Below are 144,179 nucleotides of genomic sequence, written 5' to 3'. Positions count from 1 at the left end.
CACAAACTCCTCCAGCCCGGGATTCGATTCAAATCCCAATTTTTACAACCCGGACTGGAGCGACCATCCTGATTTCTCGTGGCAAGCTCAAGCCATGGGAAATTGTGCTCCCCAATTTCAGGAACTGCACTATCCTGAATATTCGCAGTTCAATACCCAATCTTCCCATCCTTCATCCTTCAATCAACCGACACCACAGTCATCATTAGAAAACACTCTCAAGGCCTTCATGCAGTTTTCAAGCCAAACAATTAATGAAATGAAGAATGCCACCTTGGAAAACATCCAGGCTATTAGTGACGTGAAGAATGCTACCATAGAAAACACTCAGGCGATTGCCAGGATAGAAGGACAGTTCGAATATCTGGTTGCTGAGTTTAACAGACTGGAGGAAGAAGAGCTTCAAATTCAGCTGATGGCTCAAGGGCACTACATGATTGATGAGGATGATGCTAGCCATTCTGATCATGAGCATGTCCCTGCCATCACTTTATTGGGATACGTAGAAAATACACAATTGCTTAGAAACTCCACAATTACATGAGTTGTGTATTTTCAAAAGAGCATCAACTCATGTAATGCATGATTCTGAATCTTGTTGATTGAGGAGTGTCCACCGGTCCACCCACTTGTAACCAAAAGTACACATGCAAACTTGGTTTGGCTTACACGTATCCCAAACTTGTTACCTCTTTTGGATTCTCTCCCCCAGCTGGATTGACACGTTGATTTTGTTCAAGTGTTGTGTGTAGCTATTGATGAGTACCAAATATTGTGTATTTGGACCCCTTAATTTACATTAGTTAAACCTTTAGCTTTGTTATTTTCTAATGCTTTGGTTAGTTTTAGTGTTTTTATATTTTGTAGGACAATAAGAGAGAAATGATATAATTCAAGCAAAATACAAGGAAATTCGGATGCAACAGACCACTACATTTAGACTGATCATAACAGGACCAAACGATATCCGTTTTGGGAGTTTCTTAGGTCTAAATTGAATTTCAAGATGTCAGCTTTCCAACGCAACAAGTTTCAGCCAATTTAGAGATGTGTGGAAAAAGATATGGCTGTTTGAATTTCAGTCGTCGGATCATCCCGAAAATCCGGAACCATCTCTCTTATTATTTTTCTTTTGCTTCATCCCTTGTCTCCCCAAAGCTAGAGCCAATACACGTTTTTCTCCACATTCTCAGCCACTTAATCACCTTTTTTTCCACTCAACATCATTCCATAAAACACTCACCACTCATTCCATAAAACACTCACCACTCATTCCATAAAACACTCATCACTCATCTCTCCACTCATACATAAAATAACACCCACTCACCCATTCCACACAAACCACTTGGCTATAAAAGGAGACCAAGGCTGAAAATCAAAGGAGAGAGGAGGCATGAGCCTCTTTGTACATAACTTCTTGCTTCTCTTCTTCTTGTAGCTTATTTCTTTCCTTTTGCAACTCTTTGATTTTTATGCTTTTAATGTTTTAAGTTGTAGTTATTTTATCATGTGTAGCTAATATTTTCGTTTGGGGTTGAGGATGAAACCTCACCATTGAAGAGAAACCGAGTTTCTTGCTTGTTCATGCTATTTGAGTTTATGGGTTTGATTTCTCATTGTTCTACTTCGATTTTCTTGAAATGATGTTTTGATATCTCTTGTGGTTTCCGGATACAAGTGATGATGTGGAATAAGTTTCATTAAATCGGTTGCTTGGTTTTTCATCTATCAAAACATTGGACATTCATTGTGCGTCGTTTGACTAATACATTGTTTTATCGGTTCGAATGAAGATATCCATTGTGATTGAATGATACATTGGATGTTTGGATTTCAATTGGTACTCTTTGTGATTTGTGCTATGAACGAAATCATTGAATGATCTAAATGATTTTTGAAGCAATGTAGAGCATACCTAAGATTTATACGTGACAACCTCGAATAAGTGTGATGAGCATGAGATTAGGTTGATATGATTTGGTGAGTGTGGATTCCAAAACCCTAGACCCCTTTATCTTCATTATTTTTGTTCATGTTTTCTTTTATCAAAAACCCCTAAATTTGGAACTAGGTTAAAATAGGATTAGTTTGAATAGAGATTAATTTTCGCAACACAATTCCCTATGGGATCGACCTCGCACTTGCATAACGCTATATTGCAAAACGATTCGTGCACTTGCGAGTAACTATTTTAAAACACATCAGCTATATCAAAGGACGCAAGACACTGGACTTGAAGATAAAGATGCAGGACTTGAAGACGTGATCAAAGGACGTGGGTTGCCCATGTTTTAAACTAGAAGGCGCTATATTCACGTATCTGCAAAAGGGACCTTAGATTTTTATGTCCTTTCTCAAAGGACTTGAAGACTACTCACGCAGACATGAAAACCATGCAAACAAATCATCGAAGAACTGATGAAGCTCGCATTGCCTAGTGCATGGTCGAAGGTGAAGGTTATTGAAATGCCTCCACAAGTGTATTTTGTTACTTGGATTTGCACGGGAAAGTTGGTGCTGATAGAAACTAGCTTCCCTTGCAAAGATTGATTAAGGTTGTAAAATTTTAATTCTTTCAAAGGGATATTTGCTTGGGCTTCTACAACCAGAGCACCAATGTTGTCACAAAAAATCTCAGGCTCACCAGTATATGGGTTTTGAACGATTCTTCCTGCAAAGGGATAATAGTGATTGAGAGTTTCAGCAAGGGAGCTCTTAAGAATGTCAACAATCGCTGTAAAGTTGTTGAGAAGGGGAGTACGGTAGAAGTAGAAGCCGAAGTTTGTGACTCCAACGATCAGTGGTGGCCGTAGCCTACCCACAGTACGCTTGTTTTGTTTAAAAGGACCATTTTGTACTTTCAATTTTGAAGACATGGGCATTTTCGGTGATTTGTGTATTAAAATATCACGTGCACGGCACGTGATGGTTTTTCCATCCATTTTGACGGGAAGAGGTGACGAAGTGGCCATTTTCGGAGTCGTCGGTAGTTTGGAGGGCCAGAGTCAGAGTGTTGACAGTTTATGGGGCTAAATGCAAAACAGGTGGTAATTTGGGGGGCTAAAATGTAATTTGCCCAAAATAAAATTACTAAGCCAAGATCAAACTTTATGAAGAACATGTGAAAAACTATGCTATTTTAAACTAAATTGCATAAACATAACATACTTACTTGAAGAATTCGGCCACTCCTCGGTTTTATGGACAAAATTTTGCTCTTTACTCCTCGACGAGGAATGTGTGATGATACATTCAGATCTTCTCACCAATGACTGATGAAAACCAAGAGAGTGGGCTCTCAACTTGCTCTTCAAAATTTAAACTTATTCTCAAGAGTTAACTCAAGAATATTAATTCTTAGTAAAATCTAAAGAACTGTTGTAGTTACTTATCTTACAAGAGTTATAGGCATATCTATTTATAGGCTCTGAATACTATGAGAGTTGGAGATATAAGCAATGTGGGACAAGCTGTAGTAAAGAATTAACACCTTGGCCCATGCGTCATCTGCTATCCCATTGGGCTTGGGTTTTATCCCAAGGCTCAATCTCCCATCTTGCATCTCATACACAGTTTCTCTCTAGCCCATGTTTTTAATAAATAAAAACACACATCCCAATAAATAAAAAGTATGATATGGTTAAATTAAATCAGCTTGGTAAGGGACCTAAAGGAAAAATAAAAACTAGCCAAAATAGCTCCAACTCATCAAGTCACTATTCAATTATAATTGCACTCTAGTTTATATTTTTTTATTAAAACAATTAATCCTTTAAATTTACTTAATATTGACTTTTAATTCCTCCATGAAATCTTCCGTAGCATAATTAAAACCAAGATACTGCCATTTAATTATCTACCTCTTTATCTTTGAGTCACTAATTTTATCGATTATTCTCGTACTCGTGAAATTCTTATCACATGTACATTATATTTTGGTATCTTATACCAAAATGCTTCGGCCAAAGATTGAAAATAATCTAATCCATAAAATTTATCTCAAGGAGAAATTTCTTATCTTTTTAATAACAGAGACTTGAATTCCTTTTTGAGAAAAGCTTTCTCACAATGTTAATTGTGATCACCCAACGCACTAAGAATGTTGATCATAATATTGGTTTAACCCATAAATGTATCAAAGTAATCTACACTTCATATCTGAATACACAATCCTCTCAGGATTTAGAATCAATATCTTAAAAAGTCTTGAGAGTATGAGTTTTTCCTATCGATAGTTTTTTAGTGGAAAAACAACTCTCATGGTCCGTTCAGTGCATAACACTTACATATTAACCCGAAGCCTCCAACTTCACCTGATTAAGATAAATCGCAAAGATTCGATGTATAACCGTTTTCACAAAATTGAATGCCCAATTCCATTATCTACTATGAACTATACAAAATTTAAGACTACAAGGATTATTGACTAAAAACTTATGTGATAACTCCGTTACTCACACCATAAAACATATTCAATTTAATCCAAAGGCCTTTCACATGCAAAATATACATAATCATTATTAAGTATGTAAAATATCATATGCCTTATTCTCAAAAAATAGATTAGTGAATAACAACATTTATTCGTAACAAACTTGTGTGTTAATAGTATATTGGGATTTAGGGCATAAACCCTAATAGCTCTTACATCAACATATCAACCCGAAGCCCTACCTACTTCTCCTAATCAAGATAGATTTTTGAGGTTGACATGTTATAGTCTAAATGGATTTTTCAGTTCCATTTATGTCTATGAACAATCTTTTATAAGTTACAAGGACCTATGGCTATGACTATGATCTTCTGTATGATAATCTCATTACTCCTACCATAGTCAAATACAATGTAACTTATGGACCTTACACGTATATAATATGAAAACATTTTCAAACATATATGTACATGTAAAACATTAATGTATATGTTAAATGTTCAATATTATACAATTATAGAAAACCATCATCAATGCAATTGGAGTTTTGGACACCAATCCCAATAGAAGACCCCAAGCCAATGGCTCGTAGTAGTAGGTTTGGTTGTTTCGAGTAAAGGTTAAAACGGGTCATGTTTGGATCAATCCAATACGACATGTTTTTATTAAACGGATTGTGTGGGTCTTGTCATGTTACTCGCTTATTTAAATGGGTCGTATTATGGTTGATGAGCTTGACATGTTTAATTAAATGGGTCGTATTGGGTTTGACCCCCATTCTTTTATATTTCTGAGTCGACACAACCCGAACTCGATATGCAAACATGAATTGTCAACCCAAACTTACTTCATAAAAAATACTTGCCCTATTTTCACCCACTTGAAATTTTTGAATTTGGTTGATTATTGAAATGTGGGTTGCTTATGCGCGAAACCGGCATGGCCAATATACATGAAAATAAGATGCATATGGCTGGCGACAGGGCCGGCAATTTTGACACGACACGACAACCCGACACGAATACGACACGAAATTAGCGGGTTTGGGTCATAAACGGGTCTACCCGTTTATCTTAGTTAGACGGGCGGGTCGCGTGTCACCCGTGGGTGACCCGCCATACACGATTATTATTATTATTATTTTTTAAAAATTATATATATATTTTATTAAAAAAAAAAAAAAGGGAAATAGGATTAGATTTACTGATTTACTGATTTAGAATTTTAGGATTATTAGGTATTTAGGTAATTTAGGACCGGCTGCCCTAACTTCTTCACTTCTTCAATTTTCTTTTCTTTCTGCTTCACACCGCGCCGCCCCGCCCCCTCTTCTTCCATTTTCTTCTTCTTCAGCCCTGCGCCACCACCGCTGCCACCCCCTCTTCTTCTTCCATTTTCTTCTTCTTCCTCTCACTAGACCCGCTCGATGCAGTGACGCTCTCTCTCTTTGGTCTTCTTCAACGCCGCCCCTTCTTCTTCAGTTCCCGATGAATGGCAGCGGGGGAGTGGGGGAGTTTGGACAGGGATTGGGGCTGAGGAGCGCCGAGCGCGCAGTTCGGGGACGTTAGTGGTGCGAATCGGGACGTTTCAAGGATTGATCCAATGAGTTTGGACCTGAGAGTGAATCACGGCAGTGGAGTTGAGTTTGAAGGTGAACAAGTGTGCTTGATTGATGAGAAAGTATAGGAAATTGAAGGAATTTAAATCTTGGTTGCTAATAATTTGTGTTTTTAATGTGATTCTAGGCTGTATTATTTATGGGCTTTTGACTTACGGAATACTCTACCTGCAGTTTTTCTGAGTAATTGGATGACATGGTCCTTTAACTTTCAATGATAAACTTATATAGCTGATTTTCATTCTAACTGCATTCGATTGTTGTATTGATTTTGCATTTATTTTCTTGATTTTGGAAGAGGCTGAGATTAAGTAGAGTGATATTTTTTTTCTTTTCCATAATATATTATATATGTTTGCAGATATATATTTTTTCTTTTAAACGGGTCGTGTCGAGTCGTGTTGTCCCGATTCGACCCATTATGTTAAACGAGTTTCACGGGTCGTGTCGGGTGACCCGTGAAATTACAGTGTTCGTGTCGTGTCTGGAGCCTTGACCCGTTAACATAAACGGGTCGTATCTGGTATAGGCTAAACGGGTCGCGAGTCTTAACGGGTCGTGTCGGGTGACCCATTTTGCCAGCCCTAGCTGGCGTTTTCTGTTATTGTTTGGTCTGACATAGGGGTGAAATAACCGCCTGTTAATAACCGCCCGCTAACCGTATAACCACAAAACCGTTAAAACCGTTAACCGCTAACCGCCTTTATTATATATATATATATATATATATATATATATATATATATATATATATATATATATATTAATTTTTATATGTAAAACGATGCAGTTTTGGTGTTTACAACTGATTCGTTTTAGTGTATACGGTTTTAAAACAAAACCTAATTCAGTGATTCATCCTATTGTAAACAAAATCTCTCTCTCACTCCCAGTGCGCCGCACACCTCCCCCTCTCTCTCGACTCTCACTCTCTCAGTCTACTCTCATCTCTTTCTCTTTCTCTCTCTCTCTCGTCGAGATCGTGTCGCCGTCATCGATGGTTCGAGATCGTGTCGCCTTTGTTGAGATCGGGTCGCCTTCACCAGGTCACCGAGATCGTATTGCTTCTTAAATCTGAATATTTATACCTTGATTTGTTATTCTAGGTCTTAGATCTGAATCTTTGTGGTTGATGATGTGAATTTACTAGTTGTTTTTGTATGATCGGCGTAGGCGGTAGGACACCAACAGAAAAAGGTTGAAAAAAAAAAAAAAGAAAAAAAAAGAAAAAAAAAGGAAGAAATTGAAAGCCCATCATCTAGTACAAAGTGGTAAATGGGTCAAGTCCGGAACCCTAAAATTAGTTGTTGCAACCTCAAGGAATATGTTCATTTTGATGAATAATTTGACATGAAAAATGTTAGATTTACAACAACAATACAATAACTGTACAACAATCTCTCACATGAGGGTGGGGCCCACGTACTGAGGCTCACCTTCATGTGAAGGGTTGTTGTACAGTTATTGTATTGGTGTTGTACAAGAATCAAATCTCATTTGACATACATTTCTTTATTCTCCCGCCGTAGAACAGGGGAATCAAAAAATACTACACATTACACTGTCTCTGAGAACCCCCCAACAAGATCAATTGCCAAATTCTAGGGTTCACTCTCTGGCCCTCGAAGCTCCTCAAAGCTACGTCGTTTTCAAATTTCTCTCACAGTGGATTCTTTTTGGCTTTACTTGAAGTGTGCAGGTCTCTCCCTCTCATTGTATGCCACCTTCTGTCCTCCACAAAGCTTACTTGCTCTACTCTCCTTTGACCTTATCAACTTCACATTTCTCAACCCTCAAGAAAATGATGACTATGGCGTCCGTATCTCCGACCCACTTCACTCCACACACTCAGACCCACTCCTTAGAAAACCCACCACTCTCTCTCTTTGAGAACTGCAAGTCCATGGACCATCTCAAGCAAGTACATTCCCAAACAATCAAAACGGGTATGACCTCAAACCCAGTCGTACAAAATAAAATCGTAGCGTTTTGTTGTAAGCATGAATCGGGTGATATGAACTATGCCCATCACATGTTTGACACAATTCCTGAACCAAGTATGTTCGTTTGGAACACCATGATCAAAGGCTACTCTAGGATTAAGGTGCCTGAGAATGGAGTTTCAATGTATTTAGAAATGTTGAGAAGGAATGTCAAGCCTGACCACTACACGTTTCCATTCTTGTTAAAGGGATTTACTCGTGATATTGCATTGGAATGTGGCAAAGAGTTGCATGGTCATGTAGTGAAATATGGGTTCCATTCTAATGTGTTCGTTAAAAATTCTTTGGTAAATATGTACTCCCTGTGTGGCCTGATTGATATGGCTCGCAGTGTTTTTGATATGAGTCAGACAAGGGATGTTGTCAGTTGGAATGTAATGATATCTGGGTACAACAGAATTAAGCAATTTGATGAATCAAGGAAGCTTTTTGATGAGATGGAGAAAAATGAGGTGTTGCCCACTTCAGTTACCCTTGTTTTGGTGTTATCAGCTTGCTCCAAATTGAAGGACTTAGATATTGGCAAGCGGGTTCATGAGTATATCAAAGAAGGCAAAGTTGAGCCCGGTTTGATATTGGAAAATGCTTTGATTGATATGTATGCAGCTTGTGGAGGAATGGATCTTGCACTTGGGATTTTTCGGAACATGAAGACCAGGGATGTGATTTCTTGGACTGCCATTGTTGCAGGTTTTGCCAATGCTGGAGAAGTTGATTTAGCTCGAAAGTATTTCGATCAGATGTCTGAAAGAGACTATGTTTCATGGACTGCCATGATTGATGGGTATCTTCGGGTGAACCGCTTCAAAGAGGCTTTGGCACTTTTCCGTGAGATGCAAACTTCAAATATAAGACCAGATGAGTTCACCATGGTGAGCATTCTAACTGCTTGTGCTCAGCTAGGGGCACTTGAATTAGGAGAATGGATAAAGACGTATATTGACAAAAACAAGATCAAGAATGATGTGTATGTGGAAAATGCTTTAATAGACATGTACTTCAAATGCGGAAATGTCGAAAAAGCACAAATGATTTTTAAGAAAATGCCTCGGATTGATAAATTTACATGGACAGCAATGATTGTTGGTCTTGGCATTAATGGACATGGTGAAGAAGCTCTTGATATGTTCTTTGAAATGCTTAAAGCTTCAATAGTGCCAGATGAGATAACTTACATTGGTGTTCTATGTGCCTGTACTCACGCTGGCATGGTAGATGTAGGAAGAAAGCTTTTTGCTAGCATGACCATCCAGCATGGGATTGAGCCCAATGTGGCACATTATGGGTGCATGGTTGATCTTCTTGGCCGAGCTGGACATCTAAAAGAAGCTCATGAAATTATAAAGAATATGCCAATGAAACCAAATTCAACTGTCTGGGGGGCGCTTCTTGGTGCTTGTAGAGTACATAAAGATGGAGAAATGGCTGAAATGGCAGCTAAAAAGATTCTTGAGTTAGAGCCTGAAAATGGAGCTGTTTATGTTCTACTATGTAATATATATGCAGCTTGCAATAGATGGGAAAATTTGCGCGAAGTAAGACAAATGATGATCGATAGGAGAATCAAGAAAACCCCAGGTTGTAGTTTGATAGAGATGAATGGTATTGTTCATGAATTTGTAGCTGGGGACCCGTCACATCCTAAATCTGAAGAAATCTATTCAAAGTTAGATGAGATGAAAACAGACTTGAAATTTGCAGGGTATTCACCTGATACATCAGAGATTTCCCTTGATGTAGAGGAAGAAGAAAAAGAGAGTGCACTATACCGGCATAGTGAAAAGTTGGCTATTGCCTTTGGGCTTATTAGTTCAGGACCTGGGGTGACAATTAGAGTTGTGAAGAACCTTAGAATGTGTGTAGACTGTCATCATATGGCAAAGTTGGTTTCAAAGATGTACAGTAGAGAAATAATTGTTAGGGATAAAACTCGATTCCATCATTTCAGGGATGGTTTATGTTCATGTAAAGGTTATTGGTGAGAGTTTAGAAAAGGAGAGACTCTGTAAGTTGTTTATCTAATCTTCTCTTTATAGCATCTGCTTCTGAAGAGCAATAGAGCATCAATACTTCCAGGGCATTGTTTAACCATGAAGAGACAATTAAACTGGCATTTGTGAGGAACTTCAATTAAATTATGAATGCGAGGAAATTAGAATTTGTGTTAAAAATAGAATTTTATTTATTGAGGATTATTAGTTATCAGTTAGGATTAAGATTAGTTTTATTTTAGAATTAGGTTTAACATTAGTTGGGTATTTTCTATTTTATCTTATTGTAAATGTCTATGCAAGACACCTGAAAGTTACTAAAAGAATCAATGAGTTAATTTTTATCAAACTTTTACGTTTATTGTGGTTCCTTCAACTACCCTAAAGTAACGAAGACTAGGATTCTTCGAATATTCTACCGAAAATCTATTCTCTTATTAATTTTTCATCTCACGTTACGTAGGCAGGCAACAATGAGTAATATTTATTTCAATAACTACATAATCTGATCTAATAATCGACATGCACTAAACTTTGCTAAAACAGCTTTGGCTTTTAACTACTTCTGAGAACTATCTTTTGAAGCACATTTTTTTTTTTGGACTGCACTGAAGAGTGGAGATGCCTTTAGCAGGGACTCCTAAAGGTCGGACAAAGGCCTATAAATAAGTTGATTTTCAAAGCTAGGAAAACTGTTATAATTATAAAAATAAATAGTTATCTTGAAATGCTCTTTATTCGGAACTGTTGTTTTGAGTTGACATCTTGATCCAGTTGTTTACAACATGCTGCATGAAGATCCTGGTAATGTTAGCTACTCTGCTGTTGGTGGTTTGTCTGATCAGATTGGAGATTTGAGAGAGTCTATTGAACTGCCTCTCATGAATCCTGAGCTCTTCATTAGAGTTGGCATCAAACCTCCTAAGGTTACTAAATTTTTTTCCTTTTTCCTTTTTTATTTTCTTTCTTTGTTGATGGGCAGCATTTTCAAGCCCATCACAGTACTGCAGAATAATCTTCTCTAGAGGCCTAAATAAATAAACTTTGATAAATAGGCTTTTGTTCCTCTGTCTTTTTCAGGGTTTTCTTCTTTATGGACCTCCTGGTACTGGCAAGACATTGTTAGCTAGAGCTATTGCAAGTAACATAGACGCAAACTTCTTAAAGGTGGGAGTTTGTTACATGTGCCATGGATTTGAGTAAATAAAATTCAGAGATTTTTCCAATGATATATTTCAAATTTTTTGCCTTCAATTTTCATGTGAATATAGGTTGTTTCAAGTGCCATAATTGATAAATACATTGGGGAAAGTGCACGGTTGATACGAGAAATGTTTGGGTATGCACGTGATCACCAGGTAAGATCATTCATATTGTGAATTTTTCTTCCTCTAAGCTATGTATCCATTGGGAAGTAACTTTTCTATGTTGCTTTTTTTATGAAGCCCTGCATCATTTTTATGGACGAGATTGATGCCAATGGTGGGCGCTGTTTCAATGAGGGAACAAGTGCTGACCGTGAAATTCAAAGAACACTGATGGAGTTACCAAATAACTATTTTTACATGTTTGTTATAGGTTAAAATGATAATGGCAACAAACCGTCCTGATGTTCTTGATCCCGCACTTCTTCACCCAGGACGGCTTGACAGAAAAATAGAGATTCCATTGCCGAATGAGCAATCATGAATGGAAATCCTTAAGATTCATGCTGCAGGAATTGCCAAACATGGGGAAATTGATTATGAAGCTGTTGTAAAGCTTGCAGAGGTAAGTCATTCCCCTCCCTTGCTTTCAGGAAACGTACCAGAGTTTCAGTTAAATATCCTTGATGAACATTCTACAGATAGAGAAACAATTTGTCAAATCCATATATTCAACTCAAAATCCTCTGCTTCCCCCCGGCCCCCTCTCTCCTCCTCCTGTGGCTGTTCCTGGGGAGGAGGGAAGACCTCTTCCCTCCTCCCTTCCTCTTCTCTTCTATCCTCACGTCTTCTTCTCTTTCCCTCTGCCTTTTTGGGTTCTTAGGGTTTATCTTTTTCTTGGGTGTAGTTCTCGGTGGTTGGGTCTTCTCCGGCTTGTTTCAGTCTCTTCCGTCGACGCCGTTTCCGTGGTTGGCCGCTGCGCTGTCGTGTGTGGATTTTGGTTCTTTTGCATTATGGGTTGTAGATCTACTGTGTTTGGCTCCTCCTTCCAGTGCACGTGTTTCATCGGAGGTTTCGCCGTCTTGGTCCAGCTTTCCCTGTTGTTTGCATTGCTATGGGTGAAAGCCACGCGTCAGGACGGCGCGCGTGACTGAGGGAGCTTTTTGAAGTTTGGGAGTTAGATCTACCGTGTTCGGGACCTCTTTGCCGTGCACGCGCCCCTCTAGCGGCTTTTACAACTGATTCCGTGTCGTCTGACAGTTTTTCTGGCTGGTTCAGTGCCGCGCCGGGGATAGTAGCGCCACGCACCGGCGAGCCTGGCGTCATGCGCCACCGACTATAGTTTTTTCTTTTTCTTGGTTGTTGCTGTGGCTTTTCTTTTGTATTTGGGGTTTGATTTGTATTTTGGGTTTGCTTTTCAAATGTGATTCGAGCTTTTTTGTATTTTTGGGTTTGTATTTTTGTTGGGTTTGGGTGCTTTTGGCCAAATTTGGGTGAATGTTGGGTGGCTTTTTTGGTTTTTTGGGCTTTGGGTTTCCTGTGGTTCTGGGTGTTGTGGGTGCTGCATATGAGTTTTAGGGTTGGTCCTTATGGGTTTGTTTGGGTTTTTCTTTTTATAGGTTAGCTTTGGTTGTTCCTGTGTATACTCGCGGTGTACTTAAGGGCGCCTTACGCTTATATATAAAGTTTTATTACTTATCGAAAAACAAAAAAAAATATCAATAAATTTTGAAGAGGTACATGGCATGCAATGAGGCTCAATACAATCATTACTTACCTACAAAACGCTCAATTTTTCACCGGCCACATAAAAAAGAAGGAAACAAATGAAAGGACATCTTCCAAGTTCCAGGGGAGGAGGGAAGAGCTTTGTCTCTTCCCCTCTTCCCTCGTCCCTTCCTCTTCTCTTCTATCCTCACGTCTTCTTCTCTTTCCCACTTCCTTTCTGGGTTCTTAGGGTTTATCTTTTTCTTGGGTGTAGTTCTCAATGGTTGGGTCTTCTCCAGCTCGTTCCGGTCTCTTCTGTCGACGCCGTTTCCGTGGTTGGCCATTGCACTGTCGTGCATGGGTTTTGGTTCTTTTGCATCATGAGTTATAGATCTATTGTGTTTGGGTCCTCCTTCCAGTGCACATGTTTCACCGGAGGTTTCGCTGCCTTGGTTCGGCTTTCCCCATCGTTGGCGTTGCTGCGGGTGGACGCCACGCGCCGTCCTATCGCGCGTGGCCGAGGGAGCTTTTTGAAGTTTGGGAGTTAGATCTACGGTGTTGGGGACCTCTTCGCCGCGCACGCGCCCCTCCAGCGACTTTTACAGCTGATTCCGTGTCGTCCGATAATTTTTCTGGCTGGTTCAGTGCCGTCCCGACGATAATAGCACCATGCGCCACCAACTATAGTTTTTTCTTTTTTCTTGGCTGTTGCTGTGGCTTTTCTTTTGTATTTGGGGTTTGATTTGTATTTTGGGTTTACTTTTCAAATGTGATTCGAGCTTTTTTATATTTTTTGGTTTGTATTTCTGTTGGGTTTGGGTGCTTTTGGACAAATTTGGGTGAATGTTGGGGGGCTTTTTGGGTTTTTGGTTTCTTGTGGTTCTAGGTGTTGTGAGTGTTGCATGTGGGTTTAAGGGTTGGTTCTTATGGGTTTGTTTGTGTTTTTTTTTTTTTTTTTTTTTTTATGGGTTAGCTTTGGCTGTTCCTGTGTATACTCTCAATATACTTAAGGGCGCTTTACGCTTATATATAAAGTTTTCTTACTTATATATATATATATATATATATATATATATATATATATATATATCAATAAATTTCGAAGAAGTACATGGCATGCAATGAGGCTCCATACAATCATTACTTACCTACAAAACGCTCAAATTTTCACCGGCCACATAAAAAAGAAGGAAACAAATGAAAGGACATCTTCCATCTCCTCAAAACCTTAACAAATGAATTATATCCATAGATAGTTTATTCCAATGAATTAAATATACAACATAAATTTCATCATCATTCCAACCAAATTTATTTTTGTTTTCCCTTGGTTGCAATGGTTGGGTAGATATAATGGTATTGTATGGTTGAGTCTTAGATGCTTTGATGCAGACAAAATGCAAATCATTTTTCTTACTTCGACCTCCAAACTTGCCTCATATTTTGGATGTTATGAAACCAATTTGATGTTGTTTGACACTTTGCTTGATGTAGTTTAGGGATAATAAGATCATGAATGTGGTTACGAGACCAAAGAGTCTCAACACCATCGGGCGAGCTTTTCATAAACCTTGCAATGTAACGTGCTCTGATACCTAACTATATTTTAACTGGAATGGGATTTCTTCTGAAATTGCAACCGGATATTTCATAAGATGACAACCCAAAGGGATGAAGCCTGACACATTTCTGTCACGGTGGGGATGGCTAGATCTTTACTTCTGCCTTCTCATGATCATATGGTCAAGTCTGAATGCTTGCTTATTTCATAATCATTCAGAGGATGAGTAACGTGTATCCAACTCGATTCAAATAATTTCTATGGTATATATTGTACAATAAACATTGTGCATGCGAGAGTACTAGCTAGGCCCCAAATTTGCATCATATACAAATTAAGTACAGGAGCTGGTGCAGACTGCAGAGTAGTGGGGGCACCTCAAATTTCTTGGACATATATTGTCTGAATAAACTTATAATGCAATGGAAAATTAAATACAAAAGATGAAGAAAGTGAGAAAACAGAGAAAGATTTATGGATGATTCGATGTTAGACAACTACGTCTACCACTAGAGAATTAAAGATAAATTCATGCATTATTAATCTCAACAAAAATATTCCAAAATAATCCTAATATTCTAACAATTAAACTAAATTGAAAAGAATACAAAAGATAGAGCAAAATACCTAGAATTGAGACAAAATGCAAAAATGACAAAATAGGTTGAGAACTCATGAGAAAGGACGAGAAAGTGCAAGCAAAACTGCAAGAAAAGAGAAAAAAAAAATGAGAGATGCGGTGCAAGGGAGAAAAGAACGCAGACTTAAACCTGTAGAGTATCCACCTGGATGCATAACTTACCCATCCGGACTTCTACTGTCATGTTAGCACTCGGCAAGACCGCGTGCGTCCGGACGTGCCACTTAACCATCCGGACGTCTGAGCCACACATGTCCGGACACAAGAGTAGGTATGTCCGGACGCTTCACACTGAAAAACTGTACCTAAAGGAAAATTTGCAGAAAAATATTATTTTCCTAAAGTTATCTTCAGAACACGCATGTATAAACAACTGATAAAGTAGTCAAATAACATTTCAAAAATATGCAAAGATATAATTAAGAGTTAAGTATTCAATATGCACAAATTCCCCTGCAGATAGAAATTTTAAATAGATTACTTAACTCATGCAATGCGTATGTGTGAAAGCTTTCTCAATAAGGTATGAAGTTCGCTGATATGATTTAAAGCAATTGAATTTTCTAAACAAAAGAGAAACTCAAAGGTAGATTAGTCAAAAGTCAAACCTTATTTTGGTAGGGCCTAGCCACCCTCATCTGATACACCCCTCCTAAGATGCAGCATTTTTCTTTTACTTAGTCATTTAATGATCATCTATTTCCACAATGATTTGCTCACTGACTGTTTCTTTAGGGACAAGTTTAAAAACATATTTATATCACAAAAGTAGTGAATCTTTTTGAGTATCCATATAACTGAAATTTAAATACTTTTTATCACTTGGTGTTGTAACCTAGAAAGAATGCCATAATTTATGGGTTCTAGGTTCAACTAACGAGTTGGTTAATTTGACCATCTTAGCAAAAAAAATCTCTCTCATCAGAATTTCCAAAAGCTAAAAATCAGAGAGTAAAATGTACCTTAGGGGAGCTTTGAATAGTGCACAATTTTTCATCGCATGAGAAAAGTAACTATCTAGCATTAAGATGCACAAGAAAACTTAGCAGATATCAGGCATAAACTCTCAATTATATATAAGCATATTCAAGCAATGCACAATAAATTGAGATTTCAGGTAAAAACACATGCAATATCTAAAAAGCTATCAAAATAAAAAAAAAAAAAAAAAAAAAAATTATGCATCCCCCCCCCCCCCCCCCCCCCCCCCCAATTTTTATATGTAAAACAATAAAAACATGCTTTTACGATAAAGAAACAGAAACTATGTGTGGTAAGATCATATATGTCCTCAAGGAAGGAGGTTTAGAATTACTAAGACAGAAAAGCAGTTGCTTGACATGCTTTATCTGTCATCCCCAAATAGTACATGCAGAAGTTTCTCAAGGCAAGAAGAAAAAACAATGGGGATAAAACAATGATAGATCCTAGATTGCAAAGCAAACAGAAATATGTCAGGGAGAAAATAATGCAATGCAATCAAACCTGATGCTCTAGGATTAGGAACTAGATCGTAGGCATGTGTACCCTCACCATCTAGGTGAGTCCACTCCCCCTCAAGGGGTGAATGGCTTCATCCTTTTATGACCCATACCTGCCTTCCCAATGGTAGTTGTTGACAGGTCTTCATATGGTGGTCCATCCACCTTATCATGCTCCACATTAACATAGGCAACTTCTTATAGAATTGATCACTCTCAAGCTTCTGCGGCTTCTTAATGTAGCAAGACTCAATTTTGACCGGATCCTCCTTTTCTTCCGAAAGAAGAGAAGGAGAAGGACAAATACTTTCAAAGTAAAAAGAAAGAAAGAATCACTCAATCGGATTCTAGAATGATTCTTCGAAACATTCACCAGAGTCTTACCACCGTGAACTTTTAGGTATAAAGCGTACATCTTTGCTTAGGGAGTAGGTCAGTAATTTATCAATTCCTTTCCATTTTTATCTGTTCTGCTCAACAATATTTTTTTATTAAATTCAATACAAAAAACTAATGGACTACCTCTCCATGGATTGTGAAAGACGTTCCACTAGAAATATTCTTGTTATTACTTCGACTCATATTCCCCAAAAAGTAGATACGATCTTCAACATCCTAGGTCTTCTCGTTCCTTCATCTGGCTTATGTTGGCTTAACGGTTCTAGAACCATCAATGATTGGTGAACCCACGGATCCATTATGTGAGCGATACATATACAACATCTCTTCCTTTTATCAATGGTTCTACCAATTGATATGTTTCCACAAATAATTTTTCTATTAATAGGTTTTTGGTTCACACAACTGATTGTTGCGAATGCTTGTCAAAAAGCCAGGGCTAGACATGCCATGAATCCTTGGAAATATGAAATTCAAACTCGTGACAAGCCATGGTCCTAAAAAAATCACTAACGAAATACCACATCTTTTCCAAATTGCAAAACTAAAAATTAACCCATTCCAATTTTGGGCAGAACAGATCTCATCAAAAGCATTCTATTTGCAAAAAAAATAATAAAAAGAACTTAAAAAAAATAAAGCATAATTTATTATTATACTTAAAAAAGAAATTAAAAAAGAAAAAAATAGGGAAGAGGGGTGAGGGGTGAGGGGTGAGGCCCTTGCGGAAGCCCTGCCCGCCCTTCTCTATTTTGAGGGATCGAATTATAACAAATTTTTCGAGAATTTGTAAAAATCTCTTTCTTTATTTTATTCAAATTTCCTCTCATGAAAGCATACACAAAACTAATAATTTAGGTTTTAGTGCGAAAGGAAATGAGAATCTTAGTTAGGTCAACAATATCATACAAAATACTTAAATGAAAAATTAAATACTATTTAAATACTATACTTGGATAGTAAATGTAGTTAGAAATCATTGTATTACTTCAGACATGAGAGTTTCTTCTCATCCAGCTCCTTGCGAATGAAACAATTATTAAATAATATACATATATTCAATTCTTTTAGGTTTATGCTCTACTCCGAGTAAAGATCGGCCCGATTTTCATTTGCACATATTCCTTTCCCTTTCCTAGTTTATTACTAACAAAACGGATTCTTCCAATGTATAAAAATAAAACGCATTTTGGGGAGAACCAACTAGCTCTGGGTTCGAGTGGCATTCCACCCCTAACCACAATTCATGCGTCAAAGGCGCAAGATTCGTTGTTCCTGACCCTGCTTCACCTTAATTGTTATTTCTAAGGTTGGGCAGTAAGGGTTGGAGAAGGGCAATCACTCATTCTTAATGTTCTGAGGTATATCAAGATTCAATCTCTGGTTCATATTTCATCGACCAATCCTTCCTAATTATTAGTCAAACTCGAAAAAAGAGTGCACCTAATTAAGATTTTCAAATTCAAAATTGGTGGAATCTGAAATTTCTATAAAAGAATCATACAAATGGTTGATTCTCGCGTGATATACTTTTGATTGAAAGCGTTTTACCAATTCCGAGAAATTTTCTTTATGAATTTGAAACTTGTTAGAATTGGATCCTTTCGATTTCTATATTGAAAATATACTTACGAAGTTGTTTCAACTGATTAATTAACACTAACCCTAGATCCATTCCCTAAAAATAGAGTACGTTATAATGGAATCTGGGGCTTCTTCATGTAGTGCCTTGACTTGTTTGTCTTGGGTTTGCCATTCTAATTGGCAGGAACAAATCGCTGATGTTGCCGCTGATGCTGAGAAGCCTGATGTTGTGGAGCCTGATGCCATGGATCCCGATGCCGTGGGTCCTAATACCAGGCCAGAGGTCTAGTGCTAGATGTAGCTTGTCTTGGTAGCCATTTCTTGACCTTTGATCTCTCAGCTTTGAGCAATGAACACTGAGATCGGATGTGACCACTTAAACCACAGTGGTGGCATATAAGAGGCCCTCTAATGGTAGGAGGCTTTTGAGTGGCCTTTGCAATAGCCGGAGCATCTCCTCCAATGACTTCCTTTCCTTTATCCACGCAGGCAAGTGGAGGCTCGGGGAACGTGAGCTTGACGAACACAGTCTTGGAAGTAGAGGGGATATCAAAGGTAGAAGCTACATACCCGAGTCCGGTTTTATCAGTTGGGCTCTTCTATATTGATAGCATGTCTGTAAGCTTCTCATCAGTGACCCTCTCCAACTATAGTTGTGTCTCCAACAACTTCTCCTCTAGGTCTTGAATTTTGAGCAACAAGGAACTCTTCTCAGTCTGCAAGCTGTTCAGCTCGTTCACGTGTTGTTTGCGAGTCTCCCTCAACTTCAATAATTTTACATAGACGACTTTATAGGCCTCTTTGAGTTCTTCCCCGTCATCATCGCTGTGCTTAGAGTAGTAGGATTGAGAATCCTCTTAGTCTTCTTGTGGAGCCACAAAGGCTAGAAATTTCTAATTTTGAGCAGGAATTTCTTCTTCTTCTTCTGACTCATCACTAAGAATCGCATTGTAGGCCTTCCCTTTACCCTGCTTGAGATTCCCACAGTCAGCTCGACTATGCCCAAATCCTGAGCATTCAAAAAATTTGGGACCTCTTGGGTCTTTTTTTTCAGCTTCTTCTGGCTTAGATTCTGTAAGGGACTTCTTCAGTCTTTCGTTGAACTTCTTCTTGAATTTGTCATTAGTCTCCCAGAGTTCTTGGCCAGCATTGCCACTGCATCTTCTTCATTATCAGAGTCTTCATCAAATGAGACTCTGGCCTTCTTCTTAGATGCCTTGAGGGCAATTGTCTCTGCCTTCTTAACTGGAGGCAGGGAATACTCATAAATTTGAAGAGATCTCACTAACTCTTCAATCTTCATCTTATATAGATCCTTGCTTTCTTCAATGGTAGTCATTTTTATTCTAAAACACTAAGGTAAAGATTTTAGAATTTTTCGAATGAGTTTTACATCCGAGACTGACTTCCCGAGACTCACCATCGAGTTTCTCAGGTCGCTGATCTTAGTGTAAAACTCTCCGAATGTCTCTTCTTCAAGCATCTTAATTTCTTCAAATATAGAAATCAACATCTGGAGCTTGGCAGATTTAACAAGTTTTGTGTCCTCATATGTTGTTTCTAAGATTTGTCATCCTTCTAGAGCGGATTCACAGTTTGAAATTCTTGCGAATTCAGAAGGTGAAAGAGTTTGACATATAGCAAGGAGGGCTTTATCGTTAGCAAGTTATGCGTTTTTTGGAGGAATTAGTTCGAGAGTTGTATCCTCTAGCTTAGTCCAACCAAATTCTACAATCTGCCAAACATCAATGGATTTCAAAAAGAAACGCATATAAGCTTTCCAATAGCCATAGTTCGTACCATTAAAGGCAAGAACAAAATTAAGATTTTGAGACATAGCCATCATAAAATAGAAGTAAAAAAGATCACACTCAAGAAATTAATCTGAACAGACTGTACCAAGCTATGATACCAATTGAAAAATAAATTGACTTCTAATTTAACCGTGTGTGTGCAACGTGTAACAAAATATAAAAAATGCGGAATTTAAATGAGACAAATGTTTTGTTAACGAAATGGAAATTCAATTAAGAGAAAACTACTCCAGGGTAGCCAAAACCAGGAAATCTACTATTCAGAAGACAAAGCTAGTACAAAGACAGTAACACTCACATACTCATATGCAGCGATCGTATCTTGCACTCTGACGCGTAACCCAATGCGAATGCCTCCCAACCAAGTCACCTACTTGAAGAGATCTTCAATAAATTGACTTATAATTTAACTGTGTGTGTGCAACGTGTAACAAAATATAAAAAATGCGGAATTTAAATGAGACAAATGTTTTGTTAACGAAATGGAAACTCAATTAAGAGAAAACTACTACAGGGCAGCCAAAACCAGGAAATCCACTATTCAGAAGACAAAGCTAGTACAAAGACAGTAACACTCACATACTCATATGCAGCGATCGTATCTTGCACTCTGACGCGTAACCCAATGTGAATGCCTCCCAACCAAGTCACTTACTTGAAGAGATCTTCAATGGATTCCTTTACCTTATGGCTCCTCCCTAAGATAGACTTCAACACGAGCACAGCAACAGCACACCGGCAACAGCTTGAGAGCTAGTAGATCTTCACAATATCTCCTTAAACACCCTCTTTAAGCTATAGAGAATTCAACACCGAATTCTGTAAAGAATACATGCATAAAGGCCTCTATTTATAGGCTAAGAATACTTAAATTGAGTATGTCTCTGATTTCTCTAGGCGGCATCCGGACGGAAGCATTAAGCATCCGGATGGAAGCCTTGAGCGTCCGAACGGAAGCCTTGAGCGTCCGAAAGGTCTTCTGTCCAACCGGCTTTCCATTACGCACTTCACGCGTTTCCATATTAAAGTCGCGTCTGGACGGTGTTGCCTTAGAGTCCAGGCAGTTTTGTCTGCACGTAATTGCCATAACACGATCGCTTCCGGACAGTATTGCCCTATCATCCGGAAGGATGCAAAGTGTATGCACGTAATATCCTTATCAAGGATTTCAATGTCCGGACGATGTTGCCCTGGCGTTCGGACGGGTGCAAGCTATCTTCCCACTCCGTGTCTGGGAAGGAAAACTGGAATCTTTTCGAACTCTGAAGAGCGCCCAGATGTGTTGCCATGACGTTTGAACATATGGAAACTTGAACTGTTTGAAGCTTCTTGACATTGATGGGCATCCAAACGCAAGACTAGACTGTCCGAAAGGAAACATAGGATCTGACTTCTCTGAGTTAGAATCTGTACAAAGTCTTTCTTGAGCACTTGAAATAGCTTTTCTGAAATACTTTGAAGATACTGAAATATACGGCATCCCTGATTATGACAGCAACATTACATGATAGTAGTTTTGTCAAACAGAATGCAGCCAACAAAACTAACATTTTCTAAGGTATTCTCGTACTTCATTGATCGGGCCATATTGCACATATGGTAGTGATTTGGACGTAACTTGAGTTACGAGTTTCGAAATCAAACATAAGACCTCGATTTGGAAAGCTCTTTTCTATGCGCTAGTCGTGGTCACCCAACTACGCGCTGTGAGTGCATTTTTGAGTTCTAAAACCACCATTTTCCTTTTTTTATTAAAAAAAAAAAACTTTTTTCTTCCACACTCTATCTTATTTTGACCTTAGTTGGTATTTTATGCATTCCTATATTTCCTTAATATGCATTTTCATTTCCTAGGTATTACATATAGTCCTGAGGACTAGAAGGTGGTTGTTAGCACATACGCTAAGTTTTTAGAAAAAGTGTGTGAACAATTTTAAGTTAAAGAGTAGACAGAAAGGTTGAAACCTTCAAGCCAAAGTTGGTTGCAAAAGGTTTTACTCAGAGAGAATGGATCAATTATGAGAAAACATTTTCGTCGGTAGCCATGCTTAAGTCTATTTAGACTCTCTTATCCATTGCTGCTCATTATGATTAGGAGATTTGGCAAATGGACGTCAAGACGGCCTGTTTTAATAGTTATCTTAACGATGACATCTATATGATGCAGCTAGATAGTTTTATAGATAAGAACTAGGAGCATATGGTATGCAATTTGGGTAAGTTTAATTATGCACTTAAGCAACCATCCAGGTCATGAAACATCAGATTTGATTAGTCAATCGAATCATTTGGTTTAAATCAAAACCTTGATGAGTCATGTGTTTACAAGAGGTGTCAAGATAAAGTAGTAACATTCCTAGTGCTATATATTGATGATTTCTTACTCATTGGGAATGATGTAGGAGTATTATTAGCGGTCAAGATCTGGTTATCTGACCAGTTTGATATGAAGGACTTAAGAGAAGCAAGCTACATTCTAGATTTCTAGGAATCAATATTTGGTGAGATCGAAAAATATGATGTTAAGCTCATTACAGGCTGCGTATATAGATAAAATCACGTCTAAGGTTAGTATGCACGACTCCAAGAAGGGATTACTTTTATTTAGACATGGAGTTCCTCTTTCTAGAAAACAGTTTCCTAAGACATCTCAAGAGGCAAAACAGATGAAGGCGGTTCCTTATGCTTCGGCAATAGGAAGTCTCATGTATGCCATGCTATGTACTAGACCGGATATTTGTTTTGCAATCAGTATGATTAGCATGTATGAATGAAATCCTAGACCACTTCATTGGATAATGGTTAACCATATACTAAAGTATCTTTGGAGAACGAGAGATTATATGCTTGTCTACCATAGTGAGGATTTGACACCCACTAGTTATACAAATTATGACTTCCAGTCAGATCGCGATTCTTGGAGATCCACCTCAGTGCATGCCTTTTACTTTGGGTGGTGGAGCCATTAGTTGAAGGAGTGTGAAGCAATCTTGCATTGCTGATTCCACCACAGAGACTGTATATGTTGCGGCTTGTGAAGTGGGCAAAGAAAGCTATTTGGCTTAGAAAATTCTAGATGGATGGTGTGATGAGGATGGTACAGTATCCTATTGCGTTGTTTTGTGACAACAGTGGAGTGGTTGCACAATCCAAGGAATCGAAAACCATAAGAGACGGAAGCACATTGAGCACAAGTACCATCTCATTAGAGAGATTGTGACTTATGGAGATGTGGTTGTGGTAAAGATTGCATCAACAGAAAAATCTGGCAAACCCTTTCACTAAGACTTTGCCTCAAAAGACTTTTAAGTCTCACCTAAAGGGAATGTGTGTCAAATATATGCCAAATTGGATTTGAGGGCAAGTGGAATATTGTTAAGAATATTGCCCTAAAAGCCAATTTCTTTTTGTATGACATTTTCGGTTTATTACTAAAGTTTTTTATTTTATTAAATTTATTAGAACATTGAGCATATCATTATATACATTTGTGATATTTATGCATATGTAATCCTTAAGTTACATTGAATGTGGTTTAAGTCATTAAGTGTGTTAATAAAATTATCATACAGAAGATTTAAGTTATAATGCCTTATGACTTATAAACCTTAGTTCATAATTAGTAATGAAACTGTGCATTCCTTTTTATAAGACTATAGCATATCAATCATGAAAGTGGAGACTTTTTATTGATACATAAAAAATTGTCGAAAACAACTAAATAAATTAACGGAAAAAAAAAAAAAAAAAAATTTACATGTTACATTGATTTAATGTTTAATTGTTCATTTCTTTTGTTACTTATATTATTTAATATTTTTTACAATCAATTTTGTTTTAGCTCTTTCTTTTAATATTGCCTCTCCTTAACCAAAATCGTGGCTTTGCCGCTAATCATGACATATCCAAAGTTATGGGAAACTACATTTAACCCCCCTCAATCTACCATACAATTTGAAATGTCCATTATAATCTTTCAATTTGGTTAATGTACCTTATTAATTTTTCATTGGGGTTGCAATGTCTCATTTCTATCTCCAAAATGACAAAAATACTATGCATAAAAAGATTTTTTTTTTTAAAAAAAAAAAAAAAAAAAAAAGAGAAAGAAGGAAAAACTGACCCATGGCCATGCCTTACCTTTTTCTTTTCTTTTCTTTTTTCTTTTCTAGATTTTTATGTATATTTTTGTCATTTTGAGGGTAAAAAAGGTTACATTTAGCCCAATAGTAGATCAATAGTATACATTAATCAAATAAAAAGATTATAATATTGCAACAAAAATAGTAAATTGAAGGAAGTAAATTTAGTTCCCCTAAAGTTACTTACAAGCCAACAAGCAAATTTTCGTGCAAATTTTTTACTTAGATGAGACGCTTTCTACTTTGTGTTTGGAAGTATTCTCATTTGGTCTCATTCTCTCAAGAATGGGAAAAACCCTCCCTTGTAACCCTTTCCTCATTTGAATAAAAAAAAAAAAAAAAAAGCCACGTAGGACAAGAAATTTATAATATATGTTCTCATCTCAAATTCTTAGCCCTTTACACAAATTATCATATTAGTATCCGTATAATTCCTTAACATGTAGAAGGTAACATTATCACACCAGTAATACTAGAAACTACATTTTTACCCTACAACTATTTCACAATATTAATGTACCAATTTTAACTAACCTTTGGATCAATGCTCGTTAAAAAATAAAAGAAAAAATTCAACAATTGGTTAGGACGCAATAATTGTAGAATAAAAATGTGGTACATAACATTACTCATATCACAAATCTACGAAATAATAGTTCATATATTTGTTAATGATGTGATTAATCACAAGACACATCTCTTACACATACACCATCTTTCTTTTTTCTTTCTTTTTTTTCTCTTTTGTGGGTGTTTTTTTTTAATGACAATTAGTCATGAACCCAATTGGTGCAAACTGTAAGCTGGTTGGAGCAAACGGTAAACAACCAGCCGCAGGCTAGCCAACGAAAAGCCCTTTTTTTTCTTTTTTGTCATTTTTAATAAATAAATTGTGTGTTTTAGGAGTGGGGGTAAAAACGGAAAACGAAAATACGAAGCCTCCACCCAGTAAAAATTGAAAAACAGAAGCAGAGAAACTTGAGACTCTGATAGAGTCCGACCGGCGACTCTGCGAATTCTCGGGTCGGCGGATCCAACTCTCAACTCTAACACTGTAAGCACTTCCAAAATATGCTTTTCCCTAATTTTCATTTTTCTTCTTTTAATCTTTTTCTTTTTCTTTTTGCTCTTTGGCCTTCTTATGATTAATCTTTGTTTCTCTTGATGTATTTTGAACTGTTCTGTCCAATATGTTTTTTGCGTTTGGTTCCCTAGAAAGGGGAGGAAAGGAAAAGGAAATTAAATGAAAACTTGAGTCTCTTGGTTTAAGCTTTCAATATTATACTTTTCTTTTATTTTCTCGCTTTTTTTTTTTCTGCTTCCAAACGCAGGTTAATGTAATATGAACAAAAAAATAAAGTTGGGCTTGAAATTTTTTTAACCTCGGATATTGTTATAAGAAGGTCTTGATTGTTTGATTTTTCATTTGTACATAGAGGCTAATTCTTATCTCAATTTAGAATCGTGTTCTATGCAAAATCATTTTAAGTATTTTAGATATATATTTATGTATATATAGATGACATTTTCAATGATAATAGTATTAGAGAAAGATAAGTTGTCATGAATGTTGGCATCACAGTTTCTTTTTTTTTGGATGAAGGGGAAGGTGAATAGTTGCATCACCGTTTGAATCTCTATGGGGAAATTCCTGGATGTATAACAGTGCTTCGACTCAGAATCCGAAGAAAGAAGGGGTTGGGGGGATTGAGGTCACCCGTGGGTGGGTGGGGAGGGGGTTGTGGGTGGAAATAAAGTATGTCAGCATTGGTGGCTTTTGAGTTTAAGCTAGTGCATGGACCCATAAAAAAGTTTACGTTATTGCATTGTGTGATGTAAGAAACTGTACACACACACATACATATGTAGATTGGCAAATTGGAAGTGCCATTTAAGCTGAGTTCATTGGCAAGAAATTGTAGAATAATTAGAAAAGGTAGATGGGATTTAAAAATGCTGCCTTGACCAACTTATCAAAAAAATGCTGCCTTGACCATTGCAGATATTTATGGATTTCGGCATCAAATGGGCTATTATGAGATTTCCTCTGAAACAATGAGAAAAAGTGTAGTGTCAGTGATGATATAGAGCTACTATTATTTGTTTTGGTCATCTTTTGAACTGCAGATCTGAAGTTCAAAACTCAAGTTTACCCATTTCTGCAAGGGAAAATCTTGTCCAAGCCCTCTCGTAATGAGTTTTTTACTTTAATCTCAGACAATTGAGGCACCAAGATTGACAAATTGTGTCTGTGTTGTGTGCCTATGGTGATTTTTCTCACATAGAATGCATAACTTTGTTCTTTTCATTTTTTATTTCTTGGTTATTTTTCCAGGATTTATGATCTTATTAACAGAAAGAGGAGCACTAAGATTAATAAAATGAGGGATTTTGTAGAATTCTACATGAGAGGAGGTTTAAAGGAATAAAAACAGGGGTGACACTTTATCATTATAGTATACTTTAATGTTTAGCCTATGTGCATCCATCCCCCCCCTCATTCAAAGGCTACTAATATCAATTACTAAGAGTTCATATGTGTTAAGTCTTGGGGAGCATTACCCTATAGTCCATATTGAGAAAGGCAAGTAAACAATCTGGATGGTTAGCCAATAGCAGAAAGGAGTATGTAGCCGTGATTTTCTGATAGATCTGTAGCCTGGTTGCTCTCTTGATAAGTATGCTACCATATGGTGTAAAGAGGTGTCTGCAGGTTTCAGGAGTTGGTAGCACAAAAGCATCCGCCATAACAAAGTGTGAACTGTTGACACATGACACTGGTATCACACAATACTGATATACTAATATGGCAAATTTAAAAAAACTATAGTGCAGCATACTAGGGATATGTATATAAATGAAACGTACATATATTACTTTCAATATTTTGATGTGTAACTATGTACCTCAGAATTTCAAAAGGGTATGTGGAAAGGATAACAAATATTCTGGCATAACAAGTTTAACATCCCTTACAAAGTTTAGCATTTTACATTCTCACTTGTACTACATTTTCCCCTTTCACTTATTTGCATGCTCACTACATCTTCCTTGCATGTACAAACCATAATCAAAATGCAAAAATGATATTATGTGTGGCTAGCTGTGTTCACCAGTATGCTATGCGTGTCCAGTCATGTACCACCTGTATCCTATGTGTTTCCAGCTGTCTCCTTAATACAAAATTTTATTCATGGTGTATAGGACACTTTTTGGAAGTGTCGGGTACATCTCAGTGCTCCAAGTACTCAGCATGCCATGCCACCTCCGAAGCAGGGTGCTTCATAGCTTCTAAATAATTTATGCTGATATCAGCAGCTAATGGAAGTCCATCATGTAGGGTCCGTATTTCGGCCGCCATATTAGACCCAAGACCTATATTACGCATAAACCCACGAGCCCATTTCATCCATTGTCAATCCTCAAGCATCGCTTGTCTCATGCTTCTCCATAACAGAACCACCAATGTGGAGTTTAGACCACCCTGAAGATGGTGGGTGCCCTAATGATGATAGGTACTGTAATTGTTGTTCTATAACTGACTCAACTTTTACATTCTCCCTGGAAGTTTTGTTTAGAGTGTTTCTCACTTTTATTTGCCCAAAATAACCATGTGTTTGAATTTTGACCAGTTTTCCAGCTTTACCTTATCCCAAAAACCCATTTTGAAAACTTTTTGAACTTCCTAGTGTCCATTTGAGCCACTAGTTCTAAGTTTCTTATGCTCTAGGTGCGAGGTCCTTAGGGAATTTCTAATTATCAGAAAGCCCAAATGTCGTGCATGCCCCTCCTTTCTGATATATATATATATATAGACTTTAGTGTTTAATTCCCTGCTATTTCTGATTGTTTTTTGGTCTTCTGCTATTTTATTTTATGCATTAGTCATTGCGCATAAAAGCACATTGCCCAAAACCAAGTTTAATGTGACCCAAACGATACCAATTTATGTATGCCATGATTCACCTTACAAATTAAGGCATTAGGTTGATGATTATAATCTCTATATTGATATTCTGGGGTTAATAGCCTGATATATTATTAAAAACTGATAAGGTTCTTAACATATTACAGAATTATGTATGTTATGATTCTTTCCCTTAATTCATAGATGGCCTATTATCTCTGTTGTATGCTTAGTTTACTTTTCAGATAATACTTCACTTATAGTTGCAATTTGATATTGTATTGCAGATGGAAGAAGCCTCCCTTAGCAATAAGGATATGCTTGATGGTGAATGCAATGAGATTCAAAAAGAAGAAGATGGTGTAATGACAGAATTAGATTATCAAAATGGCCTCTCTGAAGGAAGGAAGGAATTCGTTGCACCTGCTGTTGGAATGGAGTTCGAGTCATATGATGATGCTTACAATTATTATAATTGCTATGCCAAGGAAGTGGGGTTTCGTGTTAGAGTGAAGAATTCATGGTTCAAGCGTAATAGCAGAGAGAAGTATGGTGCTGTACTTTGTTGCAGCAGTCAGGGTTTCAAAAGAATCAAAGATGTAAATCGATTAAGGAAGGAAACAAGAACTGGTTGCCCTGCAATGATAAGAATGAGGTTAGTTGACTCCAAAAGGTGGAGGGTACTCGAAGTTTCACTTGAACACAACCATTTGTTAGGGACTAAGATCTACAAATCAATTAAGAAGATGGGTGGTGGAATTAAAAGGAAGTCAGAGTCGAATTGCGATGCAGAAGTACGAACAATCAAGTTGTACCGAGCACTTGTGATTGATGCAGGGGGGAATGGGGGCTCAAATGCTAATGCAAGAGAAGTAGGGAATTTTACTGATCATCCCAGTCAGCTTAATCTGAAAAAGGGTGACACACAAGCCATTTATAACTATCTCTGCCGTATGCAATTGGCTAATCCAAACTTCTTTTACTTGATGGATCTCAATGGTGAAGGGTGTTTGAGGAATGTGTTCTGGGTTGATGGTAGGTCTAGGGCTGCATGTGGTTATTTTGGTGATGTTATTTATTTTGACAATACATATTTGTCAAACAAATATGAGATTCCTCTTGTGGCATTTGTTGGAATTAATCACCATGGCCAATCGGTGTTGCTCGGTTGTGGCCTGCTTGCAGGGGAGATGACAGAATCTTATATTTGGTTGTTCAAAGCTTGGCTTACATGTATGTCAGGACGCCCTCCACAAACTATCATTACCGATAGGTGCAAGGTTCTGCAGAGCACAGTTGCAGAGGTGTTTCCAAGATCTCATCATTGTTTTGGTTTGTCACACATTATGAAAAGAGTTCCAGAAAAACTTGGAGGATTACGTAACTATGATGCAATCAGGAAATCAATGGTTAAAGCAGTTTATGAAACTTTGAAGGTTATCGAATTTGAAGCTGCATGGGGATTTATGATCCAGCGTTTTGGAGTTGGTGATCATGAGTGGCTTCGATCTTTGTATGAAGATCGAGTTAGGTGGGCACCCATTTATCTGAAAGACACATTTTTTGCCGGAATGTCTGCTGCACGTCCAGGTGAGACCCTGAATCCCTTTTTCGATAGATACGTGCATAAACAGACTCCTTTGAAAGAATTTCTCGATAAGTATGAATTAGCTCTTCATAAGAAGCACAAAGAAGAAGTCCTTGCAGATATTGAGTCAAGAAGCTCAAGCCCCACACTGAAAACACGATGTTCTTTTGAGTTGCAGCTCTCAAAAGTGTACACAAGAGAAATATTCAAGAAGTTCCAATATGAAGTGGAAGAGATGTATTCTTGTTTTAGCACAACACAGTTACACGTTGATGGGCCAATCATAATATTCTTGGTCAAGGAGCGTGTTTTGGGTGAGGGAAACAGGAGGGAGATCAGGGATTATGAAGTTCTGTACAACAGAACAGCAGGCGAGGTTCGTTGTATTTGTAGTTGCTTTGGCTTTTATGGGTACCTGTGCCGGCATGCGTTGTGCGTGCTTAATTTCAATGGGGTGGAGGAGGTCCCTCCTAAATACATTCTGTCACGATGGAAAAAGGATTACAAGCGGTTATATATTCCAGATCTTGGCTCTGGCAATGCTACTGACCGTGTGCAATGGTTTAATCAATTATACAGGAGTGCCTTGCAAGTTGTGGACGAGGGGGTGATCTCTCTAGATCATTACAAGGTGGCATTGCAAGCTTTTGAGGAATCATTGAATAGGGTTCATGATGTAGAAGGCAGGCAGGCATTGCAAGCTTTTGAGGAGTCATTGAATTTGGTTCATGATGTAGAAAGAAGACAGGAATAACTTGCATTGTGACGACGGTCCATGATAGCTTTAACTACATTTGTACTCTTATTTTTATTCCCTCGAGGGTTGTTTCAATCTCTTCTTCATGCAGAATGTCCATAACATATATAGAATATAGATAGGCGATGGGAGGTCCACTTGTATGTTGCTTATTCTTCATCCTAGTTTAAATTATTCTTATTTTCTCAAAATTTCGGATTATATTTCCTGTGCTACCTTTACGGGCAAACAACATTGTGTATAGCTTGTTTCTGGGATAATGTAGGCTTCTCCTTTCCCAGACTCATTTCTGGAATTTGATGTATATATTGACCCCCCCTCTTGTAATATTTTATTTCTGTTAATATAATCTCATGTTTTGAAGCTTAAATTATCCATTCGAATGTTAATAATTTGGCTGCATTTTTTTTTTTTTTTTTTTTGTCTGAAAAATTTGACTGCTCTGGCCAATTTTTGGTTATAATGCATCGATTTATAAATAATTTTGTAGTACCTCATGCATTTTAAATTGGTCATAAGGTTAAAAATACATGTGAATTAGAACCCTCAAAACGGGTATTAGAGGAAAGCTTATTCCTAATGAGTTTAGGCTTTTTGTTGGAGAAAACCAACCAACTAGAGATAAAAAGTCGTGAATAATAAATTAATAATCAATCAAACATCTTATTCCCAAACTGAAATTTTGGACCCAAATTACATATTATAATACTGATCGATCAGCTTTCGTCCCCTCTGCATAGTAACTTCTCAACATATTTTTCCACCCTTATGCTCTACCCTCTCCCCTTCACCCCACAAAAAATAATCCCCTTTTCTATCAGTAAGAATCGGGAAGTCTGTTTTGGTTGATAACCCAAAATGTATCATATATTTATAGACAAAGGAGGACATAGCTCTATGCAGTGTGTAGGGAGATTACAAGAAGTCTAAGACAAGAAATACAAAAGCAACAACTAACATGTAAGAGATACAAGGAAAATACAAATATGGAATGAGGGAACTGCTATCTTAGGTTGTCATAAGAAAACGTGGTTGTGCAGGTCTAATAACTAGAACAAATTAAACGAGATGATTACCTCCACTTGAGTGCAAACCCTCAAGATCCACTTTCCCTCTCCTCCTCCTCCATTCTCTCTCTTTAAAGGTTTCAGCCACTGAGAAATATCGAAATGAGGCTAAAGGGTCGATAAGCAACGTTTAAAACAAACTTATGGACACTCAAAATGGTAGGACCGTAAAAAATCAAGTTGCTACAGCCATCCATCGGTCATTCGAGACCTAAATCGAATGTTCGTGACTAGGGTTGCATCAATCGATTGTTCAGTAAGTCCTAATTTCCTTAAATCCAAAAATCCAATACTTAACCAGACTTTAGCAGTCCCAAGGTTAATTAAAACACACTAAAGTTAAATAAATAAATAAATAAAAATTTTGGGGTGTTACAAATCAAGCGGTCAAAACCCTAATCCATAATTAAAACCCTAATTATCCATTCCTTGGTGTCATCGATCGTTCGTCCGTCAAGGGTAGAACGTTCGCTTTGCAAGGGTCGATCGTTTGTTTTTCGAAGATCAAACATTCATTTCCCTTGGTCAGGAACTAAAAACTTCAAAATCAACCTTAAGTCCTATTTTTATGTAATAATCAAACTCCTACACCACAGCATTTCAAAAACTAATAAACATGCACATAACCATCGAATCCAAAATTACACATAATTTAAAATGTAGAAATGTTGTAACTTTTATGCGCCATAACTTGTCCTATGATTTAAATGTCACAAACAAGAGTTTAAAAACACTACACCATGGTTATCTAGATACTCTTTTACCACAAAATGAAACCCATTTTAAATCTCATGCCTTTGTATATGAAAACCAACTTATTCAAGGTAGATTATCAAGCTAAGTTTTATTATTGGAGAAATTAGCTTAAGCATAAGCAAATACAATTTAATCGGTAAAAACATGCTTGAAAATGAAAGCTTAAAGGTATAGATTAAGCTTATCACCTCAAGGTAGAAGGTCTCCAAGCTTTGAGGGATGAAAACATCTCTCTCTCTCTCTCTCTCTCTCTCTCAAGGTCTAGGGTTTTCTGGATTGCATTGGGTGAAAATGGGGGTTAATGGACATATGTCCTTTATGTAGGCGTGTTGAAGGGATAAGGATGGGTTAGGTGTCTCTCATGTCCTCTTTTTTTTTTTTCTTTAAAAAAAAAAAAAAGAGCTTTCTGGACAGAACAATTGTTCTAGGGCGATTTTTCAAACCCAACTTCGATCGTTCGAAGGTCATAGATTTTGAAATGCGTTTTAATAGTGAATTTGTAGTGCTAAAACATGCAAGAGGTTGAATAATAGGTTACCTTCATTGTCCTATATATTTTATTATTACAATATGGGTATTAATTATGCAGGGCACTAGACTATAGGAAATGTCGAGTTTCATCAAAGTGCAATATTGTAAAGCCCCCCACAATGTGACGATATTCACTAGAATCAGATAGTGGATCACCAGTAAACCGTGACAGTTTGCCACTAGCAGCACATGGGGTGGATGCATGCTTTTCTCCAATCATTTTAGTTTGGTGGATAAGGTCAGTGATATCCTTTCCTTGATGAAGATGAAGCTCATTGTTGGTTCTTGTTGCTTGGATGCTGAGAAAATAAGAAAGGGCTCCTAAATCTTTAACAGCAAACTCAATCTTCAATTGATCAATTAGAGCAAAAATGGCAAAGAATTAATTGCCAATTACAATAATATTATCAACATCTATAAGAACAAAGGCACTCATATATAAGGAATGGTAATGAAATAGTGAAGTATCAACCATGAAACCTGTGAAACCAATTTCTAGCAAGGCTTGGGGCAACCTCATTAACCGAGATCTAAGAGCTTGCTTGTGACCATAGATGGACTTGTGAAAATGAAAGACAAAATTAGGATGATGAGTGTCTTCAAATCCTTTTGGTTGTTCCATAAAAGACCTCTTCCTCAAGGTACCTGTGAAGGAAAGCATTTGATATGTTAAGTTCGTGTATAAACCAATAGCAATGCACTGCTAAGGCAAGGACTAACCATATGGTAGCTAGCTTTATCACGGGACTACTAAAAGTCTCATTAAAATCAATTCCTTCTTCTTTAGCAATTAGTCATGCTTTATAGCGATCTATGGAGCTATCAAACTTTTGTTTGAGTTTAAAAACCACTTGTTCCTCACAACTTCTTTATGAACGGGATGAGGACATAGAGTCCAAGTGTGGTTAAAGAGAAGAGCCTAGAATTAATATTGCATTGCATCAAATCAACAAGTGTTGCCAACATCGCGATTGAAGGTTTAAGGTTACGTAGGTTTAAGGTTTAGCAAGGTGCATTGTTTACTTCTATAGGCTAATTTATGAGTATTGTAAGGCCTAGCAATGGGTAAAATGCACATCCAAATTTTTTAAGAAATGAGTAATCGGGATGGTGTTTGAACAATTTAAAAAATGGAGATTGATTTTCTAATACAAGAGTGGGCATTTGGGAGTTTTGATTGTGCTAGAAGAGTAAGACCAGTTTCTATGATTTGGCAGTGTTTTCTTTCAGAAATTCCATTTTGCTCAGATGTATAAGCACATGTGAGTTTATGAAGGATACAACTAGTGAAGTCCATACATGAATGGATCAATTCAAGTGGATGTGTAGAGCTTTTTAGGGAATTAGAAAAGTGTAACTTCCTACTCCTAGCAACTTGACAAGACTCACACAATTTATTAAACTTGCTGCTTGAGATAAATGAGGTATAACCCAAGGAATGGCTACAACTCCACAACAACAATACAAGCAATAATAATCACAAATTAAAAATTTTTAATCTGAGAACATAATCACCACAAAAACAATCACACATCTATAATGCAAAGATTTGTTGACGAAGGGGGAAACCCTTTGAACAAATCAGAGGAAAAAACCAATCCGGGACAACCAAACCTAAAAAATCACTAGCAAAGAAGATCTAGATTACAAACACAAGGAATACTTACAATCCTTTGTAAATCCTAAACTCTCTATGACAAGAAGTAACCCGCTTGCCTCCAAGCTTGGCAATTTTCTTTTAGGGCCTTTCCTCATCGATCCAGTGATAGACTCTATGGCAGACAAATGATGTGTATGGGTGTGGTTTGAACAAAAGCAAAATCAATCCAAGTGAGAAAGCTTGAAGCTTTTTAGGAATCCTCACTTGGTACAACAATGGTGAAGGGGGAAATCATCTAGATGGATTCTAGGATCAAGGGAGTAATGCCCCAATAATAATAATAATAATAATAAATAACACATAATAAGCAATTGAACCATGTTTTATAAAAATATACTTGTATTGCTAATTTGTTCAACTAGTGGCCTAAAATAATTTTCTTAAGAATTTCAAAATAAATAATAATTTTATTCCCTGTCCAAAGATTCGACAAGTCCTTGGAACGTTCAATATGGGCCCCTACTCGGACGTTCGAAGCAGCTCTGAAACATTCAACGTAGAACCCTTTTCCTGTTCGAAAACAGTATACCAGACGTTCGAAGTAGTACACTGAATATTCAACCTTGTCTGAAAAGCAATTTTAACATACTATATACATCATTCAGCCTTATCTCATTCAAACACACATCTATTTAAGCCACCCCCATGCCGTTCAGACTTCCTTGCTCCTCCATGCATCATATGGGCCCCTACTCGGACGTTCGAAGCAGCTCTGAAACATTCAACGTAGAACCCTTTTCCTGTTCGAAAACAGTATACCAGACGTTCGAAGTAGTACACTGAATATTCAACCTTGTCTGAAAAGCAATTTTAACATACTATATACATCATTCAGCCTTATCTCATTCAAACACACATCTATTTAAGCCACCCCCATGCCGTTCAGACTTCCTTGCTCCTCCATGCATCATAGCCACCCTATTTCTTGGGTGAGAGAGATCCAAGAGAGAGAATGAGGTGATCTTAGTGTTGTCCAACCTTCATTAAGGTAAACTTTGAGCCTTAAACTCATTTTCTTGTTGTTAGTATTATGTTCATCTGATTTATCATGTTTTTTATAAGCCTTAAAACATATCATGATATGTTCATAATTTATTCCCTTAAAAATGATTAGTTTCTAAAAAGTTGGGAGCTTACCCTCATTTTTCATAAACTCTTATGTTGATATGATTTAACATATTTTTATGAGCTTTGGTTCAGGTGGAAAAATGGTATGGATAAAAGTTTTGAGTTTTTCATGCATTCTGGTACCCATCGAACATTCCCTGCATTTGACCAAACGTTTGATCTTTGCTAATAGAACGCTCAACCTTGATATCGAATGTTTTCCAATGCTAGAAATGGATAATTAAGGATTTAATGGTAGGTTCGAGTGCTAAGGCTGGATTTAGGGTTTTTACGTCCATGGTTAGGACTCTTGTTGTGCTATGTTTAATGTTATGGTATGTTTTGCAGTGACGGGAATTCAAGATGTCTGAGCCTATGGATGAGCATTTGAGGTAAGTAAATAATTACGAAGGTTTCTCTTTAATGTATGATATGTCAACGGACTGAGCATGCTTATTCTTCTTAATGGTATGTCATGAGCCTAATAATTTTATAACTGCTTTAAGACAAGTATTACTTATTTTATGATGTCGATAAATGAACAATATTTGTAGTGTATAACATGGTACACCGGTACGTGTGGTGTAACGCTCATAGGCTTACTATATGGGCTTGACCCTATGGTCATAGAGATTTATGATTGTGTTATGAAGGGCTTTGGATCCAATGGTTGTTTTGTGACCGACACACTATGTTTGAATGGGGATCACGGTAACGGCTTCGCTAATAGCGTGGGCCACCGGAGGTCGAACTCAGTCGGGTTGCTAGTATATGATACTATGTGTACAATATTCGAGACGCCGACTTTATATTACAGATCACTCAGGACAACGCCAACCCTACCAAGAAGGGGTTAAGAGCTTGGAAAGACCACATGGATGATAGATATGAATTTAATTATATATGTATAGCATGTTTTCTCTACATTAAAATATGAGTGCTACCGGAATTTTGCCTATGGGAATTCTTATAAACAAACTAATTTAGTGGGCGTAATAACGGAGGCAACACAAGTTATCTTTATGAAAACTCACGTTTAAAATTTTAGAAATTGAATTGTTACTTAAGGCTCATTGCATAACTAGTTTTGTAAGGATTTTTTTTACTAAGTCTTGGACTTAGACAGTTACTGTTCTTCCACAGTAAAACACATCTATGTTTTGCAAATTAGCAGGTTACCAGGTGGTAGAGTGAGAAATTCACTGAGATGAAGATACCAAGCGGATGACTCATATTGTCAGGTTGGGATAAATAGAATTGAATTGATATAGTAATGTCTTGTGGATTTATTGTTAAAAGTCTCATATCATGATTTCGTTTTCCACATGCTTTTTACTTTGATAAGTTTATGAGTAATTTCACCAGTTAATTGAGCTGGAGGAATCGCAGTAACTCTCCTAGTTAAGTAATTACAATTACCTAATTTTGAGGGCGTTAGAAAGGGACACCCTTACTTTCTCACCAATTAATGAATATCCAAAGCTTGAGTAAGAGCAATGAAAAGAATCAAGACATCAAGAGAGGAGAAGCTCAAGGCTTTGTACAAACCCTCTCTTGGAACTAGAGGTGGGCGCGGGCTGGATTGAGCCGGATTTGCATGTTTTTCACAACCCGCCCCGCAGTGAACGGGTTTGAAAATCGAGATCCGCAACCCGCATAGTGAATGGTCAACCCGATGGGCCTTGGGTAGTGCGGATCGGGACGGGTTCATGCGGGTTCGGGTATTCCTCTTCTTCTTCTTTTTTTGCCCAAAACCAAAAAAATAATTTCCAATCTTGCTAACCCAGTTCAAAATTTAAAAATCCCAATTGAATCAACCTCACTAGCAAACAAGAACAAGAAGAAAGAACCAAAATTACAAACAAACTCAACTGTAAATAACTTTTTTATTCTTTTTTGTGATTGTAGATTGAATGGGTATGTGTATGTGAGAATGTAGAGATTGAAGTGTATATGAGAATGGAATAAGAATAGAGATGAAATGGATAGTGCAAAACTGTATTGAATGAAATCAAAGGTACACAACCTGGGCAATTCGTGACTCTAGTAGTGACTTTTATAATTTTTTTGGAGAAAATTTGATGAAATCAAAGGCACATCCCTATTTGTGACTCTTATAATTTTTTTGGGGAAAATTTGATGAAATCAAAGGCACACCCTTTGTCATGACTCTTATAATTTTTTTGGGAAAAATTTGATGGTACGAGTATAAAGGGATTGCGGGGCGGGGCGGGTGTGCGGGTGGGAAAAAATTTAATACCGCAACCCGCCCCATAAATCACGGGTTGGCATATTTAGGATCCACACTTTTTTAAAAATGTCTTATATCCGTTATTGACGGGGCGGGTTGGTGCGGGGCGGGGTGGGTTCGCGAGTACGGGCGGGTTTTGCACACCCCTACTTGGAACAAAGAAGGAATATGAACCTCAAGCTTCTCTAATTAGCAAAATGGGCATCCTCTTCCATTTAAAGGATGAGAAGAGAAGGGTAAAGTTGAAAAGCTGTTAGGTGCAACCAACTTGTCAGGATATCTTGGCCATACCATTTTATCTCGAGCTCTAATTGAGACAAAATCGACAGTGTTTAAAATGTTTACTTCCAGATCTATAACTTTGTGTTTCACAAGATTTTTCTAATTCAGACGTTTTTTATGTCAAAAATAACTCGCAAGATTATGTAGATGAGTAGGTGTGTCGTGACGTGAATCAGGCTCGTCGTGATGCCCTAAGGCAGAAACTCTTGGTCTGGCCATGTGCAAAGCCCGTCACGACGCTCATGTGAGGCTAAGAACCGGCCTAGACGATGTCACGACTTCCAAATGATCCCTAAGTGATGTCCAGGAGCCGGATCTCTATGAAACACACAAAGCTTCAACTTTTCACACCAAAACACTTAGGTGATGAAGATTTTTTAAAACCAAAGTTTTGAACAACGAATGAGGCCAATTTTTAAAACCTAACAACCCATCTTCACTCGGTCTGCATGTATAAAAATTGGTTCATCCATTAATAAAATAGAGAGAAATTTAGGTAAACAATTCGAAGATAATTTTGAAGAGTGGTTAATTAAATTACTAAAAATAGATTTTGCTTAGTCATTTTGCGTAAAAATAAAAAATAAAAAATTTGATAAACCACTCTCGATGCTCTAAATTTTATTTCCTGTTCTACTCGACTTTCGCCAAAATCATGATCCGCCTTCATGACTCCACACTCCTGTAGGATTATCAAAAACCGACTCGAGGACATTTATGATATTCTCACCGAAAATCGTAGTTTCACTTGGTGGGACCAAACTTTGAGAGCACATTCCACCCTGTAACCCACGCGCCCTGCTTGCTCTGCGAACTCCACTCTCATCGCCTCCGGATACTCTCCGGCGTGATTTGCGATCAGGTAAATCAAGAGACCAATCAAATTCCAGCCAACTGTATTGCTCAAATTTCCGTTTGTTTTCCGAGAAAATTTATGTGTCTTGTATTATTTATTTATTTGGTGTCTAGGTTTTGACATCGCAGCTCAGCTCAACTCAACCCAGCTAAGCCGAATTCTTATTGTATTAGGCTCCATTCGTTGAGGTTCGAGGCTCTTTTTTTTCCCCCCCCTCCTATTTATTTATTTGTTATTTTTGTTTCTCAGAAAGCAATTTGTTTGGTTGTGGAGAAAGTGGAGGAAAGTTGAATCTTCTTGTTGTTTCAGGTCAAAAGCAATGTAAGACAGTTCCAAAAAATTCAAAGTTCAAATAAACAGTTTGGAATGTTTATTTGTTTTAGTTCATCTGCATGTCCACGATTGGAAAGAATTGCTATATGCAACAAACCTAATTCTAGAGAATGAAATTATTGTAGTTCTATTTTTGGTCTTCAATACTAGAGATTGGAGAATGAAGTTCGGATGAATTCATATTGAAAAATTGTGGAGTAATATGGACAAGATAATCGGTGAGGCTTAGTTTTTCAGCTAGGTTTTGCTGGGGGTATTGGCAAAGAGTTGCTGCTAGAAGATAAAATGGGCTTGGTTGAGAAGACCAAAAGGAAGCCGCATTTTGTGTTGAGAATGTAACTAAATAAACGAGGGAAAGTTGACAATTAAGATGGAGGAGGTAATGTTATTTGTTTTAACATACATGAGATGGTTTGTGATTGATAAGATTAATTTATTTAAGTATTGCGACAGACCATTATTTATTGATATCATTCATATAGTGAAATTTAATGTTCTCTGTCAGTGCATTGTATTGGTGACCTTTTAAGACACTGCCATGCATCAAGTAGCAGTTGCTTGACCTCAAAAGTAGAGGTCTAGTTATTAAAGTATACCCAATGCTGATGAGCTCATTAAAGAAATAATAGTGGGACCAAAATTTATCTTCTACTGTGTCCTTAAATCTTGGTGAATTTATCCATGGAGAATAAAATGTAGAGTCCTGTAAAAGATGTTGATTGGGTAACTCTCTCCTGATTCTATTTTTCTTTCTTTTATTTATTTATTTGTTTGTGTTAATTTTTATCTTTGTTATTGTTGTTTCCATTGTTACTACTAGTACCACGATTGTTGTTGTTCGTACTAGTAATCTATTTACGGTTCCTTGATTCCTCTTCTCTTCTAGATGGATGAAGTTTCTCTCAACAGTGAGCCAGTTGGTGATGATGATGCTGATGAATTTGAGATAGAAGGAGACTGGACAATGATGGAATATGTTGGTCAAAATGGCATAATTCAAGGAGAGAATCCTCTTCCTCCTGCTGTTGGAATGGAGTTTGAGTCTTATGAGGATGTATATTACTTTTACAATTGTTATGCCAAGGAACAGGGATTTGGGGTTAGAGTAAGCAATACGTGGTATAGAAAGAGTAAGGAAAGATACAGAGGAAAACTTAGCTGCAGCAGTGCAGGTTTTAAAAAGAAAAGTGAAGCAAACCGTCCAAGGCCAGAAACAAGAACTGGTTGTCCAGCAATGATAAAATTCAGATTGATGGACTCCAAAAGGTGGAGAATTATTGAAGTCGAGGTTGAGCACAACCACTTGATTAGCTCTAAAAGTGGAAAATTTTATAAATCTCATAAGCACCTGGGTCTTGGAACCAAACGAACATTGCAGTTAGATGGCACTGAAGAAGTACAAAAAGTTAGGCTGTTTCGGACAGTGGTTATTGATGCTGAGGATAATGGAACTGTAGATGTTGATGAAAGAGAATTTGGGAATAATGTTGACTACTGCAATCAATTGAAGCTTAAAGAAGGAGATGCTCAAGCATTTCTTAAGTACTTCTGCTGCTCACAATTGATGGATCCAAACTTCTTCTATGTGGTAGATCTCAATGAGAAGGGATGCTTGAGGAATTTGTTTTGGACAGATGGAAGGGCCAGGGTTGCGTATGGCTATTTTGGTGATGTAGTTACAATTGACACTACATGTTTGACAAATAAATATGAAGTTCCCCTGGTTTCTTTTGTTGGAGTGAATCACCATGGACAATCCGTGCTGTTGGGTTGTGGTTTACTTGCTGGTGAGACTACTGAATCATATACATGGTTGTTTAGGGCATGGCTTACGGGTATGTTAGGACGCCCTCCACAAGCTATTATTACTGACCAATGTACAGCCTTACAAACTGCTGTTGCTGATGTTTTCCCAAGAGCTTCCCACTGTCTTTGCTTATCAAATATCATGCAGAAAGTTCCAGAGAAACTGGGAGGATTTTTTGAATACGAAGCAATTAAAGCAGCATTGAGTAGAGCAGTTTATTACTCGCTGAGGTCTGAGGAATTCGAAGCAGCTTGGGAGGATATGATGCAGCATCATGGACTTAGGGAACACAAATGGCTTCAAGCATTATATGAAGATAGGAAACGGTGCATTCCAGTTTATTTGAAGGAGATATTCTTGGCTGGAATGTTTCCCACCCAACCAAGCGACGTTGTATCTTCATTCTTTGAAGGATATCTTGACAAACAAACTCATTTGAGAGAATTTTTAGACAAGTATGATCAGGCTCTGCAGACAAAGTGTCAGCTTGAAGCCTTGGCAGATTTGGATTCAAGAAACTCAAGCTATATGCTAAAATCAAGAAGTTATTTTGAACTGCAGCTCTCAAAATTGTACACGAATGACATACTAAGGATGTTCGTGAGAGAGGTGGAGGGAATGTACTCTTGTTTTAGCACCAGACAATTAAATGGTGATGGGCCAATCTTCACGTACATTGTAAAGGAACAAGTTGAAGTGGAGGGAAACAGGAGGGAAACAAGGGATTACGAGGTCGTTTATAACGCACCTGAAATGGAGATCCTTTGCGTTTGTGGGTTATTCAACTTCAAAGGTTATTTATGCAGGCATGCACTGTCTCTCCTCAACCAAAATGGCATGGAGGAGATACCGCCTCAGTACATTCTTTCGCGGTGGAGAAAGGATATTACGCGCAGTTATGTTGTTGATCACAGCTCCAACGGCATTGACGCTAATAACCCAGTTCATAGGTATGATCATCTCTACAAATGCGTGGTGCAGGTTGTGGAGGAAGGGAGGAAATCACAAGACCGTTACAAGTTTGCAGTGCAAGCGTTGGATGAGATATTAAACAAGCTTCATCTTGTAGAGGATCAGCCGGTGTAGTTTATGTAACTTTGAAGAAAGTATGTATATATTAATCTAGTTTATTATTCACAATCTATGGTTTAAAGACTTCAAAATTAAAATTTTAAAACTTAAATTTTTAAAATAAGAAGAAGAAAAAAAAAAAAAAAAAAAAAAGAGGGGTTAAATATGTTTGACCACCCTATGGTTTAAGGACTTTATTTTTTGCTCCATGTGCTTCATTTTGTACAGCAGATGGTACATTTGTCCAACTTTCGTATAAAAACTAATGGAAGTTTACGTCACTAACCTTAAAAAATCGACATTTGTCCCTATGCCTAATTAAAAATTTAAAAAAAAAAAAAAAAAAAAAAGTACATTTTGAAAAAAAATAGCATATATATTAGGAGATGGCTGAGTCACGCCATGTCCGGTTCGTGCCACCCCAGACCAGTAGATTACCCCCCATTTTGTATAAGATGGACAATAGATATATTTTAGAAAATTGGAAAAGATCGACAAGACAAGAAGATAATATTTTTTCATTATAGTTACAAATAATTTTCACTTTATATCACACCAATCACTTTTTATTGCTACTAATAAAAAAAAAAAAAAATTCAAACACTATTTTTTTCATTATAGTTAGAATATCTAGATTTTTTTTTTTTCCCCTGGGCAGTAGTCTATTTAGATATAGGGTCACACGTCTCTCTCATTGTTGGTAAAGATTAAAAAGAAAACCCAATTTCCCTTTATGGTCTTCGTAGGCTCGTAGCATATGTTGTGTGTAAAACACAAGTTTTGCACTGTCTATGTACAAACATACAAACTCAGGTGTACAAACCAACGAAAAAACAATACTCTTTTAATTATGTTAGGTTTTATGTTGGCTAATTCATTGTTCAAATTAATGTGGTGAAAGTTTATTTTTGATAGGTTAAGTTTTGTACCGAGGCTGGAATTTGTAACATAAAAACAAAGACCTCCCGAAGCATTTGGTTGGAAGACTCGGTGTCTGTCCGAACAAGCATATTTCATTAAACCAAAGAGGACTTCCAGAACGGATTAGTTGGAAGAGTTGGGTGAAGCTAGTCTGAACGAGTAAAGCTCAAAATGACTTCTGAGAAGCTCTATTGGAAAGCTTGGGTGGACTTCATTCGAACGGGTGGAATATCGCAGTTAAGCCGAGATGTTCAATTGGAGACTCGGTTGGACTGCGTTTGAACTCCACCAGAGAGGAATGTAATACCCCGCACTAAAAAATGATTAATGACACCCTAATTAGTTCTCAATTGTTTATGGTAGAGTTAGATTAGTCTCAAATTTGAAAAGAGGAGAAAATGAGATTTTAAACACTTAGGAAAAGTTTTATGTAACAACTACCCGAACGGTAGGTAATGGAAAAATAGGGAAGACATCCAGACGATTTCAAAATCGTCCTAACGGTCTACCTTAGGAAAATGTCCAGACATTGCGAAGATTGTCAGAACGATGACACTCCCTTTAGCTTGCCCCAACTTCTAGAAAACCCTAGAATAAGAGAGAGAGAGAGAGAGAGAGAGAGAGAGAGAGGATAAAGAGAGGGCTTTCCTTGGAGTTTTGGAGTTCAATCTTCAAAAGGAAGTAACCCCTCACTACGATTCTTAGTATTTTCATTTTAGCATGTTTTTTAGGTTGTGATTATGATATTTTTCTTGTTATTTTCGTGTATGTGTATGAGTGTTGTTTTAGAAGGTTAAAATTGGGTTTTATGTTAAAGATGAAGACTTTAGGTCTAAAAAGTTTGAGTTTTGAAGATGGTAAACCCTATTTTGGATTTCACATTGTTTTAGATCAAGTAGATCTTTTGTACATTTTACGCATTTAGCTTGACTACATTAACCTTTTAGAGAGAGAAAGTCCCGGTTTTTAGAGAGAGAAAGCCTTTGGTGATTAGCGTTTCTCGCCGGGGGAGGGAGGTTTTGCTTCCCTCCTCCGGGTTGTTTTGATCCTCCTAGGGAGCTAGGAGGCTTTTGCCCCTCTGTGGTTTTACCACTGGAGCGTGGATTTTCTTCTCCTTGCCTTTAGGGCAGGGAGTCTGTTCCTCCCGGACTCGTTTCCGGTGGAGGTTTCGTCTCCTTACCCTTATGGGTAGTGGAGTTGTTGTTTTGGTTTTGTTGTTTTTTCTTTTCCTTGTGTTCTAACAGGAAGGCTTCTTGTCTTTAGCGTTGGTTTTGGGGTTCGGCCGCCATTCTTGTGTCTCCGGTGGAGTTCTGGTTTAAGCCGCAGTAGTTTCCTTTTTCAAGATTCCAGATCTACGTTTCTCTTCCGGTTCTTTCAAGACACGCGCTTCCTAGCCGTGATCACTGGCGTCTTCTGGACCGGCCATATCCAGCTGATGGCCTTGCCGTTCTTTCTTGCCGGCGCGTGGTCTACACGTGGGGGATCTCTCTTCCGTGATTGGCGCGTGTGGATCTCGCCATCTTGTCAGGTCATGGTTGGCAGTGATCGGTGGTTGGAGATGGTTGTTTTCGCTGCTGGGGAGACTCCTGTGACGGCTCGTGTTGTTCACGCGCCGCCTCCGGTGGCGGTGTGCCTTCTTCTAGCAATGAGGACAGTGTTGCTTCTTGTTGTGTTGTGTTTGTTTGTATATTCCCTTGTTGTCTGTGTGTTTCACAGTGTCTTTGTAGTGCACAAATATTTGCTGGACTTATTTGTAGTGTGGAGCTTTAAGGGGTGTTCATGTAATATTTGTGTATTATTTAGACAACTGCTTTGTCAGATTTGTTTCTGACTTGGATGTAGGGGTGTCTTGTACCCCTCATTCTATCTCTGTAATGCTGTTTTAGCAATGGAAGGAGCACATGCTTCTTTGTTCAAAAAAAAAAAAAAAGTAGATCTTCTACTGTTCAAGGTGTTGAGGCTTTTTACTTTTGAAATGTTGGATGTGAAATGTTTTGGTCTTTGAAAGAAATGTTTTATTTTTGGATAAAGCTTCAGACTTTAGTGTTTGAGTTTCATTTTAAGGGTGATTAATTAGTGTCTAGGTTAGTGAAAGGAAGCCTTTTTAAGCCTTAGTACGTGTTAAATGGATTAGAGATATGATCTTTTTGAAGTTAGGAGTTTCTGTCCAGAGACCATCCTGATTGTTCGAGAACTGTCCTAACAATGAATCCATCCCAACGGTCTAAAAAAAATCGTCCTAACAATGCAATCGTCCCAACGATGGAGAACAATGTCTTAATGGTGTGACCGTCTCAACGATCTTTGTACTGTCCTAATGGTCTGATTGGTAGAAAGCTTAAAAGTCTAATTGTTAGGTTTTAAGTTAGGATTTTGTTTTAAAGGTATGACAAATGGTAGAATACCTTGAAGACGAGGGATGTGACGAGTACTCTAATGACTGTTTTGAGGACTTCACAGGACGACAAGTAACTTCTCACGTGAACCCTTGAACTAAAATTTTTTAACATGAATATTTTGCAGACTTTTTGCTGTTAATTGTCCATCTTTATAATGCCTGAACATTTCATATTAAACAACATGAACCTTAATTTTACAACTACTATGATACAAGTTTTACCATGAGATGATTGGGTGATTTTTACTTCTTGATTTACATACATATGATAATATGAAACTGTAACGGCTCCAAAATTAATTAAATAATAATGATGTGAACTCGTGGGATCGAATCCCTTGAACCCACAATCCAATTGAAACTTACCCAAGAAAGCCAAGAATTAAGTCAAGATGATCTAGACCCGTTAAAATCTTGTTTCAAGAGCCTAGATTCAATGAGAACGCCACAAATGGTTTCTCTTTGATAAGTTCTTAGTTCAATCAAGAACAAGTAGAGAAAACTGAAAATTCTTTATGAAGAAAACTTCATTCACGTTCAACCCCCTAAAAAATGCGACTACAAGTCTTTTTAAAGCCCCTCCATGAAACTCTATGGCCTACTAAGGCCTACATCAATTAAAAGACATGGGCTAAACATCTTCAATCCCAAAATATCCTAAACTACACGTCTATAGCTAATAAAAAAAATCTACTTAATGAAAAAAATAGGCTCAAACGCCTACAACCATAGAAACATAAAAAAAAAAAAAAAAAAAAAAAAAAAAGCTCACACGTCTATATTTAATGAAATAAAGAGTCTCCACTAAACCATTAGGCTATGTTGCCCCCTTCTGCAGCTTATATCACATGGATTAAAGTTGGTTCGTCTTTTTTCAAGCCCATCTTGAATGTTAAGGTCTTGCTCGATAAATTTGCAAACTCGGCCCAAGTGGATTGCACCAATCCTTTCATTGCTTCCTTAATCTTCTTAGCTCTTGACCTTATGATTGGCACATCTGAAACTTGCAAGGGATCTTTAAGATTCGGTACCATAGTGCCCATCATTCCCCCTCTCCTCAAAAGGATTCGACCTCGAATCGTCACCTGCATCAAAGGGTGAAAGATCAAAAACATTGAAAATAGTAGAGACATATTACTCACCTGGAAAATCCACTTTATAAACATTATCATTAATTTTCTCAAGGATTTGGAAAGGTTCATCTCCTTAAGGATGCAATTTAGTCTGTCTATAGGCTGGGAATCGTTCTTTGCACATGTGAACCAAACCCAATCTCCTGGTTCAAAGATGAAACGCATTCAAACTTTATTGGCTTGGGAAGTAATTGTTCTTAATCAGTGTTTTCCAAACCCAAACCCAATCCTTAGTGTTTTCCATCAATTGTTCTTAATCAGTTTTATTTAGTTTATTATTTTGCACGACAAAACCCAAAAAATTCGGAACTAGGTTAAAATATGATTAGTCTAAATAGAAATTGATTTTCACCACGCAATTCCCTGTGGATTCGACCTTGCACTTGCACACACACTATACTGCATATGATTCATGCGCTTACGAGTACTTTAAAACTCACAACAATCATTGATTGATCTCACTCTCATACATCAAAGTGACCTACACTTTACATCTAAGTTCACAACCTTCTCAAGATTTAGAATAACTATTGTAATTCGTCGTGCACGTACATCATTCTTTATCACAGTTTTAGAATGATGATTCACGTAGTCGTTCGGTGCATAGCACTACCTTGCTCTTATTGAGAATTGGTTTGCAAAAACATGTTTGCGCAGTGGAAAATAAAATTACCAAGCCAAGATCGAGCTTTATGAGAAGAACAGGTGACGAACTAAGCTATTTTAAACTAAATTGCAAAAACGTAAAATATTTACTTGAAGAATTCAACCACTCTTTGGCTTTGTGGATAAAATTTTGCTCATTGCTCATCGATGAAGAACGTGTGATGATACTTTTAGATCTTCTCACCAATGACTGATGATAACCATGAGAATGGGCTCTCAACTTGCCTTTAAAACTTAAACTTATTATCGAGAGTGAACTCAAGAATATTAATTGTTAGTAAAATCTAAAAAACTGTTGTAATTACTTATCTTACAAGAGCTATAGGCATATCTATTTATAGGCTCTGAGTACTAGGAGAGTGAGAGTATTGAGACAAGCTATAATAAGGAATTAATACCTTGGCCCATGCATCATCTGCTATTCCCTTAGGCTTGGGTTTTATCCCAAGGCTCAATCTCCCCTCTTGCATCTCATATATATTTATGTTTTTATTAAATAAAAATACGCATCCCAATAAATAAAAAGCCTAATTTGGTTAAATTAAATCAACTTGGTAAGGGACCTAAAGGAAAAATAAAAACTAGCCAAAATAGCTCCGACTCATCAAGTCACTATTTAATTACAATTGATTCCACTAAACAATTATAATTGTACTCTAGTTTATATTTTTTATTAAAACAATTAATCATTTAAACTTACTTAATATTGACTTTTAATTCCTTCATGAAATCTTTTGTAGCAGAATTAAAGCCAAGATACTGCCATTTAATTCTCTACCTCTTTATCCTTGAGTCACTAATTTATTTGATTATTCTCGTACTCATGAAAAATTCTTATCACATGTACATCATATTTTGGTATCTTATACAAAATGCTCTAGCCAAATATTAAAAATAATTTAATCCATAAAATTTATCTCAAGGGAAAATTTATTATCCTTTTAATAGAGGACTTGGATTCCTTCTTGAGAAAAGTTTTCTCACAATGTTAACTGCGATCACCCAACGCACAGAGAATGTTGACCATAATATTGGTCTCACCCATAAATGTTTCAAAAGTAATCTACACTTCACATCTGAATACACAATCCTCTCAGGATTTAGAATCAATATCTTAAGAAGTTTTGAGAGTATGAGTTTTTCCTATCGACTAGGAGTGTACAAACGGTTATAACCAACGTTTATTGGCTAAAACCGCTAACCACATAGGCGGTTATTGCATTTTACCAACCGCAACCGCAACCGCAACCGCTAACCGCCTAGTTATTTTTATAATCGCCGGTTAGCGGTTATTGAGTACTGACGGTTGTATAACCGCTTTTTAATTTGGGTTTTGGGCATATTCTAGTGCAGGTTTTAAATCCAAAATCCAAAATAGTAACAAATCCAAATACAAATACAAATCTAAAACATAATAAATCCAAATAATCGAATACAAACAAATACAAAACCCAAACATTACAAATCCAAATATAAATCGGCGGTTATTTTTATAACCGCCGATTAGTAGCTATTGAGTACTGGCAGTTGTATAACCACTTTTTAATTTGGGTTTTGGGCTGATTTTGGATCGGTTTTGGGCCAATTTTGGCCACTTTTGGGCCTATTTTAGTGCAGGTTTTAAATCCAAAACCCAAAATAGTAACAAATCCAAAACCCAAACATTGGATTTAAATATATATATATATAAGCTGTTAGCGGTTATTAACCGCTTTTCCCAAACCCTATAACCGCCTCCGCCTAGGCGGTTAGCGATTATTTGTAACCGCTTTTAAAAGCGGTTATACGGTTATGCAATTAGTGGTTTTAAAGCAGTTATAACCCCTCTGTTTGTACACCCCTACTATCGACAGTATTTTAGTGGAAAAACAATTCTCATAGTCCGTTCAATGCATAACATCTATACATCAATCCAAAGCCTCCAACTTCACCTGATTAAGATAAATCGCAAAGATTCGATGTGTAACAATCTTCACAAAATGGAATGCCCAATTCCATTATCGACTACGAACTATGCAAAATTTAAGATTACAAGGATTATGGACTAAAACCTTGTGTGATAACCTCGTTACTCACACCATAAACCATATTCAATATAATCTAATAGCCTTCCACATGCAAAATATACATAATCATTATTAAGTATGTAAAATACCATAGATCTTTTGTTCAAAAAATAGATTAGTGAATAACAACATTTATTTATAACAAACTTATATGTCAACAGTACATTGGGATTTAGGGCATAAACCCTAACAACTCTTACACCAACATATCAACCCGAAGCTCTACCTACTTCTCCTTATCAAGATAGATCGTTGAGGTTGACATATTATAGTTTAAATCGATTTTTCAGTTCCATTTACAACTATGAACAATCTTTTATAAGTTACAAGGGCCTATGACTATGATCTTCTATATGATAATCTCATTACTCACATCATAGTCAAATACAATGTAATTTAGGGACCTTACACGTATATAATATGGAAATATTCAAACATATTTGTACATGTAAAACATTAGTATATGTTAAATATTCAATATTATACAATTATAGAAAAATATCATCAATGCAATTAGAGTTTTGAACAGTAATCTCAACAAAAGACGCCAAGCGAATGGCTCGTAGTAGTAGGTTTGGTTGTTTCGAGTAACAGGTTGAGACGGGTCATGTTTGGATCAATCCAACATGACATGTTTTTATTAAACGGATTATGCAGGTCGTATCAAGTTACTCGTTTATTTAAATTGGTCGTGTTAGGGTTGTAGAATTTGATATGTTTAATTAGATAAATCATATTGGGTTTGACCCACATTCTCTTATATTTCTAATTTAACACGACTCAATCTCAATACGCGAACACAAATTGTCAGCTCACACTTAATTCATAAAAAATACTTGCCCAATATTTTCACCAACCCGAAATTTTTGAATTTGGTTGATTATTGACATGTGGGAAACCTGCGTGGCCAAGATACAAGAAAATAATATGCATTTGGCTGGTATTATTGTTTGGTCTGACATGCGTAAATTGTCATGGACCAAAAGATGCTTGTTTCCTTAAAAAAAAAAAAAAAAAAGCTTATTTTCCTTTTATTAAACTTTTTAAATTGTGTTTTTTTTTAAACAATTGTATTTTAATTTGACAGAAAAATGAAAGAACTTATGAATATTTTGTATTTAGAGTTGTTTGTTAATATTTTTTATTTTTTTTAAAAAAAAAAAAAAAACCTGACTAATAAAAAAAGGAAAACAAAAAAAGAACTACGAAATTGAAAGCCCATCATCTAGTGCAAAGTGGTAAACGGGTCAAGTCCGGAACCCTAAAATTACCGATTATATACCCTTATAAGTTTCACAAATTCCCATCCTTACCACTCCCATATTTGGCGCGATTCGTTCCTCCCAAACCCCAAAAAAGTTCAATTCCCGCTCCCAAACGGCCCAACCTGAGCTTCCTCTCACCCTCCACCCCTAAATTTATGTTTGATTCCCGAGAAACTTTAGGAAAATAAATCAAATTTTCTCTGGGGCTGTCTATTATCTTTTATCTTTTTAAAGAAATTTCATTATCCTCCTTTCTCTGCCAAATTCTACGGTTTACTCTCTGGTCCTCGAAGCTCCTCAAAGCTACGTCGTTTTCAAATTTCTCTCCCTCATATTTTCAGGTAAATCACTCGAACTGGTTATTGCTTATTTGAGAATTGAGTTTTAAGGTGCGATTTGGCCAAGTTTCGAATCAGTTTTCAATAAATTTCTGCTTATTCACTGTTTGGTAGCTGCGAAAATTTAGGAAGAATATTGAAAGTTATCTTTTGAGATTTACATAATTTGTTACTCTGCTTATTGCCAATCGATACTTTTTTTTTAAAAAAATAAATAAATTTATTGCCAGTCGATACTTCAGTTGTTTAGAATTGACACAGTGGATTCTTTTTTGGCTTTACTTGAAGTGTTATTTTTGTTTCTGTCTTTTCCAAATTTCCACCTATTTTCTTGGCAGCCAAACAGAGTACAGATAGAAACTCCGTTTGAATGTTGTTTGGTTGATTTAGTTGAGGTGATTTACAAGATTATCGAAATAGAAAATCAAATAGAAATTAGTTTTGTCATATCCTTTGCTGATATTTTCTTTAGAACTTAGTTTTATTAGTAATCTAAGGAATAGGAGCCATGGTTGAGATTATGGATGCTACTAGGTGGGTGCTTTTGTTTTTTTCCAAGCAAGGCATTTTTGTTCTTTTTTTATAATAGTTGAAATAATAGTTGAAACTGAATTATCAAAAAAAGAAAATTATAGTTGAAACTGAAAATATATTGTCAGACTCGTTGAACACATAGTATGTTGATAGTACCACCTGGAATTGGAAAGGGGAAGGCAAGTATATAACATTGTTATATTAGGTTGCACCCAACATTCAAAGATGAAATTATTTCCACTTATATGTTGTTGAATTATTGATTGTATAATAACATTTGTTAATTGTGTTGTTTATAAGGTTTAAACTAAGCTGCAAATGTAAGCAACATGAAGTAATTTGAAAGAAGTGTCATTTGCTCATCCGTGTAGCAAAGAGATTTTTACCTTTGATGATATATGTCTAGAGTGGTTGAATTGTGCAGCATGGATTTAAATAATAATAAGGGGTAATTACTTTTTCCCCCCATAAACTACCAAAAAATGCGCGATGCCCCCATGAACTACCAACTCGACCAAAATAGAGCATTCAACTACCAAAGATAACCATTTTCCCCCCTTCCGTCAGTCAAAGGGGTTAAAACAAACGGTCAACGGGTCACGTGACTGTCACACGCCGTTTTACCGTCATTTTCTTCCTTTTTTCCCCCTATGAACTACCACCATCTTCCTCTTTCCCCCCTATGAACTACCACTATCTTCCAACATGCCCCCATGTAAAACGGCACATGACCCGTTGACTGTTTCTTTTAACCTCTCTAACTAACAGAAGGGGGGAAAATGGTTGTCTTTGGTAGTTGAATGCTCTATTTTGGTCGAGTTGGTAGTTCATAGGAGCATCGCTCATTTTTTGATAGTTCATGGGGGGAAAAAGGTAATTACCCTAATAATAATAATAATATATCTCTGCAATCTTGTAGCTTTCTGCCTTTAATGATACTAACCTTGAATTTGAAAGTTGCTTTTAATTTTTCAAGAACAGCCAAAAAATCTATCTTTTAGCATAACATAAAAATATTCCCATTGCATAGGATGAGTGATGATATATACACTGACATCTCTGTCTCTCATTCCCCGCTTAGGGCATTGCCTCTAAGAAGTGAGAACAGAAACAGAAAGGCAGAGGTATGAAGTTCAAGGCATTCCTCACAGAAAATGGTGTGAATCTCCTAGAAAAGAGATTCCTTCCAGCCCTAGACAAGATGGGCAAGATATGCCACATCTACTTCACCAGAGACCACACAATGTTCCTCCACAACCTCCTTAGCGGGAATGAAGTTCAATCTATTGCCCAGTTTCGTAAAGAAGCTCTCTTTGATGACTACCGAATCTCCAGCCAGAATGAGGACCGCATTGCCTTTGCTGTAGATATTTCACTTCTGCACCGTGCCATTCGTAGTAGTGTTAGCATTTGTACTGAATTTGGAAATGGGCCCACTCAGAATCGTCTCCAGATTAAATTGGTGAAGAAGCTACCACCAAACTGCACTCAACCAATGCCTTTCCTGACCTTTGAAACCAAGGGTTATAAATCTGCAGTTATTCAAGATGTACCAATCTCAAAACCTCTTTCTAGAGCTCAAGTTCTTGAACTCCAAGCTGCTCTTGATATGGCTCAAGATTTGCCTCAGACTCTGGTTCAGATTCAAGATTTGAATCAGTTGCAGAACTTTGTGGATAGGATGAAGCATGTTGGTGATTTGCTAAACGTCTCTATTAGCAAATATGGGGATCTACATGTCCAGATTTCAACAACATTAATCACACTTGGTGCTGAGTTCCGGAAATTGTTGGTCATAGGAGAGCAAGCGGATGCACCAGCTGAAGATAGAAATCTGAGTGCTCAGACTCGGTCAGCAAGAGCAATTTTGAGGGGTGATGCTCAGTCTGTGCAAGTGAGTGTGAAGCACTTTGCTAAGAGCCTCCAGTGTCACTTGGCGAAGCCAGACTGTGCTTTCTATGGGATTGCTCCACAGGGTGCTTGCTTGACGGTGATATTTCAATTCTTCATTCCCGGTTCTCGTCAGACTGATAAATCAATCAGTCTGCATTGCAGGCTTCCTGTACTTGACCCAGGGTCCAGTTGAAGGCCAGTTAGTTCACCATCAATGACTTATCAAAAAAAAAAAAAAAAGTTAGTTCACCATCAATGGTTAGTTTCTATGGCTTTGTAGTAAAATGGTCACTATGATATTAACTAATTGTCATTCACAGTTGCAGGGCTCTGTATGCATTTGTAGTACTTAACCAACAGTATTTTGCATTCACAAGTGCTTGTTTTTTGTCAATATCACTTCCGTTACATACTGATTAATTTAAGTCTTTGATCATAAGACAGTAAAATATGAAGGAAATGTCAACGTGAGTTGATATGGGTTTACCTTAACAATTGCAGGGTTTGATCAGTTGCAAACGTTTGATTTCATTCTCCCTTTAGATTTAGGTTAGTGGAATTCTTAATCATCTAACATAACAAACTTAAAAAATTCCAGTTGTCTGGAACTTGGTTACTTGTTTGACATAAAATGGGTTTTATTCCAAACTCTTTGACCAGCAATGAACCATGGAAATCTAGCAGAACTTTCCTCTGTAGTAGCAGAAGTCCTCAAAATTCACTGACCCGTTATGGATGAGGGTGTTACAGTCCTATGAATGATTGTAGTAGTATTTTAGTTGGGTCTTTCAATTGTAAAAGTTATCTGTCAGTTGTGGTAGCAGCCCTTTCAGTTTCAATTGTGGTAGGAGTCTTGAGTTTGTTTTACATTAGGATTTTAGATGGTTGCAAGTCCATATAGAGAGAATTTTATTCTTAAACTGATGTGAACCAATTGAGAAAGAACACAAGAAATAGATAGGCTAGCTGTTTCGAGTAAGTCAGGAACTCCCAAAACACAATAAACTCTATTTATCAAACAATAATTCAACTTCACTTTATATTATTTGCTTTTTCCTTAAATAAACAAAAAGATAATACAGCTTACGTAGAACTGTAATTCTGCACGTAGCTGTAACTAGAGACCTAAATCTACTTACTAACCGTCTACTCTTAAGGTAAGAAATAAGACTTCTTATTTAAATATTGTTCTACTTAATAATATTCCTCTAAGATAAATATAACACAAAATAATAAGATAAAGGTAAAAGAGAAAGAGATGTAACCCTACATCATAAACCCTTGGTTTGAAGGAGGTTCATATTTCATATAAGAACCTACTCAAATTATTCCATTACGAACTTGATATTCAAGTTCGTATCAGAGGGTTTGTGGGTCTGTGGGTCTGTGGGTTTAAGACCTAAAACTTAATTAATTAGCGTAAACATAACTATAACACTTAGCTTAATTGGGCCTATTAAACCTATAACATAATTAAGGCCTAAAACTTGGGAAAAATGGATCGCATACCTTTTAAAAACATTCTGGACAAAAATTCCAGAATCAAACTAAAGCCCATTCTTAAAATTTTTTTTTAAAGAAAAAAATCGGCTTACTTATGAACAATTGTTATTACTCCAGTTTATTAAGCTATGATTTAATGTTATTTTCTCAACCAAAAACATCATTATCATGGAGTTTTTGGCCGTGAAAAAAAAAGTTACTGCGTTGGCCAATTCTCCATGGGAAAGGTTTTTACATCCATCAATGCTTCATGGGCCATTGAAAGGTTTATACGATTGATTAGGCTAGGGGTATGCAAGACTTCACGATGATTAGGTTGTTAAATTTAGCTAATATTCAACCTATTCATCATTAAGTATAACATTGTGTTCCAAGAGAAGTTATAGCAAGCATTTTCCCAAAAAAAATCCCATGCAACATTAAGCTAATTATCTTTAGATTGTGCTTTCCCACTAATCATTGAATTCCAAGAAATCATATTCCTCTCCTCCGCTAGCAACAGCAAAACTACCTAATCGAGCCTTGCTTTGGCATTCTATCAAACATAAGCCTAGCGAATTCAACAAACCGAAATCTCAAATCCCAGCCAATCGCAGAATTCTGCAAAAACCCACATCTACGATGGTAGAGAATTACAGGTCCTGCAAGCAGAAAACGTGAAAAACATAAGACTTCATCATGTTTTTGCAGGCCAATCGCCAACTTCACAGACACATTCTATTTTTCTCAGTACCCAAGCAAAGGATACGCCAAGAAAAAAAAAAGGTTGCATCATTTTTTTTTTGCAAGCCATTCACCGACTTCACTGACGCCTTCCCTTTTCCCAGTGACCAAGCAAAGGCCAAAGTGTACACTAGGAAAAAAAATTCTTCCAGGAAAAAAAGAGAGACCTGAGGGTTTGTGGTTGGTTGAGATGAGGATGAAACGACCATGAAGAGAGGCTAAGCTGGAGAAGAGAAGAACGTCCAGGCGAGTACAAATCCGGCTGCTTCATATCCCCCACCCACACCGCTCCAGGCGAGTCTAGATTTGGGACTGGCAGCTCCTTAGCCTCATGACCATGGATAATATGGATACCGTAGAAAACCTTACCTCCACAGCAACAACCACATTTTTTCGGTCGTCGATGGCCTCCAAATCTGTTGTGCCGTTACCGTGGAACTGAGCAGATTGAAGAGTGCGGGCTGGTTTGTTGCAATGTTGTGTTTTAGTCTAGGTTTCAAATTCTAAGCCTGACGCAGATCGATGACATGGCCTAAATTTGTGGCTTTTTTTTTTCTTTTTTCTTTTTTTTGACTGTTTACTGCAGCAGACGGCTCAGATTGTTGCTATTGCTAGCATGGCAATTTTCTACACATTGCCAGGATCTTGATCCTCCCAACTTTCCAAAGGAGAAATAAAAAAACTGTATGATACACTTGGATGTTTGATTTTTAAAATAAGAATTTAATTATTATTTGGTGTGCAAATTTTAAGGAAAATAAAATATATTTAGGTGATTGTTAAAATTTAAATTATATTTGAAATTATGTTTAGGTGAGAGTTGTATGAGATTATTTTTTTACGGAAAATTATGGTAAAAAATGATTAGAAGTATAAAAAGTTGTGTAGAATAATTGGAGTTATGAAAATTAGTGTGGAATAATGATTGAAATAATTATTGCTTAATAATTATAAATATGACTAATTTATTAATATTTAATATAAATTAATTTGTTTTTTTAATCTAAGATAAATACGGATTTGTTATGATTTTTTCACTTTTTTTTTTTTTTTTGTTAGTTCAGCCCTTCTTGATTATTTTCTGACTTTTCGGGCATTTCCTTCTTCTTTTTTCCGATTTTCTATTGAACTGAGCAAAAGCAAACTGTCATTAGTTGCTTCTACAGGTTGCCTGTCACGTGGCATGAGCAAAAGCAAAAGCAAGCGCAAGCTGTCAGTTATTGAACTGTACGGGATTATTATACATCACGCGTTTGCCCCAACGTTGAAATTCGGATTTTGTTCAATAAAAATGGTAGGTGAATTCGGGTAAAACAGGATTTTATTCAAGAATCCGGATTTCAAAAAAAAAAAAAAAAAACCAACACTGTAGCAAATAGAATCAATATTTTTTTTTGTTCCCAAACATCTCAGTAGTAACTTTTTGAAATTCTAACTGAAGAGGTCAAAATTTCAACAACAAAAAAAAACCCTTTCTAAGAAGAAGAAAAAAAATGCAAAGATTCAAGTATGGGTTCATATGCTTCTTGTTTTTTTTTATTGTTTTTTATGATTTTCTCATTTGGTTTTTTTTTTAATTATTTTTATTATTTTTTATGATTTTCTCATTAACACTTTTTAAAGTATAATTTTTTTTATTGTTTTTTTTTTAATTATTTTTTATTGTTTTTTATGATTTTCTCATTAACACTTTTTAAAGTATAAGGATGTAATTGCAAAAATAATGAAAGATTAGGAGTAAGTGAAATTTCTCTATTTTTATGTCTTTTTCATATTTATTTATTTATTTATTAGAATTAATATTGCCTTTTTATCTCCAGTTTCCGAAAAACAATTGAACAAAATTATCATAAATTTACTGAGCATTTGAATGTGTTGAATAATTTTTAGGGAAAAATGCTCCAATGGTTCTTCATGTATCATTTTTGTTTTTTTTTTTATCAAATTACTTCATAAGGTTTAAAAATGATCAATTTATTCCCTAAGGCCTTTATCAAGTAGTCTCGACCTTATATAAAATTTCTAACAGTATTACCACATCATACCCAATCAAAAGATAGCACGTATCCTATATATATATATATATATAAAATGAGAAATTATAAGTTATAAATTATAAAAAATATTAAAAATAAAAAATAATTTTTCTAGGGTTGATCCAACCATAGGCCAAAAAGGGTGGCCGGCCAAGGGTTGGCCAAAATCATTTACTTTTTTTTTTATATACTTATTTATTGTTTTTCTTTTTATACTTTTCTTTATTATTCTCTAGATTTTTTTATTATAAAGGACACATATGGACTTTTGATTGAATATGACATGACAACACCACTAAAAATTCAATAGAAAATGGATGAAATGATTTATTTTATAATGGTTCTAACTTTTAAACAGAGTAAATTCATATCTTTTAAAACTTAGTAATTTGATCAAAAGTCATACCTTAGGAACCACCGAAGGATTTTTCCCTAAATTTTAAGCGGAATGTCAACGATAGATAACAACAAATGCTTAAGATACTAAAGAAAGCTTGTGAAAAGGAGAAGAGCTCCCAATAAGAGGGACTCCCGAAAAGAAGGCCAAATAACATTTGCCTGTTATCATTGTTGCCAAGTAACCGTAGATTAATGATTAATCCCACCATTTCCACCGATCCATCTTCACGAAACGGTGTTTTCATACATAATGACAAGGGAAATGGGGAACATAGCGATATGCACGCAACGAACAGCCCATCAATCATCATTTCAAGCAAGAGACTAGTTATATATATATATATATATATATATATATATATATATATATATATATATATATAGGGCACGCATGGTTATACAAACAGCCTCTCGATCATTTCAAGATAAAAGTCAAAAATAAATATTTGGAAAATAAATCTAATGAAGCATGAAGCAAGGTCAGCAACAAATGTGGTAGTCAATGAGGATACGAAAGAGAGACCTCGCAGGTAAGGTAAGGTAATTCACTTAATTAAAAGAACCCTACAAACAATACCTAAAGTTACACCACACAATCCTCAACTGTAGATATATCATGAGAGATGAATCACTGTTGAAAACCTAAAATACCACGAAAAAAAGAAGAAGAAAAAAAGCAAGGAAATCTACCTACGAGCCGAAAATGGGGCCTAGACCTAGAATTCCATTTTCATAATTGCATTAGAAACCTGACTATATGATGTCGACGACGATGATGATGATGATGATCCACATTGAAACCAATCTTTAGTACAAACAAGAGCCTCAAGTGTCACAGGATGCAACAAACTCCTGTAGCTATCCATCTTTCTGGGTTCCGTGTCAAACACGGAGTCGGGAGCAACAGTACATACCGGTATCGTCAAAACATCAGAAGCCATCTTTGATAGAGTTGGGTACTTCTGTTTATTTAGTTTCCACCAACATAAAATGTCAAACTCTTTTTCCCGAGGCAAAAGAGACTCTTCCAGATACTGATCTAGTTCTGACTTCATGTGCTGGCTACTCGTAATCTCATTGATATAGACTTCAAAATCCAAAAGCCCATCCACACTAGAAACAAGGGTTCCTTCTTGAGATCCTTCCTGTGGCGTCTCTATTTTGGTCATACCCTCCTCATTACCTTCTTCAAGTGCCGGAAGAGGATGTGCTCGTGCGATGTATTCTAGAAAGAGTTCATGAACACTATCGTCAACAGCCCTAATCCATGATTCAGCATCCTCACCGTAGATCTTGGAGAAGGTGAACTCCACAAGTTTCATTTTAAACCTTGGATCCAAAACTACAGCTATTGCTAAAACCAGATAGCAATCTTTCCAATATTTATCAAACTTTTCTTGCAATGGTTTGATCAAGTTGCTGACAAATGGATCCTGGCTCATGGCTCCATGTGTCAGCTCTATCTGAATTTTCGACACTTCCGGAAAGAATGTGTTGGTAGATGGGTACCTTGGGTGAGTTAAAATGTTAGCCGCATCGAACAAATTCCTCAAGTATGTGCAGAGACTTTCTACCTCCTTCCATTCATCCATTGAGGGAGATATCTTGTAATCAGGATCATAGGTATCCAAGCAATTAAAGACTTCCCTTAACTCACAGGCAGCTACTAGCATATGATAAGTTGTGTTCCATTTAGTTTGGTCATCAACTACAAGGTCCTTCGAGCTAGGGACTTGAAGTTGTTGCTTCAGATCAATAAACTTCTCTTTGTGCGACTCTGAAGCATTCACATACTTGACACTGTCACGAATTTTTTGGATTGTCTCCATCATCACCCCTAGTGCATCTTGTGCAAGACGACTAAGAACACGAGCATAGCAATTCCCTATTAACAACTGACCATTGAGCATGAGAGGGTTCCTGACAGAAAGAAGACCTCTTAGATGTCCAGTTGAAGTTTCATTTGTTAAGGATTGATCAACTGTGAGGGCAAACAGCCGACCCTCCAAATGCCAATCAGATAGGGAAGCCACAACAGCTAGATTGAAAGCATAATCTGATTCAGGCGAAGGTACCATAACCACATTAAGTATCCGACGCTGTAGATTCCAATCGCCATCAATAAAATAACCTGTTAGGACAATATATCCTAAAGATTGATTTGATGTCCATAAATCCAATGTGAGGCTGACATGACCAGGAATTCCACTTATAAGATCCAGGAGGCTTTGTTTCTCCCTCATGTACATAGCCACACAATCCCCTTCAACAGTATTGAAGCTCATAGTATTGAACTGAGGTTGAAGAGTCCGGGCAAAGTCAATGAAACCGGAATGTTCCACAATGTGAAGGGGATAGTCATGCAGAATGACCATCTTAGCAATCTCATGGCTGCAGCGGTCTTGATCAAAAGGGATGCTTGCAAGTCCATTGGTCGCTTTATGGCGTTTTTTTGGTCGATCAGTAGCACTTCCTGAACCACCCATTTTGGAGCCTGGTGTATATGGAGATTCCTGATTTCTCTGGCGGACTACAGGGCAGATTCCCAAGGCAATATGTCGTTTGAGGTGGCTGGTGCCTGCTAGCTTTGAACCAGTAATGTAGGCAAAAGATTTTTTGCATAGCTTACAGCACGCTTTAGTACATCCAGGTCCAACAGTTTCTATAGTGAAGTGCTCCCAGACAACAGATATCTTTCTCCTACGCTTATTAGGCTGTGCTTCTGAACCGAGTGACTCATAATTATCAGTAGGGGTAATAGGGATTATGGAATTAACAGGGGAATCTATCTCCATGGAGAATGTAGTCCTAAAAACGAAGAAGAATGCAGAGCATTAGAAAGGGCATGAATAAGCACGTAATCCAAAAACCAAAAATTGACCTTGTGGAGTAAAATAGGCAAAACTTCTATCATTAGAATAAAGAGTACAATCTGGCATTCAATAACTAAATTTCACAAAGTGCACATGGTGACTGACAAAAAAACTGTTCAACAAGAAGCATGCCACCAATTGTACAACAAACTCAAAGTAAAAAGGACATGGTAAGTTCTAGCCAGCATTCTGTGTACTGCAGCAATACATTATTCTCAGAATCAAATGTTAAATCATCTGGTTTCCCAAGCGAACAAATCAAAATGAGTTATACAGTGTCAGAAATCATATAGTTGAATGGCAATACATAACTTCGGAAAAGGGAAACAATCAAAGGATTCACACCTTTAACTATGATCATGCAGTAGCACTACAACTAGTGTACGGGTTCAACTAAATGCAGATATGAAAGACTAAATAGCACAGTAGAAACATAAATCCGATTAAGCTACAAGTGGACCCAATAAGAAGAAAAAAAAAATTACAAGTGGATCCAAGTGAATCTCAAGGATCTTTTATCAACAAGCCAGTGCAATTGCTGATGCAGAAAAAGCTTCATTTTTTTTCTTTTTTTGGTGGCCAAGTGAAGGCTCAGATAGAATGTTGGCATATAGATAGATGAATTAACACTAAAAAAAGATTCTCTAGAGATATAAAACAAAAATATTTTCTTAAACAGCTAATTCAATTGACAGATAAGTACTCGTGTACAAGAAGTTATATATGACATCTGATGCCCAAAAACAATAGACAGAGAAAGAAAATGTATTGGGACAGAGACCAGAGAAGTGGGATACCAGATAACGGTCTGTCACAGTTTAATGCTTATAACGTGTGGTAACACTTTGATAGTCTAAATGGGGGAAAAATATGAAATTATAAAATTTATACCCAAAAAAAAAAAAGGAAAAAAAATACCTAAGGACCAAACTACTCCGTATATTTTTCTGAAATAATATATCTCAATTTAAAGAAGTAATTTTTCTCAAGCAATTTATCTCAATCTAAAGAAATGCAACTACGTACAATGATGCCTGGACTGAGATATACATAACCATAAGAATCTACTGCAATAGATACCCAAGATGCAGGGTTGTCAAACTCTAGTCCAAGTAGACAGATACAGAATAACCTTTGAATACTCAATAATCTTATTTAAATAAAAGAAACGCGAGTCACTTTGCAATAAAAATAAGATCAATAATGACCTGAAGTTTAATCCAGTAACAAGTGTGGAGAAGGTGTGAATAACATTAAGAATGACTTGTTTGTGTAGAAAAATCCAATGAGTACACTAATTAGGAGGAAATTTTAATGCATGCATGGACATAAATTGACATGATGATAGGCATCTGCACCACCATTTAAAGTTCAAGTATAGAGAAAACAGAAAGAGAGGCTTTTGCATTTGGATTTAAAATGCATCATTGAAAATTCCAATGGATAAAAGATGAAAGGCTTCTTTAAAAAATAAAAATAAAAATAAAAATCAACTCAGTATCAACCAAGCCCAAAGCCAAACAGAACTGCAGTCGGGTTTTTAACAAAACTAACATCCTAATCGCGCCAACTCTACCATGAGTCTTTTACAGTATATCCATGGTCTCCTGCCTCTTGTTCGAAGAGCCTTTTTGGTCCTTCAAATTTCTTAGATCCGGATATGAGCTTCAACAAAATCTGACCTGGTTGGGCTTCAGACTCGTCATCCTAAAAAGAGATCCCTCAACTGTTGTAAATATACCTCTTAGTCTCTCCAATTCCTCGAAAGCTAGTCAGGAGCCAAGTTCTATGAAGTTCTCTTGTTAGTAGCACTCCGAATTTCCATCAATAGACGCTATAACCAGTTTCGCTAGCAACATTCCCATTTGCCTTCCACCTTTGAGGTCTTTCTTTAAAAAGTAAGGTGCTAGTCGTCCGTCTAGATTGAGTTTTTTCATACAAGTTAATTGTTAGATTCTTTTTCTTAAAAAATAAAAAAAAAAGAAATTAGAACCTTTTGTCTACCCCAACACCATCCCATCCCTTTACCACCTGAGCTAGGTACCAGGTGGCAGGGGCAGATCGGTCCATTAAATACATTCCCCTTTTTAATTGGCTTACTGTGAAAACACTGATACTTAATAAAATATGCACTCCAACTGTGTTTTGGTCTTAACTGTCATTTTGGGCCATCAAAAGAAGCCCATTGGACATAAAATTTACTGAACAGCGTTACATAAGACCCCAAAACCTTCTCTATCTTTAAACCCAGACGTTTCTTGACTCTTGTACTACCTTGTGCCGCGCGTACAATATCTTATACAGAACATAATTGTACCTTAGCCTATTTTAGACTCCAAACTTAAACAAAGACAGAGACAGAGAGAAGTAATATCGAGGACGCCTTCAAACATTTTCCAAAAGAAGCGCTTATTCTAAGCTCAGAATTCAGATCAGCCTCGAGCTTCGACCAAAACTTTAAATCTCAAAACCCTAAAAATACATAGTCACCCACTCCGCAGTAGTGTAACATATACATAGTACATACACAGACATACATACATAAAATCATACACATATTACATACATGGATTTATCGACCTGAAATTGAACTAAAAGCCCAAAAAGGATATAAAAAACAGATTAAAAACTAGAATTAGAACAAAGCCAGAAAACCTAATAATCGAAACCGCCACACAGGCCAGGAAAAAATAACAATCAGATCGAAGAACCAAAAACGCCGCACAAATCACAGATAACACAGAGAGAAACAAGAAATTCAAAATATCTCGAAACAATAATCAAAGAGAAGAAAAAGGTTAGGATATCTTACAGCGAATCGCGGACCTGCAAATCGAAAAGCTCCCTCAATGCAACTCCCCTAATCTAGGGTTTTGAATTTTTTTTCTTAATTTCTGTGTTGTTTTTGCTTTTTTTTTTCTTAATTGTCTAATAATTTTCCAAAAAAAATTTGAAATTTTTGGTAGAGGGAGGTTGAAGACGAAGTTGATGGGCTTGAGCTTTGAATGGAAGGTTCTGAGCTTTGTGGGAAGAAAAACCCTAATGGACCCTAAAGGGGCTAGGGCTAAGGAGCCGCCTTAGGCCTTTTTTCCTTTTATTTCTCTTGGGAGGGCGTGGACGAGACTCCACTCGAGAGGGACAAAAGAAACGTGCTGAACAAGAAAAGCACGATTGGATTTGTGGACTTGGGGTCCATTTATACAAATTATATATAGTAATTTCCTTGATGGACCAGGAGACCCAACTGTGTGGTTGTGATTAGAGCCCACCCACCTAATGGGTGGGGAATCTCGACCGTTCGATTTCTCTGATGGAGCCCACTTGGTTTCGTCTAACGGCGGTGGGGGGATTTTGGGCAATTAAGCGACGTGTGAGGGCGGTAGTGGTTTGAGGAGTGTTTAGGCCAAATCACACGAGGAAACGTACGATGTAGAAAGATTAGTGGACCGCGGAAAAAGCAATTAGTAGTTACAATTTAAATATTTAATGACGGTTGGCACCGGAGACACGGATAAAAAGTTTTTCTTGATGAATTTTTTTTTTTTTAAATTCAGTTTATTAAATTAATATTTATTTTATTTTTAAAGCACGTAATGTTATTAATTTTTAAAATATATGTGATTTGTTAATTATATTAAAAATATACATGAAAATGACATATTTAAGTGGCAAATATAGATTTAAAAGACTAAGAGTACATTTAGCACTGTAATTTTGCAAACTAAAAGTAAGATTTTAAACCAAATCATAGAAATTGTATCGTTTGAGAGTGCGATTTAAAAATGTAAAAAAGTTTGCGTTCTCAAATTACAGGCGAATGAGGAAATTTTTTAAAATACACAATTTTAAAGAGTAAATTGCAATTTTAAAAGTTAAACTCCAATTTTACCAAATATTTATTTAACTGCATTTTTAAAAATCTCATTTTCAGATCACTTCTTTTAATATCAATATTTTGAAATTGCACATTTTGAAATCATAAACCTAAACAAATCTTAAATTAAAATAATTTTTTTCAGTCTAATTTAAAGAAAAACAAAGCAAGTATTGAGAATGTGTTTTGGCGACCTTAAGTTAATTATATTGCTCATTATGCCAAGTATTTTATGTGTTTTACCAATTGGTATAAGAATCCTCTGTTGTCTTAAATGGTGCACATAAGTGGATTGAACTTGAACCTCATTCTCAATTGAAATAAGAAAATAAGATTATATGATCATTAATTTGCTAAGCTTTTCTCATAATCAATTGAATTTTTTTTTTTAATTCGATCAATCAAAAAGAAGTTCTTGATATGTTCTTTGTTGAAGGGAAGAAATACGAGAACCAATATGCTGTGAGCATGTGTAAAAATATTAGTTAAATGATTAAATAATTTTATTATTTTTTATTAGTTTCAATTTTTTAGATAAATAGTAATTTAAAATGGTATCAAAATAAAAGTTATTAAATATTTCACGTGTTGGCTTATTAAGGAAGAGTTTACACCAACACGTGAGAGAAGTGTTGAAATATGAATTAAATGATTTAATTCACTCTTTTTATAAGAACTTTGAGATAATTAATAATTTAGCAGCATAAAACTTTTGGGATTTAAGATTTTTCTATCTTAAAGGAAATGGTCAAATTAATTTACATAAAGGTCTTGTATTGCGTCTAATTTAATTAGATGTCCCAACAATATGTAATATAATAACAATTTTGTCTCAAATGCAAGGATTCTCATAAAATTAAGCTGCTTGAAATTTAGTGGTAGTATAATTTAAAGGGATTTCAATTTTAACAATCAATGTAACATGACCCCCACTCAAGAAAAATGACAAAAGAAATAAAATTTTAGAGAAAATATATAATGTTAGGTAAATAAGGAAAAATTATGGAATAAGTAGATAAGAGCGCAATTGGGATCGTAGGTGTTGAATCATCAGGGTATTAAGTTGCGATTTCGATTAATTCAGAGTGTCACTCGCAGTGTCCCTAATTTAATTAATTAGTCTAACCCACTTGTATTAACAAGGCGGGTGAATTTTACATCTCCAAGGAAAACCACTCTGTCAAAATAAATACAGCGAAAAAAGTAATATTGATCTAAGCTAAAAACCTATTTACCTTAATATCTAACATCTCTTACCAATGATACAATCAAAAAGCTCTTCAGATAATACATTAACATCTAAACTAAACCAATCTCATAGGTCAACAAGAAAAAATTCACAAATTCTGCCTCTACAGGTCTTCTCGCAGCAATTCATATCCTTGCAAAAGACTCTAATCTGCATTCTATGGGAACTCACCTGCTAGTCTGTAAAACAAAAATGTTTACGAGTGGAAACAAAAGCCTATAAAGTCCAAGATTTAGTAAGTAAATTGCCAACGAAACTTAGGACATTCAATAAGCACGATTTAGTTGGAAATAATGTAAAAAAGTTAATGCTTTTCATAAATGTTTCGAGGAAGTGTCACCAAAGTATTAGTAAGACTTGGCAATAAATTTTTGACAAATTATGCTTGATAACAATTATTCCAATAATTATGCCAATATGAAAACAATATATTTAAAAGATAGTTAAGGCATATTTCAGATAAATGTGTTGTAATTTTAAGACAGAAAATCATACTAATGAAGTGTACAATATAATAACAATAATTATTTAATAGTTCATAGCCATCCTCCACATAGCATATCCATACTCATAACCCTCTAACAGTGAAGTTTGTGCGTTTCATGGGACTTCATGTACTACACCAATGCTCTGGTAAAGTACAATAGCCAACCACCATTAGTTGTTCAAAAGGGAAATCAACCCCGGGTGATCCACAAAACTAGAGATGCCATAAGGCTTAACTACCATCTATACATATTTGCACCGGCCACTTTAGCCCTCAGATCTAGGGCATAGGACATTAAAAAAATAAAATAAAATAAAATTGGGCCATAGGATCAAGTATGTAGACTAATGTGCACGTACCTATAGTATAGATGGATTTTTTAGTTCCATTTACAATTATGAATAATCTTTTATAAGTTACAAGGACCTATGACTATGATCTTCTGTACGATAATCACATTACTTACACTATAGTCAAATACAATATAACTTGGAGATCTTACACGTATATAATATGAAAATATTCAAACATATATGAACATATAAAAGATTTAATGTATATGTCTAATGTTCAATATTATACAATATAAAATCATCATCAATGCAATTGGAATTTTGGACACTAGTCCCAACATTTAGTACATCAAGGCCTACAGATAGTTAATCCAAGACGGCAGTATGACATTGGATATTGTAAACCATAAGCAAAAACCTTATGAACTTACCATGCTTTGTACTCAAACTATAGATAATGCTACAAACCAAGATCTAAATCTCCAAAGACCAGCCTGGCTAGGTCCTCCAAAGCCCTTGAAAATAAAGATTCCCTCATCTAACAACTAAGCGACTGTAAAGTTGATAAAACAAACATGTTTTATAGGTAGAAACAAATCAAGTATAAATCTGCGACTTAGTGAATAAATATCATATGGAATGCAATTATTAATGCAATGAACTTGTACGTTACGTAAAAAGATTTAAGAATAAAGTACCTCATCGTGTAAGACAATTCTTGGTAAAATAACAATGCAAGGCATGAGATGCATTGTACATATAGTACATGATATATAAGAAATGTAAGGTAATAGCTCAACTCCATATAGTTTATCCGTGCCTTAGCCCTTTCATGGTATGGTTTGTGCGTTTTGAGGGACCTCTGGTACGAGAGACACTAACTAGCAGCTGCTAAATATCAGTTCGATCGAATTCGACCCCATGTGGCCCACACTGCTATCGTTGTTGTTCCGTTGTGATAACCATGTGTACATGGCTGTGTCGAGCACTTATCTGTCCAATTGGATCAAAGTGGCATAACATAAACATAAAACTTGACCATAGGGCCTTGCCCATATAATGGTAAGCCCATAACTATAAGTCATGCCATACGATGCAATTATTATGTATTTTATATGCATATAATGATAAATATTACATAAAGTTTCGTTGATTTTTCAGTATTTCATGTGCATAAAACTGAGTTCACATGGTTATAAAAATGTTTTTGACGAAATAAAGTTTTGCGATAAATGATCGAGAGAGGGAAGAAAAATTATGAATATGGATACAAGTGGCATGCCTATGGTGCAACAATAATATTTTTGCTCACGGCAAAATAGAAATTTTTGAGAAATATATGGCTAAATAGCCATCACCATTTGAGATGGACTAGATTTTTTTTACAGGTTTTTGATGTATTTTGTGGACTAAATAGTCGACATGGTCCAACATTAGAATGTAGTTTGAGATGGACTAAATGTTTTCACAAGTTTGGACAATAAGGTGGATGAAAATTAGAGAGAAAATGATTCTATTTATACTGAGAGAATATGATCGTTGTGACAATACGACTATTAAATAATATGATTGTTGAAAAATATGAGCATTTAAAAAAAAAAAAAAAAGACCATTGAAAAAATACGATCTTTAAAAAAGAAATAAAGAAAAAATAAAAAATGATTGAGAATAAAGAAATGGTAGAGAAAGAATATTTAAATAATATAGAAAAAGAAGAAAGAGAAAAATACACATGCCTCTCAAATTACCATCAAATTGACAATATTTTTCAAAACTTTCAATTGAGATAATGTTCACTACTAAAAAATTGTCAATATCATTTCAAGGCTAACAAAAAGATAAAAATGAGCTTACAAATTTTACAATAAGATAAAAATGTTTTTATAAATTCGAAAAAAGAGAAAAATTATTATTAATTTTTTAAGAAAATTCTTAAATTTGTCCAATTGGGTGGTATATATATATATTTTTTAATTTTTGTTTTAATTTTTATTTAAATTTATTTTATTAAGGGTATTTTCATCGTTGAGTGATATTAACAATTTTGATAATTTAGAAGATATTGTCTTAATTAAAAATTTTAAAAAAATATTATTAATTGGGTAGTAATGTGAAGAAAGTACTTGAACTTTCTCTTAGAATAATTAATGGGATGTAGCGTCCATTTGAAAAGCTATTAACCAAAAAAATAATAATAAATAATGTAATTTGCTATTATAGATAGAAATTTACGTAAGCTAATAAGGTAATAAATACTGTCTGCCGTAAGATCAAAATCCAAAGGCCCGTTAAGAACAAGAAAAAAAAGGGATCAGCAGGTATTGAAAGAACAAGATTGCTTACTTATAAAAAAAAAAAAAAAGAAAAAAAAAGAAGAAAGAACAAGATTGCTTTGAATCTCTCTGTTCGTTTGAGATTTATTGGCGTGCACAACTGAGTCACAGGAAACAAACACAATCACGAAGGCTTAGAGATAAAAATGGATCTCTACGCGCAAGACCTCTCTCTCTTCGACTACAACCTCAGCTTCTCCGATCCAATCCTCCAACCCTTCTCTCATCGCCGGACTTCTTCCTCTTCCAATTCCACGACTACCCTTTGTGACGATGATTTTGTTGATAGCAACAAGAGCAATTCTGGTAGCAAGAGCGTTGACAGGCGCGTGATGGCCAATCGCAGCCCTCCAAAGCACCGCCATGACGGCAAGTCGCCGCTCCCTCTGGGCATGGACTGGAGCCCCCCTCCTCGCAAATGGGTACTATTCCTTATGATGTTTGATCCACTTCTTTTTTCCCTTTTTTTTTTTTTTTGAAAAAAATTGTGTGGGGTTGAATTTTTAATTTGTGGGTTTTGTTAATTTGGTAAAAGTTTTGTGTTCGTTTGAGCTGACTGCTTGACTTGATGGAGCCTCTGGCAATAATTGGCATACTTTCCCATTTGTAATGAACAGCACAATCAATTTTTCTTTTTTCAATTTTGTTGTTTTTATTTTGGTGGCTTTGAATTTAGTTAGTGGGTTTTGGTAATTAGTTTTTGAGTTTGTTTTAGCTGACTGGTTGAATTGGTCAAGCTGTTGATTGCTTAGAAGTAATTTAATTTGATTTATGTGTCTGAAAAGTCGCCATACTTGCCTCTGAATAATTTGCGTAGTTTCCCTTTATATATATATATATATATATATATATATATATATATATATATATATATATATATATATATATATATATATATATATATATATATATATATATATATATGTATTACGGCTGGGTCAAATCTAATTGAATTTCTGGGTGTGATTCTTATAATGTTACGCCATTCTATAACTTTCAATTAGAATAGTATTTTGCCAAGTACACCATTTTGGATTACATGTCTTCAATATACTTTTCATGCATGCTAAATTTCACATCAATTTGTTATTTACTATCTAATCCAAAACTGATTTGTTTACTACATTTTAAAGTATATAAAAAATACATTTTGAACATATTTTAGACGAGGTAGTTCTTACTCTCTGATAATCTTTATTTATGGCTAGTATTATGGGCATGTGTTGGTCATATAATCATGTAGTGTTCGGTAAGATATTGATCTCAAGTATTATGGGCATGTGTTGGTCATATAATAACATAGTGTTCGGTAAGATATTGATCTCAAGTATTATGGGCATGTGTTGGTCATATAATCTCGTAGTAGGTTCAGTAAGATATTGATCTTATGAGAAGTTATTAAGTGATGTAATATTGTAAAGGAGTTACACAATATGTAACTTGAACCTCACCCATATAGGTGTCAGTATATGTACATACACCAACCGATTGGGTTGGTGCCTACCCTATTTATTTGTTAGGATCTTTTACATATGTTAGCTGTTTTGAACCTTTTTAGTATCAAATACTACATGCGATTCAATTTGAGGGATTTTTAATATCTTGATAGTTCTCAAGTGTAACTTGCATGGTTTTTTCATTATTTTTAATTAACAACTTATTAAAGGTTTGGTGCCTTAAGAGTTTTTTTGATAAGTAAATTTAGTCTTATTGAAAGCGTAAGGCGCCCCTGAGTACATTGGAAGTATACAACAGGAAATACCTAATTAGAAAAGGAAAAAGAAACAAGAAAATCAGTAAAGCTGATAGATAAAGGGTACAAAAAAGCCATCGACCAGAGATACAGCGTATGGAGAAACGACTCTAACACCTCCTCTAGGGAGCTCTCTAGGTTCTCAAAACACCTAAGGTTTCTTTCTCTCCAAATACACCAAAAAATGTAAATAGGCACAATCTTCCATGTTGTAGCGCTCCTTGATCTTCCAGACTTTCACCAACAAACAACTAGGTCTAGCACTCTCCTATGCATGACCCAAGAAATACCAAAGCGAGAGAAGATGTTATCCACAGAGCGGGGGCCACATCACAATGCAGAAGAATATGGTCCATTGATTCCCCATCTTGTTTGCATAGGCAACATCTGTCAACAATGATTATGTGCCTCTTCTTGAGATTGTCCATAGTAAGGATTTTACCTAGAGCTGCAGACCATGTGAAGAAAGCTGCCATCGGGGGTGCTTGAGTCCGCCACACACTCTTCCAAAGGAATTGAATTCCTCCAGAACACGTCAAGGAACCGAAATAAGACTTAACCCTGAACACACATTTCTTGGAAGAGACCCATCTAAGGCTGTCAGCCCGATCTCTATTCACCTTGGTAGAGTGTAAAACCTGGAAAAAGGAGGCAAAAACTTCTACTTCCTAATCATGCGCCTCTCTAACAAAGCTCACGTTCCACTGAATTGACCTGCCCAAAATCTCCATATTGTCCGACACTGACGCATCCTTCACCTGAGCAATACCAAAGAGATCAGGAAAAACTTCTTTCAGAACCGTATCTCCGCACCACAAATCATGCCAAAATCTAGTCCTAAGAGTATTTGTTCCAATTGAGTATTTGGTGCCTTAAGAGTATTTGTTCCAATTGACCTTATTAGAGGACAGACATTGATGCAGTTGAAACTTTAGATTTTAGTTTAAAATTAAGGTCAAACTCTGGGGTTTATGTAAGATTTATTTTAAATTTCATAACCTTTTTCAGTTAATCCATGATGGGATTGTTGGTGCCTTGTGAATATTGTAATTTTCCATTTAACTTTTCATCTTCCATATACAGCATAGTTCTGCTGAAATGGCAGTTAGCACAGTTTTCAACGCAAACTAAAATGTGATTGGAACCAATTTTTAACCATGGGGAGCAGATCTGCTTTGTATTACGTGGACATTTGGTGGGAGATGGATTTCTATGCATTTAATGGCCTAGAGCTTAATGGGACCTTGCTTAAATCTAATTTTTTTCTACCATTTTCGTTTGACTAATTGCAGGTTATAGGCATTATCTATTAGGATTCTTTCTTGAATTTCTTTCTTGAATTTTATTGCTGTTTTAAATTATCAGTTGTAATCTTGTGACGATTTAGGCTATGTTTGTTAACCTTCTTAAAAACACTTTTCTGTTTTGAAAAACGAAAATACACTTTTTTTCAAAATATTTTACAAACGATTTACTTTTCAAAACACAAAATACTAGTCAAAAAACAAATCTCAAAATACAAAATACTTCTAAAAAAAAAAAAAGCAGACTTTTTAGAAAACTTCCTACACCTTATTATAGTTATGGAGCCTGAATTATTAGTTCAAAAAATTGAAAAACAATATAAATATAGAGAGAGGTAGTCGCACGGACACCCCCAACGGAGGAGAGGGGTGTCCGCGCAGCCACCCTTCTCCGCTAAGGATGGCCACATGGCCACTCTTTTTTCTTTTTCTTTTTCTTTTTTTTCTTTTCTTTTTTTTTTTTTTTTTTTTTTTTTTTTTTAATCTATAAGAAAGTCATACCCACAAAATAAATTAGTGTTGCATGTTTAGTGTTTGTTTCTTTAAAAACACAAAACACTTTTCAAAAAGTTTACCAAACAATTTTTTTGAGTGGACCCCACAGAAATCACTTTTCAAATGTAGATCCCACCAAAAACACTTCACAACTTTCTGTCACATCAAAAACTTTTTTAAATCAAAAAACCAAAAACAGTTTTTAAAATGTTTAACAAACATAGCCTTAGTTTTCACCCGTGGTATACTTTTATGCTTAATAAAAGTTTTTATTACTTATCAAAATATATGATGGATTATATGGTCAAGTACATTGAATATTAAAGAATCGAGTCCATGATTGGGACAACCAAACAGGCTCCAACTATGTGATACCTGGCAAAGACACCATAAGTATGGTGGAATGATCAGAAGATGATTGTATTGTGTGCTCCGGTTTTGTGATTTTGACTGTCAAATGAACTTGTCTAAAGATTTTTCTTCTATATATTCTTTTGATAATTGGTGGGTGAGCCTGGATCATTTTCCTCAGTGTTTTACTGATCTGAGCTCTACAGGCACTGGCACATATCGCAGAGCTTGGAATTGAGGTAGTTCTAAATCTTTCCATTTATGACAGTGTTTACTACTCTTGGAATGTAGGATGGACGTGACACTGTTTGGCCACATGATTTTCATTCTGGTTGGAATTACTGCGTCACAATTCCTTCCTGGCTTTTCCTTTCCAAATCAAGAGGTTCAGATCCTGTGGTGGTATGTATATATATAATTCTACTTTATATTGTTTTATTTTCAGCTATTTTAAATCAAAACCACTTTGCTGCTTCTAAGTTTGACAAACGTTAGCTGTTTATTTTATATGTGCATGTCTACAAGTGTTCGTTCTGGCTGTTGATTTTTCTTTTCCTTTTGATTATTTTTCATGGACAGTTATGTCATTCTTATACAGTGTCATAAACAAGGCATTAAACTTGTTGTGTCTTCCTGAGTGTGTTTCTGACCTTTTTTTCTTTTACTGTTTCAACTTGGAATTCTCGGAAGATCTTCATTCTTGTTTGTTTTGTAGAAGTATCTACAATCATAATTTAAGGTTAGTTGCTATTGTTAATGCAACTTCAATGTCAAGAAACTTTTATGGTCTTTTCCTCTCTGTTTTCATCATCTTTATTCTTGACATGTCTTGTTAAAGCAAATGAAAATTTGTTTCATAAGAAAGGAGATTTTATTTATTTTCTTCTTTAGTAAATAATAGTGATGTTGGGTACGAAGCTGTCTAGTTTTACCCATTTCTTTAATTGGGCTTCATAGGGTAAGAATGCTGTAATATGTATCACACTTTTTTTTTTCACTTTGTCTTCTTTATACAAACAGGTTTATGAGGTACAATTTGTCATTTTTTAAATGATTGTGAAGAATGTTTTGTTTCTCTAGTTACTGGTAGCTGGTTATCTAATTTGTTGAAGCAATGAGATTTTCGAATGGTAAAATCTGAATAGTATGAGTTATATTATCAGCAAAGTTTCTGACACTGGGGGAAGTTGCTTAAAGTGTTTTGAGCTGGTTCTGTGTAATTTTAGGTTTAACTGTACACCACTTTAGTTATTCTGTTTTAACATTCATAGAGAACAGTTTTACAGGGTTCAAGTTGGTATACAATCTCCAGAAGGGATTACTACTACTCGAGCAATATTACGAAGATTTAATGATTTTTTGAAGCTTTTTTCTGAAGTAAGTGGCATTTCCTGCGTATCACCTAAATAGGGCATTATCTGTTTTTTCCTAATAATTACACGCATTTTGTGTTGTTTTCCAAAATTATAGGGAAAAATTCACTTATAATTCCTAATCTTTCATCACTTTTGAAAAAATGTATCCAAACTTTAAAAAGTGTCAATTTAGGATATCCATCTTTCAATTTCAAACTTTCGTTAGAATTTTCCGTTAAATCCTATCAAAATTTACAAAACACCCCTATGTTTATTTTTTTTTAAAAAAATTATTAAAATTTTCAACGATTTAGGCATGAGTACTTTTGCAAATTCCGTTAAATTCTGACCAATACTTAAATTCTAGCAAATTTTTTTTTTCAAAAAAAAAAAAGGAGTATTTTTGGAATTTTGACAGGATTTAACGGAAAATTCTAACAGAGGGTTGAAATTGGAAAAAATTGAAAGATGGATAACCTAAATTGACACTTTTTAAAGTTTGGGAACATTTTTTTAAAAGTGGTGTAAGATCAGAAGTTACAAGTGAAGTTCTCCAAAAATTATATTATCCCTAAGTGTGTTTTTGACTTTTGTCATTCTCTGGTTTGGTGAATACATCATATCATTTTTGATATTGTGATTGGAATATATATTCATTCTTTTTACTGTCTTTGTAGGTCAAAAAGGCATTTCCTATGAAAAATCTGCCTCCAGCTCCTCCAAAGAGGATTTTGAAAATGAAAAGCCGGACACTTTTGGAAGAGGTGGGTTACATGATTTTCTTGTTTGTCTATAATACTCTTTGTGGCAATTTTCTAATTTTCTTTAACGATTTTGTGGAATTCAGAAATAATGTCTAGATTGGTTATACTCTTTGGGACTCATTACAGGAGCAATAAATTATGTAGATTGTGCTACTGATTCTCATCGCCACTTTATGAATAAAATGCTTACTGGACTGAAGGGGAAGTTTTTCTGCTACAGTGGTCCCCTTTCTTGCTTTGACCCTTCTAATAGGAGTTAATTGTTTCTTGGAGTTGAGTTTTTCTGCTGAATGGATGTTTATGGAAAATCTATACAATATAGAACTGAACTATAGAAGGATCTGAACATCAAGATTGGTTTAAGCCCTGCAAAAGCAGAACCACTAGTGCTAATCTCATTGAAACCTGCAGATGAATGTAGGATAATGTCATGAAGACAGTCTTTCTTGGTCTGCATTCTTTTTACACTTGAGGTTTGAATGGGAATGTGTGAGTTTATCTCACTATATTGCCCTTCTATGAACTTTGTGGTTTATTTCCTCTTCATTATTAGAAGATTGGTTGCATATGCAAATGTTTGGCAAACTGAAATTTCCTGAAAGTTTTAATCGTGCCTTATCAAGGCATATGTGAGGACGTTCAGAGATTACTTTTCACAGTAAATGACCTGTTATTGTATGAAAATTCCTACTCGTTACTGTGTAGGCATTGATGAGCCTGATGAATGGGTAATTTTTTTTTTTTTTTTTTTTGCTTCACATGTGTGGTTAGGGTGTTAATATATATATATATATATATATATATATATTTTTAAATAAGTAACAAATTATATTAAAAGCGTAAGGCGCCCCCCCTAAGTACATAAAAGGAAACACCTACTAAAAAGAGCAAACAACACCCCCAGGAACCCCCCAAAACACCAAGACAATTCCACCAACTGAGCAAACACCTAGGCTGTTAATATGTTATTGCATGAAGCTTTTGAAAGATTGTTTTAAGCTTCCTGTCTACAGGGATAATAATCAGGGTAAAACTCTTGCTTGAGTACTTAGGAATATGAAATGATAGCATAGCTTGTTTGACCCTTAATTTTGGTGTCTAATAGAACCTGGAAATTGTAGAAAATCTATGAAGTGAAAGTATAAAGTAGTTCATGACATGGATAATACATGGTCTGTTTTAATTTGGCTTTGCAAATTCTAGGTTTCTCCTTTTTCTAATTCTTGTCTAAATATTTGGTTTATGTGTTCAATAATTAGTGTGCAATTTCTGGGCAGTGGCCCACTTGTATAATATTTGGCTGCACTGCCCCACTTGTATAATATTTGGCTGCATTGATTATGCGCAGCCATTATTACACTATCAAGAATTTTAATTTTTTTTGGTTAGTACTTAAGAGTTTGAAAATCAAGCATATATCCCCCCAAAATAACAGTAATAATATTCTCAAATTGGTTAGTTTGTTGCAGCGGAAGTGTTCTTTGGAGGATTGGATGGAAAAATTATTGTCAGACATTGATTTATCAAGAAGTGCTCCAGTGGCAACCTTTCTTGAGCTAGAAGCTGCTGCGAGGTCTTGTAGGTGTTTCCTTGATGCATCTTGGAATCAGCATTATATTAGTTTTCTAAATTATGAACTGCACTGAGTGGTGATGTTAAGAAGTAGAATATAAGTACCTACCACCAAATTAATGCGTTCTTGTGTTTTTAATCTTCAGCGTTCAATGATGAGAATCAGGGAATTCCAGATGCTTATTCTTCAACTAGTGGTGTGGTTCCATCATCTTTGTTCCATGCCAACTCAGATGTTTCTGTGCTTGTTGCCAGTTCATCCATTGCATCAGATCATGGTAATGATACTCCTTATGAGATATCTGAGGTCGGAACACCAAGGCACTGGAATGATGGTTCTGCTGATCTTGGCATGGAGAAGTCAATATCCGCACAAGATCTATTTGATCCAATTGGAACAACTGACAAGTATGGCATGTTTAACAGAAAGTTTATTCGGGGGAGCCTACAAAGATTTTCCAGGCGTAGAATGCATACAGGAAGTGAGGGCTACAGTACAGGCAGGGATGAAATAATCGAGAATACTTCTGATTCTAAACTTCTCCGCATGGATGGAACAGAGTTTTTTCCTGAGCTAGGGGACTGCAAGCTGGCTGGCCACGTTCGTAGACTCTCAACTGAGAGTGTTGGAAGTGACTTGAGCTCTGTAAGAGCCAGTGAAATATCGAATATTGGGGCAGTCAATTTAAGTGGTGATTACCATGACCATTCTGAAGGTCCTGAAGCTCCAAGAAACATGGATTCTTTTGGAAACCCAGATTTACAGCTTCCAAGGGATTTACTGGTTGCTCTTCCCTATGATGAACGACATAAATTGAATAGGGTACTTGTTACCATGCAGCGGAGACTGGCCACAGCAAAAACAGACTTGGAGGATCTTATAGCAAGATTGAATCAAGAAGTTGCCGTGAGACAATTCCTCACAACAAAGGTATATTCTATAACATTAATAAGCCTCTTTTTTTTTTTTTGTAATTTTGTTTCTTTAGAGCACGTTTGGTACGTGGAATGACTATTCTTTTGGGGAAAAAAAATAACTATTATCAAGAATGAAAGATGGAATGGAATAGTTATTACTATTCATTAGTTTGGTTGTAACACTAGAAAAAAATATTAATTCGTATTCCACTATTTGGTACAGTTTAATAATCTGGTGAATAGAGTTATATTGTTATTAAATTTCTTAAAAATACAAATTTACAACACAGAACAGGAAGTAAGAAACATCCTTCAAATCAATAAGTTTATGCTTCTTTTTTTTGATTCAATTGTTCATTGCACAATTTTTAATAACTATTCGATAAACATGTGTCTACATATATATTTCTTTTGCCTGGGTTAAAATATACACAAAAAAGCGCCATTTTTTTATTTTTTATTTTTTATTCTATGTCCATTAGTTGTCTTAACCGCGGTATAGGAATATGTATGAACATCCCAATTAATATTGATATGGCTACTAAAGGATAAGAGAAGAATGAATGTCAATGTTTTTGTGCGAGAAAGACATTGGGGTATACTTGATTTCTAGAGAAACTTTTATTCGTTTGCATAAATCCCGATCACATATTTCGTACCACCTACTATTTCATGATTTTTCATGCAAAGTGCAAACTAAGGGTGTGTTTGAGATTGTGATTTCGTAAACAAAAAATGCGATTTTAAACAAAATCGCAGAAAATGAATCGTTTTGGGAATTGCGCTTTTAAAAAATTGCAATTTGAAAAGTAGAAAACTGTTTTTTCAAATCGCAAGTAATGGAGTGTTTTTTTGAAAACGCAAAATTTTAAAGGCTAACCTGCGATTTTGTTTTTAAAAATCACTTTTTCAAATCGCAAACTCAAACGGACCCTGAGAATTGTATATATATATATATATATATATATATATATATATATATATATATATATATATATATATATATATATATGAGAGGGAGGGAGGGAGGGGTAAAAATGGGTCAATGGAGGGCTTTTGAGTAAATTTAGGATTGATGTGCTATTCTCGCTGGAAAGGAATAGCTATTCCTCTCCTTTTGGGGAGGAAGAACTATTCCTCATTTTGAGGAATGACTATTCCTAAACTGACCAAATAACAAAATAGCTATTCCACTGGCCTATTCCGCATACCAAACATACCCTTAATGTCTATTTCCTAGTCATTTGTGCCTTTCTAGTTCCCATAATCAGCATTGGGCCATTAAATAGTTTCTGGGTTCCTCTATATGGAGAAATCGGTATTATTTATACTTCATTTCCTTTTACAGACGATGATTGGATTTCAGATTTTGTATTCCCATTTTGAAAGGTGGAGGAAAGTAGCAGATAGATTTATTGTGCTCAGGTTGCACCACATTAGAATTACGTTTGGGCATCTGTTGCTCTTTTCTTCATTTTATGTTGTTTGGAAGAATTCGAATTAGGATGGAAGATTTCCAGCTACTTGGGGTACTTTGTTATTCTAGTTGACATTAGTGAATTTAGATCATCACCAGTATTTTTGTTAGTGGGAGTTTTCAGTGTATCAACTTCAACTTTTGAGTGCTTGTTTTGGTCTTGAATATGAGAAAGCAAGACTTTCCTTCAATATGGCTGTCTTGATCTGTTTATGATAGCCACGCCGAGAGACATCATAAGGTTAGATGCACATGAGAACTTGTTCTAGATTAAAAATTACTTGGCCAGGTGAAATGAGCATTGTTGTTTTTGATACATTCTTTTAGTCTTATCTTTTACCTTACTAGGATTATTAGGTGAAAGCCTAATGGACTGATTTGAGAAGAACTGTGGATGTGGTTTTTATGCTTAAAATACATTTTCTCCATGTACAGAGTTAGAATATGTGGACATGGATTAAAGTCATGTTAATGCTGGTGTTGGACATGAATGTCCCCAGAATCTAGACATCAGGCGATTACTCAAAATGAGTTTACTTTATGTAATTGCCAAAATGTACTTTTGGGTTCATGAATGTATGAAGCACCTTATCCTCAGTTCCCCCTCTTAAAATTGATTAATTCCACGATGTCATTGGAGAACTAGAGAGCTTATGTGCATGCCAGATTTACAATGTCCATGTTTCAAAATTTAGCATTTTTTGGAGTAGTGTTTTAAATGAATATATATATTATGATTCATTTAAGTGGCATGTGCTTCTTGGTGAACAAGTTTGAAATTATGAATCAGTTTAGAACTGTAGTTTGATTTTGGCATCTGAATTAGTGACTGGCAATCAGACAATAAATATACTCACTAAATGGAGTCCAGGGTTTGCCCTTTCTAATAGAACAACGTGAGGCTCTGCCTTCACCACCTCCCTAGCTCTCGTTTTGCCACAGAAACCCTTTCTGTACAATTATTTAATTTCAGAAGCTTTCCCCTTTCTTCATTGCGAACTTATTTGAACGTAAAATTTTAATAAATCCATGACTAAGAAGACTTATTCTAAATATAATGTGTCCGCTATTCACTTGGAGGTCAGCATGGAATTAGTAATGCATGTTAATTTTCAGAATTGAGGAATGGTTATTCAATGCCATAACTTTATCCTTTTTTTTTTTTTTTTAGTAAGTGATTTTTTGGCTCCAAGGGGAGGGGGAAGGGGAAATTCGAACTAGTGACCTCCGCTTTATGAGGCATGGTTCCTAACCAATTGAAATGCCATAACTTTTTCATGGCACTGTCTTTGTTGTTGGGAGGTTCTCGGGTGGACCCACGCTAAGGGTTGGGGGCTTTAATGGTTGGATCTGCCTATGCCTATGTGCCAGAAGTTGGAAGAGCAGCCCTTACATGCAATAAGAAGTGATATGAAGGGAGAAGAGATGCAGTACATTCAAAGATATTGTTAGTACTTTGGATCTTGCGCTTTTACAAATAGGGATAGATACCATAGATTGGTGTCCATTGATCCGATGGAAGTTGTCTGCTTGGGCCTTATATTTTTATGGCAAACCAGTTGATTTTGTAGATGACATTTATTCCCATCCATTTCTGAATACCAGTACTCTTTGTCTCTATCCCTTTCTCTTTGTGCGCATATTTATATTTTGACATTTTTATTTTGGCTTTCAATAAAACAATTTTATGGAGAAAACTGATAGGAGTTCTTGTTATGATATCCTGCAAGTTCTCTTCCATTATAGATCAGTTTTGCATGCAGAACGGTGCATGCTAAAAGATGCACACACCTTACAGTTTATTTATTTATCTTTTTCTGGTCACACCTTACAGTTTATTTGTTAATCAATTCAGAATGGATTTTGAGTTGGAACTTTTCCTGTAGAATTATTTGTTAATTGGTGCTCTGTGGAGACATGGTGTCGGCATGACTTTAGGTGCCCACAATTCTCTACTCAAGGGAGACTTCCTTCCAAGGGTTGTTCTCATGGTGACCTTGCTTACCTCACTACAATACAGTGATTGAGAGTGGTTAGTTGTTTCGGACTGTATAACACTACAGGTCACAATTTCGTTAAAGGCTTGGTCATGCCAGTGGCTTTTGGGTCAATTGCAATTGTTGTATGCATGGGTGGCTCTTATGGGTTTGTGCCATCCTCTTGTCAGCAGCACTAAATGCGAAGTGTAACAACAGGATCTAATAGTAGATTGCCGTGTATAGTGGACTACGGTTCCCCATACTTATTAGGAAACCATAAAACTGGGCTATTTTATTGGTTTTTAGTTTGTTTATTTTCATATTCAAAATTGGCATATACTTGCACAGAAATTTGTAAGTGCACTTAGGTTCACCCTCCCCCCCTTACAAAAATCCTAGTTCTACCCCTGCTCTTTGCCAAAATTACATTAGAAATTTCTTGTTTGGTGATCCACAAAAGAGTGAAACGGAAGTTTGATGCAAGGGGCAAGACACAAATTTTACATCCAGTTTTATTTAGGTCTAATAATTGGGTTATTAGTATTTAGTTTTATGTTTTTTTTAAGTTTCAAGAGTAAAGGGTGTTTTTGATAATTCAGTAAATGGGTGTTGCCCTAGATTAGGGTTTAGTCGGTAGTCTATTTAAGTGTGTTTTGTACTCCAATCCCCTTTGCTTGCTCTTTCTTTCTTTCTCCCTTCCCCTCTTTTAGCTTCTTTCTCCTCTCTTTTGCCTACTTTCACTTCTTTGTTCTCGTGAATATTGTTGGTTCTGCATCAAAGTTCCTTATGATGGCCTTGATTTACTTCAATATTTTCAGGATTTATTTAAGTACCATACCATCCATGTAATTCATTTATGGGGATGTTCTTTTTTAGGTCAAAGATTTGGAAGGGGAGCTTGAAACTACCAGACAGAATTGTAAAGATAACATGGAACAGGCTGTTTTAACTGAAAGGGAAAGATTTACTCAAATGCAGTGGGATATGGAGGAGCTTCGCAGTAAGTGCTTGGAGTTGGAACTAAACTTGAAGTCTGAACAGGTATGACATTTCCCACCACTATCACTTTTCTGTATCTCCTTGTTATTCTGTTTTTGAGAGGCTTCAGTTATGATGTGCGAGAATGTTCCAGGATGAAAAGGTGCGTGCAGAGTCAACAAAAATAGCAATGATTCAGGAGAAAAAAATGTTGCTGCAGGAGTTGGATTTTGCTAGAGAACAGCTTGAGAACTTGCAGAGACATCATGAAGAGTTTGAGGTGAAATCAAAGGCAGATGTAAAGCTGCTGGTTAAGGAGGTCAAATCTCTTCGAAGTTCTCAGTTAGACTTGAAGCAGGAGCTCAGCCAATTAATGAAAGAAAAACTAGAAGTAGAGGTAACATACTTTTTTTAAAAATAAAAAAATAAAAATAAAAATGTACGTACATAGGTTTATAATATGGTTTCTGGTTCTTCCATGTGTCTTGAAGTAAAATTTTCACTTTAATATTTCCTGATTCTTTCCTTATGGATAATTAGTTTTTTAGTGCAGTTTTTATGGATTTATTACTTGTTAGATGTATAACTAGCTGAAGGAAATTTTTTTTGTTAGATATGAAAAAAATGCAAGGCTGGAGTTATGATCTCAAATTTATGGCCATATTAACATCTGTAAAAAAAAATGATCCCAAATTTATGGCCATATTAACATGGTGCGTCAAGGGGATTTCAATGTCACGCGCTTTCCTAGTGGGAGATCGGGTGAGGCCCATTATTATCCAGCTATGTAGGAGTTTTCTGATTTCATTTCGGAGAAAGGGGCTCATGGATATTCCTATAGTGGGTGGTTCTTTTACGTGGTCTAGCAATTGGGACCTCCCATCTTGGTCTCAAATTGATAGATTTCTTGTTTCCCTGAATTGGGAAGCACAGTTCCCTGATTTGATTCAGAAGAAGTTATCTAGACTATGCTCGGATCATTTTCCTATTCTTCTCGATTGCAGAGGTCTTCATGGAGCCAAAAGATATTTCAAGTTCAAGAGCATGTGGCTAAAATTGGAGGGTTTTGTCAATACTGTGAGATTGTGGTAGTCCTCTTACTACTTTCAAGGTTCTCCAAGTTCCATTTTGGCTCGCAAACTCAAGGCTCTAAAAGCTGATTTAAGAGCTTGGAATGAGGAAGAGTTTGGTAACGTAGGGAGAAAGAAACAGGTGTTGTTGGAAGAATTACGGGTTCTGGAAAGAGAACATTTCGCTCTTACTTGTAAACTCCTAGACTCTCTCGTCCCGCTCTTTTCAAAAAATCCTTAACCTACTCTACTTCGCTTGTGAGGGAGGGAGGATGGATCCCATTTTCCCTCCCTCCTGCTCTTCTGGTTCCTCTCCAGTCTAGGTTCTCTTAGCTTTTCTTCTTCATTTGGGTCTTTTAGTTTTGGGGTTTTCTTTTGTTGGGGGTAGTTCTCAGTGGTTGGGTTTTCCGGCGCGCTCGCACCCCGCTCTTGACCTCGCTGTCTTGTTCCAGTCCTTGCCGATGTCGCTGTCTCTATGGTTGCCGCCGCGCCGTTGTGGGTGGCTGTTTTTGTTCATGCGCTTCTTGGGTTGTAGATCTACGGGTTTTGGGGCCTCCTCGCCATCCACGTGCCTCTCCGGAGGACTCTCCGTCGTGGTCCGACTCTTCTCCGCCGTCGGCACTGCTGCGGGTGGCCGCCACGCGCCGTTCCAGCGTGAGTGGCTGTGGGTGTTTCTGTTTTTTGGGTGCTAGATCTGCGGTGTATGGGACCTCTCCTGCACACACGCGCCTCTCCGATGGTTTCTCCGGCAATGTCCGATTCTTCCGGTGGTCCTTCCGACTGGTTTCGCGCCGCTCCGGTTGCGCGTGTCTACACGCGCCACTGTTTTTTTTTTTTCCTCTTGTAGCTCTGGCTTTTCTTTGTATTTTGGGTTTGCTTTCTTGTATTTGGGGTATTGTTGTGTGGGTTTTGGGGTATTGTTTGGGGGGTTTTCTTCTTTGGAGTGTTTTTTTGTATGAGGGGGGGTTACTTTGTATCTTGGGTTTTATTGTATCATAGGGGTTCTTTTGTATCTTGGGTGTTTGATGGGGGGTTTCTTTTGAATCTTGGGTTTTATTGTTTTATGGGGGATTACTTTGTATCTTGGGTGTTGGATGGGGGGTTCTATTGGGTTTTATTTTATTATGGGGGTTACTTTGTATCTTGGGTGTTTGTTGGAGGGTTTCTATTGTATCTTGGGTTTATGTGGGTTTTGGGTGTTGTGGGTATGTAGTTTCTTATGGGTTTTTTATGTGGGCTAGTTGAGTTGCTCCTGTGTATACTTCCTGTGTACTTAGGGGCGCCTTACGCTTTTTAAATTTCTATATATATATATATATATATATATATATGAATAATAATTTATTAAAAACGAAAGTCGCCCCTGAATACACAAGCAGTATACACACGAGTCTCCAAAATGAGCGGAAAACCCAAGCCCCACAAACCCAAATCCTAACAAACTCTCAAATGCAAACCCCACAAAATAGCAAAGCCCCCAAAAAAACCTCCCAAAGCCCTCAAAGCTAAACAGCTTGAGATTTTCCTTTCCCCTACCTATTGGATGCACCCTTTGCATCATAGTTGATGGAGCAATCCAAGTTATGAATCTCGTTTACCCTTTACCTTCTGAGGGGTGCACACAGCCTCTCTACCTACATTGTGTTAGAAGTCCCGACTACAGATGGGAAAGTATCTACCGCCTTGCTTGGGTCTGCAGCTTCTGGATCCAACCCAGAAAAATTCGAGTGGACAGAGGGGAAAGAAGCTGTACCTGGGGCTCTACCCATAACAATCGGTTGTTGAGAATTAAGAAAGCCTCACCGAAAAGTACTTACAACCGGTATGTGTATCCCCTCATTACTGAGTCTCGCCGTAATTGTGGAAGGAAAGACCGAGACCTGAGATTCCGACGTTGTTTGGATGAAAACTGACAACGCGGTGGCTCCATTGACACCATCGGACCTCAACGGACCAGACCTATTCAAAGTCCCCTCCAGATTTACCGGAACTACACCTACCATCAGAGACACCTCCAGCAAATCCTCCGTCGATGCCCCCGGTGTTCTCGGAACCTGATCTGAAAGTTCCAGCAACTCCTTCAATAGCTCCTTCGGCTTAGAACCATTCGGGTCAAACCCATCCTCTTGATGTTGGGATTGGGCTTCCAAGTTCGTTTGGAAATAGCCCAACAATGCTTGCGGATGGTAATAGGCTTGCGTGCGTGACCTAGCCCAATCCTTACCAGTCCAGCCCAAAATGAAGCCATGATCCGGTCCAATTACCCTGAAACTTCTTGAATTTTCCCTTCCACACCCATGGGAGAGAGAGTGGTGCCTTCTTCTTGCTCTGAACCACCCTACCCCATCCTCAACAGCTTTTGAAGGAATGGCTGCTACATGACCGTCTCCCTCTCCGTCGTCTACACCCAATTGTTGAAATGGATTTTGTGAAGGAGCTTCTTCGCCATAGGTTCAGAAGACAGCTCCAGCCCAGAACCAAGGTCGGAAAAGGGAGGACCTTTCGTGGCTTCAAAAAAAGCCAAAATCTTGCTCAACTCCATGGAGAATCTACCCCATCCTCTCCAGCCCCCCTCACCTTGAATCACCACCTCCAGAAAACGACCGGCCCTGTTACCTCCCCCTCTTGACAATGATGACGTTTGAAGCCTCTTGAGTAGATCTCACGAATTCGACACTTACCAAAAAAAAAAAAAAAGATCTCACGAATTCGACTCTGGTATACCTCAACACCTCTTCCATTGTCTCTATCAGCCAAGCCACACACCTCGGGCCCAAGGGGACAGCCCCAGCACAGCTTTTCCTCATTTCTAGTAGCTAGAGCTTTGTCGTACTGGTATCCATCGAGAAGGCGAAAGATTTCGCCTCAATAAAGAATTGATTCTTCATACCCAAACTCAAACGACCTACCTAGAAGTCACTCGTACCATCTTCGGAGAAGAAAACCACCAGTCGCAAAACCCGCCAGCCAAAGCCCCTTCACTATCTAACCAAAGCGATCCGAAAGCACACCTCTGCTGCACAAACTCTAACCCTGCACAGCAGCCGAGCTCCTGGATGACAAAACGTAGCAGACCCTTAACTTCATGCGCTTTCACGCGCCACCGCTGGGGTGGCCAGAGAAAGAGGAAGATGAGAGTTCAGAGGAGAGAGTAAAAATGTGGTTCGTATCTTAAGAAGCAGGAACATTTACATATATGATATGTAAAATATTTTAATGAAGCTTGGTCGAGATATTTTATTTACAACTTTTGCTAATCCCTGGGTTTACCCTTGTCAAGTTTGAAACCTCGTTTCCTTTGCATAAAAAATTGCATCTATAGGTCAAATTCTAATTCTACCTCCTAGGACCTTTATTGAACCCTTAAAACCTTTAAACTATAAATTTGACCTGCAAAAATCCCATTTTTACAACACTGCCCAGGCTCGGCCAATCGAGCTTCGACCAAGAATTGACCGAGGCTCACTGGAAGTCTCTACCCGACATCTTGGTCGATCAAGCATTGGCCGAGGCTCTCAGGAAGTTTCAATCTTGAGCTCCGTCGATTGAGCACAGTACTCAGTTGACCTAGGGGGTTTTGACAGCATTTTCAATTTTTGAAAACACTCCAAAATACCACCTTTTTCACCACTTTTCACACCAACTAGCACTTAAATTTCATATATTACGTATACTATGAAAACAACCCACTTAAAAATGTCCAAAATCTCCAAACATTGAATCTTGAACAAAACCCTAGTTTTTATAAAAACCTCCATTTTCAAATATATATTTTCATTCTAACTAAATTTGGGCAACATAACGATGTATACAAGCATCATTTCCCAATGCTATCATTGCTATGCAAGCCCAACTTATACTCTGTCACATTATCACCAAAAACCCTAGTTACATCAACTTCCTCAACTACTTTTATCATAATACAAACACTATCAGTATGATCACAATATTCTTAGTATACTTATAGTATTATTATTTTTATTTTGAGATTATAATGGTACTACAACCACTATTTTATGGACAAAGCGATAGTGAGTGTTTATACCTCCTTGAAATTTCTTCCTTCGAGTACCTCCTTTCTCCTCTTGCTAGAACCTCACTTCCGCACTAAAATCATAGCGCTTCGCTACCTCGCAACTCCACTCAAACGTCCCTTAGCGTTTTAGAATGAAGGAAAAATGAAATGGTAAACTTCCCTTCATTTTTCAGCCTTTACATAAGCTTCTAAAGTCAGTGCCACTATAGCTCGATTGATTGAGCCTAAGGCATGGTCGATGGAGAGATTCCATTTCAGCCACTATTTTTCTGCCACGTGTTCAATCAATCAAGGCTTGGTCTCGGTCAACCGAGACATCATGACTAGCATTAAATGCGAGTCAACTCGAGTTTCAAGCAAGTCAGAGAGGGTCAAATCAACTGTTTCTGTAAGAGTTAGGTTGATCGAGTATTGGTTTTTCTTGCCAAAATTTTGGGCTTGACACGTGACCCTTTTTCTCAAATCAAACATGATTCTCAGTCGATCGAGCTTTATGCAGTAAGCCCTAACTTCGTGTTTCTGTTTCTCGCTTTGTTTCGTCCTATTGCTATCGGGTCCCGTTGTATTCTATATTATCATGACCTTAGTGTGTATTTTATGTATTTCTTTAAGTTGTTTAATAATAAAAACATGTTTTATTTACGGGTGTTACAATAGACATGAAGGAGTTTCGACCTATTAACTTAGTGGGGAGAGTGCTCAAGATTGTTGCCAAAGTTCTAGCTAACAGGTTGAAAATGGTAGTGGAGAAGATCATCTCTAAGCCTCAGAACACCTAGGGTAGGCACATTCTAGACTCTGTTCTCATTGCCAACAAGTGCCTTGATAATAGGATTAGATCGTAAGAGCCTAGTGTGTTGTGCAAGTAGGACATTAAAAAGGCTTTTGACCATGTCAATTAGGATTTTCTCTTGTATTTGTTGAGAAGATGCGGTTTGGGAGATAGATGGTGTAAATATATAGGTTATTGTATTTCCTCGATGCGCTTCTCTGTATTGGTGAATGGCATTCCAATAGGTTTCTTTAGTAACTCCGCGTTTGTGAATGGGGGTCTTTTAACAGGATTCATGATGGGGCCTAGGAGTGGTGGAGCTATCAATATTTCTATCTTTTTTTATTTTTTATTTTTATTTTTATGCTTTCAAGCTGTCTCAGGTTTGAAGATAAATCTAGCTAAATTGGAGTTGGTTCGATGGGCAATGTCATCAATGTCGAAGGACTAGCTAGTATTTTGGGTTGCATTTCCTAATGAAACATCTTGGTCTATCCTTGAGTGCTTTGTTTAAGGCCAAATCAATTTGGGATGACATCAATGAGAAAGATAAGGCGTCGTTTGGCTGGTTTGGAAAGGATATACTTGTCAAAGGGTAGGAGAGTTACTCTGATTAAAAGCACTTTATCTAATTTGCCTACCTACTTCATGTCTCTTTTGTCCCTCCCAGTTGGTGTTGCCAATCACTTAGAGAAGTTGTAGCGGGATTTTTTGTGGGGTGGCATGGGTGAAGAGTTTAAATATCACTTGGTTAGCTGGACTAAGGTGTGTACTTCGATTTCAGAAGAAGGGTTAGGGGTTTTAAATTTGCTTGCATTCTATTGAGCTCTTTTAGGGAAGTGGCTTTGGTGTTATACGTATGAGAGAGATGCCTTTTGGAGGTTGGTTGTGGATTCTAAATATGACATTGCTTGGGGAGAGTTGTGTTCCAATGAGGTCCATGCATCTTATGGGGTGGGGCTTTGGAGAAATATCAGAAGAGGCTGGGGGATTTTTCCAGCCATACTAGACTTGTGGTGGGTGATGGATCTAAAGTTAAGTTTTGACATGATGTATGGTGCGGGGACCAAACCCTAAAGATTGCTTTTTCAAGCTTGCATAGAATAGCCCATTTTGAGGAAGCTGCAGTGGTAGACCATTTGGAGCTCTCTAGTACCTCTCATCAGTGAAATATTAACTTTCTCATAACTGCTCACGATTGGATCTCTTTACCTCGTTTTTCACCTTGTTATATTCCTTTAGAGTGAGGGGTAGTGAAGACAAGCTTTGTTAGGTATCTTCTAAGAGAGGGTTGTTTGATGTCAGATCATACTATAATGTTCTTATTCCCCATGATAGTACTCAATTCCCATGGAGGGGTATTTGGTGGAATAAGGTTCCTTGAGAGTGCCGTTCTTTGTTTGGATAGCAGCATTAGGGAAGATCCTCACCACGGACAATCTAAGGAAATGACAGAAGGGGTGGGGCTTGGAGAAATATCAGAAGGGGCTGGGGGATTTTTCTAGCCATACTAGACTTGTGGTGGGTGATGGATCTAAAGTTAAGTTTTGACATGATGTATGGTACGGGGACCAAGCCCTAAAGATTGCTTTTTCAGGCTTGCATAGAATAGCCCATTTTGATGTCAGATCATACTATAATGTTCTTATTCCTCATGATAGTACTCAATTCCCATGGAGGGGTTTTTGGTGGAATAAGGTTCCTTGAGAGTGCCGTTCTTTGTTTGGATGGCAGCATTAGGGAAGATCCTCACCACGGACAATCTAAGGAAATGACATGTCATTGTGGTTTAATGGTGTTGCATGTGCAAGAAGAATGGGAAGTCAGTGGATTATCCTCTACTCCATTGTGAGATTGTCAGTGCTCTTTGGAATACTATATTCAGCAGTGTAGTGTTGGCCTAAGGTTATGCCCCATTGGGTGGTAGATCTCTTTGCTTGTTGGAAAGCAATTAGTGGTAGGTTTCAGCTTGATGCAGTTTGGAAGATGATTCTGTCCTGTCTTATATGGTGTCTTTGGAGGGAAAGAAACAATTGGAGCTTCGAGGACCGTGAGAAGACCTTGATGGAATTGAAGGCTTTGTTCTTTAACTTTTTTCCATTGGGCTGTAGCTTTTGAATCTAATAGTTTTTAGATATTTTTTCTGCTACTAGTTAGGTGTCTCTTGTATACTTTTTGTGTGCTTGGGTTGCGCATTTGTGATTACTTATAAACAAAAAAAAAAAAAAAAATGGGGGGTGGAACTTCACTTAACTCCCCTGAATTTTCATCGCTTTTGCAATCATTCTCTTAAAGTTAAAAAAACTCTCAATTTAGTGTATCAATCTTTAAAAAGTTTGAAATGTCACCCTTTCCGTTAAAGTTTGGGGTTAAATTAGACGACAAAGGGGTGAAATTTTTAAGATGTGCCTTATAAAAAAAATTATAAAATTACAACATTACTTTAATTAATTTTTTTATTTTTTTAAAAAAAGGTTGCAGTTTGTGGATTTGGTGACCCACAGGTCCCAAGGTGTGTCACCAGACCCACCAATGGCAATTTTTTTTTGGAAAAAAAATGGGTATTTTAGAAATTTCTGAAGTCTCTGATAAGATTTAACAGAAAATTCTAACGGATGGAAGACATTGCAAACTTTTTAAAGTTGGATATACTAAATTGAGAATTTTTGAACTTTAGGGAGTAATTGCAAAAGCGATCCTTAAAGAAAAAAGGTACATATCAATGGTTTTAGTGACTGTTGGTTGTCCCTGAAGTGGCTTTTAAAAGGCATGTGAACTAAGAATCATTTGAAAGGTTATATTATCTATCTGGACCATATGGACAAAGCAATTGCTTTGGTTTTAGAAACTTTGTATGTTTCAAACAACTAATGGGGAGAAATTGTACTTTTCTGAGACTGGGAGAACCAATTGGTTATACATATGCGGGCATGCACACCCACACAGGCTAAATAACCCAAAAGCACGACATAGAGATGAAACAACCAAGTCTTATGGATATTCTGTATCTGGGCTCTCATTAGTCCCTATTATTTCAAACTCATTCCCAATCAGAAGGCACTATTTTCTTTCTAACATTTTTGTTTCTGATTGGTTTGGATTTATACTTTTGATTGTTACTATTTTAGATCATTTGCAAAACTCATCTTTTTCATGCTGGTGTTCCTTGTGTATCTTTCAGAGGATTCTTCAAAAGGAAAAGCAAAAAATGGAGCAAGCAAATACTGCTAATGCAAAGTTACTGCATGAATGTGGAATTCTTCGTGATAGGCTTCAAGAATGTAGTGTTAATTTTCTCGTTGAAGAGGAAGATAAATTAACTGTGGACACTTCATCACCATCTGATGCAATAGATTTGTTGACAACATCTGACAATAGAATTGGTCTCCTACTCGCTGAGGTATCTTTTGCACCTTGATTCAATTCTCTCTTTTGCTTGCTGTAACATGTCCTTGCCAATCTCAATTCTGAAGACTGATGTTAAGAGTACTTCATTTGGGGTGTAAAACTTTTTCTCTCATTGTTTATTATATCAAATATAATATATTTCTTCTAATTTGTGTCGCACGTCTGCAAGGGTGCATGTTGTGGCAGAGTATCAACTAATTAAGTTATTGGCCAGTCTTTGCTTCTTATCAGACTCTTAGCAAACATCATCCCAAGTCATGTACTGATGTACCTGTCACCCGGCTTAACCGTTAGGTTGATGGTTGGACTGCATGATAATGAATTATAAATTTAATTCAGTATGAATGGCATATATGTGAGTGTCTCTGCATCCAAAGTAGCTACACATGCATAAAATTGCATAATACATACGCACATATGTGTGTGCGTGCGTATAAATTTACACGTGAATGTGTGTGCGCACATGATAAGAAATGAGAACAAAAGCCTGTTCTTTTCTGCTCTCCTTTTTCAGATCTAACGAGGGCAGACTAGTAGTAGTATTGTTGGAATAGAATTAAAAATTTATTTTAATGTTACATCTTATTTTTTCCTCTGATTACATATGGTTCATGAAATTGGAACAGGCACAGCTCCTTGCACAGGATGTAGAAAATGCTGTTGTGGCAGTGGACGAAACTCGCAGTATAAATGGCAGTAGTGATAAAAGGACAAATGATGATGAGTTGAGGAAGATGGTGACAGATATATTCGTTGACAATGCTACATTAAGGATGCAGGTGAACTCAGTTATCCGTTGTGCTCTAAACACAAGTGTTAAGTCCGAGAAAGATGATGAGGACGAGGAAGTTCCTTTGAGAAAGAATGTTCTAATCAAGTTCTTAGAAAGATGACGTGGTTGATCGTGTAGATTAATGTTTTGTGTGGCAAATTCTATTACATTCTCCAAGTAAATGCAATAGAAACCCATTGAGTTTTGTAACATATGAGGTCTGTGCCTGAATAACATTGTTGTATCATTTTGTTTTCTGAAATAAAAGAGCCTATTTACACGCAAATCTTTGTCCAAATTTCATCGATTTGCACGGAATAAATGCGATGTGAAATGGTCCAAATCTTTAGTGCTGTTTAGGTTTTTTTTTTTTTTTTTTTTTTTTTTCTGTTAAGAAGAATGTCAGCGAGTCAGCGAGCTAGTGCAGCTTCCTTAAGCCGAACAGAACTGTTCTGATAGCGTATAACAGTAAACAGAAATTAAGGATTGAAACTGTAAATGAATTGAAAAATAATACAAACCGTATCCCTTTATATAGGATAAGTTTTGAGTGCTGGCAAGCAAAATAGTTGATAAAAAAAATAAAAAATAAATAAAAAAATAAAAAAGATAAAAGATAAAAATACAAAAATAACCCAGAAACTTGGAGACAAAGGAACATAAAATATATATATATCAATCATTCCAAAAAAATAATTCTCAAATGTTATGCCCAATTCTTGCCATTATTTTGTTGATATTTTCTGTCAAAGATAGTCCAAGACCATTAATTTGATAACTGACAACTCAATTGTTGATTCTCTGACATCATTCCTTCATGGTAACTAGCATACATTATTATATTGTGCCCTTTTGTCCACCACAAGTAATACTAGAGACTATAATTTTATCTTTTTAAAATTGATGACTTTTAAAATTACAATTGAATCAAAATTTAATAATGATTCATTTCAAATTTAATGATAATTTTAAGAACCAAATCAATTTGAAAAAAGAAAAAGAAAAAAAAGAAAAAAAAGAAAGATAAAAAGATAGTCTATATAGCATTATTCTATCTACCACACAATCGGTAACTTGTTTAACGGATCATAGGTCCACGACCATTGAATTTGTTGGCGAGTGGCTAGCAGATAACGGGAGGATCAACGTAAAGGATTTTCCAACGAGTGAAGAGCACTATGGCTATGACTATGACCATGAGCCAAACGTGGGGGTGCGATATTGGGGCTGCGTGTTTCTTCTTTCTTTCCGGGTCTCGAACACCAAAAAAATGATATTAAACAAATGCAATAATATCATTTTATTTGTTTTTAATCACAAAGGAATATATAAATATATATAAAAGATCCTGTCTGATGGCCTTAAATTAAAAAAAAAAAAACATTTCAAATTATAACCTTTTAAGTAAATACATACAAAAAGTAAAAGTAAACAAAATGCCCCCATGCTTGAGAGTTGAGACTAATGATTAAACCTAAAACGGCCCAGCTACAAACAATAAAATATCTGGCATTGCGGAATGGTCAGTAGCATCAAGTTGCGCAGAGATGCATGTGAGCCTTACAGCCATGGCCGGTTGGAGGTGAGCCACCCATGCCACCAAAAATCTAACTGTCTCCACCTCCGAACATCCCCATCATATCTTTTGTAGATCCCATTTGCTTCATCAAGCTTTGTAAGCCACCCATGCCACCAATCTGCTTCAGCATCTGTGGGGGGAGGACTTTGCTCATGTGCTGTGCATTCATATTTCGTGATAGGGCACTCATTTCACCCTTCTTCGGAATCTTAAGCCCCTTCATTTTGCTCCATACTTTAGCAAGCCGCTTGTACTCTTCCAACATCTCCATTACTTCTCTAACTTGACGACCAGAACCTCGTGCTATCCGCATTATACGGGACTCGTTCATCAGCTTTGGATTTGTACTATCCAACTCTGCAACATTTTTGCAGTTAGCTATTGGGGTCAGAAAAATGAATTCGATAGACATAACCATGTTGCCAGATACATAGCAAAACCCCATAAAATGGCCTTGAAATACCTTCATTTGTCATTGAGTCCATCATTGTCATGTAACGCTTGATCTTCGTCGAACTTTCCTTTTCGCGACCTTTTGGCATCAACTCAGCACTAAATCCTGGAAGCATTGAGAAAACCTACACAAACCAAGTCTGTCAGGCATGAAGAAACAGCCCAGATGATGATTCAGAAGCATAAACATAACAGCTTCAGTCAAAAACATCAAAATGACACACAGCTCAAGCGATAGTAGCATCACTTCTGGCCTTTCAGATAGATTTTTAAGGCTAACGACCTCACCATGGTAGTCAATAATGGTCTGTCTTGTTGGATATATTTTTCAAGTAAAAGGGCGACTTCTGAATTGTTAATATAACAAAATTTCATACGGTGGATAAGATTCTAACTAGCTCAATATACGTTCCAGTCACAAGCCTCCATCTTTCTTCCTCAACATCTTATCATATCGTTAATTATGAAAAATAATGAACAGTAAATAAGTTACAGATTGAAATTATTGGGAAAGATTTCAAGGCTGGAAAACAAGGTGAGTACCAAAGGGTGTAATACTCGAAAAATTGTTATGGCAATACTGATCTCCCTGATTAGCTTGATTATTTTTATATTGCATTAGTTAATTTTTTTTCTATCAGAAAAATATTCGGAATTTATATCTACGTATTAAGCAACAAAGTTTACACTGCCAAATGTTCTGTTTTCCATTGAAAAGACTTCTGGGTAGACTCTGAAGCCTAGTAACAATAAACCACAATATGCAACATAATAAAATAAAAAAAATATCGGCAGCATTTGCAAGAGTAAGTAAAACGATGTCTCACACCAAATAGAACAGAAGAATTCTCATGAAAAGCTATCTGCAAAGGTCCAAGACACTTTTTCCCCACTAAACATGTGAATGTAAAATGTTGTTAATCAAGAATTAATATAGCTCCATTAGTTGCCTTAACACAGCAACACTATGTGGTCACCCATTATTTCTCGCATATGCTACAACAACCGAGGATGCACAACAAAGTGAAAGGCACATATTTGTTAATAAGGCTTCAATAAAATAGAATAAGTCAAGTAATAACCTGGCTAATTGGACCCATTTTAAGTATGTTCTGAAATTGCTCATACATAATCCTTAACGTAAAGTTTCCTTCTGAAAGCTTTTGCAGAAGCTCAGGCTGCTGATCCATAGGAACAACTTCATGAATTTTGTCCATAAATCCAGACCAGTCGCCCATGCCTAGTTGGAAAGATAATCGACATGTAAATACTAAAAACATTCACAAGAAATCCAAGTAAGGCCACAAAAATCAAGGCACACCTAAGAGACGGCTGACAAATGGTTTAACATCAAAAACTTCAAATTCGTCCATATGCTCTCCAGTCCCAATAAATATGACAGGACTCTTCGTTGCTGCAACACTACACAAAGAAAGTGGCACAGAATTTAGTTGTCAAAGTAAACAAAGGAGACATGTTTTAAACTTTAAATTGCTTCGATCAGAATGGGGAAGAAGTTTCCATTTTCATAGAAAACTGAATCAAATTGGAAGGTAGCTTAAACTCCATAAGTTATAGAAACTGCATTTAGCAAAAACGTCTACCGATCACACCATTGGAAGACCCAACCTTCTTTTTTTTTTTTTCTTTTTTTTTTTCTATTTTATGAATAATTCAGATCTTATTGAGGAAAAAAGGGTTAAACCCTCGTACACGAAAAGTATACAATAGGGGCTCAACCCTATAAGCTGCTACAATGTAAAAAGCTAATCAAATCCACCAAATTTGTAGAGACAAAGTTAGGAACATTAACAAGAAACCAACCCAAGAGAGATCGCAAAAAAAGAAGATTTTTGAAAGAGCACGTTTGTCTCACTATCCTCGAAAATATGACGATTCCTTTCTCTCCAAATGCTCTACATTAAGAGGGCAGAAATAACTTTCCAAATAGCCTCTTTGGGATGTCCCCTCCCTTGTACTATCCAGCAATGAAGTTCTTGGATGTTGCTAGGCATAACCCACGAGACTCCAAAAAGATTAAGCCTCAATTGCCAGAGAGCTGAAGTATACTCGGATGAGAAGGTGATTAGTCGTTTCCTCATTCTTTTTACACAAACAACACCAATTAGCTAAAGAGAAGCCCCTCTTTCTAAAAGTATCCACCGTGAGAATTCTATCAAGAGTTGTTGTCCACAAGAAGAAAGCAACGCGAGGAGGCGCCTTAACCTTCCAAACACTTCTCCAAGGGAAAGAATTGTGCTCACCTGACTGTAACAGAGTATAATAACTCTTCACTATAAATTTTTGGTTGCTAGAGGGAGTTCACAAGAAGTTGTCCACTTCCCCCAGATGCGTCTTTGAGGAATATATGAGACTAAAGAACGAGTCAAAATATTCCAATTCCCAAGCTTTGATTGAATCTTCGAACAATATCAAGCGAAAAGGGGCATGGGAAGTATAAATGAGTAACACCGAGAGAAAAATCAAATTTCTAAAATTTGAAATAGTCGAAAAATAAAGGAATAGCAACCCAACAAACATCTTCTCAAAGCGTGATCGCAGAATCACCATTTTGATCCTTTTTTGTGGAAGCTTGACACATTTATATGTCCAACTACCATATTCGCACCAAATTTTTTTATTATAAGTACTTCAATTTTATTAAAAGTGCAGAGGGACGCAACCTTAATACACATGAAGTATACAAGAGAAACCCCCTAATATGGAGAAAAAGATGAGCAAAAATCCAAAAACTCAGAAAATTTGGAAACGAGCAAACTATTTAACGCTTATATCCATGTTTAGAGGAATTGGAACAACATATTTTTCAGCTCTAACATCGAAGTCTCGATCTTCAAAACTCGCATTCCACTCTCTAAATACACCACATTAAACACAAAGGAGCCAACCTACAAGCTTGCAGAGCATTACAATTTACCATTTGTCCTCCCCAACTCACCAACATCTCTCTCACCCTTCTAGGCATATAACCCAAACACCACCAAACGAATTAAAAAGTGATCTCCATAATTCTCTTGCAATTTCACAATGAAGAAGGAGGTGATCAATAGATTCTCTACTTTTCTTGCACATACAACATCAATCCACCACAATGACATTCTTCTTCCTCAAGTTATCCAAAGTAAAGATTTCCCTCGAGGCCGCAGTCCACACAAAGAACGTCACTCTCAAAAGAGCCTTAACTTTTCAGATACTCTTCCAATGAAGAGGGGAACTTGGATAACACATGATAGTAAGACTTCACTTCAAACTTTTTCCTCTTGGAAGGGATCCAACAATTTCTATCATCACCTCCTTGCCTTACTCCGTGGGAATAAAACAGCTCCAAGAAGGAAGAGACCACTTCCAACTCCCATCACACCAAATAAACAAAACATAAGAAATAGTGGAGGTGCATTCACATACATAGCTCCTTTGCTTACAAAACAAATCAATGCCAAAACTGTTCTAGGCATAAATTCCAAACATAAAACAAGCATCCATAGCCCTCTATCAACATCACAATGAACAAATGGCCATCTTTTGTCTCACCACCCCTCATACATATGCAAAAGAAATAAATTACGATCAAATTTCACTTATGTAATCTATCCATAAGAATCTCTCCCCATGATACATTATGAACAACGAAAAGCCCTTTGAAGACGCCATAGTTCACCAAACACTTGCAAGGAAAAGCATCCAGGAGCATCTCTCAATGCACACTAATAAGACGAAGCATAAAGAAAAATTCTTTGATAATCCCCACCCATTCCACACGTTTTCACACAATATAGCAAATAGAAAAGTGAAATCACCAAATCCTAACCCGTACTGCATGCACAAACCTCCAGGCAACAACAAGATTTTCACATGTCGCACCCAAGAAACTGCAACTGAAATATCCCAACCCTCAAATATACTAAACAGATCGAGAAAGGTTCACTTCAAATAAATCTCTCCATACTACATATCATGCCGAAATCAGATAGAAGACCGTGATCGCTATCAAACATGGCTTGAAATCCTAGGAGCAAGTTAACAATTTCCTACATAACAAGTACAATTTGATATTTAATTATTATTGCAGTGGATACCTAGTAGAGCCCTAGGTTGATATAATTTCTGGAATAGCATTAAAATTCAGAGGAGAGTAGAGAAGGGAAGAGATACCAAGGAATTAGTTTAAGTAATGAAATTCTGGGCAAGGATGATGGAAAAATTACCAAAAACTTAGGTCCTAACGCTCTGACTACTGGTGAACAATTTCTCTGTTGCAAACCTCTATCAAAAGGCGATATCTTTAAAAGGAAAAACTGTGAATTATGTAAATGGTAAGAGGTACTAAACTAAACAATCAGAATGAGAACTTATACAACACATTTGCGACAGCAATGAATCCTAGATGATTATCCTTCCATATAACAAACTACAAGGCTGCAACCAACATATTGCAAACTCAAACCTGTAATCATGCATGCATTTACACATGCATATATACAATGCAATAGCGTGTCATAAATGTGTAACTTATGGCCTACACAAGTACATACTGCCCAATGGTGTTCTTTACTAAATATAACTAAAATGATACTCCTCCCTCCGATAATGAAAGTCTCACTTTCCTTTTTATGTCACAATATCAGCACCCGCCATAAAAAATTCAAAACATCAACTTTTCTACTTCCACATAACCCTTCAAAGTTGGTTCTTCCATTTAGTACTTTCAAACACCAAGCCAAGGGGTAATTTTGGGAAAACAGCATTATAATAATTATTTTCTTCATTTAAGACACCCGTTATGGGATGCAGGGAATATATGATCTAGTAATTAAATTCTAAACCCAAAAATTATGAGAAACAACTGCACTGCTTCAGAAAACACATTCATGGAAGCTTTAATATTGCATTTTGATCCAACTAAAACATGAAATTGTAGGCTGCAATTGTTGCAATAAAACTTACGCGCTAAGAGTACCACCTCCCCTTGCATGCCCATCCATTTTGGTAACAATTACAGCTCCAACTGAAACACTTTGCTTGAAAGCTTGAGCTTGATCAAATGCAGCCTGACCAATACTGCTATCCATAACAAATATAACAAGATCTGGTTTCTGGAAAATGCAAAGAAATATTTTTAGCAATTATTGCCAATCAACTACAAACTGAGAGGAACAAAGCAATGGCAGAAAAATACCGTTGCTTCAGAAACTTGACGCATTTCTTCAAAAAGAGCAGCTTCTTGTTTGTGACGCCCACTGGTGTCAACAATTATTAGATCGCAATTTTCTTTCTTGAACCTTTCCACACCTTCTACTGCAATTTTCACAGGATCCGACTCTGTATAGCTGTAGGATTGAAAATCCCAATTATTACTCAAATACTGAAGAATGCATTATCTGATGAAATGTGATTGATGAAAGCATCAATTAGAGTAATAATGATAACAGAACTAAGCAGAAGTACTAAAGATAACCAAAACAAAATAAAAAAATAAAAATAGGGGGGGGGGGGGGGGGGGTGGTGGATGCTCTAGAGATACAATTGCAACCTCATGTCATAGCTGACGAAATCCCATTCATAATACCAGTAATCCCATAGATGCATCTATTACATCCCTCCATAAGTGCTTAGCTATATGTCTTTGGCTTCTTACTCATAACAGTTGCTCTGATCAAAAGCAGTCAAATCCATTTTAGTGTGTCATTTCCAATGACCTTCCTCCAGTCAATCAGGTCTTGCTTTTCAGATAAACCTAGAGATGTCATTTTGATAACAAATGATTGTGGGAAAGTTAATATTGGTTTGCTACATATCAAACTAAAGCTCTTCTTTGGGCATTCATGAGTAAAATAACATCTGAGCAACTCGATATTTTCTTTTATTGGTAAATTACACATGCACTCTATGGGTCTTGAACCCACCAGCTCACCCTCACACCTAGGGTTTCCTCGGCATTACACGTAGGAGAAGGTTAGATCACACAAACCTTAAGCAAAATTGTGGCAAGATACATCTTGATTACTTATCAAAAAAAAAAAAATTGCAGCAAGATTTTCATAAACTTGATTCCTATTAAATTGAAATGCATTACATTGATATTTATAAAAAAGTAAACCTAAACCTAATAGGACTTGGACTCTATGGGCTTTGAGTAATATTGATATGTATAAAAAGGGTGGTTGCGTTAGTCCAACCGCTAAAAAGGGTGTGGATGTCAGGTTGAATGGTTTGACCCAATCTCAAAAATGGCCGGTAGGTTTTGGTCCGTCTGGGGAGATTGTTGTGCGGAATCAGGGCGACGAGGTTTGGGTTGGGGAGGATGGAGACTACCCTCACCCTTTGGCTATTTATCCTCCTGACATGCCCTTGGATTGGGTATTGGATAGTGATGAGGACGAGGATCCGTCCTTGGCGATTTTGGACGCCATTGAAGAGCATTTTTTTCAGAGTAAAGGTTACGCGTCTAAAGACCAAAGGTTGGAGGGAGCTGAGGAATCTGAAAAGCTCCATTAACTACGGCGATGCAAGCGTGTCCTCTTGACAAGGGAAAGGCAAGACTCGCGTGTTGTAGCGCTGAGTGATCCATGTGGGTTTAGGGTTTGAGGGTTTTAGGTCCTTGCAGGTTTGTTTAAGTTTTTTTGTGGGCTAGTTTGGTTGTTCCTATGTATACTCTCGGTGTACTTAGGGTCGCCTTACGTTTTCTTTAATAAAACTTTTATTACTTATAAAAAAAAAAGTAAACCCACCACCTCAGCAAGCTCATTCTTCTCAACCTCTCCAATCATCACTTCACATTGTTTAATGGGTTTAAATATCAAATGAAAAATTAAAATGAGATTAAAAAAAATCAATTTGTTCATCTGGTCTACGAGGCCCAAAGAGAGAGAGCTACTTTAACTCAAAGGAACAGAGCCAACACTAAGTTCTGAGACAGCTAATTAATATTGTTATATCCTTTATAACTGCAAATCAAACCTCTTAAACAACTCCATATTGTTTTAGCCAAAGCAAATCTTTTAAATAACATCTTCCAAATAACAATTATTAATATCTTTATCTCTAGGATCAAAATATATTTCAAAGCTCATTATTCTTATCTATGCATCTCCATTTAACAGTTCCTGTAGAAGAATTATTATTGTTTTGTTACGCCATCCATTATTGTTGTCTCCACAATTTTTTGTTTTAGATAATTGTGTGGCCATGGCCCAACATTTCCTTTCATTTGCTTCTCCTTTCCCTTTCATACACTTATCTCTACACTTCAATGACAACCAGTAGAGTGTGAAAGAACTACCTTCCATAAAACGGAATCTTAGCCTTAGTTGCATTCTGCTTCAGCTGATCAAAAGCACCAGCTCTGAACGTATCTGCACACACGAGGGCAGGCCTCCAGCTCTTTTTCTGATGATAGTACGCATATTTTGTACATGTAGTGGTTTTCCCCGACCCTGAATTTGTTTTACAAACGAATAGAGGTGTACATAAGAAAAAAGATACTGTAAAGTTCTGACTAAAACAAAAAAGTACAAAATATTTTTGGTCCCGTGAATCAACTAACATCCATAACACCCAGACGGTTAGTTCACATCTCAACTTCCCAAAGAACAATCTCATTGATTATATGTATGAGATTGTATAGGACAATTGCTGAATGATCCAATAAGCATGAAAGCAATCTGATAAATAACGTACCTTGTAAACCTACAAACATAACAACACTCGCCTTCCCTTTCTTTGGAGTGAAAGAAGGCTTCCCAGGATCCAGCATTTTGCAGAGCTCGTTAAATATAGCCTACAGTAAAAGCAATTATTTAAGCAAAAGAGACATACATCATCTTTTTTTTAGCAGTCAGAGCACGATAATGATATAGGCCTTGACAGATATACATTAACTACCATTAACTACCATTAACACCTTCCACTATCAGCAATCTCTTAGTGCGGCGAAAACCTTGTCAAAATTGATCCAGAATTCTGTAAACTAAATCTGAATAACCCAAGTCTAGGGCCTCTAGGCCTTGGCATTATCGGGTACTCTCTAATTTTTCCCTATAAAAAGGTTTTGTATATCAACCACATAGAAAAAAATTTAATGGAAATCATGGACAACTACCCCCAATCCAATTAAAGCGTGGGAATTCACATGCTTAGCTAGCTTTCCGATGCAAATTCTAATCCCTAAAGTTATGGCAGCCATTCCATTTCATCACAATAATCATAAACCCCAAAATGACTTGCAAAGTGCAATCTTTGATTGACGGCAATAATACAATTAACCACAAAATATAAACAAACAAATAAAATTGAGAATACGTACTTGTTGGATGATCTTGCGTTTGTTGTGGCCGGCGGCGAGGTCGTCGAGGTTGACGATCTTCTTGATGTTGGTCTGCATTTCGCGGACGAGCTTGAATTGCACATCGGCCTGAAGAAGAGCCCGCGTGATCTCGTTGAGGCACTCGTTGAGGACCTTTTCGTCTATTATGGTCGCATTGCTCATCTGCTGGAGAGCACGCGATATGCTCCCCCCTAGCTGGGACAACACCATCTTCGCTGCTTGAAAAGAGACAAAGAACTGAGAAATTCGGGTGCGATTGGGAAGAAGAACAGGAAGAATAGGTTTAGGGTTAGGGTTGTGGCGTTTTGGGAATCAAAATGCTTACGAAACGTAAGAGAGAAGGAATTTCAGGTGGTGGTGGTGGTCGTTGTATTGCAGTGAAACTGAATATTTTTGCTACGGTGGGCTTCGATGGGCCAGAGACTACCCTAAAGCCCAGACATTAAACGCAGAAATTTAAGTATTTAAGGCTAAATACGTTTGTCCCCACATGGTTTACCGGCTTTGTTTTTTGCTCAATGTAGTTCATTTCGTATCGTAGATAGTATCTCATTTATGGCTAAAGACGCAGATGGTACTTCCGTTCAAAAACTTACAGAAATTCACGTCAACACCTTTCAGAAGCTGATACGTGTCCTATCTATTAAAAAAAAATGAAAAATAGTGAAAAAAAAAATAGATGATGAGTGTTTGAGCCACCCTTATAACCAGTTTGGGAGTGTCCGAACCATCCCCAAGGGCCAAACACTAATCTTTTTTTTTTTCTTTTTCTTTTCTTTGGCCTTGTGGGGTGACTGAAGCCACCTCCATTTTCTCTTTGGGGGTGGTCGAACCACCCCCAATGTAATGTCTGAAACATTAGTTAATGTTTAAAGTATAAAAATTGAGTAATTAAATGATTAGAGTTAATTAGATGTCATGAAAATGTAAGAAAAACACTTAGAAGTACTAAAAATAGAGTTCCTGGACGTCGCGTCCAAACAACCACCGAACCGGAGCCACAGAGAGCAGTGTTTTGCTCTCTGGGGTAGGCGTCCAGACGGCCATAACACCCGTCCGAACGGTAGCCACAGAGAGTGAATCTGCGACTTAAAGCATGTGCGTCCGAACCTTCACTTAACCCGTTCGAACGGCACCTGAGATAAATGCGAGAATGAGTATTTTTTGACTCATTTCCGCCTGATTTCTTCCCAAACACAATTTTCTCCTATGGTTTTCACCTAAAACCCTAGATCTACGAATATCTAAGCCCTACACCTCAAATCTAACCCCGAAAACGTGATCAAAGCCCGATTTACATTTCTACCGATTGGTTTAAGGTAATTTCATAAACTCATGTTCTTTGAGATTTTGTATTAAATCTTAAGATATTTGAGTTTGATCTTGATTATTCTTTAGGCTTTGTATGTTTTGGAGCTTCCTAAACATTCTCCAAGTGTTGGGTAACATTTGGGTGAATTTTAGTAAATTTCCAAAACCCTAGTTTTTTGGTTGTGTTTAAGTTGTAATTTCTAGTATCTAACCCTAAGTAAATCTTATGGGTTAGTATTTATTGTTGTTGGGTTAGTGTTTATTGTAATTGGGTAATTGATTGGAACCCTAGAAATTTTATGGGTTAGCTATTTGGTAATTTAAGAGCTAAATATATGGCCTAGTGTTAAAGAAATATTAAGTAATGTACAATGTGTTATTTTTACAGTGGCGCATTGCGATGAATTGTCTAGGAAGCTTAGTAGAGTTTGTTATTTGTGCAGCCAAGTTAGTATTTTACTCACTAAAAAAATATATTTTTCACATATTTTATAGAAATGAAATAATATGTGTTTTTCTTACCGAACCAATGTTATGTTAAAATATATGTTTTGGATTATTTAATTAGTTTTGAGTTTGTTGAAAATTATGCCAATGATATTATTGCAAATTGGAATATGTGTGTGAAGTATGATTTGAATTGTGATTTAAATGTTTGACTGCCTACTGTGGTTGGGATTTAGACTATGTTTTTAATGCCTGCTGCAGTTAGGGTTTTAATTACACAAGTTATGATTTAGAAATTGACTTATTGATTTGCTTACGAATTTTAGAGATTATGATTTGTCAAAGCATGATCATGAAATAAACTGTATAGTATTTGAGCATGAGCATTGAGCATAAACGAACAATTGGGGGGATCCTAAGCCCCAAGGTACCTAGCAAATATTATTGGGGGACCTAAGCCCCATGGTATTTGTCAGGGAGGCATAAACAAATTATTGGGGGACCTAAGCCCTAGGGTACCTAGCAGATTTTATTAGGGGACCTAAGCCTCATGGTATCTGTCAGTGAGGCAAAACTAGTTATTGGGGGACCTAAGTCTTATAAGAACATATGCATAAATTAGTTATTGGGGAACCTAAGCTCCATGGTATTTGTTAATGAGGCATAAACAAACTATTAGGGGACTTAAGCCTCAGGGTACTTGGCAGATATTATTGGGAGACCTAAGCCCCATAGTATTTGTCAGTGACGCAAAACTAGTTATTGTGGGACCTAAGCTCCATAGGAACATACGCATAAATTAGTTATTGGGGGACCTAAGCCCTATAGGAATACAACAGAGAACAACAACTAGCATGCATAGCATTGTTTTTATGTGTATGATGTTTTCATGATATGCTATATAGTAGTTTTATGTTAGACGTATTGATATGCATATGAGTCTTAATGAGAAAGAACATATGTATATTTCTATTGACTAGTTGCATATTTTAAAAAGGCATTGAACTTAGAAGTACATTGGTATTCACATTATCCAAGTATGAGTAATGCAGTGTCTTGGAAATAGGTAGGCAGAATGTCATTTGTTCTTCAATAAAGACGTGCTTGCATATTAGAGTTTCACTCTAGTGCTCGCATAATCAATTGACGTTCAAAGGCACGAAGTTGTAATGCCTTGGGATTCAGTGTTACCTGTATTTGGAGAATGAGGATGTCTTTGTATTAATGAACAAGATGTCATTGTTTTAAGCTTCAATGTACTTAGATGTTTACGCTACCGGATTGAGTAATGCATGTGTTTTTGGAGTAGGTAGGCAGAATGCCATTTATTCTTTAGCAATGACGTACTTGCATATTAGAGTTCTACTCTAGTGCTTGTATGATCAAACTATCACATCAAAGACACGAAGCCGTAATGCCCTAAGACATGGTGTTATCTATATTTGGCAATGCTAGGTCTTTGTACAATTGAGCTCCTGATCATAAAAGTATTATTGTAGATGGGTCTATATGTAGAGGCATACAAAAGATTGGAACTTTTATATATGCTCTCAGCTGCATAGTATGCTTTCGTGTTTTCTATAAGTCGGTGTTTACTTTATCAGCTACATGTGTTTTCAAAGAAAATAAGTTTGTAAAAATGAGCAGCTGTTGTTGTAAACGTAAAAAAAAAAAAAAAAAAAAAAAAAAAAAAAAAAAAAAAAAAAATCAGTTCTTTGCAAAAGCTCAGTGATTAGTAAACTACTGAGGTCTTGGTATATTTTATACTGAGACGATGAACTCACAATTTCACTTGTGTGGATGTGGTTAACCCCACAATTGTACAGACAATGATGCTTTGGCTTCAGATTCCGCGGATGTAAATGATGACTCGTATGCTTAGTGTGGGATGCTATGATTGGAGTACTTCACGACAGTCATATGTCACAGACTCAAGGGTAGTCCGCATTTTGGTAGTCTTTTGTATGGCTCGTGTCCAATGCGATACTTGTATTTGGTAGAGCTATCATTTTGTTATGTAATTAGAGTATTATTATGTTAAAACGTTAAACAGATAGATTCATAATGACTCTTTTGTGTAAACAACAGATGTGTATATATAGATGTGTTTTCGCTATTGATATGTATTCCGCTGCATATTGATTATGTTTTTCGCTGCATAGATGTAACTTTGATTATCAGGTATATGTTATGGGACATGTGTCATATGTTGACTGAACGATAAATAGTCGTGTCACTGTGATAATCCGTTTGTATATTTAAAAAAAAAAGAAAAAAAAGCAGGTCGTCACATCCAAGGGCCATGAGGGTAGTTCGGCCACCCCCAAACCGGCCATGGGGTGGCCGCCCACCCCCATTTTGCTCAAAGAGGTGGCTCGAGCCACCCCTCATCTATTTTTTTTTAAAAAAAAAAAATTTAATGCTTTTTTTTTTTTTTTTTTTTTTTTTAAGTTTTATTATTTTTCTTTTTGAATTTTTTTTTTAATGTGTAAGACGTATCAGCTTCTGAAATGTGTTGATGTGGACTTCCGTTAATTTTTGGACGAAAGTTTAGACGGAGATACCATTTCCGTTTTTAACCATAAACGAAATACCATATAGGATACGAAATAAACCACATGAGGTAAAAAATAAAAGCTTTAAACTACACGGGGCAAAAACATATTTAACCATAAGTATTAATTAGAAAACTTAACAAACAGTTTTAAGCTGATCTAAAATATATTTTATTACCCGAAATTCCCGTACCAAAAACATAATTAAATCACAAAACAAATTAATCACCCACGAAATACCAAATTTAGATGAAAAATTCTATTTGAAGATAAAAATCATAGGACAATTCCGATTAAATCAATTTAATCAAAATAGGTTGCACTATCTTCTCAAATTCATGCTAAAACTAAAAGAGTAATGCTACACACACTTCCATTTCTCCAAGTAATTTTACATGTACATTAAGTATCCATCAACTGTCCATAAAAAAATGAGGTGGCTTTTAAAATCACAATTTGATCAATCACACGCCTAATGGTGATTTTAAGGGACACCTCATTTTTTTATGGACACTTAATGTACATGTAGAATTACTCCACTTCTATGCAGCACGGATGAAAGCCTTCCCGTCCTAGTGGATCTGTCTATGGCTGAAGCTTTGGGAGCTTGGTTTGCAGTGCAGCTGGGGACTGGGGTGTGATCTGGGGCTGTCCCATGTGCAACTTGAGGTGGATGCGATGAATGTGGTGGAAGCACCGAAGAAGGAAGGGCCTTGTTGGAGTCCCTTTGGCCATTTGATTGTGAATGCACGTACATGCCTTGTCCAGATGTTTTCTTACTCAATCCATCATGTGCGACAAGCAGCCAATTTGGTAGCCCATAGCTTAGCTAAGTTAGCTCTTTCACAACTCCTTGATGAGGTTTGGTTGGATGATTGCCCGTATGTTATTCGGGATGTTATTCTTGCTAAGCAAGTTTTTACTGATTAATCAATGAAGTTAGATTTTCTATAAAAAAGAAAAAAAAGAAAAAGAAAAAAAGAATCACTCCAGTTCTCCAACAATTTCTCCACACCCAATGGTGGTTTTAAAAGCCACCTAAGGGTGTGGAGAAATGGGTAAGAAGAAGTGAGAGTATGCGTAACATTACTCTTTTTTTATATATAAAGAGAAAGTAAGAAATCATTATTGAATCTGTGTGACCACATATTAGTTTCACGAGTAATGCTATAAGAATTACTAGAGTCTTCATTTTATTCTCTCAAATGTCATGTGACTTTTAAAATTATAATTAAATTTGAGATGATTATTATTGAATTTGGGAGGACACAAAAAAGACTCTAGTGCTCTTTATAGCATTACTCTAGTATCACATATTTAATAACAAATTTACTCATTCTTTATGGGACATGAATTTTTTACAAACCATATATAAAATTGACATGTATCTCTTCACATGTGTTTTCACATGTTTTTGTAATAGCATTAATAAAAGAAAACTCGTGCTTCTCACATGCTTAAATGACACATATCACTTTTATATGTGGATTGTATGAAATTTTTTATTATGCGGTTTGTAAGAAATTTTTACCTCTTTTATGATAAATTTATTCATTTTTTATATTGAAATGGAAATACACTCGCTACACATTAATGGTGCGTTTGGGATTGCGATTTTGTAGACAATAAGTGCGATTTTAAACTAAATTGCAGAACATAGATTGTTTGGGAACTGCGTTTTTAAAAATTGCGATTTGAAAACGTAGAAAATCTGCTTTTTCAAATCGCAGATAAGATTGTGTTTTTTTTAAAACGCAAAATTTTAAAGGTAAATTGGCGATTTTAAAGGCTAAACTGCGATTTTGCCAAACGCTTAACTGCGTTTTTAAAAATTATTTTTTTCAAATTGTACATTTTAAAATCGTTATTTTAGATCGCAGTTTTTGAAATCACAAACTCAAACAGATCCTAAGTGCATTTTCATCCCATGTAAGAGGGAGTGTGCCTTGGTGTGCAGTGAGTGTGTTTCTATCTTTTTCCCATTCTCTTATTCAATAAGCCACCTTGTCCGTTGGTTGGGCTTCACACAAATTTGTGTGGTAGCGTGTCAAAAATTAAGCAGTGTACAGGGCCACACCAACACGCGCGCTGAACCCAACTCCCAGCCAGCAGGTGGATATGGCAGCGTCTGCCACAGCAAGCGGAGCTGCCAAGCTATGCTACTCAGTTTCCCAACACGGCCATTCAATTTCAAAGCCTGCGTCAAAGAAAGCAATGGGTACTGTAAAGTTCGTCATCCATAACCCAATCCACTTTTCAAGGACAAGGGCCAAGAGGTCTTTTCCCCTCCGAGCTCTCGATCCCAAAAGTGAAGAGGAAGAGGAAAAAGAGAATAACAGTAACAGAACCGGAGCTTTCACCTTCGAGCAGGTCACTCTTTTTTTCTGGGTAAATTTATACTTGTTTTTCCTAACCCAGTGTATGGATTTTTATGTTGCATATTTCAGAATTTCAATAATTTTTGTGTGAATTTTCAGAACAATTTTTGCATGGATTTGGCTTAGGTAGTTTTTTAAATGTCTAGATTTAATTATATATATATTTCTAAAGAAAACTTGAAATTAAATTTAGACCCTCAGAAAAACTGCAACATAGGTATTGTAATTTTTTTTTTTTTTTTTTTTTAAGTAATTCTATGTGTGCATTAAGTGTCCAGTTACTTTTAAAATCACTAGTGAATGTGTAATTGATCAAATGATGATTTTGATCATATGGTAATTTTAAAAGACACCTTATTTTTTTATAGACTCTTAATATATACGTAGAATTACTCAATTTTTTTACAGCACTAAAACCTAATCCTTTTTGCATAATATAATGCCCTCTCTTTTGGGTTTCAGTTAAGTGACTAATTTATTAAACACGTAAGATGATAGATTGTTAGCTTCTAAGAGAACATAAACCTTTAAATTCATAGAAACTAAAAAGAACCTACACCGTTTTACAAATACGAAGTTTGAAGATAATTTCGTGCATACATCATTATTAATCGAATGTCCTTAAATAACAATACAAGAAAGATAAAAATACAAAACGAAACAGTTACTTAATGGATGACAATTAAAAATAACTCTTTATTTAATTAAACTAGTACTACTCTAAGATAAGCTACTGCAAAGATAACTTCAAGAGGTTCATGAGATACGTGCTTGTGAGTGGTCTCATGTTATGCCAACGTCCATGTAGAATCCTACTTTCATAATAGTTTGTATTTTATTTCTATAAAATTGAGGAAAATTAGAATGATATATCTTGAGGGCACTAGGTTTCTTTCGTTGCATTTGTAGGTAACTAATTTTACATACATCACCCAAACACCTAAACACATAATTTCCTTCATCCCGTTTCTTTTGCTAACTATTAACACTTCTAGGCTTTCGTTGGCTAGAGACAGCAAGAGGTTTAGAATTGTAAGGTTAAATGGAGGTGATGAAAAAAACCAGCAGCATGGTTATGCACTTCATCCACCTGTAAGAATGCAGGAAAGGAAAGATGGTTTTGACCTTTCAAAAAAAAAAAGGGTTCATGGCTGCTAAATAGCACGGTAAAACATAGTATTAATGAGGAAAACTGAAAACAATAACACAAACAGAGCCATATGCACAACGGTTTTACATACGAGTGCGTTTGGTGCTGCGATTTTATGTACCAAAAGTATGATTTTAAACCAAATTGTAGAAAAAGTATCGTTTGTGAGTGTATTTTTAAAAAATTTGAAAACGTAAGGAAATTTGTATTTTCAAATCCCAGCCAATCTATTTTACTAGAGGCTTAACTCTTCTTTTAAAGATTACATTTTCAAATCTCATTTTTTGAAATCGCAAACTCTAATATAGTCACAACAGGCTGTAGATCTCAAACCAGCCAAAAAGTGACTGAAATACTCGGTCTTTAGATCTATTTATGCAATCTAACCTCTGGAAGCAAGTAAAGTTTTACTCATGTAGGATGAAACCGGGCACAAAAGTTTCACATGGTCTTATCTTTGCTGTTCTTCTTTCGTGTAAACAGGAAGATTTGGAATATTTGTGGAAATTGCTGGCTGGTTCAGTTGTGGGTGCAGCTGTAATTAAGTATGGAAGCATAGTTTTTCCTGGGATAACCAGACCCAACATTGTTCAGGCTTTGATTATGATATCAACTCCTGTCATTGTAGCTGTTTTCCTTTTGTTCAAGAGAAGTCAAGCAGAGACACGAAGCTAGGAACCTGATGAACTTTGCTTATGTCCATTGTCTCAAGAAAATGTCCCTGCAGCTACTGGAATCAAATTTGGCAGTGCAAGTTGCCAGAGACTGTAGCTAAGATGAGAACTACACAAGAGGTGATTGCCTTCAGAAATCATGTGATCATAGTATTGTCTTGATGTCTGCCACATTCAAATCCTTCCCACGGGTTGTACTGGTTATCATGTTGGTAATTGCCAAACATAATTCCTCCTGATATTGCCACAAACTTCAAAAACAATCAAAGCATTAATGAGCTCGAAAGGGTTCATTTGATAAAAAAAAAACTAGATGGTGTTTTTTGTTTTTTGTTGAAGAAGTATTTTGATGCAACGTAAAGGTGAAAGTAGTCTGGAGTATTTTGTGTTTGGAATTATTTGTTCATATTTTTGTTTTTTTACTAAAAAAGCAAAAAGTTTAATAAAAAAATATTGTCAAACGAGGCCCGATAGGGCTTGTTTGAGAACACCTTTTAGGCGTACATTTTGATGTTTATCCAAACAGTAACATTTGTGTTTGCTATTGTTTTTTCATTACCTTCACCTGCATAAGTCTTTTCACTCAGCTTTCTATAGACTTTTTTGCAGCTTTCCAAAAGTTGTTAAAACAACGCAAAAAATTCTTGTGAAAGAGAAATAAACATAGGTAAACGTTGAGGTTTCGGGGAGAAAAAAAAAATAGAATGTGGAGAGCCGTGTTTTTTATTGGGCAGTTACAGATCTAGGTTTTTAGGTATTGTAAGTTAGATAACACTAAAAAAAACTGAATTCAAATTGAGAAACAAAAAAAATTGCATGAAAAATGCATTGTCAAATAAGCCCAAAGTTATTTTCATCATCCTCCACCAAAATGATTAGGATTATTTTTATAAAATATCTAATATTTTATGAGATAGCAAATTTTCTTTTAGCTTCCTTAAACCTAAATTTTTCCCAACATAACAAAGAACCGAAGGTCAAACGCAAAAAATAAATTCAATTAAACGATGGTGAAAAAAAGAAGAAGGGTGTGCTCGCAAACAAGTGAAAATGCACCAGTTCACATTAGGAATTTTCCATTCAGCCTACTTTTCCGTTCCTTATGAGGCCTCCCAAACTCTACTATAATTTAACCAAACAGGTGATCGGTTACAAATATTCTATTCATAAAATAATAAATAAATAAATAATAGAAAGAAAAAAAAAAAAAAAAAAAAAAAAAACCGCGACTTGGACGTGGGTCTTGAGTGACCCAACCAACGCTTGAGTGTGGGTCTTCATTGACCCACAATGTGGCCATGGGTTTGGCGTGACCCACTACATGGTTGTAGGTTTGTAGGTTTTAAGTGTCCATAAAAAAATGAGGTAGCTTTTAAAATTACCATTGGCCGTGTGATTGATCAAGTAATGATTTTGATCAAATAGTGATTTTAAAAACCACTTCGTTTATTTATTTTTATTTTTTTTATGAACACTTAATGTATATATAGAATTACTCAATATGAAGAGACTAGGGGTGCCCCTCCCAAGTCCCAATTGACAAAGAAAGAAGCCTAACAATATGGGCTAATTCGGCCAACTCTTGACAAATCAAAGATGCCCATTCCGACCCAACACAAAACCCAATCTAACACATAAAAAGGACCTTGTGGGTGAAAAGACTAATGAGCATGTCAAATGCAAGTTGAATCATGGAAGCTAAAAGCTACAAATGTCCCTTCAGTATTTAATACTATCTTTCTCAATAGAGCATAGGCGCTTCGACGAACAAAACAACGGGGCGGCAACCCTGCATTCAAACAGATACTTAAAAAAAAAAAAAAAAAAAAAAAAAACACGACACCAGCTCGCCAAACTACGACCAAATCGATGTTGGATTGTCCATGGTTAGTGACAGTGTGTGGTGTTTGCCCCAGTGACAACTCATAGGAAAGGATTGACAGTAGGAGTAGGCGTGATAGAGCATCTAACTAATTCTCAGGTTAAAGCATAGTTAATCTCTCCCCTCAAGTTTTTTCAACCATTTATGCTCGAACAGAGGTTCAGATACCTACCGGCAATGATATACATTTTAAGAAGAAAGACCAAGCCACAAGTCTTACTATTTTTGGGCAATCTATCTTTTCTCCACCACCCCTCACATAGGCCACTGCCCAAAGTTGGCAAGTAACATCATTCGATCGAGAAATAACTGAAGGGGACCTTTAACTGTCCCCCCTCACTCCCTTTGGAATAAAAAATTTAATTTTATTCAAAAAGTGCTTTTTTATTTTTTTTTATTGTTTTGTTTTTTACTTTTTTAATAAAATTGATTTTTTTTTAATACAAAAGGGGGTGAGGAAGAACGGTTAAAGGTCCTCCTCAATCATTTCTCCATTCGATCCCCCCTAAACCATTGTGAAACACAAGGCTTAGGCCCAATATATAAGGGACGGCCACTCCAACAGAAGAGGGACTTTCTTTTTCAAAAGGAGAGAATGCCCTCATTAAAAACACCCACACGAAATTCCCATTAAGAAAGAACACAGAAAAACAAATGTTCGAGCTTAACCAAAAAGACCTCAAAAAGAGGGAGAAAGTTACCGAAAATTAGTTGTTTATGTTCCACAAGCACCTAATCAGCTCCTCTCTCGTTTATTGAATGATTAATATGTATTATTCTTATGGATATCGATTAAAACTCCCCAAGTGCCTTTCTTTTCTTATGTATGCTATACTGCTGCATCGTTCACACATTAATGCATAGTTCTGATATACTATACACATTAATTTGAGCACTTTGTATTTACTCTTCACCAGTGTGGATTCCCCTGGATCTAGCCGCCGCAAGAATCTAAGCCAACGATTGATTGTTCTAGTTGCAAGCCTTGTTGCCTTGATAGCCTTAGATTTATAGGATTAATGTGAGTGTTAGAATAATTGATTAGAAATAACACATCACGCATGTAATTCATTCTGTAGATCTACACTTCCAACAAGTAATACTAACAAAAGAAACACTAACCTTAACTGGCGCAGAAGTCTTGCTTAGAGTGACCATGACCTCCAAAAGAATTTGAATATATATTTTAAAGTCTCAACTACATTTCCTAGTTTTGCTACCTAACCTACTCATAGGATACAAATCAAAATAAGTGCAGAGGTAAATTTTATTAATTTGCAAAATAGCAAAAAAAAAAAAAAAAAATGACAAAGTAAAAAAAATAAAAGAATTTCAACTAGAGTGCAATTCAATCTGTGTAGTACAGTGCTGATAAGCTTCTGTAAGATAAATGATTAATCTATTATGAGAGGTAGAAAAATCTAGAGCCAACATTGGTTGGTACACAAGGCAAAAAGTGTCAGTGAGTTTAGGCCACACCTAATAAATCTATCAAGACTAGAGATTGTCTTTCAGCCATCTTAGAGCTCCATTTGCAATAGACCTGCATGTTCCACAACTTTTCAGACAATGCCATGCAAGTAGAATGATGGAGACAATATTAATGGATATATGTACAGAACAATAACTTATTGAGAAAACAGAAGCATGAGAATTGAGAGAGATTAAAAAATGCAATGCAAGCGCAAATAGATAACAACATGGCACCCACTTGCAAGGGGTGATTTCAGTGTTCATATTTCTTTTGTGAGCCCGCAGGGACCAGCAACAAGAAACAGGCATCCAATGAATGGTCTGTGCAAGTTACCTCTCTAGCATAATGATCTGCTTAATCAACTGATTAATCACTGCATTAACATTTTTGGCATACGATTGAGTGGACAGCAATCCTAAAACTTAGCAGTGGATCATAGCATGCCGGTAGATATATGGCGTGGGTGGTCGGAGAGGAATTATATACATCCCAGAAGGTCGTGACGGGAGGGGTTGGAGGACTTTTGTCTCTGTTTTGGACAAGATCAGTGCTTTTCTAAAAGAACAGACTAGGCTTGGAGTGGCTCGTCCTGTTACAGTTCTAGAGAAGCCAAGGAGAAATGGTGAAGGCGCCATTGGAGGACATGACATGGCTGGTTCTTTTAGAGCTCTAAGCAATGATGTTACGCCCTCCTTCGCAGATGTTCTGCGCTCAGGCCCCGGTAGCATGGAGGTGGAGAGGGTGCTGTCTCAACCAGCGAGACCCTTGGCTAAGGATTGTGGTGAACGCCCAGAGGAGCAGAAGCTACCGGCTCCGAACGGGTCAGCAAATCCTCTGGGTATGGACCAATGTTACCGGTGCGGTTCTGAACTTGCGAAGGCCAGGGCGGCTCCTGCTGTTCGTGACAAGACAGAGTATGCCGTTGGTGCTACTTCTGCAGGAATTCAGCTGACAGGAGAGTTGAACACGTTTTCCTCTCTTTTGAATTGGAAGTGCCACCTGGAGAAGCTGAAGGCTGAGGTGGACAAGGCCTTTAGTAGGGTTTGTGAAGGGCTCCTTGAGTTTGGGCCTGGTGTAAAGCCCAGCGTTAATGGGCAGAAGAGAAAGAACAAGCTGAAGAAGAAAAGAAGGTTACGGTGGGTTCGGAAAGAACCAAAGCCCAACGTCTTAGTCTAGAAAGTGCGCGATGTGTGTCCTGGGGAGGGCTCGCCGCCGGTGAAGGACTTAACGGGTTCAGATAAGTCTCCGGAAGTTTCAGAGTTCCCCGGTTTTGTTTCGGGGGATCTGATTGTCGGGAGCTCGGCAGTTTCAGAGATCTCCTTGAGTTCTGAACGGGGTCCTCGGCCAGAAGACAACGAAGATTCCTTGAAGGGTGATATGGGTCCGATTGTGGAGATGGGTTGGTCTTCTAAGCTCCCAGAGGTCGCCGGAGGTCCTTCTTCCTCCCTGGAAATTCGGGTGCCAGTAAGTGCTTCTGCTCCTTCGGTTTTGGGTACTGGGACGTTAGTGCCTATTGCTATTTCGGGGGATTCTCACATTGAACCGGCTGTTGGTGCCAATGTTTTAAGGGCTTCAGATGATGTGCTGTCTCTGTGGGTTGAGTCGGGTCCTCCTGACCCCCTGTTCTCTTCCGGATTTACCTCTTCTGTCCCTATGCTGACCCACAGTTCAGGCTTGGGAGTAAGGAATGGGCTGGAAGTGGCTTTACTCCCAGTGGAAGAGCCTGTACCTTTGTCTTTTATTGACAAGGTCAAGGAGTGCTCTGGTGAGAAGACCCCAGAGGGCTTTTTGAAAGCAATTCTAGCATATAGCCATCGGGTGGGGATTACTTGCGATGGCTTTGAAAGTAAGCTTTCGGCTGTGTTTGAGGCTATAATCGATAGTAATGTTAAGAAGGCAGCGGGTCCTAGCTCGAGTTTGAGCATCAAAGGTACGAGGGAATTAAACAGATTATCTTGTTCGGTTAATTATGATGCACATAGTGGAAGCACCTCTCGTGGTAGGTGTAAAGGCAGGGCTTTTGGTAGTTTTTAATGAAGCCAAAAATTCTCTCTTTGAATGTTAGAGGGTTAAACGAGGGTTATAAGAGGTTGAAAGTCAGAAACTTATTAAGGCAGTGGAAGGCTGATATTATTTGCTTGCAAGAAACTAAATTGGATTTTGTTTCCAATAGTCTAGTGAGAAGTCTATGGGGTTGTCACTTTGTTGATTGGTGTTATTTAGCTTCTCGCGGAGCCTCCGGTGGTATTTTGATCATGTGGGATAGAAGGATCATTGAGAAGATTGATGTGTATGTGGGTGAGTTCGTTGTTGCTTGTTCTTTCAGAAGTGTTCCTGACAACTTCTCTTGGGCGTTTGCTGGGGTCTACGGCCCTAATTTGGACTTTCTTAGAAGTTCTCTTTGGGATGAGTTGGCTGGCCTTTCTTCTTGGTGGGAGCTGCCTTGGTGCATTGGGGGTGACTTCAATGTCACTCGCTTTCCTGCTGAAAGATCTAGAGACGTTCGGATTAATGCGGCTATGATGGAGTTTTCGGATTTTATTTTTGAGCTGGATCTTATGGATTTACCTCTTTCAGGAGGGCCATTTACGTGGTCTAATAATCAGGAGACTCCCTCTTGGTCTCGCCTCGATAGATTTCTTGTTTCTCCAGAATGGGAAGTCAAGTTTCCAAGTTCTCTCCAGAAAAGGCTTCCTAGATTGTGCTCTGATCATTTCCCTATTCTTCTCGATTGTGGTGGGGTTCATTGGGGTCCCAGACCATTCAGGTTTGAGAATATGTGGTTGAAGGTAGAAGGGTTTGTGGATAGGGTGCGCCTTTGGTGGGAGTCTTATAGCTTCCAAGGCTCGCCCAGTTTCATCTTCTCTCAAAAGCTAAAGGCTTTGAAGATTGATCTCAAAAGATGGAATGATCAGGAATTTGGTAATGTGGAGTTCCGAAAGAAAATGCATTTGGATGAATTGTGTGCTCTTGAAAGATTGGAGGAACAACGGGGTTTAACTCCTGATGAAAAGGCGAGGAAATGCGGGGTTATCAGAGATTTGGAGAACTCTATTTTACAGGAGGAGATTAGCTGGAGACAGAAGTCTAGGGCTTTTTGGCTTAAAGAGGGTGATAAATGCACTAAATTCTTTCATCGGATAGCCAATTCGAACAGGAGATCCAATTCCATTGAGTCTCTCTCTATCAATGGCTCTATTTCTTCAGATCAGCAGGTTATTAAGGATCATGTTGCTCAATTTTACAAATCCCTTTTTACAGCAAGATAGGAGGCCTAGGATGGATAACATGATTTTTGACAATTTGGATGCGGGTGAAGCCGATTCCTTAGAACTTCCTTTTGAGGAAAGGGAGGTCTTTGAGGTGATTAAAGGTATGAATCGTGATAAGGCTCCAGGTCCGGATGGGTTCACTCTTGCGTTTTTTCAAGACTGTTGGGAGGTGATCAAGACAGACCTTATGGGAGTTTTCCAGGACTTTCACACTCATAGTAAGTTTGTTAAAAGCATTAATGTCACTTTCTTAGCCTTAATCCCGAAGAAGTGCGGGGCTGTGGATCTTAAAGATTTTCGGCCTATTAGTCTTGTTAGTGGTGTATACAAGATCATTGCCAAAGTTCTTGCTAATAGGCTCAAAAAGGTTGTGGAGAAGATTATTTCGAATCCCCAAAATGCTTTTGTGAAAGGAAGGCAAATTCTTGATTCTGTCCTTATAGCTAATGAGTGCTTGGATAGTCGCATCAAATCAGGTGAACCAGGGTTGCTCTGCAAACTGGATATTGAGAAGGCTTATGATCATGTTAATTGGGATTTCTTATTGTATATGTTGAGAAGATGTGGTTTCGGGGAGAGATGGTGTTCTTGGATAGCGCATTGTATTTCTTCGGTGCGCTTCTCGGTTTTGGTGAATGGTTCCCCTACTGGTTTTTTTGGCAGCTCTCGTGGTCTTAGACAGGGTGATCCTCTGTCGCCCCTTTTGTTTGTCATTGTGATGGAAGCCTTCAGCAAGTTGTTCTCTGTTACTGTTCAAAGGGGATTTCTCTCTGGGTTCTCCGTGGGCTCTAGTAGCAATGGTGTGATTAATGTTTCTCATTTGCTTTTTGCAGACGATACTTTAGTTTTCTGTGAGGCTAGTCCTGAACACATTCTCTATCTTCGTATGTTATTACTGTCTTTTGAAGCTGTTTCAGGATTGAAGATTAATTTGGATAAGTCAGTTTTGATTCCTGTGGGTCTTGTGGATAACATGGATGATCTTGCTAGCATTTTGGGCTGTGGTGTTTCTTCTCTTCCGTTAAAGTACCTTGGTCTTCCGTTGGGGGCTCCTTTTAAGAATAAGTCTAGCTGGGATGAGGTAGTTGGCAAGATTGAGAGGCGGTTGGCTAGCTGGAAGCGGTTGTATTTGTCGAAGGGTGGAAGAGTAACCCTTATTAAAAGCACTCTCTCTAATCTTCCTACTTATTTTCTATCCCTTTTCCCTATTCCTTCAAGTGTTACTAATCGTATTGAGAAGCTGCAACGGGATTTCTTGTGGGGTGGCATAGGCGAAGAATTTAAGTTTCATTTGGTTAATTGGGCCAAGGTCTGCTCTCCTATTTCTAGTGGTGGCCTGGGAATCAGAAACTTGAGGATTTTCAATATGGCTCTGTTAGGGAAGTGGCTATGGCGCTATGCCTTTGAGAGAGAGGCTTGGTGGAAATCTGTTGTGGATGCAAAATTCGGATCTACTTGGGATGGTTGGTGTTCTTTAGACCCCCCTGGGTCTCATGGAGTGGGGTTATGGAAGAATATTAGGAAGGGGTGGAGGTTGTTTTGCAGCTATACTAGACTTATTCTGGGAAATGGATCTAGGGTCCGTTTTTGGGATGATGTATGGTGTGGTGAGGTGCCTCTCAAGGAAGCTTTCCCAGTTTTGTACGACATTGCGTGTGACAAGGACGCACATGTTGCAGACCATTTGTTTGTGGTAAGCGGGTCCTATCAGTGGGATATTAGCTTCTTCCGAGCGGCCCACGATTGGGAGGTAGATGTTTTGGCTTCTTTTTTCTCTTTGCTGTATTCAACTAGAGTGAATTGTGATGGGGAAGATCAGCTCCGGTGGTATCCTTCTCACAAAGGGAAATTTGATGTTAGATCTTTCTACAAGGCTCTTGTTTGCAAAGAGGCTATCCATTTTCCTTGAAAAAGTATTTGGCAGACCAAGGTTCCCTTGAAAGTGGCTTTCTTTGCTTGGACGGCAACGCAAGGGAAGATCCTCACCTTGGACAACCTCAGGAAGAAGCGTGTCATAGTGATTGATAGATGTTGCATGTGCAAAACGAATGGGGAATCGGTGGATCACCTTCTTCTCCATTGCGAGGTTGCACGCGCTCTCTGGAATGCTTTTTTTAGTCGCTTCAGTTTGTCTTGGGTTATGCCTCTGCGAGTGGTAGATTTATTCGCTTGTTGGTGGACGGGTGGTCGTTCTCAGAGTGCAGCTGCGTGGAAGATGGTCCCTTGTTGCATTCTGTGGTGCTTGTGGAGGGAACGCAATGACAGGCAGTTTGAGGACAAAGAAAGATCTATTGAGGAACTCATTTCCTTTTTCTTTCATTCCTTGTATTCTTGGGTGGCGGCGTTCCTCGCACCTTTACCTCTTAGTTTTAATGATTTCCTTGTTCTGTTTTCTTTTTCTTCCTAGCTGCTTTTCTTGTATACTTCTTGTGTACTTGATTGCGCTTTGCGCTTTTTAATGATATCTCTCTTACTTATCAAAAAAAAAAAAAAAGATATCAAGGAGTATGTCTGGCGATTTGGGCCCAATTATTATCACTGAGAGAAGCGAACTCTCAACGTGCGAACGGTTCATCCCTGATCATTATTTTAATGGGTAATGTTTGAAACTGAAAGAACGCACAGTTCATGTCTTAGTTGAGTATGAGACATCAGTGGCGGTGGTGTCCAATGGTCTCTACTTCGGAAAATTATGGGGAGGTAATTTGCAACGTAGCTAGGAAACACAAAGCACCAATCAGGTCATGGTGAGCCAAAAAAAAAAGGCCCACGAATTGAAGGATGTCATCTAAGATACCTAAAATTAAAAATTCACAGATGATAACAAGAGACCAACCACCTGAATGTACATAATTTACATGGTAAAAATATTTTTTAAAGACGCCAAGATTTGCAGGTTAGAGGGGTTTACAATCATTTGATTCTGTTAACCCTGAGAAGATCTTCCAAACCAAACATGTTGTCTTTCGTGGATCTCGAATCACTAATGTAACCATCACAAATTTAGAGCTTGAAAACCCATGCTTGCCGGTGGCTTATAATTGATGCAAACTTCTTTCATAATGAAAAAGCACTTCATATTACTTGAACAAAAAAAAAAAAAAATAGAAAGAAGAAAAAGAACTTCATATTAAAAATGCATTTTTTCACCATTCAGTGCAAACCTAAATATCCTTGCCAGACTTCATGGAAATATCATGGCCGACATAGTCCTAAAACAGAATTGCACACAGAAATTTGTAGCAACAGATGAAGAAGTTCATGAGTTTAGGATCATAGCAAGAAATACTCAATTAAGTAAAGAGAGAGAGAGAGAGAGAGAGAGAGAGAGAGAGAGAGAGAGAAGAACCATTACCCGGCAACCTCTTGTAACTTCTTCCATAGGTCATTTTGGTCTGCTGATTCTTCAGTTTTCTCTGCAACATCTCCCTCGTTTTCTGTGCTTTTAGCTGCAGAAGTAAAATGTGAAATTGAAGTTAAACACAGATACTGACTGAGTACTTAAAAAGTTAAAAGCATATTACCAGAAACAGAAGAAAAAAAAAATCCACAAAATACAAATGGAATTACTTACAAGCTGGCCGAGTTTTAGGACGGACACGTGAACGGCTGCTAGTAGTGCTATTCAGCACAGCAAGTTCTTCAAGCAATTCACGCTCCTTGGTACTGCAAATATAGGCAGAAAAGTGGAATAAAAAATCGATTGAAAAGAGAATTACTTGTAGATTTAAAAACTGATCACAGATGTGAGTCAAAACTGACAAGGAGAAACTCAAATTCTGTTACTCTCGGCATTAGGAACCATGTTTATGAGAAGCTAAACATGAATCTTAATCTGCATGGAGTTACTCTGGAGGCAATCTAACATAACCACGAGGGGTTCCAACAACTACATATTGGAGGACCCAGAAGATACACGGATCAAAGTTTAATATGACATTCTAAAATTTCCAGTAAGGTTGGCTCGAATTCCACAAGTTATGGGGCTCACGTTGAAAGCCTAAACAAGAAATAGAAAGAAAACAGAACAATGTATCAAATTTGAAATTTTATTCTCCATGGGCAGCCTTAAAGTCCTTGTTACAGCACATTCATATACATTTTTTGAAGCACTGTCTTCAAGTTAATCGGCATTTAACTGGGAAAAAAAAAAGAAAAAAACATAATCCTTGGACATGGACCAACATTAAACCAATAGAAAATTTTAGCACAGTCAAAACCAAAAACCCATAAGAGCAAGGGCCAAGAGAAAAACCTAAAATAACAATGATAGAGATTGCACCTTGAAAGTTAAAAACAACGTATCAGCCCAATAGTTTATTAAAACTACAAATAAATCACAATTAGTTGAAAAGGGCCCACAGAGCCAACCGTAACTTTGTAGGATGGATGCACAAACTACAGAAAGGGCGATAGTATGAGCGATATGTATATTTTCAATGAGTAATAGTATTAGCTATATAGTTACCATGACGACTAGAATAAATAAACAAAATAACTCTGTACCTGATACGTTTTGGTATAGTAACTTTAACTGTGAATAAGTGGTCACCACGTATTGATGGTTTGTTCAGTTTTGGTGAACCTTTTTTTGCCAGGACAAGCACGTCGCCAGGTTGGGTGCCTGGTGGAATCTGTAGTTCATTTATTCCTTCAACTGTCTGTACCTGCTTAGACGTTAAAAATTCAATTATTTCTGTTTGGATACAACATACCAACAAGAAATTGAGAGGAAAGAAGAAAAGACCTAGCAGGAAATAAATCACAGAGGCAATGGCAAAAGAATATCATTACAAATGTGGAATTGCAGTGGGCTCGGAGGTATTGATGCATGAAGGCTGCATTCTAAATATCCACCATAAGGTACATGAGTAGTAATTCAGATTCTGTTACATCTCATTAGAACTCCGGAGGCCCTACAGATACTAAAACGGTTTGTGTATTCTGCAAATCATTTTACGCTAATGCAACCAACATGTAGTTTTCAGATTGGATACACATGATGTCCTGTCCAGGCTACATATATAAAGGACGAATCATGTTCCAGATTCATCGGTCTTATCCGGACCTACCCATATTTGAGCTCAGTTGAACTGCACTCCTGGACTGAAATTGAAGCTGAAGGATTCTTACAAGGTTGGTTGGAAAATAGTAAGTTAAATCAGATTAAAGTGTATCATTCATGCTGAATACCAGTATTAGCCAATCTGCTGTGGAATCTGGCTGGACATGATAAAAGTGTTGCTTAATTCACAACAAATTTAGTTGCCTACCATCTTACACCATTAGAAAGGTTCAGCAGCTACATTCACAAGGCATTAATGTCATAAAACATTGTTCAACAATAGAAAATGATAGTATAAGATCGTGAGGATTTTTCTGAGAAAGTTCAATACATCCAACAACCATCAAGAGAGTTACAAAAAACATTCTTAGGTTGACCAAGATTCAGTTATATCATTGGATGAAGAAAGAAGAGAAAAATGGATCCAATATTTGAAATACTTATGTCAGAAAGTTTTATTAATTTAAAATGCAAGGCCCATAAAGCAATGGAGAAAGGCTGTGCAATAATAAATATCCAAAAAGCTAATCAAGAAAAACGTTGGCAGCAAAAGTCTCAGATATGCAAAATTTGGAGAAAATTCCTTTTGGTTCTAAATAAGCAGTCTTTTTTTTCTTTCCCCTTTCCGATTCTTGATAAACATTCTTCTTGCTAGGTTTTGATTCAATGATAAAAAGGTAGCTTAGGATCTATTATCATGATCACGTAAGTGGACATATGTATTGATTCAAAAGTCAAGAGCAGAGTGGAAGGCCTATGTGTCACCAATCCTTTTTGAGCTTAACGAGTAAGCTTATCAATAGTTTAACACCGAGTCACTGTTGACAAATCTATCCATTCAAAATTAAGAGCAGAGTGAAGAGTTTATTGGAACGGCTTTGTGTCACTAATCTTTTTTTGTGCTCAACAATTAAGCTTATTAATAGTTTAACAGAGCCACTGACATCTTAAAACATACTTGGGCATTATAGTTACCAAGCTAGAAATCTACCTTTACCTCATATTCTGTTATCAGAATCTAAATTTTACTGGGCAGGACAATAACAGGATTTTTAAGTATTATTGGCTCACATTAAGCATTACAGGGCAGAATCTACATTTTACTTGGGACTCTCCCATTATTAGCTCACAAGATTTAGAACATGTTAAGCATTAGCGAGACAGGTTAATGCACTACTTTCTGTTCCAATATTGTCCACCACATTATTCTCCTAATAAGCTCATTTAAATCATCCCTAGACAATTCGGTCAAGTTGATAGAGGATCACTGGATCAGTCAGGCGGACAAAAGATGCTAGATCCTACCCCAGTTCACATGTAATGTTGCACAAAAAGATTCTGGTTGACTTGGACCTTCATTGTAACTTCAGCTGATGTTTTAAACACAAGCTTAGACTACCTCCCTTGTGCACATATGACTTCTAAAAATAAGAGCAAGATTTTGGGCTCGCCATAATTTACCTTAACAACAGCCCCCAATATGGCATCTAGATAACTGATAGATACATTTGATGAGAGATTTATGCCATCTCTTTGAATTCCCGGTATCACTTCAACATCAAGATATACAAAAAGATCTCCAGGAGGGCCCCTGATGAAACAACAAGATCAATTACCGAGAATGTACCCTGTACAGTATTCTAGAAAATCATATGTATGGATAAAACTTAAAATATGAACTCTCAAAATAAAGCACTAAATATGTCTGAGGAGAAATAAATGTACACATCAGATTTCTTCAGGAGGAAAAGAGGGTAGACAAGAGAAAGATGCAACTCGAGGCTGCCAGGGTTCTTCACATACCACTAAGAAAAGAAACAAAGATCGATAGATCCCAATGTAAAATCTTAATATAAGCAACAAAAGCAGGGCACTTTAATGCCCGATGGGAACATGAAGTCATACTTTATATTACATATAATTCGCTACACTTATAATTGGCAATTATCTACCTTTCATAAAAAAAATACCTTGCATATGTGATAAGGCAACAACTTGTTGATCTTTTCAATGATTTACCAAATGAGGGTTACGAATTCTACTATCGAAATTCAACTACATACCCTCTCGGTCCAGCATCACCCTCTCCAGCAACTCTAAGAATACTGCCTGCACTAACTCCAGGAGGAACTTTAACTTTGATATTTTTCCTAACACGTATACGTCCTTCACCAGAACATTTCCGACAGTATTCAGATACAACTTCACCATTCCCACCACAAGTTGGACATACAGAAACCTAATATTAATAGAGAGATAAGTAAGTTTGTGTAGAAGAAAAGGTAAGTCTTGAATTGTGAGCTGTGCACAAGATATAATATATGCAGAACACACAAGAGATGGAATATCAACCCAACTATCCACCCCATCTTTGTCTTTTGAATGAAATTAGCTTTCATAAACTTCAGTATTACCAATGTATGCTTGTTTCGAGAACCTAAAAAAGAGCCAGTTCTTTTAAAAAAATAATGATAATTAATAATAGTCAAAGAATACACAAAAACGGGGTGCAACCCAGTAGAGAAATAAGACAGGTGAAGAAACAAAAAAGCATGAGAAACTGTATGGAAAAGACATCCAACCGAGAAGTTCAGAGAATCATTCAAACCAAGAAAGACCTTACAATTATGTCAAAACCAGGAAACTAAGGCCCTAAGGAGTTCATCTTTCCAGTCACTTAAATACTCTTCTTGCCCTCAAACGCCCCAGTGTTTCTCTCCAACCAAATTCTCCACATTAAACAAGGAAGAATTACTTTTCACAGCTAAACGCTTTTATTCCACCAATATTCCTATCCTAACAAGCTGGCAAGTCTACCACATAACTCAGCATCATCCAATTAATAACAATGTGAGTGAACAAGCACTGCCAAGAGCCTGAGAACTCGAGCATTATGGTAAATAGATGACCAACACCTCTCTAATCCTTTTTGCACTTGTAGCACCATCTAATAACAAACTTTCTAGTCTCTATAGTTCACTAAATTATTGGAGTAAAAAAATCAGCTCAAAGCAGCAGCCCAGAGAAAGAGAGAAGCATTTAATAGGAACCCCACACAGCAAATGCTTCTCCAAAGAAACTTCCTCCAAAAAACATCATATAGAATGTTTTCAAACCAAACATATGATTCATACTTGGTTTACAACAACTGGACACTGGGACATCAGATAAAAACAAAAGGACAACAGCAGTATAGACCACCTCTTGATCCATAGAGAGAGGGAAAAAAAATCTTAATCCAAGTGCAATGCCACCTGATCATCTCATCTACCTAGCCACCAAAATTTAATTTATAATCTGAACTAATGGATGCTTTACAAATTTTTCACTGTAGAAAAAAGGAAGCAATAACAAACCCAAAGTCAGGAAGAACAGTGCTAAGATACCTGAGAAAACATGCCAAAAGGTGTTTGCTCAGTTCTCATAACTTGACCCCTTCCACCACAAGTTGAGCATATCCTCATTTTGGAGCCTATCTTTGCTCCAGTACCAGCGCAAACTTCACATGTTTCCAGATGGGAAAGCTCAAAATCTTTTTCCGCACCAAAAATAGCCTCAGAGAATTCTAAGGTGATGTCATAACTGAAACACATATCAACCATAGGTCAACTTGAAGTCTTCAATAAACAATTATGAGTACATTCATATTGTGACATTACAACCATTGAACAGGAGAATATAGTATACATTTGCAAGACAGACAAGACAGTTAGCCACAAATTAGTGGGGGAATATTACAGATATAAGCTTTTTTTTTTATAAGTAATTGCAATTTATTCAAAATAAGCGCAAAGAGGTGCAACCCTTATACACGGGAAATATACAAGAGAGCCCCTAAAAAGGACGAATAGAGAATAATTTTAAAAAATTTATATAAGTAAAAACATTCATGCTATGATGGGAAGCTATCCAAATATATAACATATTGAGCAACCGCTTCCGTAGCTCCACCATAAATGTCTCTACATCTTCAAAGAGCCGCGCATTCCGCTACCGCCAAATACACTACAATAAGCACAAAGGAGCTAATCGCTAAGCTTCTTTAGCACGACCATACCCAATCGCCGCCGCCCCCCAATTATTATTTCTTACAGATATAAGCTGTAAGAAATGCTCTTATATGATGTACATCTTGTATCAACACTGTTTATTTAATGGTACTTGGGCACTACATTCAGCCCAAGGCATTTATCCCTCTCATTCAGCCTTCTCACATTCCACGATAAGATTTTAGGCTTCATTAAAAACTAAATAACCCCTCCTCCTTTCCACTAGCACGACTAGAAGTCTCAACTTTAGAATCATAATTTATAGAGCATTCCAACCTCTTTAAGTCCCTATTGCCTTTGCTGCCAAGTTTAGAAGTGAAAACCAACACCATATGACGACGACCCGCTTCAATAACTATCAAAATTACCATAAACTACTCTTCATAGCCTGCGCACGAGACCCCCACAACAGATTAATTTCCTTTGCAATTTGCATAAACCAATCTTAATACTTCGACCTGAGACGACCAGATTTCCCCGCAGCAGAGGAATAGGAGCATAAGGGGGTACACAAAGAGGCTTCCTCCCTATTGAAAAGATCCTAAACCCGGCAAGGATCCAAATCAAACACAAACTCACTTCTCCTCCCAACACTGCCCAACTCCAACCCAAACAAAGTAGGCAAAGGAGGATCTACCCCCTTTTCACAAATATAACTTAACTCCCACAACATACTTGTCAATGATGCCAGGAAGTAAGTCCCATGATAGGGTAAGCTGTATGACTTTGAGTCTTGTGCAAAATATATAACATTAGTTGCTTAAAATACAAAGCTTTAAATCCACAAATCTGGTAGTAACTACGAACATTTATAGACACACGTATTGATGTCTTTACAACAGCATCTTCTTTCCTGTTGATATCAACAACAATACAAATAATGATAATAATAGTAGGTAGTGTTACTAGAGATTAACCCACCCCATCTTGTGTAAAGAAAACAGCCAACTCATCATCAGAAAAGCTCTCTATCTCTAGATCTTTGATCCTCAAGGACCCTTTCATCCCACCACAAATTTCGACCCCAATTTTGAGTACTCTGTTTTATTAAAAGCCAAATCGCTCATAACTAATCTTCCTGAATGAAAAAAAAAAAAAAAAAAAAATCATTTGTGGATTTCTTTGGTCCAAAATTATCAAATTTAGGACTTCTGTAAATCTTTAAATACTAGGACCAAGATTATCAAATTTAGGACTTCTGAAAATCTTTTAATACTAGGACTTACCATTACGATTTCTTTATTTTTTTTATGAGTAAGAGAATTTTATTAAAAGCGCAAAGTGCGATCAAGTACACAAGGAGTATACAAGAACGACAACTAAGAAGAAGAGGAAAACAATACAAGAAAATCATAATAACTAATCACTATAGGGGCAAGAAATGTAGCCGTCCAAGAGTACAAAGAATAAAAGAAAAAAGAAATGAGCTCCTCAATAGTTCTTTCTTTGTCCTCGAACTATCTATTGTTGCGCTCCCTCCACAAACACCATAAGACGCAGCAAGGAACCATCTTCCACACAACTGCACTCCAAGAGCGACCACCCGTCAACCAACAAGCGAATAGATCTACCACCCAATGAGGCATAACCCAAGACGGACTAAAGCGACTAAAAATGGCATTCCAAAGAACGCAAGCGACCTCACAATGAAGAAGTAGATGATCCACAGACTCCCCATTCTTTTTACACGTACTACATCTATCAATCACAATGACTTACCCCTTTCTGAAATTGTCCAAAGTAAGGATCTTCCCTAGAGCTGCCGCCCAAGCGAAAAAGGCCACTTTTAAAGGAACCTTGGTCCGCCAAATACTTTTCCAGGGGAAATGAGTTGTCTCCTTGTAAGCAAGAATCTTATAGAAAGATCTAACATCAAACTTCCCTTTGCGAGAAGGAGACCACCAAAGCTTGTCTTCCCCATCACGATCTAATCTGATAGAATACAATAAGGTGAAGAAGGAAGCCAAGACGTCCACCTCCCAATCATGGGCCGCTTGAATGAACCTAACATCCCACTGAAAAGATCCATTCTCCAGAATCAAATGAGCTGCAACGAGCGAGTTCTTGTCGCAAGCTATGCCATACAAACCTGGGAAAACTTCCATTACAATTTATGCTTTCCATGTGTTTAGAAATATGACAAAATGTGACCCTATGGTGTGAGTTCTTCTTTGTGCGTTCTATCATGACAAAACAGTCAATTTGAGCTACATTTATTTAGAATTGGTGGCCATGTGTTGCTTGATGATTAAGGGCGGCAATAGTTGGACCGCAATGAATGATGGGTGGCATTGCGTTGCCTTGCACAACGGCAGCACTTGGAGGTACCCACGAGTTCAAGTTCAAATGATACTGCCCACCTTGTAATAACAAGATGGAAAATGAGGTCATAGGTTCAGAACCTACTGGGTGCATGTGTAACTTAGCAATAAAAAGAAAAGAGTGGTTAGAGGCCAAACACCTTCTTTTCTTAAATTTCCTTCTCTCTCAATTTTTTTTTTTTCCATTTCCCTTTTTATTTCTGTTCGATGGCAAGAAAATGTAAATTTGACAGTCAATTTTGGACAAAATTTCCATTTAGATAGCCACCTAAAAATAAAATGCTACATTATGTTGGGGCATGCTAAGAAGCGTAGGGTGAAAGGATCTGCCTGACCTGAACCATAAAGTTGAGTAGTTGTGATTAAAAAAGAATGAGCTAGAAAGAATTCTGGACATTTTATTCCACAAAATTTCCAGACTGAATGTGTCTTGACTTTGTAAGAACCCCCCTCGGGCTGGGAGGTTGTTCTCTCTACACCACAAAACTAGTGAGCATAATAGAGGCTGGGTTAAAACGAAGACTTCCAATCAGTAGTAAGTTGCATGCTATGTCACATTATCTAGAGAAAGAGCGTTAAATGCAACCAATTGTATGATACCTAGTTCATTGGCAAATGAAATAGTCAATAAATTAGTTATTTTTTCAAGTTGGTGACTTGAGGAGATTACAACATATATATATATATATATTAAAAAAAAAAAAAAAAAAAAGTTTGAGACCTGAAATAGATAGGCTACATGAGATGGAACAAACAACAGTTTTGCATTATTTCTCAAGCTACTACTTAACCTTATTGTTGCATGTAAGAAATGGTGGGAGTCAGAGACCAACTTGTATCTTTTAATTTTCACTCACCGTATATCTTCACCTTTAGTAACAGTACTACGACGGCTTGTTCTGAATCCAGCTGGGTCCATACCAGAGAATCCACCCATACTCGGCCCAAAAAAAGCCTCAAATAAATCAAAAGGATTACTCTGCAAAATGGAAATTAGAATAATTAAATCTATAATAAACATAACCATGAAGCAGATGACTCTGACACTGTCATCCGTAAAGTATGCAAAACATAAAATTGGGTAAAATAATTCAAACTTGTTTTTCTCAGGTTACAAAAAGAAACAAACTTTCAAGAGAAAGTATGCAATAGCAGTCAGTATTTCTGCATGCTAAAAACTTAGGTCATCAGCATGAGAAAGCAAGAGAAACCTTAAGCAGATTCATCTCCTATATATTACATGAGAAAGCAAAATTAGGCACACATTTCAAGCCATCAGCACATGCTAAAGCATAGCAATCGCCTTTTTTTTTTTAGTTGGGGGTGGAAGCAGTCAGTAATTCTGCATAAATTTTCAGGTATAAATCCATGTGCCAGCAAACACCGCAATGGAGGGGAAAAGGAGAGGGAGAGAGAGAAGAAATATTGGAAGTAACTAATATAGTTAGAGCTCTAAAAATGCAGCTACATTACGAATGTTCTAGAGAAAGTAGCACACATCTTTGACACATAAGGTCATGAAGATGAAAAAGTATCTGTTGGCTGACATTTATTCTCAAATTAACCTGAGATTCTGAATGGAAAATGACCAAATGGAAGCCATGCTGCCTGCCCCATAATAAATCTGACAAATGCATACTGCATGTCACCCAATGATGTCAATGACATGCTTACTTGCCAATGCTTCAAGTGTATGCCACCTTCCAAAGTTACTATTTGCAAGATAAAATTAGAAAAGAGAAGTACAATTGTATCAAGTACCGTGTAAGCATTAGACGGTCCACCTACTGTACTCTTAACTCCAGCTTCACCATATTGATCATACAAAGCCCTCTTTTTATCATCTGATAGCACCTGACAGTGTTGTACTTCAGAATTCAAAAGACAATATCATAAATATATTTCAAATTGTGGATGAGATAATTTGCTTCAGTTGCAAGTTGAATGCATCAATGTTGGGGAAAAAAAGTAAACATTGTTTTAACAAGTACATAAAACATGAATAATAGTAGTCACAAAACCAAAAAAAAAAAACTGATGGTGATGCTTCAGAATTAAAACATCGAAAAGAAGACAATGCCAGAAATATGCATTGGATACATTACTAGTAAGATTATGGATAGAGGTAAGGCCATAGTTGAGGAAATAAAGAAACTGTTCTGTGAAGCATATTTTGATGTTTTAATAATTTTTATGACCTTTTATTGCGCATATCTACACATGAAAGCATAATACTTGAGTTCAAACCATTGAAATCTACGCCCATAAATAAAACAGGATAGAATGCTGAACACCCAAAACTTGAAAAAAAAAAAAAAATTGCTTTCATTTGGAACCACATTTAAGGAAGTAATCGCACTTTAGATTTTTAATTAAAGCTAAGAAACTAGGAACTGCAAGCTCCTTGCTGTGCACTTTCCCCAATTATATCCCATTCACAAATCTTCGTTTGTATTCAATCTTCAAAGTCAACAATTTTTCAAAAATAAAGGGGAGACGGGGAACAAACAGAATAATACCCATATTATCCTTATGCGACAAGCGCATAGGCAGACACTTGCTGGATTGATCTCTTGCTCCAAATGAGTCCAGGAAAAGCTTACAGGGTTATACAGCATATGTCACCAAAGCCTAACTAAAGATTTTCCAATGATTCCACTAAATAGGAAAGAGAAAGGGGAAACAAACAAGTATTATATGTAGACAACGAGGGTAACTAGCATCTTCTTAAATGTTCTAATAGAAATATAAAGTAACAAAGTAATGAAGCATGGTCCATAAAATTTTTATTAATGATTAAACCTGTATTCATTCACATAAATGGATGGACGAAATCACCTAAACTGGAACCACAAAGTTCATCACTTGCTTTAAAGATGCAGCAAACATATTGTTTTACAAAAGAAGAGGTCAAGAAAAAAGTGGAAGACAGATAAAAAAACTGTCAAATTTTTATTCTGATCCAGACCTCATATGCAGCACTAATCTCTTTAAACTTTTCCGTAGCTCCAGGTTGCTTGTTAACATCAGGGTGGTACTGGAGGTAAGAATAAAAAATAAAAGTTAGGGTTGAAAGGAAAGCTACAATATTTATACTTCTAGTGCTCATCATTAGCAACCAAATTATTAGAAAATCAATTAAATCGACAGTAAATATATAAATCTAATTGACAAGAATAAAAAGAGGAGCACATATCTGCTTTGTTGAAAATTTTAGTATCATAGCTAGCATTTTGCTACTTAGATCAGTCAAAAGCACATATCACAGAGGCACTCACCTTTTTGCTTGAAATACTGGCATGGCACACATTAATTTAGTTACCAAGGATATAGCTGGCAATGGGTCTGTACATATGAGCACAGGACTGTCTGATGAAGACATGACCCCATTTAGAAGCGATTGGCAAAACCAAAAAATGCGTTTAATATTGAAAAAGCAATTGCAAAATTATAATTTTTTAAATTTCAATAAATTGAAAAGAATTAATTAAAACTTAACTGATCTTTCTAGCAGAATAACCAACCCAAACCAAATAATTTAGTAAGTTGGTGACCACAAATCAGATTTTAGACAACAACATAATAGCAGAAACACACAAAGCGGCACTTAGAGACAGATTGATAAACACAAAAGCTCCTCCAGAACCTAGTGATCAGCAACAACGCTAAGGCACATCAAATTAATGATCAGGCACAAAGTAAATATCAAAGCCAAATTTCCTATCCAAAACAGAAGATCTTCAATTACTCCAAAATCAATCTGACATTATCTTTTAAGAGAGTTTTCCAACTTACAGAAATTCTTAAATACCCACTAAAGCTTCCAGTAAACGAAGCACGTAACAAAAACAGGAAAGCCATTTAGTTATCCTTCTGTTAGGCTGCTGAGACAAAGTTCAAGAATTTTTTTTTTTTTTTTTTTTTAAAAAAAAAAAAAAAAAAAAAACCCAAGTAAAATTCAGTACCTGGCGAGCTAATTTTCGATAAGCTGCCTTGATTTCCTTGCTATTGGCAGACTTGGGAACCCCAAGAGTGGCATAGTAGTCCCCAGAAGCATTAACCACTGTTCTAAAGCGCCCCGCAGAGACCCTTGTATTGAATTTCCCATAAAAAGAAGAAGAAGAAGAACAAGAAAGAGAGATGAAGTTCTGGTGGGCCCGGAGATGTGTCCAACCGAAAAAAGAAGAAGAAGAAGAAGCAGCAGCAGCAGAAGAGGGTGGGAAGAGAGAAGGTTGGAGGAGTGAGAGAGACGTGGTGGCCATTGCAGTGTGTGTGTGGTTGTGGGAACGTAAGAAAGTGTTCGATAAAATTCCTAAGAGAAAAAGAAGAAGAAGAGGAGGCGGTTTACTGTTTCGTTCATGTCTTTCGCCGGAATTACGGTCCGGAAGAGGGATGGGAATGGTTAGGGAAGAATGGAAAAAGTTTTGGCTTTTATGGATGAAATGGGAGGATGGTGGGGTTTGGAAAGTGTAGGAACCAAAAAGATGTGTGGTGTCACGTTCAGACTTCAATTGCCTTTCTTCTTTTTCGTATATTTTATTTTTAGGTCCAACTCCAAGTTTTTTTTTTTTTTTTTATGAATATTTTAGGTCAAAGTACTTGCCAAAAAAAAATACCCGAAAACTGGAAAATTGGTCGGTGAAAAGGAACCGAACATACGAACACCCCCTCCTAAAAGTTTAAAACAACCTTAATTTGGTACAAGTAAAAGAGCTAGGTCCTCTTAACAAAATTTTGTAATAAGGTCATATGCAAAATGCTATTTCCTCTTAAAGCATCTATTGTAGAATAGACAAATGATTTTGTTTAAAAAAACAAATGATTCGTAATAGTTAAATTTGACTGTTACGAGATATTTTGTATCGAGCAAAATAACTATTTTAACATTTTTTTTTATAATGTTAACAATAAATAGATTCTTCTGTTTATTGACTATTCACACTACAAAAGTTTTTTTTTTTTTTTTTTTCACTCTTTTTTTCTTTCTTTCATACTCTCTCTCTCTCTCTCTCACTCTCTTCACTCTCTCCCTCTTTCTTTTACACTCTCCCTCACACAAAATAATATTTAAAGAAAATAAATAGTAGAATAGAGGATTTGTTAGAGTGTGTATAGGAAAATAAATAGCTAAAATAGAACTTTATACTTTTTTAGTAGCTATTTTGGCTACTTCTGTTGGAGATACCTAAACTTCACAAAAATTATTTTCTTGATGATTAGGAATTGAGTAATGCTATACACTACATCATCATTCAACATCTATTGTACTTGGTGGGCTAATATGACAGTGTACATCAGCCTTTAGATCAACCTTTGTTAAAATAAAAAATAATAATAATAAAAAAATCAATAGTTGATGAGCACTACCACATTAACCTAGCGAAATATAAGTGTAGTATATAAGGTGCCTCTTGGGAATTATCCTTTTAAAATGACAATTAGTGTGTAACCACAAAACAATTATTTCATAGTTACTGAATAACTAATGTTAGTTATTAAATAGTAATTTATTAGGAATAAGAATGTGTATTACTAGGAATATAATAAACTAGAATAAAATGATTACTTTTATTCTTTGGTTTGGTGATAACACAAGAAAATTTATCCACTGTAATTAAATCAAACTTTCCAAAATGCCTTAGTTTTAAAAATTATTTCCCAAAAATCCTTCTTTTTTTTTGGAACACAAAAAAAAAAAAAAAAAATCATCTCATGGGTGGCCAGCTACCCGAGGACCTTTTAGAAAAATATTATTTAATTCCTATAATAATAGTTATTCTTCTCATTTTAAAAGAATAATTATTCTCAATAATTATAGTGTGCAACCAAATATAAGAATAGTTATCTCATTCCTAAGTTTATTATTGTGTACTAAACGTACTCTTAAGTTTTTGAATACATTGGCTGCTTCATACCAATATTAAGGAGAGGGAAGGTGAGTGAGAGGAGAGAGATAGAAGAGAGGATTGTCCCACACGAGACTCAATATAAGTTTGCCACACACAATTAGTGGATATGCTAATCACTTCTAAAAGATACTCCAAAAAATGTGCTCAAAATAATGAAAGAGTAATACTATTTTGTAGATAAGTAAACGATTGTCATACAATTTAATGATTTGACAATGAAAATCAATTACCAACGGTTGATTCTCACTATTACGCTATCTTAGTTAGTGTGACAGTCGTATAACAGTCTACTAAATAACATTACTCATAATAAAATATTGCTGATATGGACCAAATCAATCGCACACCTCCAACTTCGTATACCCACTTTACGAAATATAGCAAAATCCAAATATCTTATACCATTCTTCTCTTTCATTTTTTTTCCTCCCTAATTCTAATATAATGAAATTCTTGTGCCTTCCACCGTCCAAGATTTATTTGAATTCCTATTGCTGCCAAGATTTAAGCTGTAAGGGCAACTGACAACTTTGTTTTGACAAAATATATATGTTCTATCAAGAAATATTTTAGCAAATAAATGGTTTATTAAATTACTTATTTTCTATTCTTTTTAAACTAGAAATCTTGAAAATGACTTCAAAAACGTTAACGGCAATTTGGTCCTATTTAAGTTATTTAACCCATTGCAACACTGGTTATTGTGAAGAAAAATTTATGGGATTACAAGAGAAAATGGAAGGTGGTTTTCTTCATTCAATGGTGTTTGTAATGGTTGAATGATTGGTAGATAAAATGATAAGTTGAATTTGTTGTGCCCTATGAATAAGCCCGGCTTTGGATGAAGTAGTCACAAATTCAATAGCTCTTTTGGAGTAATACTATAAGGAAGACTCATATCTTCTTTGAGTCCTCTCAAAATTGACGTGATTTTTAAAATCACCATTAGATATGTGATGGCACATCCGATGATGATTTTAAAAGCCACATCAATTTTGATATAACTTGAGGAGGACATGGGTTTTCCTTATAGCATTACTTGCTCTGTTTTAACGCCACACTCTGAGGAGGTCAGGTTTGTTAGCCCTGAAACCTGAAAGGCGCCAAAGTTACATATTAGGAAGCTGAAAGCATTTATAAATTACTACAATTGTAACAACGAGCATAATTAAACGCTAGAAAATATAGAATTATTAGATAAGTAAAATAATGAAATAGATGTATATTTTGGAGAAAATAGACGAAGCACAACTGATAAAAAATGGTTAAGATTCTAAGTTTAAAAGTTTGAGAATTTCAAATATGAAGTGTCGTGTTCGAACGGAGAGGGAATCTCCACGTGTTACTAAGGCTTACATGCGAGAGAAGGAATGGACAACTAAGATTAAATGTGGGTTAATTGTGTTCGAATATGCTAAGTGCATGTCCCGCTCAAACGAGATAGTATCTCTACATGTCATTGCGAGCAGGAGTGGTAGGTGAAGATCAACAACCCAAATTAATCCACAAGTACAAGTAGGTGAGATTGACACTCTTTCAATGTTGACTGGCGTATCACATTCGGACACAAGTATATCTCATTCAAACGTGATCACTTTTAACAGCATAAATCCAAAGCGTATAAGTGAGAAGGCTAATGGAAATATTGTTTGCAATGGGGAAGAAGTTGTGGTCTATGAAGACGGTGAGCAAGGAGCAATGGCCACGGAGGTTGTTCACAACTTTCAGATGGAAGCGGTTGGATTTCCAGACGATCGTCATAAAAGGGGTCGTCTTCAAGATGCTCTCTGTGGTAGAAGCTGTCGTTCTCGTCTCCACACTCTGTTTCTTCTATCTCTGAATGGTTAATCCAGATGGATTGTGTTTTTTAGAAAGAAAATAAATAAATGGGTTGTGTTTGTTTCTGTTGGTTAGGTTTTTTTTATCTACCTTCTGCTTCTTGTTCGGTTTGTCAGATTCAAGCACATGAGATATATTGTCTAGATGGATTTGAATGTCTTCTGTGGAGCTAGTTTTGGTTAATTTTGTTCTTGGGTGTGGCTGTAACATTTGATTCTCGATCTGTATTCCTTCCTTTCATTTTGTTCATTCTTTCTTCCATATACTGTGTTGTTTGATTCGATCTGATTGTATTTTTTCTTTCTGGTTTCGTTTGGTTGCTTAGAAATTCTCGTTTTTTTTTTTTTTTTTTTTTTTCAGTATCCAGTTACTAGAGCCGGTTATTAATTTTCAATAACAGGAGACTCTGAAGCCTGTTCCCGATTTTAGCCGAGAACCGGCTCCGAGTTTACACCCCTAGTTTTGTTGATTAATTGTTGATATTGAGGAGTTATCTGATTGAGTTGTTGAATTTTGATGAAGTAAAGGCTAAGGGTTATGATATTAGAGTTCATATTTTGACAGGGTTGTTATTTTATGGTTTGGATTTTTTTTTTTTTTAATTTTTTTTAACTTGAGTAGCGTTGTGTTAATGAAGTGTGTAAAGTCGTGGTTATTGTCGAGGTTTTGGGGTTTGGTGAAAGATGAGAGAAATGTGAAATTATGGCCCGTTTCTGTTATTGTGTGATATGGAGGAAGAGTTTGATATTGGTGAGATTCAGTTTGAAGTTTTATGTAGAAAATTTAATTTCAGTAGGTTCTCATTCGAACAGTGCCCGTTGAACCCTATTTGAATGGGACTGCTTAGAGTTGAAAAATAAGGTTTTGTTTAGGGTTTAGGGTTCTAAGTAAAGGTCTAGGGTTTTAAATGAGCTAAAAACCCTAACTAATAGTGCAATAACTTGCAGATAATCTAGTGACACAAGTCAGAGGTTAACGTGAGGCCTTCTAAGCACAAGTTATAAGTGAATCCCCACTCAAAAGCTAGAAACTTATTTTACATGCAAAGCGTTTTAACATGTATATGCAAATACTAGAAAAGCATGCAATATTTCACCTGTGGTTTAAGTCCACGTTTTACATAGTTTCGCATGATAACTTATTTGTAATATAGTTTCACGATTATTGGAAATGTATTTGAAAATATTTTCAATAAGAGTTTTACGAGCAAATTTTCAATATTTGAAATAAGTTTCTAAGAACAATTTCAAGAGCAGTATGTATTATGAGCTACAAAAAGTACAAGAATTTTCAATACAAGTAAATCCCAAGGCCTTAGGTTGAGCGGGGTCGTACGCTTGATAGCTCTAGGTCAGGCGGGGTAGTACGCTTGACAACCCCAAGCTGAGCAGGGTCATATGCTCCACAATCCTAGGTTGAGGAAGGTCATAAGCTCAACAAGTCCTAGGTTAAACGGAGTTGTACGCTTGATAACCCTAGGACGAGGGGGATCGTACGCTCGTCAGTCTTATGTTGAGTGTGGTGGTATGCTTGACACCCTTAGGTTGAACAGGAGAGGACGTTCAACACCCTCAGGTGGAACATGGTTTTAAGTTTGACACAGCCCAAAGGGAAAAGATTAGTAAAGTTATAAAGATAAGTTCATAAACAAAAAACCAGTTAACCTAATACAACTTTCACTTTCAGTTATATATTCATATACATTTGAATTCAGAAAGCCTGTTTTGTTTTAGTGTGTTGCTTCATTATTATTTTACCTGCAAATGAATTGAGTAGCGGCAGTAGTAGCACTATACGGACAGGACAAGCTGTAGTAGCCCTTAAATAAGTATTTGTTTAAAACAAAAAAATAAAAAAAAAAAAAAAAATTCCAATGACTACTAAATAGTAAAATAAAATGTGTAACGGTTAAATGAATAGTAGACGAAATAAAAAGTTGAATTTTCTAGGCTTTTCGAAGAAGCCCGGCCTCCTGTGATTGATGAATGAACTAATCACAAATTCAATACCTCTTTATTCATTACAATGTTTATTTATACAATCTAACTCAAGCTGATCACAACCAAACTCAAGTAACTAAAAATCAATACAATTGGGCATGGGCTTTGCTAAAAAAGAGATTCTAGCAAACAACAAACCTTCCTTAAGGAATGTATAGCACAAATTATAACCATAGACTATTCATACCAAACTATAAAATGTTCATTAAATAAAGACGAAATTGACTGAAAATTATTGTTGATGGCTTAAACTTTCCATATTGGGATGATTGCCTAGTATTATAAGCATAACTAGGGAACATTGAGACATAAATAGCCGCAACTTATGCTACACACAGCCTTTAACATTATAATTTAAAATAAGTTATCGAAAGCGGAACTTCCCTCTCTTTCTTAGAAGACATCAGGATGAAATCGTCCAGGAATGGAGCTGCTTTGCTGAGCATGCTTCAGATGCATTGACAAGGCATAGTTGTTCACCTGGATCCAAACCCCATAATATTCAAAAACTGGTTAGTATGCCATTCCATGCCATAGAACAAATTTCTACTAAATATTACAACGCATGATTCCAGATCCTTTTCTTCCTCCATTTGTAATGGGTTTTTTGTGTACCACATCTCCATGCAAGTAAACTTTTATAGCTTCTATTTTCACACTTTCAAAGAATATGCCATCATGAAGTTTTCACAAATTTATTATTTTGTCTTTTCTTGTGTCTAATTTTAAACAGTACCATAACCTTAAGGATGCACTAATCACATATGAGAGATATCACAAAAGGACTAACCATTATTTAGGCTTTAAGTAATGCTAGAAACTACATGTTGATGATGTTCTTTAAGTTTCCTTTTTAGCCAAAAAAGCAAAAACATTAACAAATCTTCAAACACAAAATATCTATAAAATACTTAAAACTACTTTCACGTTTACGTCACATCAGAACACTTTTTCAACTAAAAAGCAAAGACCACTCAAAGAGCATTATCAAACAAGCCCTACATTTTTATCTCACAAATATCGCATAATACTGACATAATAGTCTCAATCAAACTTTTTTTTTATTATTATTTAACAATGACTAATCCAAGGGTTAGTTGGGACTGTCATATCAAATTGGGAAATATTTGTGAGATAAAATAGTAATTTCTAGCATTACTCTTAGGCTTTCTGTAATCACTCATATAGTCCAATTCCATGTAATACACACCCAACGTGGTACTTATTGTATGACCATATAAAGGCTGTCAATTTTTGACACAATCCACAAAACCCAACACTATTAGCGGGTTAAGGTTTGGTATAATTGGGTTCATGTCACTAATGGGTCGGCCCGCATGCCTTGTTTAATAAACGGGTCAACCCTGAGTCAACTTGCTTAACCCGTGGGTGATCCGTTTATAAAATTATATATTTTTTTATATAATAAATACATGTCGAAATAGGTCAAACAGGTCATGTTGGGTTAACCCAATATAACACCCATTTATTGAATGGGTTATACGAGTCGAGTTAGGTCAACCGCAATGTTGTGCTAGGCTTAAAAGGTTTGACCCATTTAACCAAACGGGTCGTGTTGTGTTCAGGTTGGTGGGTTGACCCGAACCCGACACAGTCCAACCCTACATGCAACAACTTCACAATCCAAACAAACCAAGATATTACAATTTCTTTTATTTAAATCTTTGACATCCTTGTTAAATCTTACTATGCAATATCCTTACTTAATAACTTGATTTTGATATCATTTGTCACACTTTGAGATAGACTATACAATCAGACAATTATTAACTACAACTAGACGATATCCACATAACTGCATGCGGATGCGGTTAGCGATTTTACGGTAGGTGAATGCGGTTAATAACCGCATCCACATACCCTTTTATATATGAGAGATATTACATATCCATCTCTTACCTATCTTTTACCCATCTCTTTTGTAAATCTATCATTGAATCTGTGGGACCACATGGTACATATTCAATGGTGGATTTGACCATTTCTTATATGGAGATGAAGAAGAGATGGACAAAATATGGAAACCTAACATTAAATTTAATACCACAACGACGTCGTTTTGGTATAGGGTTTCATCTTTAATTTAGGGGTTTTTCTTTCCCTCCTCTCACACTCACCAAAACCCCTTTGTAATGCTGTTGGATTTACATTTGAACAACCCTTCGTATATTTGTTTCAGTTGGAAGTGAATTTTAGGTACTTTCTTTGTTATTTCACCAAGACCCGCTATCAAAAGCCAAAGACAAATTTATGTGGTGCCAACTAAGTATTAAGCACTTTTGGTAGATTTTTATTCAATTGTCTAAGACAGAAAAATCAACGTAATAAGATATGTTGTACCACAACCTTAGGCCTTGGGGCCTCTTAACAATAAAACTAATCCATGAAATAACATGGCTTTCTTCTCCAGGTCTACAATATTAGAGCACTCAAGAGCAAGCATAATTCGGCTTTTAATTCAGTGTCAAACAAGCAACTAGAGCATTGGGGTGGACAAAGAAGAGGGTGAGGAGCGGGTGATTATTCGTCAAGCTGATAAAAGAACCAAATCAAATATCCATATTTCAAAAACAAAATTTATGGATTTTCAGGTTTTCTCATCAAATCAAATTACCCATAAAGATAACAGTATTGAAAACCATAGAGAATTCCTACACAACTGAGAAGTTTTTTTTTTTTTTTGATAAGTAAGAAGAAAATTTTATTAGAAAAACGAAAAGCGCAATCAGGTATACATGGGGTATACAAGAGAGACAATTAAGAAGAAGAAGAAGAAAGCAATACAAGGAAATCGTTATAACTAATCTCTAGAGGTGCTAAATACGCAGCCGTCCAGGAGTACAAAGAATGAAGAAAAAAGGAAGTGAGCTCCTCTATGGTTCTTTCTCTGTCCTCAAACTGTCTATCGTTGCGTTCCGTCCACAAGCACCACATAAGACAACAAGGAGCCATCTTCCACACGACCGCACTACGGGACCGTCCCCCCGACCACCAACATGCAAATAAGTCTATCACCCGAGAAGGCATCACCCAATACAGACCGAACCGGCTAAGGATGACATACCAAAGAGCGCGTGCAACCTCGCAATGAAGAAGAAGATGATCCACAGTCTCCCCGGTCGTTTTACACATGCAGCATCTATCAATCACAATGACACGCTTCTTTCTGAGATTGTCCAAGGTGAGGATTTTCCCTAACGCTGCCGTCCAAGCGAAGAAGGCCACTTTCAATGGGGCCTTGGTCCGCCAAATACTTTTCCAGGGGAAAAAAGAAGCTTCTTTGCAGGCAAGAGCCTTATAGAATGATCTAACATCAAAAAACCCTTTGCGAGAGAGGGTCCACCAAAGCCTGTCCCCCCCATCTTGAGTCACCTTGGATGCATACAGTAAGGAGAAAAAGGAAGCCATAACGTCCACCTCCCAATCGTGAACATCACGGAAAAATCTGACATCCCACTGATAGGAGCCACTTACCTCTACCAAATGGTCTTCTACCAAAGAATCCTTGACACAAGCTATATCATATAGAACTGGAAAGGCTTCCTTGAGGGACATCTCTCCACACCAAACATCATCCCAAAAACGAATTCTCGACCCATTGCCCAAGATAAGTCTGGTATATCTACAAAACAAGCTCCACCCCTTCCTAATGTTCTTCCAACTCCCCACACCGTGAGACCCAAGGGGATCTAAGGAACACCAACCAGCCCTAGTAGAGCCGTACTTCGCATCCACCACGGATTTCCACAGAGCTTCTCTCTCATAAGCATAACGCCACAACCACTTCCCTAACAGCGCCTTGTTGAAAATTCTCAAGTTTCTTATGCCCAAACCACCTTCAGAAATAGGATGACAAACCTTGGACCAACTGACCAAGTGGTATTTGAATTCGTCGCCTATGCCACCCCACAAAAAGTCACGATGCAGCTTCTCAATGCGACTAGCAATACTGGAGGGAATAGGGAATAGAGAGAGAAAATATGTAGGAAGGTTGGAGAGAGTACTCTTTATAAGGGTAACCCTACCCCCCTTCGACAAATACAACCGCTTCTAGCTAGCCAACCGCCTCTCAATCTTCCCTACAACTTCATCCCAACAAGACTTAGCCTTGAAAGGAGCTCCCAACGGAAGACCAAGATACTTTATAGGAAGAGAGTGTAAAACATATCACTGCTGCCACCTCAGCATCCGCAGAATCTCGTTCAAGTTCAAGTGAAGACTCCTCTCTAGTGTAGACTCCTAACTAATAGATAGGATTATGTATATTTAAAATAGAGAGTTTGAATTCTGTTCAAACTCTAGATAAGCTAGATAAGGTTTATGTTTGAAATTCAAACTTTAGATAGGTTTTCTTAACTGATCAAAAGATCATGTAACTATTTTCTCTATATATACGTTACTACACATCAATACAAATCATTGAAGTTCAAATTCTATTATGGTATCAGAGCTCTCAAGAGAAGAGGTTTGCTCAAGGCTTATAAAGCCCACAACCCAGGTATACCTTGACAATGTGGGACTCTTAACACGCCCCCTCACGTGTGGCATTTTTTGGCCAAACACGTGTTCAACATCGGGAGGGAAGGCCCAACATTGTCCAAGGGCTTGTGGCTCTGATACCATATTAAAGTCACTTGAGCCTTACTCATTCCCAAAAGGCACCTCAAGAGAAGAGGTTTGCTCAAGGCTTATAAAGCCCACAACCCAGGTATACCTTGACAATGTGGGACTCTAGATCCTGTGTCTCGTAAGGTGTATGTATCAAGGCATGTTGTTTTTGATGAATCTCGGTTTCCAGCCACAGAGGGTGGTTTCCCTGATTCTGCTCCTATTGCTTCGGTCTCTAATACTTTTCCTAGCTTTCACTCACCTTCTTCAATGCAGATTACTCCTGTTCCAAGTGTTGTTCCTCCTGCAGTGCAGGATCCACCCTCACCTCTACCAAATACTCCTTTGTCCTCTCCTCAAATTGATA

At 36.7% G+C, this 144,179-nt stretch overlaps 10 protein-coding genes and 1 long non-coding RNA gene across 12 annotated transcripts in view; 5 read left to right on the top strand and 6 right to left on the bottom strand.

Moving 5' to 3' along the window:
- Positions 1-2,357: 2,357 nt before the first annotated feature.
- Positions 2,358-2,975, bottom strand: LOC133863298 (coniferyl alcohol acyltransferase-like). Its single transcript, XM_062299249.1, has one exon. The coding sequence runs from the start codon at positions 2,973-2,975 to the stop codon at positions 2,358-2,360; it is 618 nt and encodes a 205-aa protein (XP_062155233.1).
- A 4,639-nt stretch (positions 2,976-7,614) lies between these two features.
- Positions 7,615-10,308, top strand: LOC133863951 (putative pentatricopeptide repeat-containing protein At3g15930). The gene has a single exon (XM_062300116.1). It carries the CDS (start codon positions 7,771-7,773, stop codon positions 10,036-10,038), a length of 2,268 nt encoding a protein of 755 aa, XP_062156100.1. The 5' UTR covers positions 7,615-7,770; the 3' UTR covers positions 10,039-10,308.
- A 15,136-nt stretch (positions 10,309-25,444) lies between these two features.
- On the top strand, positions 25,445-42,562 carry LOC133863297 (uncharacterized). Its single transcript, XM_062299248.1, has 4 exons — positions 25,445-25,574; positions 28,715-30,757; positions 39,592-39,603; positions 40,502-42,562. Exons 2-4 carry the CDS (start codon positions 28,715-28,717, stop codon positions 42,506-42,508), a joined length of 4,062 nt encoding a protein of 1,353 aa, XP_062155232.1. The 5' UTR covers positions 25,445-25,574; the 3' UTR covers positions 42,509-42,562.
- Positions 42,563-51,005: 8,443 nt separating this feature from the next.
- Positions 51,006-54,101, top strand: LOC133862354 (uncharacterized). Its single transcript, XM_062298139.1, has 2 exons — positions 51,006-51,283; positions 52,896-54,101. The coding sequence occupies exon 2, from the start codon at positions 52,941-52,943 to the stop codon at positions 53,898-53,900; it is 960 nt and encodes a 319-aa protein (XP_062154123.1). The 5' UTR covers positions 51,006-51,283; positions 52,896-52,940; the 3' UTR covers positions 53,901-54,101.
- Positions 54,102-55,602: 1,501 nt separating this feature from the next.
- On the bottom strand, positions 55,603-56,527 carry LOC133862355 (uncharacterized). The gene is made up of 2 exons (XR_009899212.1): positions 56,101-56,527; positions 55,603-55,851 (listed from the first exon to the last, which is right to left on the bottom strand). It is a non-coding gene; the product is annotated as an uncharacterized LOC133862355 (long non-coding RNA).
- A 2,372-nt stretch (positions 56,528-58,899) lies between these two features.
- On the bottom strand, positions 58,900-64,402 carry LOC133864050 (zinc finger BED domain-containing protein DAYSLEEPER-like). The gene is made up of 2 exons (XM_062300245.1): positions 64,054-64,402; positions 58,900-61,176 (listed from the first exon to the last, which is right to left on the bottom strand). Exon 2 carries the CDS (start codon positions 61,161-61,163, stop codon positions 59,085-59,087), a length of 2,079 nt encoding a protein of 692 aa, XP_062156229.1. The 5' UTR covers positions 61,164-61,176; positions 64,054-64,402; the 3' UTR covers positions 58,900-59,084.
- A 5,083-nt stretch (positions 64,403-69,485) lies between these two features.
- Positions 69,486-92,767, top strand: LOC133864318 (PX domain-containing protein EREX). Its single transcript, XM_062300608.1, has 10 exons — positions 69,486-69,899; positions 73,672-73,782; positions 74,659-74,757; positions 75,413-75,499; positions 76,969-77,077; positions 77,218-78,002; positions 82,322-82,486; positions 82,578-82,820; positions 91,483-91,701; positions 92,336-92,767. Exons 1-10 carry the CDS (start codon positions 69,624-69,626, stop codon positions 92,600-92,602), a joined length of 2,361 nt encoding a protein of 786 aa, XP_062156592.1. The 5' UTR covers positions 69,486-69,623; the 3' UTR covers positions 92,603-92,767.
- A 990-nt stretch (positions 92,768-93,757) lies between these two features.
- Positions 93,758-103,237, bottom strand: LOC133863875 (signal recognition particle subunit SRP54 2). Its single transcript, XM_062299999.1, has 9 exons — positions 102,837-103,237; positions 102,212-102,311; positions 101,814-101,967; positions 99,711-99,861; positions 99,479-99,627; positions 95,835-95,935; positions 95,596-95,753; positions 94,524-94,638; positions 93,758-94,417 (listed from the first exon to the last, which is right to left on the bottom strand). The coding sequence occupies exons 1-9, from the start codon at positions 103,065-103,067 to the stop codon at positions 94,089-94,091; spliced, it is 1,488 nt and encodes a 495-aa protein (XP_062155983.1). The 5' UTR covers positions 103,068-103,237; the 3' UTR covers positions 93,758-94,088.
- A 5,917-nt stretch (positions 103,238-109,154) lies between these two features.
- Positions 109,155-111,763, top strand: LOC133864206 (uncharacterized). Of its 2 annotated transcripts, none has more exons than XM_062300478.1 (2): positions 109,155-109,558; positions 111,182-111,763. In XM_062300478.1, exons 1-2 carry the CDS (start codon positions 109,289-109,291, stop codon positions 111,371-111,373), a joined length of 462 nt encoding a protein of 153 aa, XP_062156462.1. In that variant the 5' UTR covers positions 109,155-109,288; the 3' UTR covers positions 111,374-111,763. The 2 variants fall into 2 exon arrangements, with proteins under 2 accessions (XP_062156462.1, XP_062156463.1); XM_062300479.1 differs by having other exon boundaries at positions 109,165-109,540.
- A 2,730-nt stretch (positions 111,764-114,493) lies between these two features.
- Positions 114,494-133,879, bottom strand: LOC133865027 (uncharacterized). Its single transcript, XM_062301492.1, has 11 exons — positions 133,401-133,879; positions 132,404-132,472; positions 131,197-131,289; positions 130,293-130,414; positions 126,452-126,647; positions 125,129-125,304; positions 124,527-124,656; positions 122,507-122,667; positions 121,575-121,666; positions 121,356-121,449; positions 114,494-114,797 (listed from the first exon to the last, which is right to left on the bottom strand). Exons 1-11 carry the CDS (start codon positions 133,695-133,697, stop codon positions 114,752-114,754), a joined length of 1,476 nt encoding a protein of 491 aa, XP_062157476.1. The 5' UTR covers positions 133,698-133,879; the 3' UTR covers positions 114,494-114,751.
- A 5,295-nt stretch (positions 133,880-139,174) lies between these two features.
- The window catches only part of LOC133865028 (uncharacterized), an 18,538-nt gene continuing 13,533 nt past the window's right edge, over positions 139,175-144,179 (bottom strand). Inside the window, exon 5 of the mRNA XM_062301493.1 lies at positions 139,175-139,663. Within this exon, the coding sequence (XP_062157477.1) occupies positions 139,577-139,663 (87 nt within the window). The 3' untranslated portion in view covers positions 139,175-139,576. The remainder of the gene's footprint in view (positions 139,664-144,179) is intronic.

Source organism: Alnus glutinosa, chromosome 3 (assembly GCF_958979055.1).
Source record: "Alnus glutinosa chromosome 3, dhAlnGlut1.1, whole genome shotgun sequence".
NCBI lineage: Eukaryota > Viridiplantae > Streptophyta > Magnoliopsida > Fagales > Betulaceae > Alnus > Alnus glutinosa.
Note: the sequence above shows the minus strand (reverse complement) of the source record. Positions and strands in the feature narration are given on the sequence as shown.

What these genes read in the sequence shown, in the direction of transcription:
- LOC133865027 (XM_062301492.1), bottom strand. Translation starts at nt 133,697, where the DNA reads ATGGCCACCACGTCTCTCTCACTCCTCCAACCTTCTCTCTTCCCACCC. An exon ending in AGATTAGTGCTGCATATGAG is followed by an intron (nt 131,290 to 132,403) that starts GTCTGGATCAGA and finishes CAACACTGTCAG; the next exon opens with GTGCTATCAGATGATAAAAA. An exon ending in ACTATACCAAAACGTATCAG is followed by an intron (nt 121,667 to 122,506) that starts GTACAGAGTTAT and finishes CTATATTTGCAG; the next exon opens with TACCAAGGAGCGTGAATTGC.
- LOC133863951 (XM_062300116.1), top strand. Translation starts at nt 7,771, where the DNA reads ATGCCACCTTCTGTCCTCCACAAAGCTTACTTGCTCTACTCTCCTTTG.
- LOC133863875 (XM_062299999.1), bottom strand. Translation starts at nt 103,067, where the DNA reads ATGGTGTTGTCCCAGCTAGGGGGGAGCATATCGCGTGCTCTCCAGCAG. An exon ending in AACGCAAGATCATCCAACAA is followed by an intron (nt 102,312 to 102,836) that starts GTACGTATTCTC and finishes CTTTTACTGTAG; the next exon opens with GCTATATTTAACGAGCTCTG. An exon ending in TATGTTTGTAGGTTTACAAG is followed by an intron (nt 101,968 to 102,211) that starts GTACGTTATTTA and finishes AAACAAATTCAG; the next exon opens with GGTCGGGGAAAACCACTACA.
- LOC133864206 (XM_062300478.1), top strand. Translation starts at nt 109,289, where the DNA reads ATGGCAGCGTCTGCCACAGCAAGCGGAGCTGCCAAGCTATGCTACTCA. An exon ending in AGGTCACTCTTTTTTTCTGG is followed by an intron (nt 109,559 to 111,181) that starts GTAAATTTATAC and finishes TCGTGTAAACAG; the next exon opens with GAAGATTTGGAATATTTGTG.
- LOC133863297 (XM_062299248.1), top strand. Translation starts at nt 28,715, where the DNA reads ATGGAAGAAGCCTCCCTTAGCAATAAGGATATGCTTGATGGTGAATGC.
- LOC133864050 (XM_062300245.1), bottom strand. Translation starts at nt 61,163, where the DNA reads ATGGAGATAGATTCCCCTGTTAATTCCATAATCCCTATTACCCCTACT.
- LOC133862354 (XM_062298139.1), top strand. Translation starts at nt 52,941, where the DNA reads ATGAAGTTCAAGGCATTCCTCACAGAAAATGGTGTGAATCTCCTAGAA.
- LOC133863298 (XM_062299249.1), bottom strand. Translation starts at nt 2,975, where the DNA reads ATGGCCACTTCGTCACCTCTTCCCGTCAAAATGGATGGAAAAACCATC.
- LOC133864318 (XM_062300608.1), top strand. Translation starts at nt 69,624, where the DNA reads ATGGATCTCTACGCGCAAGACCTCTCTCTCTTCGACTACAACCTCAGC. An exon ending in TAAACTTGAAGTCTGAACAG is followed by an intron (nt 82,487 to 82,577) that starts GTATGACATTTC and finishes AGAATGTTCCAG; the next exon opens with GATGAAAAGGTGCGTGCAGA. An exon ending in TTGGTCTCCTACTCGCTGAG is followed by an intron (nt 91,702 to 92,335) that starts GTATCTTTTGCA and finishes AAATTGGAACAG; the next exon opens with GCACAGCTCCTTGCACAGGA.